General features: G+C 32.3%; 2 long non-coding RNA genes across 2 annotated transcripts; one reads left to right on the top strand and one right to left on the bottom strand.

The window, feature by feature from the left end:
- Nucleotides 1-55,951: 55,951 nt before the first annotated feature.
- Nucleotides 55,952-127,917, bottom strand: LOC132918233 (uncharacterized). Its single transcript, XR_009660423.1, has 5 exons — nt 127,768-127,917; nt 83,759-83,886; nt 66,662-66,809; nt 66,346-66,585; nt 55,952-56,234 (listed from the first exon to the last, which is right to left on the bottom strand). It is a non-coding gene; the product is annotated as an uncharacterized LOC132918233 (long non-coding RNA).
- LOC132917635 (uncharacterized) lies at nt 117,029-127,686 on the top strand. Its single transcript, XR_009660313.1, has 3 exons — nt 117,029-117,310; nt 117,605-117,657; nt 127,349-127,686. It is a non-coding gene; the product is annotated as an uncharacterized LOC132917635 (long non-coding RNA).
- Nucleotides 127,918-135,365: the final 7,448 nt, after the last annotated feature.

Raw genomic sequence — 135,365 nt, 5'->3', positions numbered from 1 at the left:
TTTGCTGTCGCGTACAATGTCGTCTGTACATATATATTAAGATATTGTATAATATGTATAATTAACATTTCTAACGAATTCCACTCGTGTGGTTATTCAAAAAAACTGTCTTTTGATAATTTAATAAAATATAATTTTTATTAGGTATGATAATATTGTTCCGTCGTGCCCATGTTAGACTAAATAACCTAGTGAAACTAAAATGTGTTATCGTTAACTTTGTGTTACTCCGCGAGTACATTTCGTAAAACTGTTTTGTGATGATCAATATAATAATCGTATGTATAAAAAAAACAACGTTTAATATTGTAATTTTTCGTATTAGGTATATTTTAAACGCATGTCTACACGCGATTAATCGACTACCCGATATCGGAATCATTAAAAACAAAAAAAATCACCAGCGATACTTTAGTACATTCGTCATTTCGTTCATTTATTTTTATTATCTAACGATTACATTATTTACAGTGAGTTACATTTATCAATTCGCATTTTGTCATACCTATTTATATTTACTTATATGTTAATTGTGTCTTAAATTAGTTGACCGAGTTCATTATCAAGTCCTATATATATACATACCTAATATAGTTCTACTTATATATACACGCGTTTGAATAATGATTTGACGAGAAAGCGTTTCCACGTTTACTGCCATATCAAAACGAATATTATAAATAATAAACAATGGGGGTTATTTGAAAATTTCAAAAATCAAAATTTAAATAAATGAAAAATTGTGTGTGGCGATTTACACTATATATTTATAGTTACATACTACGCGTACATTATACAAGTAATAATGTACAGCAGCTTCGGCATTGAACGATTCGCGAATACGTTTTTACGAAACAAAACCCCAACGACTGCAATCGATCGACGCGTACTTATCTATATTAATCTATTGTTACAGATATTATTCGCGATAGAATAATATGTCTGTCGAGAAATTTTTAGTTTTTTTCCTATTTTAGGTAAGCGGGCGTGGAGGCCATACATACCTTGATAAAAATCCGAACCGAATTGCGCGGGGGAGGGAGATAGAAAATCATCATAGCATCTTAAAGAGTAAGTTAAACAACACACGCTATAAGTAAGAATAAATACTAGTTTTTAAGTCGTGTGGTGTAATTTATAATATAATATATATTGTTTGTTCCGGTTGCCGAATAACTACGTCATTCTATTTACCATTTCAACGAATCGGTATAATTAATTTGATTTCTCAACGACCATTAAGCACGAAGGCAAAGAGTGTACGCATAATATCAATATAATATAGGTATATAGATTATACTATTATATTGTACGACTCCCCTTGCCGCGAGAAGTCCTGGAAAACATCTGCAATACAGTTTTACGCAAACCTTTCTCTCCCTGCTCTCGCCTCATCGAAAAAAAAATCTAGTAGGCACTGAACCTGAAACTGCAGCGTATTTACTATTTAGAGTATTTAGACGCCGGTAAGAAAGAGGTCTAATGCGTGCACAATCTTATTTCGAAAAAGTGGCGTTACAGAAGTAAAAAAGTACGATATTATAACATATAATATTATTATATTAATATTTTATTAAATATCAATAATAGTTTTAATAATTATATTATTGTTTTAAGTGACTGCTTACAAATTATAATATAATTGTTGAACGACCGCGTTTACGGTCACGTTTTTCAGAATCCGTTTTATGATAACATATACCTATTTAATGCAATAATATTATTATGTTTAATACATGTTTTCAATAAATATTCACGATAATAGTTTGCGTGAATGTCACGATTAAAAATGTACTGATTACCCACATTAGTTTTTACATATTAATCACTTTGTAAATCGATTTGAAAACCTTTTTTTATCATAGAGTGACGGGTAACTAGTAGTATAATGTCTTAAATTATGGTAAATGCTAATATTATATCGAATATTTAAAAAAAATGTTATTTTAGTTTATGAATAAATAATAAACGCTGTCTCGATTGGAATAGAATATACAGAGTACAGACAGTGTAAATTAAATGAACGTAGTAATTACTAATTAATATTATAATAACGCAGTATATGATGGTGAGATTTAAGTACAGCTGAAGAGTATATTATTATACAAAGTACAAGATACAAAAATCATCAAAAAAAAAAACAAATCAAAAAATATTCGATGTTATGAATTTTTTTAAACAATAAATTATATCGTAAATGGATCAACATTTTTAAGTAATATACATTAGCATTAAAATTCGATTTATTGACGTGAAGAGGCAATAATTGAATTTGTATTTAGAAACGTAGAACGTAGAAGTGAATCTTTATGGGACATTTTGTAAGACTCAATTAGTTAAATGTTAATTTTATCGTTGAATTGTCAAAAATTTAAAAAAAAGTGGTATTTACTTAAATTCTGCATTCAACATGCGGTACAAAATGATACATTTTAAAACTGTAAACGAGATCTAAGTAAGTACTGTTTTTAATTTAGCTAAGAAAAATACGATTTAAAAATTAACAAATAATCATTTATAAAACTTTAATATTTTGAATTTACTTGAGCCCATGAAAATTGCAATAATAGCAATAAAAATACTTGTAATAACATTATTTTATAAACATAAACACGTAAATGATAAAAATCATATTTTATTTTTTCCTAAATTTAATTAGAATAACAATAAAAAAATTTAGTAGTAATAAATAATAATAAGTTATAGTTATTAATAATAATGATAAAATATACCGATGTATTAATTTAAAACATGAGGCATTTATTCGAGCGGGTCGATTACCTATAATAATTATATAGAGTTTTAATATAATATCACTAGCTAAATTCCCCGTCGATGGCGTATTAGTATAAAAAATGTATAAAAATATATAAAGGAGTGCAACTTCTTTTGGTTTTGGATGTAACTCAATATGACATAAAAGCCTTTTTAAGTGTAACGGATAAAATATTTTAATTATTTATAATTATATGTTAAACATGAAATCATAGTAGTGCATGGCTGAAAAAATACTTATTTTCTATTGGTAGTAAATTAATTCAAGTAATAATTTTGCGCGAAAATCCGTGGAAAATCGTATATCATTGTCTGTAGTTATGTTTACGATAACTGCGGCTACAGATCATATGACGTAAAGTTATAAAAAAATATTTTATTCTTTACATAATTTAATTGTATACAAATACTATTAATAATGTAACCTAATGTAATTCAAAATCAATGTAACGTTCAATGACCTTAAGTATCACGGATAGCTTTTATTATTAATAATAAAAAATATTTAATTAATATTATTACACAAGGCGAGAGCGCCCGCAACGCATTTTAATATACCACCACAGTAGTGTATTTATTGCCTGCCCATGTGCCGGAAGAAACACCGTAGCCCAAGCGCATGTCGTGTGCTGCCATCCAATGGCGAAAACCGACTATTCCACAACATGAGCGGCATCTATGTGCAGATTGACGATAATATAATATACACAGTTGACATTTGACAATTTGAAATTCAGAGAACCGAGCGAAAATGTCGATTTATTCAGATTTTTGATATACCTAAGTAGAGTTTGAATATTATCGATGGAAAAATAAATAATTTAATTCGAAAAGGGTTAGAAAGTTCAACATTAGTTTTTCTATATAAATAACATATATTATTTATTTATATTGTGTAGGTATTAGCATTGAGTATAGTATAGTATACTCAATGGTATTAGGTATAGATCATAATTAATAATATATTACATGTATAAGTATATTTATTTAAAAAAAGCAAGTTATTATCTTTTGCGATACATTTTTGGCCACATTCCAAATTTTTTGATGATAAAATTACATATATTAAGTTCTTGCTGAATATCTACGTGTACATACGTTTAAACCACACTTTTTAGTTTTTAATAGATTTATCTGAGCTTACATTAAACAATTAATGAATTCATACTATAGAGCAGTGAATAGTTTAATATTATATCGCGATTGATATAAGATCCTTTCGAACATAGCTTTTTTTTTTTACTAATTCGCGATACCCTACTTACGTGGTTACGTTGACAACCGTATAGGTGGTACATTATATACCGCATGTTAAGTTTCAAACCAACAACCGCAGTCGTCGGGTCAGGGTCGGGCCAGGAGACGTACATCAATGACCTATTTTATATTTTACTTCGAGATGAAACCTGATCTGACAACCCTTAGCGCGAAATAAAAGTTGTTCCTATTTCGTTCAGGGCTAGGTGCTACACGGCAGCAGTATACCTGATCAACTATCCATAAGACACTGTTGACCTAAATCCTAGTCTCCGTGTTATTATGGTGACAGCAAATTATTACCCTCCGCGTGCTGTAGTCGTACGCGCGTGTAATAATACGATACGAATTTTCATTTCTCGAACTTCGGAAGTATATATTATAGGTAGAGACAGAAATTCAAGATTTATAAATGTATTTGCGGCATGCGTCTGTATAGCGTCGTGAAAATATTAAATAACGCGATTTATTCGAGAGTTTACTCATCAAAATATAATTGACGAAACTCTTGGAAATTAAACAACAATTTTAAAACGATAGATTAATAACGAAACCGTAGCTTGTACATTACAGATACGACGGAACTTTTCTGAATTTTCTGAATTTGAAAACATTCCTTAACGATATCGAACGGCATATTCGCATATTGTGCAGTAGATATTATTATTATAGATTATAGTAAATCTGTTTATATTTATCATAAATTGATAATATTATGTTAAATTTTAGTTAGATGTTTTAGAAAAAAATGTGTAGATATTGTAGAAAATTTCTCAATAACAATTTCAGAAACTTGCTGTCGACAAAACAACATCAATTGTATTCGAACAACATAATATAAATATATCATTATATTATTATGTATCGATATAAATCACAACACTACAACAATTTAAAATACCCATACATCAATAAATGTTTAATGTACTCGTGGACTAGTTTCCAATGCACGTTTACGTTTTTGTTTACTTTGAGATGTATAGGTACCTATATATATACTACAATATAGGTTTACGTGTATACACTGATTATGCGTATTCGCTGGGCGATACAGACAGATTATCATAACGAGGACGTCATGTCGTCATTGCGCTATATACCTTTATAGTGATAATAATATTATTGTATTATAATATACTGTACGACGTATGTATAATACGCACGCATTGGCACTCGACTGACCGACGACGACGACCAATAGTAAAATATTAATATGTTATTATTCTGTCGCAATAACGTGCATATCTCGTGTGATTATTATTATCGCACAATGTAACCGCGATTATATTAATTTCATAGGTTTTATACGGGCATTTCGAATTTTTTTACAGCAACAACAAACTCACTGTTGTTTGATAACGATATTATGATGTAATTCTATAGAGACACGTGATTTTCGACCGACGGATTAAGTGGAAAAACGGGAAATGTAAAACACTGTTACAGAAAGACGACCGTGAGAGAGGACGGAGTAGATAAAAATCCTTAAAAAAATATGAATAAAAACAGAATAATAAAAAAAACAACAGAAAAGTGACGCACAAGGGCCACCGGGCAATAGCAAAAATTCAAAAAACGAGCCTGCTGTATAAAATAGAATAGATTGGCTATACGAAGTCAACTTGCGGTTTAAAGGTCTTCAATATGGCATTGTATCACTTGTATAGTGAAACTAAATTCATTAAAAAATACTGATACGAAAAAGAAAGAAAAGAAAATAATTTACCTATTATCTGCAAAACATCTGAGTGCAAATAATAATATAATAATAATAACGAAAAAAATCCTTAGATATACATATATTATGGTTACTTTACAGTAGTCATCGGTACCTAATTAATAAAACGAGAATTATATAGGTAATCTCTGTGTTAATAATTAACTGTTTATTAAATGCCTACTTTATAACATTTTAAATTTGGAGGAAAAAGACTTGAGTAGACGTGTTAAATGTAAATATGAATATATTATATTATTTAATAATAAGTAATGAGCTTAATGAGGGCTTGAAAAATATTACCCCACTCGAATTAAGATTACTATTTATTTAATAAATAAATATATTTTTAGAAAATGTTTGCAAAATATATATAATTTATTAAATAAGTATAATATTCATGACTAAATAATAATTATAAAACTTGTACACACAACAAAGTGTCGAGAGTTTAAAGCTTATGAAGTTATAAACAATACAATCATTACGATATTATTGTATAATTCTTCTTTAAGTTTTTGAAAATATTTTTTTTCCTCATTATCCATCAAAACAATGTGTCCTTTTCAATATTTAGAATAGCTAAATAACTAGCAAATATTAGCATAGTGTGCTGTACGAGTCTGTATTATGCTAAGCGATAAACATAATACATATCAATGGAAGATAATACTTATCGCATAAAATGTAATTTATTATACGGTATAACACACATACTATCATTACTTACTGCAGTGATGATGTGTACATTATTATAATATGTATTATTATTATTACGTCGATTTTCTCTGCATATAATAATATCATACACAGCTACGTAATTATTTTTTAAACTGCTTTGATTCGCACATATTTTCATCTCTCGTCGTGAAAAGTTTTTTCGGGGCGGGATTTTAATATCTCCGCGGGACGGAAGTTATAAGCTCTCAAACCTGCGACTCGCCTGATAAAACGAAAACATTTATCGGCGTACTGCGCGTGTACTCCGCAATACGCGTGGGTATATAATATGTACCAACGAGTAGGTAAAATGTAGAAAAACGCGAACTCGTCGTCAAACAGATAATTCGTATTCCGCGAAATCTCCACTAAACGGCCGCCGTTCGATAATGGACCATCGTCGCAATAATATACGTCCGCGGCGCGGCAATACGCAAATATGTCGTACAATTATATTGTATTATTACGGCGGTTATCAATCCCGTCATAACATTAAACGACTCGCCGTTTAAATAATAATACATAATATTGTTGTCTATATACGGATCGTGTGTACATAATAACGCATCATCGAGAATTGAGATAATATTATGCTAAGTGCTTCAATATTGTGTCGTCTGTGTGCGTGCGACTACGGCACATTATCCGCGAGCTGCGCACCGAGCGGGTCATATTATTATAATAATAATAATAATAATATGTATACGAGTGCAGTTGTACGCAGCGGGTATATCTCGTTTTTAAATTTATACACGCACGCGTATTATTGTCGACGTTAAGTTTTCGCCGTCTAGGAATTTCAAAAATGTATATTACTGCGTATACAACCGTTTTTTATATGATTTTTATTCTTAAAGTGCAGTCGGCGGCAGGTTCCCATATATACCTATATACATGTGCGTCTGCGCTCGGCAGTGCAACGCGGATACGCGGCGCAGCATTGTCATAATATTTAGTTTTTTTCCAAGCGTTATTATTCTTTTCGTCGACGGCGCAATACTCTTTTCGGAACAATGGAATAATACAACACAGCACGCATATTTAGGTATACAACCTATAATGTCCTGTTCGCGGTATTAAACTTTAAAAATTGAATGCAAACGTTGGACTCGAGTGCACCCCATAATGCACTCGTCTTTATACTTTATAGACAGCTGGGCGATCTGCTGATAATTTTTTCGATTTTCTTACAGGCACCAAAATCAGTTCCGTAGTTTTAAACTCCGACGATTCTTATATCGTCGGCTTCATATCTGCAGATACATTTTATATTTAAGGAAAGTATAATTTCCGTACCATAAACATAAAAATAATAAATAATAACTATTATATGATGGACACATGCTGGTATGCGCACGCGGAGTACAAAATGTATTAATTTATTTTCAAACGTAACTAATGTAAAGGTGGTCTAACTAATTAGAAAGAAGTAAAATTGTTTAAGCTTTAAATTTAACTAGATTCCGTCGAATCAAGCTTTTGAAGAATAAAACATTAATAGTTAGATCTAAATAAAAAATCATTTTTTTTTTTTTTAAACTAAAGCGGTCAGTGAATTTCAATTAAAAAATGTTTAGCAATATACTTATAGCTGTTATATCTGGAGTATTTTATAATGATTCATATATTGTTTGATATTTATTATTTATTTGTATTCGTTTCCATGATCTGATAACTGCTATTGTAGTTAAAATTTTTTGGAAGACGAGATATTTTATGTTCGTTTAAACTCGTACATAACTCTTTCCGGCAGTGCTTCGGTGTAGGTATACTGAGCTACTGTTATTTTGAACAATTTTATCCCGCGCGTTGTGTCATTAATAATATAATGACTTATACCATTTTTTGGTTTACCTGAAAACTCAAAACAAAATTAAAGTTTACGATATTAAAAAAAAATATAAAATCAATTCATAAGCTGAATTTATATAAGTATTTTAAAAGTTGAATCACTATAAATTCCATTAATCATTCAAAAAGTTGTAAAAGTTGTAAAGTTTTGGTACGTTGTAGATGTATAAGAGCAAAAATTAAAAAACGGCGAGACACTAAGAAATTTGTATTTATTTAATATGTATTTTATATAAATAATTACTTATATTGATTTGGAGCTCTTAATTCTATGTTTATGATGGACAACGATTTATTCGGAATAATTCAGTTAGATCTAATATAGATACAATTTTATCGTACACATAACACATTACATAATTTCAATTTTAAGGAATAGTACATAATATAGTCTAATTTTAACATAACACTTATGAAAAATTACAATTTATTGAGTGCATATTATATTATAATATAAATAATATAATTTTTATTGTTGTTATATATTTTGTTGTTTGCGTCATACATTATATTATGCTGGTTATGTTCCATCTTCCATGCAAATATATTATAATTGCGTAAAAGTGAATTTCGTAGTCCACGAATACAATATCCTGATCTCTACTCAATTATTAATAATCACTGCATTATTAATATTATGCTTATAATGAAGTCACCGTGGGACACAGGAGTATTTTTTTTATAAATGTTTACACACGATTCATATATTATTATTATGTCCTGCAGCAATGATAACTATTACCATTGGTTATAAATTAATTCTACTACTCATAATTATTATTTCGTTTCAAATAATTAATCATTTTGTTGCGATATTATTGATAGCCGTGCGTACTGCGTAGGTATGTCTGATTTTGTTGACGGGCAAACGTTACGGTCGGCTAGCTATATAGATAATATAATAATATAGTCCGCCAGATACCGATAGCGTCGCGTTGTCCTGTAAATATTATTGTGTACGCGCTAATAAGCGATGTTTTTTACAATATCATAGAGATCTTGCTTACGGAGCTTTTGTTCCAACAACGTTAAAATATTATTATCATAGTTTTTAAGCCACTCGCGGATATAATTACATCGCAACTCTTTGCGTTTGGTCAAGTGCGTTTTGAAACTGTTTTTTTTCTCTCTCTTTCGAGTGGTGTTTCGCATTATAATAAAATACTTAAACGTATTATAATGCCGACCACGTAGCCATCGCGTAGGCAATTAATGATTATTGTTTTTAACGCCTATAATATAGCTTATTATTGGGCTGGTGTTACCGATAATTCGCGTGACGGATAACATCAAAACGTTTGCGGACATATTATTATTACTGTTGTACAAACCGTTTACGACTGCACCTGAAACGGCGCTTAATCGAGTGCTCCGTTTAGTATACGTACCATACAATGCGTATGTATACAGTTTAATAATGTGTGTGCACCAGGGTTACCACCTTTCAGTGACAAAATTACGGGACACATATTTTTTGTTAAAAATATTAAGTTTGATTTATATACATGCCAATAAAATAAAATATTGTCAATTTGTATAGTTCCTTAAAATTAAAAATAATAATATAATTATGGCTCATTATTTTATTATGTTTGCAAATATTTATGAAATACAAAATCAAGTAAGCCTAAAATAAAAAAATTAACTGATGTATTTTTAAATATTAACAATAAAATAATAATAAATCTCTCATTTGGATTATAATACTTACAGTACTTATACATTATACAAACTAAATACAATTGTTAGATAATTGTGTAAAAAATTAAGAATAATATGAAAAAGTAGCTATAGTATTGTACTTAAAGTTTTTTATTTATTTTTAAAAGAATATTTTTGGTTACTTGATACTGCTTTAAGTAAGTCTTCGTCAAGCTTTATTTTTTCAATAAAATCTGAACAGTTTTCTTCAAAGTTTAGAGTTATTTGAAGTTCTAACTTGATAAGTTCTACTTTGCACCGGTTCCTTTCTTTTGACCACTTTTGGTTCATAATTGAAAAAACTCTTTCAACATAAGCGTTTGAAGGTGGAATGCTTAACACATATGAAACTAATAGAAATATATTTTTTAAATTTTCTTTTGTGCCACTTGAAAATATTTTAGTCCACTTAGAATACACATTTTGTGTACTACTATAAATATTATTTAAAATAGGTTTTATTATGCAATACTCATTAAAAAGACCATCTAAAGAAATATTTTCTATTTGTAATGTCTTAACAACTTTCACTAAATCGTTGAAGGAAATTTCATTGTTTAATTGTAAGCATTCAATCACTTTAAAAATATTGTCATCAGAGAAGTTAAACCACTTAGATAAATATGTATTAATATTTATATAAAACTGCCCAAAGATTGTCTTATATTTTTCATATTTGTTTGCTTTTAAATGTTGTCTGCATGAAATGAAATGAGCTCCAAAAAATTGTTGTTCCAATCTTTCTGTGAAGTTAGTTCTTAAATAATCCATAATTTCATACAATTCTGTAGCAGAAGTGTTCATGTTTTGTAACCGTTTACTAGTTTGTTGAAAAATTTGAACCACATTTGCACAAAAAGTTAAATATATATAGGTTTTATTATAAAGATAATTGTCTTGCTCTGTATCAGTATCTGCATTTATTGATAGTAATTTTTGAAGAACTTTGGGACATTCATCTCCTATCGATATAAAATATGATATTAAAGCTGGATAAAATTTTAAAATTTTGTCAATTGCTGGACCAAGAGATAACCACCTAGTTGGTACATGTTTTACCAGTTCTTCCCAATCAACTTGAGCGAATTCAAAAAAACTTTTTAAATTTTCTCTTCTAAATGCAGACGAAGAGAAATGACTATATATTTTTAATGAGAGTATGAGAGACAAATAGTTTGTAAATAAATTAAATTAATTGATTTGGTAAAAATAGATTTTAAATATCATATTTTTGTATAATTTTAAGAAATACTCAAATACGGGACATATTGCGTCCCGATACCCATTAAGCCAGGACGCGGGACAAATCAAACAAAAACAGGACTGTCCCGTGAAATACGGGACGGGTGGCAACCCTGGTGTGCACTATTGTTCAAAAATATAACATTGAGCATTCGAGTGTATTTTTCCGGAATGACGTGTACACTGTACGTATTATTTGCCCGGCGACGTCGCGACCCGATTGACTTATAGGCACTTGTAATATTATATTATTATTAATACGCGTAAGACGACGAAGGTTGTGATTATATAAAACAGTTGAATTCTAATGTCGGGTTTTAAATAAAACAATAATTGAACTGTGATCATAATGTATTTAAACAAATATTCCGGCTCGTTTTCGCTTAATGTTTATAATGTTATTGGTGCTATATTTTACTAATATTTTACTCGCTATAAACGAAGACGACGATTGATGATCGGTTGTCCGACACGCGTAATACGTCCATGCAAAATAATGCATAGAATACACAATATTATGGTATATTAGTAATTACAAATAATATGTTTTGTACGGTTGCTGCATCAATAAATAGTTCTGATTTTATGGGAAAAAATAACTATTTATAACAGCTAGAAAAACGTATCGTCCAAATTAACTGGAAAAACTTTATCGTACACGGTTATCGCTGTGTGACCGAGAATCGTATTATTTGGAAAACATAATTAATTCGTTTACTACGAATAAGCCAATACGTAAAGGGTAGGTATAATAAATAATGATTGATTACAAAAATCGAACCGGTTTGACATTGTGCGTGCGTATTTGTAATATTGTCGACGACTGCAGAAGCTACATTATAATTATTATATGTACTCAGTTTTCACGATAGCACTGCGTCTATTCGTCGGTATAAAGTGTTTGTACATACTTGGCAGCCTGGCGCCAATTCACACTTAACTAAATTCGATATTCGAAAGTAATTTTGTCATCAATTTCCACTGCACAGAGTAATATTTATTATGATTAAAATCACCATATCTGTTCCGCGTTTACATCTGTCTCGGCACCTATAGAATATGGACTTAATGTTGTCTCGCGTGTCGATTCGTCGATTTCTATAAATGTATGTTTACAACTCGGAGGCGTATTTACGACTTTTTCAAGTTGAGTGAGTAGAGGGGGTTCAGACAATTTTTCTATAAAACAGAGCCGCAAGGAATTCCCTCTCGCGAGGTGTAATTAAAAAGAGACTCGGAGGACTAAGTCCTCAAATGTATAATGGATATTCTGTCAAGAAAAATATTTTAAAATATATTATTAAAATAATTTAATAAGAACGAGTATGTTGCAATAAGACTTTTTCAAGTTGAGCTATCCTTATAATATTAAAAGATTAGTTGTTATCAATTCATTCTATTCATTAAAGAATGGTGATTTATTTATATTGGTTATACCTAAATAATTTAAAAGAACCAATAACCCCTCTCCGCGAATAGGCAAGTGTATAAATCGTCTCGTTTTCAAACATCTCGCATAGAATCGTATTCTATTATTTTAAATTAAGCTACGACCTCGTGCGTATTTAGAAACGTTTAATGGTGATGGTGGTAGAGGGGGGGGGGGTCGCAATAACAAAACAATATAAATATTAGTTAAAAGTCACAATCGTTAAAAACTATTCATCAATAACTATTTTTAATAGTTTTGAGATTGTATAATAAATAGAATAAATGGTAAATTAATGATTGATGTCCAATGAGATCACACAAACATATTTATTTTTAATAAATATTAAATATTACAGAAAATATAGGTCACGACGAATCACTTGTCTTCTTTCCCCCAGTGACCAATCACTAAATCAGACAGTATAGCTCGTCGTTTAAAATTTCTCAGACCTTTTAACATAGTATATATTGAAATTATCCTGTTAGTGGAAAATACTTAACTATTATTATCTGTAGAATAATACCAATGTAATTTCCTCGGTTTGGGTTTTCCGTACCTAATCTCATCCAAGAAAATATCGAATATCAAAAATAAAAATAATTATATTCTCTAAATCGTTTAAGATACGCCGTATACTGACGAACATTTTTGTTTAAGCGCGCAACTACAGTACTTGTACTTGTAAATGGATAAATAATAATATTATACGATGCGCCAGGTGTTTCTGTAAACGAGCTACGAGCACAGGTGTCGATTCGGTTGCCTAAATAAAATAAAGAAGGTCGCCTTGTAACTATGACACGTATTAGTTGTAAACACCTAATTTAAAAAAAAAAAAAATCATTTAATCGCGACGTCTGAGAATAATAAATAATAATATTATTCATTAAATTTGATAACGCAAATGCAGTTTATTTATTAATAATTATATTACTATAATATTGTATACCTATGTACTAGTAAACTGACGAGTATCTAATAGGTTATACAAAAATGTCAATGGACGATTTAAATATCTAAGGCGATGTCAAAGTATATGTGTGTAATGAAATGTATAAATATATGCAATTATGAAATACTAAAAATACTGTTATGGCGTTAGATGTTCTTTTTAGTAGTGGCTTAACGCGATCAAGTAAAACTTCATAATATTACCGCACAACCAGCTTATTGTTTAAACGTTACAATATAGAATAATTATTTGATGATGTAATTGTATGATTATACATTATTTTATCTTATTGATATATTCGAACATTCAAATCATTTAATAAATAACTGTTTATTTTTGGGTAAACTTAAGTTAACGGAAGCACAGAAAATTATAAGTTACAATATAGCCAAACACATTTTACGATATGAAATAATTGTATTATAATAATTTCAAGTTTTTTGTTTGTTCGGTCAATTATGATACTCACACCATATTTAATTCTTAAATGTTTTCCTAAAAGTATTTTATATAACATCTTAAATTCATTGATTGATTATAATAATATATCGTGATTTATTCCTATTTTTATTATTATTTTAAATTATCAGGCAAGTTATAAAATGTTTGTATACCATTATGGAATATTTACATACACCCATTTTTCTACTATTAATAATAACTTATTTGTTAATGAAATTTCCTTCGTGTGCAATAACCATGAATACCTACAATATTATGAGTTTAAATAAAAGTCAACTAAAAATTATTTTGTTTTTCGGATATTTATTTAATAATAACTAAGGCGTAATAAAAGGGTAGTTTTTTTTATTTTGACAGCGAACTCTCGTCATCTTTATAATTATTGTTTACATTAATTACACTGTATTAATGTATTATAGGTAGTAAAGAATAAAAGTTTTCACTTGAATTCGAGCAGTGAGCACTATTGATAAGTATTGGTCGAACTATTATCGTTTGGTAAATTGTAATTTTTTTTTCATATCTAAAACTATTGACCAATGTGTAACGTCTTTCATCAAGCAATAAGTATGGATTCAACAAATTACCCGGTGTATCTATTAGCCACTGCCAGAGCCGGAAGTAGTTTTCGCGGTGGTCTGACTGATGAGTGACTACGGATGTGATGGAGGACGCATATACATACGCTTGTTGACGTAATCCGTTTGATTATTATCAGACCGGATGCGAGGAACGGCAAATTTGACATTGCCGGACCGCCGCCACCGCTACCACCACTACCGGAATCTTAATATATAGTGCGAGTACCCTAACCGAGGGGAGGGGGATAGATAAATGTTTACAATAATTATATAATATTATACGTTCGTGTAAACGATTGCATAATTCAATGAAACGATATTGATTAGGTCCGATGCAACGACGTCGTCACTGTGAAGATCCTCCGACGCCAGTCCGTCCGCTGTACCACACCACGCCGCACTCACACCGATCGCGGTCGGCCTTCTGACGCGGAGGAAATCGACTTCGTTTACCGGCCGCTCGTTGACTTCCGGCCCGGTTCGCGATTTATTGGATTATATTATTATGTCGCACGTCGTTGCGGACCGTTAAACCTATTACACTGCAGACCTTTGCGGGTTACGAGGCGCGGCGCGCGTACGTAATGTATAAAATATATTATAATATAATATTGCGAGGTCGTTCTGTAATAATAATAATAATAATAAACGTTTGCGACGAGAAATCTTGGAAAATAATGTGTCACGTCGTCGCGACCCGTGTGTGATGAACGACGATGCACGAGCAGGACTCACCCGTTCACTGCGTAACGAGATTTAAATATAAATAGATATTTTATACGATTAAAATAAAATATTATTTTCCATCCGCTGAAAAAACGGTCTCGCGGACGTGTCATTCGTCGCAGTCGAATTCTATGGAATGCATATCGGAATTCTATTAATATTAATTCATCGTCACGATGTGTGAACATATGTAGTATGTAAATCCATTTAAGGTTATAACTTAAAAGGTATGTGCATAAAACGAACGGAAAATGGTTCCCACGCGATATTGTTTTTTTTTGTCTCAAAATCTAGTTTTGTAACCACTTATTAAATTTATGTGCCTTTTGATGACTGTATTGAAACGAAATATTTTAACTCGTAATATAAGTAAATTACACGGTAATAAGAATAAAAAAAAAGTATTGGAATAAAATAAAATATCGCTGTTATTACGTAAAGGAAAAAGTCGTTGCACGTGGCCGAATAATTGACAGCTTTCAAAAAACGAGACCTTATAATAATTACAAAATAAAACATTTTTATAAACTATAAAGTTTATATACGATGTGAATATTGTGAATAATTATTGATAATCAGATTTAAAAAAGTTCAAACAAAGATTAAGTTAAAAATATCTTTTTTTCACGTTGTTAGATAGAATCGATCACAACATTAGTACATATTATACTTAATCAGAAGCATTATATAATATTTATAATAATGTACAACCATTTGTCCAAAAATATAAAAATTAAAAATTACAGAGAAAATAAAACGTCCTTTGCAATATTTAAAATATATTTTTTCGGAAAAACCGTTGCTAAATAACAAAATTAATAATATTCTTCTAAAGAGGTGTAGTTAATTGTTAATTATTATTTATAAAGTATAATATTATGCATAATTTAGTTTATTGAAGTTAACCGTGTTACTCGCAAGGTATACATTTTTCATACTACGCTTTAATTTTTCATTTTTTCTTTAGTGCACATCATTATTATATTCGCATTTTGATCTGCTTATTTTTTAATTTAGCCATTAATTTATTCGTTTTTGGTCGGACGGAGAGATAATGTAAAGTGTACGACTCGACAAGACACCGATAAATTCGCTGAACACCTGCAGTGCTCTCAAAGCGGTCCAAATACTCGTTTTCTATTTATCTACGACGACATTCAGCGAGTCGCCAAACAGAGGTTTTGCCGCCGCACTAAAGCAGTACCTCTCATGTTATTATATATATACGGCTCGAGTACCGCACACGAAGTCCATCAAAGGCGAGTGTCGACTGTAATGATCGAGTTTAATAACACCCTGCGCGGAGGCGCGCGTGCGTATAATTATTATACGGCGTGTGTGTAAGTCAATCTCGCAAAAGCTGCTGCACGACTGTAAGTATACTGTGGGTAGTCGTAATGGTCCGCTTTTGATTTGTTTTGTCTAAGCGGCCCGTTCAAAGGGGCGGGACGGACGGGGTGCGGTAGACGTCCGTTCGCTTATTTGCATAAATATATATATATATATATATACCTATATACGGTCCAACACAATCGCCATCGCCTACTCGAAACCGTCGGACGGGGCCGCCGCGTAGAGGCTTTTCGATTGTCAAACACGCAATCCCTTTTGGCAAACGGTCTCCGAGCGCACACACGTTTATAATATCACGCGAAAGCCGCAGGGATTTGGAGACGTCGTGTCAGATGTCACACGGAGCGAGCACGTCGCGGATACAACGGCGATAAACAATAGAGGTCAATACATTATGTGATCGTGTATATCGGAACACAAGAAAATATAATACGATAATACAATATACTCGGGGTACATTGTACGTATAAATATTAATGATATGTTGGATATTATCTAACGATCGGGACGCATTAATAAGTTGGGTCATTTTGAAAAATGATGAACTCAATAACGTGTAACTATAATGAGATATCCGGCGTATAATACATAATATTTTCGATTGATTATTAAAAAAAATAAAACTCTAAGTTAAAATCCTGTTTTTATATATCTAAAAAACGAGTTAATAAGTTATTTATTTTGTTTGATTATTACATTTTATATAATGATTTTAAAAAAATAATAAAAAATACATATTTCTTGCATTGTTTAATAATTTAGTTGACAAATTGTTACGTGATGATACGATGACTAAACCATTACAGCTAATCTACAATATAATTATGATTAGATTTAAACAAAATGATTTTATAGTTGTTTAAATAAAAAAATGGAAAGTTAGACATTCACTATACGTGTTTCCGGTGGTAATCTAGTGATATTCGATCCAGGAGGTAATTTCTTCAAATTAGGTCACTTCTTAATTAAGCTAATATTTCCTTGTACTCATAATAGTCTTATGCTTTTGGGTCTAAATAATATATTGTTTGTTAACCATCAACTCAAAATTTAACGTTGTTAATATTTATTTTATTTAACTAAATAATGTTATTTTGTACCTTTACCACCTTGAATAATATTGGTATACCGTATAGGTACATAGGCCTAATCATTTTTTTTTAACATCATATTATTTCTGTGTGGATCCGTTTTCCATCATTAGCTACAGTTATTAAAATTAAAATGCACCTAATTAATGCCTATCTCATTATTTAGCTCAATACGGACTAAGTTTCTGCCTAAGTTAGCTATAATAACGTATAATATACTATATATACATGCATAAAAACTATATTCGCGCGCGGTGTCTATATTATATTAATATATGTAAAAGATCTCGTGGCAAACGCCGTATAGTTTGATCAACAATACGTATTATATTCTAATATTATGTTACGATATAGAGTTTAAATTCTGGAAACCACGGTAAACCTTGAAATATATTATTAATAATATTACGGCGTTTTAATAATAATATGCTAAGTAGCCACATAGTCATACTTTCACGGGAATATTACAAGAAAACTATAATAATATTATCCGTTGTTTATTGCGATCACAAATCGTATAATGGTTGTTAAAATAAATCGTCTCGCTATGCGGATGAATTAATAATTAACGAAGGCAGTTTTGCATAATAAGTTTCAATTATTACTACTGTATATATATTATATATATATATATTTAAGACCGCAATCATTTGCTGAGACTCTGTAGTGCGAGATGTTATATTGTTTCACATAATAAAATAGGTAAGTAATAAGTACTTACTTTAAATTTATCGACATTTTTTTTTACGTCAGACGTTTCTCGTTCTTAAGGCCGTTGAAATATTTGTTAGGTTATCGTGTTATGAATTTCAGGGGAAGCTCGCCCCCCCCCCCCCACAAATATGGCACTGCTACTATTCGATATGTTATAATTTATTTATAACTTATAAATATTCTTAGGTAGTTATTAGTGATATTACAGTGTTCGTTTTGCATATAAAATACGAAAATGTTTTGTTTGACTATCCGTCAAGTGATAACAACTTACTATGTTTTATTTTTATAATAATTAATTAGGTTTTTTTTTTCAGTAATTGAAATTCTGGTGCCCTATAAATTATACTATAATGTATAATACTGTGTAGCCGTGTAGATATACTTCAATATAAATATCTACGACTATAACAGTTATCTTATGTATAAAACATAAATCTTCTGATACCCAAAATATTAGAGTATAACATATGAAGTGCGGATAATATAACGATAAAAATAAATAAGACTATAATCTCTAATTAATAATATTATATTGCTGATTAATAAAATAATAGTTGAACAACAACTGTTTTGGAGTATGATATAATTGAATATTTTTATTATGTCTAGAACTCGCAATTGTCTTCGGGTAGGTTGATATTTGAAACGAATAACGCCTTTGGCTTTTGGGTGTGTTCGCTGTATTCGGTGACGAAACTTATGAATAATATAATAAAATTACATTATCAGTGTTACTGCTTCGGGCATATAATGCACTTTCCAGAAACATGGTGCGTTCGTGAATCTATACATTGGTAGTGGTTAGGCTTGGTTAACCTAACCTTTGTGCTTTTGTTCTTAAAATGTCTTTTGGTTATGAAAACGAATTTTTACAAAACGCACCTCTCCTCTTGTATAGTATCTATATAGTAAATGATTTTCAGAAAACTATTATTAGCACAATCTTCTTAAAATCAATCTTATGTGCGCTACTACTACTGCTGACTTGGTCAAGTTGTTGAGTTTTCAGTCTTTTATAGGGCATTAATATATCGTCCAGTAGCTGCTTCAGGTATTATATTATATTATAACGTCAATGCCAGACAATATTATTATGTTTCGTTTTCAAACTAACCTAACGTATTAAAAAAAAATATATATATATATATAACAGATTCGCTAAGACTGCTAAGAGCCAAATGTTGTAGGTACTCACTCGATTTTTTTTTGCCGCGGAGGACGGTCGTGTTATTAATTATGGCGGTAATGTCTCGCGAAGACTGTAAAATTAGGTGCTTCGCGCGCGTATATGGTGTATTGTGTCCGGACGCTGCTGCGAGAGGATATCTCGCCGAGAAGGTATTAGCGAGAAAACGGTATCACGCCTGATGGGCGGCGGGGAGGGGGGGCTAAGTCGAGGTCTAAACACGCGCGCACGCACGCACACACACACACGTGCGCGCGCCGCAAGTCTTAAGCTCTTAACCTAACCGATCGTTAAATCTTTGCCGTCGTCGGCACTCGTCCGCGCCGCGGCGGTTAGTTCGGCCACCGATAGACGTGACCGGTCGAATCGCATTAGATTCGCGTTCCGAACGTCCTTTCTCGTCTTCGCAGGCGAACCCGCGGCGACGGGGGACAGCGAGAGGATATTATATTACGAGGCAATAATAATTATTAGCAAGGCCCTCTCTCGTGCGCCTATCGAATTCCGGCAATATTATACCGCGGTATTATATTTACCGCGCTAACGGTATACCGAGTGTTTAAACGGTCCGCGAATTACGTCTCGCGAACGATTAACGTGATATCGTAATAATATATCGTAGTAACGCGCGTGTACCTACGCCACCGCCGCGGGCCGTTATCCCCGAGTTATCCCGCGGCGTGCACCGCCGAATCGCGGCGTTTCAAAACGTCCCCGCGATTATACCTACCGCGACCGCGATTACGGTTTAATACCCATCGCGCGGTAATTGAACGGTCGTTTACGCGAATTAGTGTACGATATATCGTACGTCATACATAATATAAATATATACATCATCGTATAATGTGTGTGTATAATAATAATAATATGATATTAGTAATCGTATTATGTGTAGTTATGTGGGCACATCGACGAGGGTGGACGAGACAACGCCGACGCGCCGTACCGTCGTAAACGCAATAATAGCGTATTGTTATTATACGGTTGTCGTTATATTATTAAATGCCTAACAATATATAGTAAGTTTCTCTCTGCAACGATCCGCGTGTTATATATAAATATATAAATGTATTTATTTTTTTTAATTTTTTGACAACGTTTCGACGACACCCAGCGATTATAATCATCATTATAGACGGTTTTTAGTTTATAATATTACGCACAGGTCACGAATAAAACAAAACAACATTATAGGTATTTAATTTATTATATACTTACGATTTTTGACTCGAGGAAAAATAAATGTTATGTTTTCGAGTTTTTTCTTTGTGTTTAAGTGAGGCTGGAATTCGTGGATGGTCCGATGACTCTTCGTGTAGCTTCGGTGTATATTGAGCATTTGGTCAAGAATGTGATTGATTGTGAGTGTTGCATGTACGAGTGGTTTTAAAAATATAGTAGGTATATTGCCCACAAATTATTATTTCATACGAAGCAGAAATCAACGAATACTGACTCAATCAAATGTTAATATTACTACTCGTATTATTACGACGAGAGAGGGGCTATCGAGTATTTCTCAAGGTGTGGTGAACGACGAGTGACAACCGGCCATTTAAAAATAATTGTTTTGTTACACTTTTGTAAAAGTTAAACTGTTAAACTTTTTCTTCCAATACTCGTTATCGTTATCATGGCTGAGAAATAGTACGATTTTGTCTAGGTTAATATTGAAATCTCTTATTGTTGTCAGTTGTTCACGAGTAGAGCGACCTTAGGGTTATAGATTATAAGTCTCGCGAGGTTAGGTTAAATTATCCTTTTATGCAGTACTTGTTAGAATAGTCAGCAAAAGGAGAATTAAATAAGCTTTTACTAAAGGTGTCAATATTTGGTCATTTGACGGTTTAAACATAGGAAATCAAAAAATATCTTTTGTATACGTCAAACCTTTGTGTGACGTATACTTCATTAGATTTCCCTTGATGTATTGCATATAATATAGGATAGCTGGTTATTTAGTGGTAAGGAAGGAACGAATTAGATTACATTTTGGCTCAAGTGATTTTTACATAGTTTCTCTTATTTTGGAAACTAAGGGGAAATTTCCATTTAGAAAAAGAAAGTATTTTATTTCTTAATTTATTTTCAAGTGCCAAGTAGTACTGTTTATGCAAGTTGGCATACATGCCACCGACATCCCCCTTGGTCGAGAAATCAGCGCCGTCCGTTCAGCTGGAACGTATGGCGTCCGGCAATACTGCGTGACATTAGAAAAACAACTATATTATGTCCGCCGTTGTTATTGTCATGCGTTCGTTTGCGGTGTGATCATTTCTTTATTTATAATTATTATTACGTTGCCGTTTACGGTTTTGTCGTCGCTTCTCTTACGCTGAAGAAAAGCACGGCTTTTATTAGCTCCTTTATGATATTACCGTGGCCAGTTTAGGCACGGTTAGTATTGGTACCAGCTTTGGCCAATTATCCAAGAGAGTATCAACTGCTGCAGATCGGCGCAATTTAAGAAGCGGTCCAGCTCCATCTTACCTCTCCTTACGGTACCGTTCTCTTTTTTTTTATTATTATTAGTTATAATAATTTAGTTATATTAGTTTTTTATATTAATAGTTATTCATATATCATACAGGACGATCTGTCTAGTGCCAGTTGGCGTATTGTTGTATTATATATAACATAATTACTTATTTTTGATATATTATGTTTTGGTTTGTTTTTTAAATATCATTTGTAAAATTTATATATATCGTTGTTCTACTTTATTTATTAACCCTACCCTCTCCTCGTCATAATCAGAACCCTAGTCATCGCCGTCCACAAGTCAAAACAAAGGTAAGTCCGGTGTTGGCGAAACAAGTACTGTAGTATAATGTTTTTGTACGTGATCGTATGTAAGAATTGTTTCATCTACGATTTATGCATAATGGTTTTTTTTTACTGATATTATTTTTCTTTCATATATTTTATATTATATAGGTATATTTTATATAATTACCTCATCTTAAATCATTATATTTTCCTACTTTCCTTTGGGTGATTTCAATTTTCAGATTGAGTGCTTGAATGTTTTAATTTAAATAGTTCTAGTTCCGTTTGATAATTTGTAAAAGTAATTTCAGCCTTAGTTATAAATCACAGCTCGTGTACTTTAACAATTGTCAAAATAATACGGTTTTAAGTTTGTTTGAATTTAAAATGTCTATATTCTTGCTGTGACAATGGTGTGGTTATGATTTTTTTTATAAACATATGAGCAACGTACCAAAATTGTGCTAAAATCTGTAAAAACCTATGAAAAATAAAGTAAAAATCAATATCGTTCATTGTTTACTTTTATATTCCAGCCATTTACTATTAGTTATTTTAAACATTTAAATTACTTAATCATCACTAAATCATGCTTGTTAATTGATTTTTTCTACTTGAAAGAATACCTGCCTATTCAATTACTAACTGCTATATAGTATTATAGATTATAATAGTAGGTACTCTTAATTGCATTCGTTTTCTGAAATATTGTTTTTAACCACTACGATCTCTTGACGACACCGCATTAATAAGTAATATTAGTTCTTTATAGTTTCTTCATGAAAACGCACTGTGGTTATCGGTGAATTGTATTTAACTCCCGAAATATATGAATTACCTCCTATGTACTCGTAGTATTAAGTTGTGGTTCATAATATTATAATACGTCACTATAACATACCACGCAAATAAATTAATGTTTACATAATGTCATAAATTCATAATATATTGTGTTATTATTATAAAAAATTAAGTTTACGATAGAGTATATTTTTAATATGATACAAATTCAAAATTTAAAGTAACTAAAATAATTTGTAAAAATAAAACCATATTATAATAATTAGTACACCACAAGTGTCGGAAATAAATTTACTATTCTCAATAATTCACGATTTCCGAGTAGTCATTGTAGCTTGCTTTAAGTATACGAGATACGTGATATTCAAACACTTTTGTTTCGCTTATAATTTTATATATAAGGAATCACTTATGTATATTATATTTATAAAAATGTATTATCTGTTCATTCGGTGGTGATTAGTATATGACATATTGACCCCTTTATTTTATATTTAAATTTAGGGTACGTCGAGTGGCAACTCGTATAAAAATAATCAACCTCTTTGATTGCAGGATGCATGTATGCGTAGAATGCGCCCGTAGTTTTGACTTATGGTGCTCTCGGTGTAATAGATTATTATTTATTTAAAATATTCCTTATCAGTTATCGTCCCCTCTCCAACCACAGTACTTATCACTAAATTGTTGTTCAATTATTTGAACAATTAAAACGTTATTAAAAATAAACTCATATTTTACATACCTGTAGTTGTCATTGTAAGGTATGTTATATAACATCAAAACGCTGTTTTTATTTTAAAAACTGCAGCGATGGTAACTATTTAAACGTCAGATAATCAATTATGCCGAGTACCTATCAAATTTGTTCATTTTTTACGAATGACACGTGTTTCTAACCGTGCTTCTGTTTTTACAAAACATCTAGTATACATGAATTGTTCGTGAAGTTAACGTCTTTTGTTCACGTGAACACAGCTATTTGCGCTCATATCGTTACATTACTTAATTGATGTAATATTATTATACAATAGGTCGATCAACCGTCATTCTGTTGCACGTGTAGGTTACCTGTTGTATACCTACTTATAACAATGCAAGTCTCTTCGTACCATATATTTTGTAAGTTTGAATAGTATATTGTATTATATGTATTATAATAATATTAATTATTATAATAATGTTGTCTTGTCGACGTTCGTTGTCGTAATGTCACTCGAAAAATATTCCTTTCTTACAAATCGTATAATATATTTATATGATGTTTATTTACATATAATAATATTGAGATGTTTATTATATAATGTTTATGTTAGTAAAGCCAACGTACAAAATCATCATTCTTTATATCGCTTATGGACTAGTCAACTTTGTGATTTCTTTTGATTTGCAACTTCAGTAAAGGTTAGTTTTCCAGGTTTCTATATCGTTGTTATAATATTACAGAATTAAATCGCTAACAACTGGATCTTAAAACATGAACTTTTAATAATTACAGTGTCGAAATATCATCGAAACTAATATTCTGAGACAATAAGCATTATTTTTTTTTTTTGGGGGGGGGGGGGGGTGGATTTTACATACTTTTTAAATTTATTTTTAATACATTTAGTGGGTTAAAAAATACTTACTTTAAATGACCTACTTCATTTATTTCTTTGAAAATATGATATTTACATGATTTTAATCTTATTTATACTAAAATATTGGTACAATAGTTATTATACAAGTGTTAAATTTATATTTATATTATGTTTAAACGACGAATGAAAAATATTTTACGGAAACGATTATGACTCCGGGTTCAGATTATAATATTTGATAAGAACAAATAAAATAACAATTATATAAGTATCTGATGTTAGGTTACAGCTTACTACATAGAGTCAAATGGTTTAATAAGAATATAAAATTAAATTCGTTCGTTTTTTTATTTTTTTATTTCATCACGGCTACTGCATTACAGTGCATTTTTTTATTTAAGAAAACAAACAAATCATTAACAACTGATATTATTTTCTCGTCTGGTTACACACATTGTAAAACATAAATATACATGTCATAATAGTATAGTGCACGTGTTTATTTTTTGTGAGCAACAAGTGTGCGGCGTCGGTAATATAAATTATAAATTATAATTCACACATCTACCAGGTGACGTGGGCGCATTAACGAGTTAAAAAGTCGGCCGAGACTTTTATAATTTATTTCGCTTGACTTTGTAACAAAGTTTATCACGTCGCGTAATTAACGGCTATATTCATATTATATCATTACTTATATACACAGTCGTCTTCGTCGCCGGAATAATTGATTCAGCGAAATAGTATAGTTTTATATATTATATTTATTTAAGAATCAATCAATTTATCCGGTAGGCGGTGCTCAGAACGGTATCCAAAGTTTGAATACCAAATCATAATAATAATAATAATAATTTTATGATTTTTATATAAACAACAACAATATCGAGAAACGTAATACAAAATATATACGAGCCATAAAAATAATATATAAATCGTATTCAAATATTATTCATTACACAGTCGCGTGGCGGTGCGACCTGTCGACGGTCGATGGATGAGGGTATAGGAGTTTGACGGCTCTGGCACTAATAATAATAATATTATTACTTATTGTTGTACTTTCGTGTTTTGCATTTGACAAGCGTCCGTGACCAACTCAATGTACTACGTTCGATTTTATACGCACAAGTAAAGCGTTTTGATTTTGACAGAAGGAATAATAATATACCATTACGGCATTACTATAAAAACTATACTAATGGATAAGTAAAAAGATGCATATGATGAATTATATTATTGTTGCAATATTATTACAATATTATTATAATGGGTAGCCTAACCATAATTTACCTATAATATAAGATAATATTAATATGTATTATTTATAGTAGACGCAAAATAAAATATTATAGTATGACAAATAATTCGCTATCGTGAATATATTATTATAAGCTATCAGTACTAGCTAAGGTCCAGACTTAAATGCTCATTTAGAAACTAAAATGTCTTTTCAAAACAATAATTACATACAACAACGCAACTAATAGGAAAACGGCTATTTAACTCTGGACATTTTTAATATTTCTTTATCTACATAGAAAACTACATTTCTTGATATAAGATTTTAAATTTTCTAATTTACAGTAAAAGTTGCTCGTAAAATGTTTTAATAGGTATAGGTATATGCACTAAACATTATTAAAATGACCTGAAAACTCTAAAAAGTGTAAAATAAAAGTTTCACCTTTGAAATATGTGTTACATAAACTATATTATACTCGAAATGAGTGGTTCAAGAGTAGGTACCTACCTAAAAATTAATGCACTTTGCATTGAAATTCGGGTATTACTCATGAAGTTTCTGTAAAAATATATGGCGTACAATTAAGAAAACTACTTTCATTCATCTTTGTTATATGTACTTATCTCCTATACAGACGATCACGGCGTTGAAGTTTAATGTAATAATAATAATTTTATTAATGTTTTGCAAACAAAACTAATCTCTGACCGATCGACGTGCACTGTATTTACATTTTTTTTATACATACATATACACAAACAATTTACGCTCGTTGCGAACGTGATTTTAGTTTAATATCGAAACAAGGACTTATAATCGTCGGCGCCCACTCTAGGCGGATTCAATCAGCGCTTAACGCGTAAGACGACAGTTGTCAAAGCTCCGTCGAGTACTCGTCACACTGTGATCACACAATAATTCACGTATCTGTATAATAGGTGCTCATATATACGTCGGAAAACGTTGGTGAATTTTTCGATTGGCTGTTCGGTGCACATACTTTCGTATATACGTGGAGTTTGACTTATGGTGCACGATCACGTGATCACCCGCAGTGTTTACCATTGAATTAGCTGACGTTATTAATATTATAATCACTAGTGAAAATTGAGAATTGCGAATCATGTGCGCGCGGAAACGACATTAAGAGGTCGGTTTATAACAATATTATTGCGTTGGAATTCGAAAAGAACACGACTTGCCACTCGACGAAGGTGTATACCGTCTTAAAGATATAGCGATGGCGTATACATTGGTTTAAACTCAATTAAAAAAAAAAAAATTCTGCATCGTTAAGATATGGTTTTCGGTTTTTCGCCATTGAATCATGTATTTAGTAATGAATGTACTAATGTACTAATATATTAAGTGTTTATAACTGGAAAAATGGACCGAGTGGACCGACTCAAACAACCCAATGGCTCTCGGCTGTTGAAATTTGATCATCGTGATGGCAGTTTACCACGTTTAAATAAGACTATATATGCATTTACAGTGTCTCTATTTTTAATTTTGTTTTTCCTCATGTTCCATGTAAGAAGATATATATTTTACAAATAATGTGCCGAATACGGATACTTTTGGACAATTAAAAAAATTATTTCACCTTTTTTTAAGTATATATTATATAATCTGGTTAAAATAACCATGACGTCTAGGCTCATAAAAATATATTTTATGGCGGCCCCGATTTCACATTAACCGATTGGCGCTGTCGGCTGTAGGCTACTCGGTGTATTGGTTAACCAGGCAAGAATCTGTCATATCGAAGTGGTATCCTGTACAATGTACACCAATGTATTATTCTGCCTAAACTTTCAAAAATACTATCTAATATATTATTCATAAGTTTTAAACTTTTAATATAATATTTACACAACCCAATTCGATAATTAATGAATATGTACTAAAAATTAACAAACTAAAATTTAAAATGTTTATCCTTATTCTCAGGTAGCTAGGTAAATTAAAAATATATAGAACAGTAGAAATAGTAGATTAAAATTATAGTTCTATAATTAGAATATTATTTTTGTTATTATGTAAAAAAAAAGATTTGACGGAGGCTCAGACGGGGTTTTCTATACACACACACACTAGCACAGCATTTATTCGCAGACCGCAGTCAATATCACTCGTAACGCCGTCCAGAAACAACGTGCAATGTTTCCAACGGATTTTTTTTTTTACGGACGAAACTTCACACAGAACGCACAGTCTATATTATAACGTTGCGAAATAATAGAGCGCAACGATGATAATATTATATATTGTAAAATATTATTATTACTCTCGAGAAACTTATTGAGTTTTCACACTCGACCACGTCGCCGTTACGCAATGGTTTCGCACGGCGCAACAATAATCGTATGCTCGTTTTTTCCTGACTATATATTATAATAATAACATAATATTTATAATATTTGTGCATAGGGCGACGGCCGGGTGCAGTGCGATGTTAGGTGTTGGGCAATAAAGCGACGCAGGTACCCATATATATATATATATTATATATACGTCCGTAGTTTTTCACTCCGGGCGGCGGTCATACACTGCATGCAGACATATACACACGCGCACAGCTGATGCGTGTGTGTACGCGTTTTAGATTAACGTTCAAACGCGATTTACGCGCGTAATGTCTTATTATGTAATAATAATATAACGTTTTTAACGCAGCGCCGAAAGCGACGAATTTTTAATTAAAACGGCCAAACTGAATTGTATGTACACACACATATTATTATAATGGCGTATAACGATCGCACGAGCGACGGAAAACGGCCGAGTCGGGTTTGTTTTCACGTCAAACGAGTGATTGGTGCTGGTGGGGTGGGCTGCGGGTGAGTCGCTGGTGGGCGGGGAACGCGTCCGTGCATAGTTTCGTGCGGCATTCGAGGGGCACGCGTAATATACACACGTGTTCGTGTGCTTGTGTGACGGAGAAAACAACGCTGACTTCACCTCCAACCCGAATCTCACGACTTCCGGCGAAACCATAGAACGCGCGACGACCCGTCCCGCGATTTATCGCGAACGCTGCCGCCCCCGTAACCGTCGCGTATAAAATACATACATATATATTTGTGTGTGTGTGTGTGTGCTCACACAGTCACACACGCACACGCTCAGTGTAATATATATATATATATATACACTACACACGCACAACACATCGCCGGGCACTGCATTAGGCTAATGGCGACGGGCGCGCGGAAAAGGGTTTTAAAACCACCACCCGCCGCCGTGGTGGCGCGTTGGCAGGAAACCGGAGGTGGCGACGACGACCTATAGCCAGCCAAAGTCGTGGGACGCCACTTCTTCGGGGCGCGCACAAAAAGGGTAGTCGAGTTTTGTGCCGTCGAGTGATGGGTGGCGGGGAGGGGTGGGTGCGGAAGGTTATACGCGCGGAGTGTGCGTATAATATGTAAAATGTGTATGTTTATAACTATATATATATATATATATGTGCTTGTGTGTGTGTGTGTGTGTGTATATGTGTATATATATATGTACTGTGCTCTGCTGGTGATGATCCCATTGTTGTGTCGTCGCCAAAGTTCTTATCTGTTTCGGAGGCTGTGTCGCGGCGGCGGCGGCGGAGATCGGGGCGCCACGGCCACCGCAAAAGGGTTAACACCGTTTAATACGAATACAGGAATTAGCGTGCCATTACTGCGTGTCCGACCGAATACATCCGCCGACGCGGCGCGTGACTATTTGCCGCAGTGGCGGGAAGAGGGGCGCCGCCGATGTGTAAGTCGTCGTCTTCGTCTGGCTGATAACTTTGCTCGCGAAAGGGAAACTTTAATTGAAATATATTATTGTGTGCGTGTGTATAGAGGCGACAACGATTTTCGTCATGTGCTATGAATGTGTGTGCGCTGCGCATACACACCCGGCGCGGAGTGGTCCTGCAAATAACGCGTATAGAATAATTTGGACACGCGTGTGCTTAGGTACATTATTATTATTATTATTATTATTGCGTATTGCGTGTTATTATAGGTGGTGTAGCCGTCGCCACACTACGACGGCGTAGTCGAGGAAACTTAGGCCGCAAACGGGTAAAAATATATAGATATATATATACTACTATATGTTCTGTTTTGTATTCACTGCATTGAAATTTTCCGTTTTAAAATAGTCAGAAAAAGATTCAAAACTATGGGCAATTTCGACGTCGGTTTACGTCTTGGATTAGCGTGAACTAACTGATATATTCATGTATTTAAAATCAAGGAGATGTGGAGTGATTTCGACCGGTTGGATTGGTGGCCAAAACCACTGCATACCACGGTACAGGTACCTTAAAATAGTAATAATAATAATTAACATTTCAAACGATTCGTATTATAATGTAATATATACTTATAATACAATAATAACATATTATATACGTATTTGTGTAACTTATACTCGTATTATGGCGTGCTCGGCACAATAGAAATCGTATAATGATTATTTCTGACGACGTTATCTCAATACCATCACCTGGGTGTTGTGGACTGCCTACATATTATTATGTGTATATACCTATGTTGGCGCATAATAATATACAATATATTAAATAATAATATGATAAACAATCGCGAGTCTACAAGAGCCCCCCTCCCTCACTGCCACAGCACGCTTCAGCGGAGTTTAATAATGTTATTATTATCATTGTGCAGTGTATATTGTTGTGTTACAAAGGTGTGATAAAGCCAAAGTTAACGTGCGTATAATAATATTTTGTATACATATATTTGCGAACCGGCGATGAATGGTCTATCGCTTTCAATTTGCAGGTACGATAGGTATTGGGAGAGGGCAGTGGTTAAAAAGCGTTTACCGAATATAAATAGATATGGTGGGTATCTATAGGTACGTAAGCCTATAATACTCATCACGTGTTTAAGTTAGAAAAAAATGTGCTCTTTTTCGAGGATGATGTCCCGACAAACTTCAAATAGAATGCTTTTCGTCCTGTTTTGAGTATAGATATTTATCATGTACCCTATAAAATATACCTTTAATGTACTTTTTTTTATATATATATTATGCTCTGTGTTATAGTAGCGGTCAAACGTATGTGCAGTTGGTGACTCCGCCTCCTATCGCCGTCGGCAAATTAAAACCTGATATTTTAGGTATACCGAAGGCGCGCTCATTTCAAATGTATACGATTGAATTAAATAATTTTTTACTGACTACACCTTGTATATACTACCTTGTGGAATTGAAAAAAACCGTTAAAACCGCTAATAAAGATATTTGATTTCTTATATCCCGCCAACAGTTGGTGTATGAAGAACTGGAGAATATCCTGTGTAATATCGCCTCGAGGTATAGGCGGAGTCACCAACCGCACATACGTTTGACCCCTACTATAATAGTATAATACGCATATACACGAGCGAGATACTTTAAAAAAAGTTAGGTATTAAGGTTTGATTTCGTATAATATAATATACAATATCAAATATGAAGAAACTTTCAAGGCTTTAATTTTTTTTAAGCAGCTTATCTAAGTATATCGTCAAAATTGTGCGTAGTTATAAAAACAAACCAACCAGTGAACACGGTTTAAGTTTTGTTTTTTAAAACGGTTATAATGTGTATTAAATATTATCCATTAATTACACGCTTCGTTTGTTTGCCGCATTGTACTTATGTGTACGTAAAATAATAATAACGTATAACGTACGAATCTGAAGCTTATAGCGTCGCACGCACTACGGTGTACCTAATATAAAATAATAAAGTCATAACTCTTTATTTGGACCTGACTTGGGATTTGCAAGTGGGAAACGGCCTATATAATATTATCGTGTCATTGTTTTTGGTTATAAATATTTTCAAAGGAATCCGGTCCCTCCGGAAACGAAAACGAAAATATACTATCTCATATAATTAAACTTGAATATTATTATTATAAAAGGTGTCCATATAAAACCACAACTTGTATTTGTATGTGTATACTTTGTACGAGTTAAACATCTATTGTATGTCTTTTACGTATTATTTTAATGTCGTGTATAATGCCTATATTGCCTGTATTTTCGAGGTTTTTGGCACGAAGTATAGGTTCTATTATAATCGACGTCCGGTGGGATTTCGTAGACATGATTATTCACTCCTGTACGACCGTGGAACTGTGGACATGTATTCTGCGTAGATATATGATAATTGATAATATATACTATAGTACTATTATATGGTATTAAATTGCAATGGTGTATTATATCGATGTATAAACGCTGTGGGTTAAATAGTCCACCCACAGTGGCACTGGTATCCTATCCTGGCTACTCTTCATTTTATCTGTTTTTATCCGTAAAATGTATAATTATTAATTATTATACCTAAATAAATCATAAAATCTTTAGTTAAGTTAGAGTAATTTTAATTTAGATTATTCAGATTCAAGAATTTAGAGGACACATCTTGATTTGTCACAAGTAAAAGTATAGTTTCATTTTTTAAGAGATTAAATAACGTTATTGCTATTGGTTTGAACGGAATTTGAATAGATTATATGAACATTTAAGTATACGTAAAAAAATTTATAAAATTAATCAAAAAATAAAAATCGATTAACAAATCAATTTTTAGAAATAAATCTTCAATTGATTATAATAATTTGCCATGTATTGTCACATTTTTCAAATCAATTGAAATGAACACGCAAAAGTCTTGTAAATTTATAGAAACAAAAAAAATAATATTTCTAAATTCTTAAAACTAATTTGCAATTATTTACAATTAATTCGTAAATACTGGTAATTTTCTCATAATATTCTCGATACGGTTATCAAATCTGAGTAATAAATTTGAAAGATTGGATATTAACGATATCTTAATTGTAATCACTCTAAAGAAGTTTTATGTTTAAGAAAAGGCATAACAAAATTATATTATTATATATTCGTACTCTGGTATCACACATTTTTATTTATTCTTTTAATGTTTTTAACGTGTTAAGTAGGATAATGATAAATACTCCATAGTCGTTAAGCTAAACCTTCACATTTTTATTTTGAAGAATCGAAACCTATAAAGCTGTAAACTTTAAGGTTAGGTTAGATGTAACATAATTTTGTCATCAAAATATATTTATTACCCTTAGTAAAATGCAGTTACAAAACATCTACAAAAAATGTAAATATTTGCTAAATGGGTTTTCTTATTTTCAACTTTTTTACTTCTTAACAAAATAATCACCTAATAATATTTTGATCGTAATAATTGTAGTAATTTACCTCAGATGCACATTTTGGTTATTATTTTTCTTTTTATTAAATCATTATTATTTATATAACATTATAATATTAACTATACAGTAAATGTTTTTTTTTTGTTAGATTAAGTAGACATTGTTGTGAGTTATGACGAACAAAAATGATAACAATTTCAATTAAAATATCACACATCTTCCATACTCGTACTTTCATATTGATTACGACCAATTAAACATAATTTGTTTTATCAATTTTAGGAACAATCTCAATGAAATCTATATATTTTATAGAATTATAAACTTTTATACAAGAAAAATTAAAATTATTGTCATTTTAAATTATAAATATGTACTTATAGATATTGTTTACAAACAATACGTGTCTCATAAAACACTCCTACATAAATTTATTTTATATATAAGTAGTAACTTCCACAATTTAAACTTCGTTTTGTTTTGGATATAATATAATTTACAGCTTATTCATCGAGAATTCAGTAATAATATGCAGATAGATACAAAAAGTCGCAAAGCTCATTTTGACGGTCTGAATGATGTTTTGCTGTATTTAAACTTGTTAAAATTTATGTAAAACACCTACCTCTCACCAATAAACAAATTCTGTAATAATGTTAATTTTATAAAAATGTTTGGTAACTGTTATTCACTTTGACAGGGCATTATATAAATAAATATGAAATAGGTACTTACCTATAATCTGTATTCTAATAATAATATTATATTGGATTTCCGAAGACGGAGTAGTGGTAGCTTTCTTCGTAACCGTTGGATTAGAATGTACGTTGCATAATAATAATTTATAATATTATCGAACAGTCACCAGAATACGTAATATACATAGTAATACAATATAACATACCTATAATACTGAGCGCACTGCACTGGTGTTTTAATTGGAAACTGATAAAAGGGTTTCCGGTCGACGGTCGTCCGAGTGCCGTTCATCGGTTGTGGTGCCCGCGTTTGAGTGGTACCTATATAGTCTATGGGCTCCTCGTCTCCAGCAGCATTATAATTATTATATATTATTTTGTTGGTTGCGGCAAAGGGTTCGCCATCGTCGCCGGATGGGTTCGACGGCGTTATTATTAAACGCCTCTCGACGAACAAAGTGTGCGTTGCTGCGGTGGTCGGCGGGTGATTGGGCGGTGTGAAGAGCAGAAGACGTGAAATATCATTCACTAGCTTTATTTTATAATAATATACACAGCGTTCGTCTGATTCCCCGCGAAACCATCGAACCGCGACACTGCACACACTTTACAGAAGTTTCGATTGGAATCGGCAAAAAAAAAAAAAAGTATAAAATAAAATAAAAATAGTTCATAATAATTTAGTCATTAAATTTTCCATCGTTATAATAAACGAATAATATTTTATAAGAATATAATTGCGTGGAATATTTTTTCGCCGACAAGCTTTTTTTTTGTAAGTCACAGGCAACCGCAGAGTTTCGAGTGTGCGTATATAATAAAATAGCACGCGTATACCTACCTATATATATTCATATTATACAAATATTACACAGGAAAGTTTCACGGCGGTATGATAATAATAATATATATATATGCGTGTTTTTTTCATATTTTTACTTTTTTCATCGATATGCCTAAATGCTCAACGGTCGTTTCATGGCGTGTGCTATGTACGCGCGACGCATAAGATCTTTGCCCGTTCTGGCCGTGACACGTCTTACGAACGTATATTATATCGTTGTTGTGTTTACAGTGCACATTATTATGTGATTCGGCGAGAGCAGTGATGTCGCCGGACCGAACGGGGCTCGTTGTTCAGAGTACGGTTGTGTAGGGGTGGGGTGCACAGTGGTATGAGGCACGGGGTCGTCATTGTCTTACCGCACCCCCCAAGATGACATACCAGCTATACCATAATAATACATAAGTGCATACACACACACACACACACACACATATATATATATAATATCGTACTTACGCCAAACAGTGCAGTGCAATGCGTGATTGTTTCCGCACGCCCCGCCCGTGGCCTTAGTGCTTTCCAACCCTTGCAGCAGTGGCGCAGTCGTGTCTGCGAGACTTCCGGTAGGTTGCAGCGAAAACTGAGCGTCTCGGCGACGCGATCAGGAATTTATTTTATATTGTAAATTTACGTAAGTGTCTACATATTACTCAAAAAGAAATCCGAAAAATTATTATGTTTTGCCTTTTAAAATGATGACACGTTTATATAATACATAACACAAAATACTATTGCACTTGTCAACGTTCTTTAATTAGGAAAAGTACAACACGTCTGCAAGGCTTAGATTTAATGGTATATTTGTTAGCTTATTTAATTTATATTTTTTTTTTTTTATATTATACTAAAAGTTTGTTAAAATTATTTTTAATAAACTATATATTTCAAAGCATTATTTTAATTTTATTTTTATTAATTTTATTAGTTTATATAATTTTATAATTAAATCCCAAATCATGTTTTTAAGTTTAACTATCACTATCGATGCTTTATTTTTTTGTTCTAGTATAACAAAAAATATTTTAAACTTCTCTAGTATTATAATAGACTGGCAATACTGTTTCAGGTTCTGCAGGAGATCAACCTGGCTAATTTGATTTGGGAAACTTATTTTATTTATTTTATTTTGAGTTTCATTATTATATAGTTTCCACTTGCTATTGAAAAATATAATCCTATGTATAAGCATAGTTATTCGTGGTTTTATAATTTATCTATTTACAGTGTTTTTAAAGACAGTAAAATTATGTTCTTACTATTAGTACTCGTCGGTAAATCGATCATTTACTCAATACGACGGTAATGTCGTAATGATATTATATAACACGTAAATTCTAACATGCATCCTGTTCAGATTGCAGAGTTTTACAAACTTATTATTAGCATATTATTATGAATACAAAGAGACGAAAATCATAAAGACAAACTTTAACTGTATAAGATTTATTATGCGTGTGTTATAAGTCGACGAATTTTCGTTTTTATTATTACATACTAATCCTTATATTATGAATATTATGGCCCATATTAAAATGTATTTTATATATTATACACGTCATCTATACAGTTTATATCTTACTAAAATAACTCCAATACAAATAACAATAACAAACACGCACACCGCTATAATACATTAGGAACGTAGCACGTATTGTGTTGACGAGGGGCGCCGTATACGCGGACGGGTAAAAAGAATGATCGTGTATAATAGTGTACATACCGAAAAGTGAGCTTGCGGAATTCGCAATATCGAAATATTTATAATAGCCGCAGTGGCGGCCGTAGGTATTTGATGAAGCTCGCAGCGACTATGTGTTATTATTATTATTATTATTATAGAGGTAGGTATGTGCACCCTTTTTCGCCGCAGCGGCGTTAAACCTCCCCCAAAAGTACTAAAGTCGTCCTTTGTATTTACGCCACGGTATATACACACGATTGCTGCTTCTGCGGGTTCGCCGCCGATTTAATACCGGACTGCCATTTCCACGTGTCTTAAGTAATTTACAACTCGTTGTTTCCGAACACTGCAACTTTGCCAGCCCCCTCGTCGTCGTTTCCGCTTTCTTATACGTCCAAGTCCGAGTCGTAAGTTGAATACGAACTGTGCGTATACATAGTACCTATGTATAGCTGGTATGCCTGCGAGGTTTAGCTATGGCCATGCAACCCAGTCGAATTGGACACGACGTGCATATTATAATGTCTACACGGCGTAGGTATATTTAGTGGTGAGGTCGCCTATCTCAAATAAGGCACTGAGCAACTTTGACCGAATTCAATTTTTTGCATTTGGGTCAAATACCCGTTTACCTAAATTTAACCTAACCTTGACTAAACACATTTTAATTATAATTAAATCGAAACATTGAAAATGTTTTTTAAATAATATTTAATAATTAAATAAAAAATTGTTTCAAAATATAAACCAAAAATCGTTATCTTGTAAATTATACCGATACTTCGTCAATAATAAGCTGGTTAGATATTATACGCAATGAAATCCAGGAAAAAAAATGAGTAAAAATGAAGGATAGACAAGAATATAATAAAAAACGTTACCAGATAGATCTGGTGAAATTACTAGGTATACATTTTTAAAAAGCATATTATACGCGAGTATACGTAAACATTTTTAGGATATAATAATCTGATGTGACATACGTTTTTAAATAATGTTCTATAGGTTTAAAGTATTATTTAAAAAGCATTGCTAATTTAATTTAAAAATGACTAATAAATTATCTTAAATTTTCTTGGTCAAAACGGGAAAGGTCGAGTTTAGCGAAACGGCGGCCACCATCAAATACACGTGCATGTTATATCGATAAGACGATAACTTAAACACCCGTTTATACAGTGGAGACTGTCGTCGTGAATTACTTACACATCAATCATTAATATGACGTGCCCTAACCTAACCGTTTATCGGAAAATTAACTTTTAACCGATCACCCTGCACCCGCGCCTTATCGTTCTACATCACATCATTGTGTACGAACATTTCCGTCAGTAAATTAGAAACAACAACATATTATGGAGATTTTAAATTTAAAACTTTCAAGTGCTAATTAATCAATACAAACATTAAACATTTATAATACTAATATTATATAGAAGTACAATAATACATTGTTCAATTATTTTTTTTTGTTGTTCAAATGGACGAATCGTAAAAATACTGCAAAAACGTTTAAAAAAAACAGGTAACAATGCGACGTTATAAATATACAATACAACGAGAATAAAAAATAAGCTCGTCATTGCGTAATATAATGTACAGAAATGCGAATGATAAGTAATTTTTAATGACTGACTCATTGTCTTAGCCATTATAATGGTTGATTGTATACTGTACAATAATTGTGGGATATAATAATATACAAATTCAATTATGTTAAATTCGCATTATACGAAATTCAGATAAACGAAAATATATTCATTAAGAAAAATGTAATTTATACGATTAGACTTCTAATTTTGATTATGTGTTTTACATTATTATAAATTATATTTTTTGCAAGTCGATACAACCCCTACAACGATGATGACATAATATAAATTTATGCTATCTTTTGTTTTTTTCTTTTGATCAAATATTTTAAATTAAAACACCGGCCAAATCCAATAAGATATACATAATTAACTATATCACGTATAACGGATATACTTAGTGTATAGTGATTGAGATCAAATTAAAAATATTCAGTGTTTATCTATAAAATGATGGTTTATTGAAGCTTTGGAAGAATGACGAATGTAGAAAAAGCCATTAACGATACATATTTATAATATTAGAGTATACACGGGTTCCCATATAGATGTAGTGGGGGTGGGTACACGCAACTTTAAAGTGTGAAACCATCATATTCTATACACACAATGACGTTTTCAAATTCAATTACCTACTTTTTAATAGCTACATGTATATCTATGTATAATAACATATACTTATAAATTTTAATAAATAATTAATACATATCATATGTAATAATTGATAAAAAAAAAATGCCGCTTTAAATAATGTACGACCTCGTAAAACCAATTTTTTAATAAATCTATAATTTATAATACATCGTGCACGTAGCTCGACGGAAATAATCGTCCGACCATATTATTATGTACCGCGGTGGTGAAACAAATAAAATGAAAATCGTCATAATATATAACACGCATGCGTGACATTGAATTTACCTGTGTACACTACCTACACACATACTTATATGGATATATTATTATTATTATACACATCCGGTCGCTGATCGATATACTCGAAATCGGAAAGCGTACGCGAAACCCGAAACATTTGTTAGCGCGCTCTGATGCCTCGGCGAGTTTCGTTCGAATTTTCGCATCATTCACTCCGCACAAACGTATCGTTCACCCACCCCGCCGCACCCACGAACCGTCTTTTGCAAACGTCGAGCAGCAAAACCAGAGCACATGAAAAATATGCTATTCATACGTACCGTATATTGTGTACGACACATTATATACGCGTATTATTGTTGCGCAGAGATACGGTGCGTGTGCATTTCCTCGTCGCCGCGTTATATTATATATATTATACAATATACATATATATATATATACCTACATATATATGTAGGTAGGTATATTATATACACGCCAACGAACGAAGATATATATATATATATATTTCTATGTGTAATCGATGGTTGAACGGGGGAGGGGGGTGGCGGAATTCCGCGCTCGCGAGTTCGAGACAAGTGCGCGACCGATTCGCCGGCGACACAGACAAAACGCCCTAATAATCGCGGGTTACATTTTTTATGTGCGCTTATACTTGTACATTATGTATATATACATAATATATGTGTATAGATGATGATGTGTGTGTGTGTGTGTATTTTTTTTGATTTCGTTTTCGATCGGGCGGCGCATGTATGACAATAATATACTCATAGGAAGCGTGGGAGGAGGAGGAGGGGGGGGGAAACGAGCTACATAATATACAATATATAATATATATAGCGCGGACGACTTATACCACTGCGAAGAGCGATAGGCAGGTGGCGGCAGTGGATCGCAAGACAAATGGTTTGGAGAATATCGGTTCTCCATATATAGGTAATAGCTATATATATATATATATACATACACCTATCTATATAATAATATATTATAGCGAGTACGAAAATACGATTCTATATATATGTATATATACGTACCTACTATAATACGTATATGCGTGTGTTATTTTCATCGCACGCTGCGGGGAGGACGGAATAGAAATAAAAGCGAACCGACGGAAGACAAAAACTAAGAGTAGGTGAAGATGAAGAAGAAGACGGCGGCTAGAAGAAAGGGGGGGCGAGAAAAAGAAAGAAAAAATATAGAAACGCGAACAAATACAACCTCCACCTTGATTCCCCGTGGGAGATGCGCCGGATACGCACCGCGGTGTAACAAATGGCCGAGACTTATCCGGCGGACAGAAAGTCGTAAACAGTAGTGGTGGTCTGTCCGCCGCCGCCGCCGCCGCCCACCGCACACACGGCTGTGTATATGGTATGGGAGGTATAGGTATATAAATATTCCCAGTGCGTCTGTCCGCGAGGAATTGTGGTTTTTCGGTTCCTATATCGTGCGCCCGGCTCCGTCCCCGAACGAAAGGTCCCGTGGCCGCGGTAGCCTGTAAATTAAATCCTCGCCCGTCCCCTCCTGACCCTTCCACCCCTTTACTGCTGCAGACTACATCTCTCGAAAACCACCACCTGCAGCAGCAGAAGCAGCAGCAGCAGCCCTCGGCGCCTTTTTCATGGAGTCCGTTTCGCGGCGGCGGCGGCACAGGACGAGATTAAAATTTTAAAGCAAACCACTATACACGCCATTCCTCTGCACACGCCTTCGTCCGGCCGAGTGCGCGTTTCGCGTCTCGCGATGCGTACACGCGCATAATAATATACGGAACACCGCGACAGTATGATTATTTTCCCCGCGACGTACCGGCGAAATAGGTTTTATGGCCCATTCGAGGCGTGCCGCGGAAAACTCTCGCCTGGTCGTATGCGGACGTGAGCAGCCGGAGGGCGAGGCGGCGGCCACGTACGGTTTTGTATACGCGAAACGGCTTTCGTTTTCACGAACGGACGGGTCGCCGACGGCTTTAAACTTTTCCATTTTACAATCGTCAAACCGCTGCCCTATAACCGAAGATAAATCGATATGAAAGATAAAAAAATTACGAATTTCGAAACGTATTTTAAATAGGTAATTTTATTAAACGCAGACACTAACACGTCGATTTAATAGATATTTCAAATATCTACTTTTAATCCTTAAACGCTTACTTATTTGTCCGAGAGAGCTCTCCGGCCGGGACTGGCGTATCCGTCAAGCTGGGTATTTCATTTTATTTTGGTATGCAAATTATTATTATGATACGACAATTGTATATTATAATAAGGTTTAAATTCATTGGAAACAAAGTCAACAGACAAAATTCCATTACAGTGTTTAACGTTGAATTGTAATTCGGAGTGTAGTATTTTGTATTTTTAAATGTAATGTTTCACAATGTTTAAGTATTTAAATACATAATAAAAAGTCTGAAAATTGATTTTTATTTTTTTCTTACACATCGTGCCGTGATTCAGTCATAGTTTGATATATTATGATATAATACTATAATCATTAAAACGCAGGAGCGGATATGAGAGATATGCCAATGGAGTGATGAACCCAAATTTTCCCAAAATATTTAATATAATTTATTATTATTGCATTTACTTCAAACAATAATAAAAATTATATAATTGAATTTTTACTGTTATTTATATGTGTATAATATTGTATTTATTGTGTATATTTTATGTATAAGTTAGTAATTACTAATCGCATAGACGTGACGGGACGCATTATTGCAGCTCTTGTCGTAATTGCCCGCATTTTATTTTTTATATACTTCCAAACATTGTTATAAACTTTATAGTAACAATAAAGTTATTGACAGGTTTTTAAAAACAATATTATATTTTACCTTATAATTTTTGATCTGCATATTTATACAGGTACCTACTTATGTATTTTAATAATTTTTAATTATTTAGAAATGTATAATATTTTAAATTTAGTATCTTAAATAGTATTAATTTTATTTCAATGTACCAAAAGTTATTTTTATTTTTTTTTCAAATTGTTGATTGAAATGTTATTTATTTTCAATGTTAATTAATATGCGACAAGCTACGTAGTTCAACAGGCTTAATAAATTATAGTTATATAACATGACGTTTAAAATACAAAAGACCCCCCTCCCCGCTAATAAATATCCGGGATCCACTCCTATCACAACGTTATTTCCAACATTTTTTTTTAAATATTACTAATTTATTACTAATAAAATTAAGATTTTAAGTCCATTGCATTTACAGCCCTAATCATTACATTATTCATTTTAAAAACTAAGTGTTAAAATATCAACGTGACGAAAGCCCTAAATTCAATATAAATAAAAATATCCACCTTTTGAGGGATGTCTGCAAACAAACTGAGGGTTCTTGGTATGTATTGGACGAGAGAAACTGTTGAGACGGATGTTGTAATAATGTCGCAGGTGACGAAGTATGGGGGAAGTGCATGTTATCTCGTTAAAACTTAAAATCGAATATTGTATGTATATATACTATATAGATGAGAAAACGGACTGTTCTCTGAGAAGTGTCGACGTTAAAAGTTTATAAGTCATGGTTTTTTCTTTATTTTTTACCGACAGCACTTTAAAATCTATAAATGTTTTTTTATATTTATTCTTTCTTACTTTGATTTGTATTTATGACGTTACAATGTTGTATTACAATCATAACTATATAATACGGTATAATAACGTGTCGTGAAAAAACAAATATAAACACGGAATAATAATTATTTTATTATTGTCGTAATTAATAATACAATTATTATTTTTATTGATTATATAATAAACCCGATATATATACAGATATATTATATAAAAGTTGTTGGTGGTAAATTTCCGGTTCCTGGTATAGGTTTTTAATGTAAATAATAACAGTAAACCATTATAATAACTCGAGAATAAGGACGTTGTTATATTGACCTGAATAACTTGTTTGATGTAACGTGGACCATTTTTGTATGCAAATATTGTTTTTTCCCCGTACAACTTTAGTTGTTTTTTTTCTCGACATTCCGAGAGTTTAAATTTGGAGTTTCGTTGGAGTACATTTATCAGTATTTGCTAGCAAACAAAGACAATTTAGCATATTCTCCGTCTTTGGCCGCTTTTAAATTATACATATATAATGTAATATATTTATTTAGTGTACAATTAACTTTTGTCTATAGGAAATTGATAAAAAGTTAAGTGGGAAATTTTTAGTAAAAGATCTTCCTTTGTTAAATCACTGCGATTTTTTTGATAATATTATTAAAGCCCTTTGTAAAAACGTTATCGTTTACAGTAGACAGCCGATCGTTTAATATGTATTTTACACACACACACACAAAACAACACAATATAATGTATAATATAACTTTTTTTGCAGAAAACTGTAATAATTAAAACTTAAATCGAAAATTTTAAATTCGTGTGTCGTTCCATATATTTTACTAAAACAATTTGATAAATGATTTTTCCACAAGTTTGTTTCACACATCTGAAAATTCCGTATATAATTCGCAAAGCTTGTTTTTATTTAATTATATTTACACGTTGAGAGATCGCTTTGTTAAAATAAATCGAGCTTTCGTCGAATTAAAATCGCGTAACTGCGGCGACCAATACCATATACGCCAAAGTAGATACAAACTTGAGTGTACAGTGAATACAATAGCGCATTGCGGTCCGTCGTGTCTGAACGCTATGTCGGCATGTAGTGTTGACTTTGAGGAGATACAAGGCCACCTCGTATAATGTATACCGGCTATAATACGTATTACGTACACTATCTAATATATAATGCGTGTGTCGTTTCGAGGGTCGAAAAATATAAGTCGAGGCGATGATCGTGTCGTGTGACCGTATAAAAGCAGAATTTCGCGGAACCGAACAAGTAAAACCACTCTCTCAGTCTAAGCGTTGTACTTACCAATATGATGTGTATACATAAAATGCTCACACGTGTGATGCTATGTCCTCGGGCCGTACACCACGGATAATCCTAATCTCGTCCCACACGCGTGTAACTGTCGGGCGATGACGTCGGCGGTCTTACATACACGATAACACTCGCAATTCCGATGAAAATGGTATGGATCTACTATATATTATACCATATGGATTATTGCGGAGTTTCTCGACCTTTGTGTTATGACGACACGCCGTTAAAATATTTCGTACTTTGTCACACATGATAAAATGTCAGAACAATAGGTGATATTTAATTTTAATTGTTAATATAAAATATGCAAAATATATCGATCACAGATAACGTATTTTTAACCCGAAAACCAAGGTCGAGAAGAAAAATATAAAAACGTTCAGTTCAATTTTGGCGATTAAGCGTTTTTATTTTTAATTTAAGGGTTTGATAAAAATAATTATTAAAATGAATGCAAGCAAAAACAATATACAACTTGTCAAATTATGTCATCCAATAATATCGCTATCGTTATGTACTTAATGGTTAGGTTTTTCAATTAATGACATCGCATTTTCTTAAAAAAAAAATAAAATATACATGAAAATACATAAACAAAAGTCAAAACAACATCATAATAAATAAATATTTAATGCTTATTATTAAACGCTGCATATTTGCTGGTCAAATTAAAATTTAATATAATTTAACAGTCATTTTATTTAAAGCGTTTTTAGAATAACTATGGTAAAAACTTATACTATGAAAGTTCTTTTATACAACTGGATAATACAACAGCAATAGCCAAAAAATTATTTTATAAATATGTAATTTTACTTTACTGCAGTCATCAAAAGTCACGTTGTTCAAAATTGTAATAATAGGATCGTAATAGATGTATGAAGACCATAAAATATAAGCGATGAGGGTGATTTTAAACACCCTCTAAAAACATTACCTGACCTTTTGTATCAGCTAAACTACATGGTTTAATATTCTTGAATTGACCTTATTACAGTATAAACCGTAAACGATGCGTAAAATGATATCTTTTGAAAAATCATTTCGGATATGTTTCAACTAAACGAGTGCATAAATATTATATACAAATTACAATTATTATTAAAAACAAAATATGATTTTATTCTTATAGTACTTAAAAATAATACATTGTACTCAGTACATTATTTTTCAATATAAATATTTAAAAAAAGATTATTACTTAATATTATAAATAATAATATCTAGAATTATAATATTTAACAATAATGCTCAATGTACGAAAATAACGTTGATGTCGACATATAAATAAAAAATTGAAATATGAAATATATTTATATTAAAGATAATCAAAAATATTGATAATCAATCCTACAAAATTTAACATAAAGGATAATCGTAAGAATATCATTAATATAAAAATACCTAGTATATTAAACTGTCAATTATACTTGCACTGAATTATATTATAATGATAGCAGTAATTAGAAGAAAATATATCATGACGTTTATATACTGATTTAAAATTATTAATAATCAATATTTAAAATGACAAATATTGTTGTCGAGTGCAGAATTTTGCAACCAATATCAGATTGTAATGAGTAATTCGACATAATCTAAACATTTAACTGATATAAACAGATTAAATAAATTCGTCACTGAACTGAACTACTTTTGAAAAGTTTATGGGAATATAATTCACGAACAACAGGAAATGAATTAGAGTTAAGTGAGAACATTTTGGAATACAAAGTATATTACCATGTACATAAAGGTATGTAGAGTAACTTTACTTATTACTTATTACTTATTAGTGATAAATACTTAACTATAAAGGTGGGTAGTCATACTAAAGTTTATGCCTTTTTAGCTCGACGATAAATCGTTTCAACTTTAACGTCTGTAGTGTCATAAATATTTGGTTTATTATAGTAAAATATGAGACCCGTGCAGTACTTTTTAATATATATATATATATATATATATAATACAATATAATAATATTTATTAGAAAATTACAACAGTTATTTTACTATATTTTAAAATTATTTTTTACAGGTTACCAATTACTGATGATAATTATTGCATTATCTATTATTTTTGACCAAATCTCATCACTACAACATATGAATTTGTGCTTAATGAAAATATTTTAACTCATGATTTATTTTAAAACGTTTTTAATGAGGTTTCTGAAATGGGTTATCCTCCTGGATATACTAACTTAATATTTAACGGTACGACCGTCGATATAAGTAGCTATTATTATATAGTATAATACATTTTTTAAAGATGTGTTAATACTTTGTCAGGCATTTTTATAGTAGTGGAGTAGTCCTTATTTTTTTTTTAAATATTATTTTCACCTATAGACAATGAACTTGTATTTGAATTTTCTTTGCTGTAACAACAATAAGACTTTCTTGCTTGATATTATCCCTTAGTACACATCGTTAAGCTCGTTGCACATTGAACGTAGTCGGAATACTCCCGAATGTTGTTGACTCAACGAGGGTCAGTTTAATCATTATTTATTTAAACATACGATAAACTATATTATGAAACAAATAACAATCTGTTTGTAAAAAATATTACGAAACAGTACAACGGGATACGGTTGTAATTTATTGTTCGATATTATAGGTAGATGTACACACACTCGTACACCATATTATTTATGTACATAATATCGACTGAATAAATATATATATATATGTATAATATTTACAATATTTATAGAAATATACGTACTGTATCCGGAATAAACGATCGTATAGTGTTTAAACGATTTCTGGTCGCAGCGGTGGGGTGACGGCGATGTTTGGGGGTCCCGCACCCTCGTCGTCGTTTGATTAATCGGTTTCGGGCTGTGTTCATTTTTCAACGGGCCCGTCGTCGTCTGCACACCACACGCACATACACTCTCGTCTCATATATATATATATATGTGTGTGTGTGTGTATTGTATTGTATAAAATGTAGAAACTGCACTTTTGCCCGGGAAGTGATGAAAAAGTGTTTCCCGTCGTCCTCGCCACAAAACCGAAAGGATAATATATATATGAATATAGTTTATGTAGTGTACAAGCATAACAATCGGACCAAGCGAGAGACATATCCTGCGAAACCGAAGCGATCTCCTCGCATATTTTCCATGTTATTATATACGTACTACACTACCCTCGCATACTTTTGCCCGCCTGCCTACACCAACGTAGGAATGTATGAGCTGCGAAGACCCTCAGCGTTTATGCTGCCATACACACAAATACACGAGTGACTCGCGTTGTAAGTGGGGACGAAAGCGCTAGTATAGTGCATACTACTATACCTTTTTAGAGGATTTCTGGACGGAACAAATTAAATGCCAACGGATTTAGGTTCCTTAAACTGCACATATTTTTAAAGCTGTTATTTGGAGTTTTGATCAATCATAAAATACAGGTATAAAATGATGTCCGATCGTAATTTTATTTTCTGTAATCAAAGGCGATGTATATATAAGTACCTCAATAAAAGAATAGATCGTATTTAGAATGTATTTGTTGAAAAGTAAAAAGTAGTATATGTGACTACGGATTTTATTGCTAAATCTATTGACGAATATTTTATCAAAACCGATTGAAAACCTTAGAGTTGCATAAGGGTCGTCCGTTTTAGGCCTTAAGTTTTGAATTATATACTATATTATAACCTGTGCGGCGTTGCCCGTGCGATTTAAATAACGCCAGTGCATTTTCTCTGTCTTAAACTCAGTTAAACGAATAACCTCCCATATTTTTTACGCGTTAATTTTGGTGATTTTTATAAAATATATGTATACCTAACAAGAGTCTAAAATTATATAATATTATATTAAATTATAATAAATATTTAATCTTAAACGACCTATGGTAAGCATTTAATAAAAAAAATTTACGTTTTTTTCAAGCCGACAAAATATCTTCGTGTGAGTCCTTTTTTAAATAAAATTGGAAATTTTAAAATTCGATTTCTAGATGCACAACATCGTCCTCGTTATACGCAACAAATTCCAAAACCCTGCAGACTTGGCTGTAGATCGCTTGCACACACACACAGACAACACACATCATATATTTTATTCATACATACATGTATACGATGTCGGGGGTGGAGGGTGGTCGCGCTGCGGACGATGATGATGCTGCAGGGTGGCGGCGAACAACGAGACGCGTATTATACGGCGTGCGGGAGCGAAAATGAAAGTAAAAGATAATTAAAAATGGCCGCAGCCGAGAGCCGGACGCAAACGCTCCGCACTCGCAACCGTGATATATACTCGTGTATATATATATATAGTTTTGCGTGTATAATGTATATGCACGCGATGCCGGTAGCAGCAAAGTCCGCTCGCCCACCCCCGCTCGGACCCGAAACTTTGCAGTTCGCGCGGGGTGTACTCGAATGTGGCGGTGGCGAGCGAGCGGGCGGGCGGGCGTCGGCCGGTCGTATTTATGGTGACCACAGACACCCTAAGGGATCGTTAGCGTCCGGCGGCCATGTTTATTTCTCTTTGTCTCATTCCACTCGCACACCACCCCCACACCGCGTGCAGTTCGTTCTTTGTATATATATATATAATACATATATGCACATTGTACACTATACATACCGAAGTATATATGGTGCCATATATATTATATGCATTCATATATACATTCAAGTATATGTATTGTGTATACTTACAAACGACTCATAGGTTGGGAAAAGCTTTTTTTAAATTATAAACATAATGACATGTATATAATATATATAAATACCTAACCGCACGTCTACAATGATTTAAAAGTACATAGCTGAGTTTGGTTTGTTGAAAAGCAATTCCATAAGGTTTCGATGAACATCGAATGGCACCACCAATACATCTGACGTAATTTTTACAAGATTTTAATAAAACGAACGCACCATACCCATATGTTCATATTATGGTTGGACATTTTAATGTTTCTAATGTATTTTTTTTTTTTTTTTTTGTACCAAAACTTGATTTTGACAACTAAATTCTATAAACGCATTACGCAATAATTAATACATATTTTTTCAGATTTAGAATTAATTGCACTAACGTGTAACTGTAATAAAAACGATGAATAGGTGTAATTTGACAGTTAGAATTTAAAAAAAAAATCTCCACCTCTTCGCTACTAGTCCTCAAAACGGGCAATATACTAATATTACATCGAGTGTTATTTATTTATTTTTATATACAATATTAATACTACAATAATACTAATATATTGTAAATCGGCTCCAGTTTATTTTAAATTTAAATTGTAGTTATACTTGTCCGTGCACCAAATGCATATGTCGGTTTGATTCAAAAGGATAGACTTTGCTGCACATATTTTTTATTTATTTACATATTATATCGTTTTATTTCTTTTCGTTTATATCCGATTTGCGTGAAATCCACTACACGTGCTTCGTCAAAATACTATTGTTATGATTTTATAACGCAATTTAGTTTATTAATTTTCACGTGCAATAACTTACTTATGATTTCAACTCGGTAATATTTAAGCGTGTAATAGTTATTAACAATAATAATTATATTATTAAGTAAAATTACGAGTGAATAAAACGTATCATAAATTCATAAAGCACCGTAAGTCGATGACCAGTCGGAAAACACCATAGTACATCATTTGTCGATTATAGCAGTAATGCAGTTTAAACAGTATAGTTGTCTCGTATAATACTATAAAATATTATTATTATATATATCGTAATGATGCTCAAAACACTTTTTATTTTAAATTTAGCACACTGCAAACGTTTTAGAAACTAGACTGGAGAAAACCAAATGTAATAATTAATTATAATAATCATAATCTACTCCATTTTACATATTATAGTATACAGTTATATCTATTGAACAATTTTAAATTATTGTATTTAGACTTTTATATTTTTATATAAAAATACATATATTTAAACTAAAAAATGGTCTTAGCAGCTTAAGTTGATTAAGTATATTATTATATACGAAAAAAAAATACTTATGACCACCGTAATAAATAATAATCGATGAATGTGAATTTATTCTTGTCCGTAAGAAAAAGTTACATTATAAATATTGCATTCAATTTCGTTTATAATTAGTAAAAAACTTATAAGTTATTACCTTGGTGGGGGGGGAGAATATGCAAACATTGTAGTATTATTTATAGTCAATTTTAATTTATACTTTAATGGATTTCAGATTTGTGGCTTGATGTGGATGTGGTCGAAATACTATGTCTTGATCGATAAAAATAAATAGAGCAAAACATCATTGGCATCGTAACTTACACAAAATTCCGTTTAAATATTTTCAATGTTTAAAACGCTTTTATCGTATCGTAAAAAAAGTTATTTTGGGTATAAATTAAAATAAAAAAACGTTTAATGATATCTGCTCAAATCAATAAGACGAATACCTATTTATATTGTTATAATAGTATAATAATAAGTAAAAAACGAATTATTTAAGACAACACTATTATAGTCATAATTCATATTATGGGTTTTTCGTTATAAAAAACGCAAAAAGGTATCATGCGTATAAAAAATTAATTTTAAAATTTTTTTATATCGTGATTTTATTTATTGAAAACTCTATTAAAACGATATAATAACATTTATTTGTCGTCCGTTTCTTACGGATTATATTCACAATTTGGTTGATATTGTAATTACTAATTAGATAACAAGATTAAAAATCCAATTTTTAAAAACTCAATCTTCGCAAAAGTCTGTATTTTCACTGGAAATTAAAAAGAATATTACCTCAGATAAAATCTGTATACCTGTATAGTATACTGTCTCGAATCTTGATTCTTCCTGATTCTGCTTCAATGGCTTATACTTTATTGTTCACGACTCACGAGCCATAACAAATGTAGTTGTGCGTTGCACTCGCAACTCGCAATAGTCACAACGTGCGTTACAACTCGTAATGTATAATATTATGTTTTGAAATTTCCAATTATATCAACGGGATTCTTATTTTGCTATGAGGTCGAGCACAGTAACTACACCATATTATTTTACAGCGTTTTGATTTACATGACAAATGTATACGTTCATTAATCAAATAAGATTGATATACTTTACAATTGTATTGTTTAATCAAATATAAAATAATTTTATGACGTTTTAAAGAACGGTTTAATTTAACTGACTCGAATCGTTAAGTTAATTGACTTCTAATGTTAGAATAATAATAGTAATTATATTATAATAATAATTGAAATGGTAATATCGCTTTGATTTCGAATGACCTATATAATATTATAATAATTTGTAATTATATATATATATATGTGTGTAACCGAATAACAATCGTAATATAACAGTTGTAGGTATGCGTTAAATGTAGGTAGCGTGTAAGGGAATAGGGTGAGCATAATGCACTAACCCTGATGTAAATAAAAAAATTAAATTAGTTATTTCTTATTAGTACTTTCAACTTTACGTGACTGCACTTATAAACACGAAAATATGCATCCTCGTATTATTGTTATATATAAACGATAGTTAAAACAAAGATTAATATAGGTAGATATAATACAATAAGAAACTTGCAAATAATTTATGATATTATAATGCATAATATATTAATATAATCTGTTGTTTGTGACATTCAGTGTGATTGGTGCAGAATAACTGTTGTAACTCTGCCATCCGAATTTAGTGTACTCTTGCAGCCCTTTATTTGTTTCGATAGTTTTATTTTTTTTTTGTGTCTATTAAACAACTTTAACGTGTACAATTAAATATAGTTAATTAGCTGCATTTTTGTAACAAGTGATAAACCCTTTAACTTCAATAGTACGGTGTGTGATCCATCAAATTTTATAATTTTTTCCCAACAGATTACCTACACAATAATTTTGTAGTATTCACTTATTATCTGTGGTTTTCAAACTTCTCGGCTTACGACGTCTCCTTTTTGAACTGAGATTTTTTCTATGACACTCTTGATAACTGATCAACTCTTTTTTTTACAAATTTTTCCAGATTTGGACTATCGTTTAACAAATACAAGATTTTTAGTCTATAATATACTAGTAGGTGCTACGATGCTCATGTATAAATACACTGTGGTGCATAGTTTGGAATCGCTGAAATATTCGTCTAATTCTCAATTGATACCAGTTGTATCTCTGCAGTTTGTATTTTACAGATATGTAAAAATAATTAGTTTTTATCGCACACATATCTTTATACAAAATCTATCCTAAAATATAAATATTAAATACTATGTACAAGCGATTGGGATTGATTCGATAATAGAAATCTGGTAAGTATCAAACATTCTATAGACTTAAGTATATAACATATAGTATTGCATTGTATTTGTTACGTCATGGATAGGTTTTTTCGAACTAGATAGACGTTGAAGTAATCTGAAGAATGCAAAGTTCGACGATCAAAATGTATCACTAGCTCGTTCTTACGTATCCACTTTGTCGTGCTGTAAATTCACACTATTTATAACTATCAAATAACATATTATAACCGCACGCGCGTTAAATTGTCTACGAAATATTTCGCCATAATAGGTAATATCCTCATCCAGCATCGTCTCTGTCTCGTCACGTAGATCATATTCAAACTTTTCGTGCTTAATCGCCAGTTACTTTCAATATACTCATACAAAGTAATATTATTTATTTGGTACATCATATCATGGGACCATACTACCATAGCATTGAATTATCCAAAAATCCGGACTACTGGAAATACTTATTTATATATATATATTATATGGTTGTGTGGTCGCGCGCGTATGTGTGGTATACACATACCAAAATAAACGATCTACCACTGTCGATAATTCTAAAATTTAAAATAAATAATTATACTTTATAGGTATGTACTTTAATAGCCAATCGGTAAACATGGTAAAAAACATTTTCAATTTTCCTACTTATACTTATATTATTATGTCCCGATTATACGTAGGTATTATTATATTAGTATATAGTACTAAGATAAATTGAATTATACAGACAACTAGGGATATACTGCTAAGCACAGGCCAGTTGAGGGTATACATCGCATTATAGACATGGGTTACACATAAAACAGTGAATCATAGCCAAAATGTCATTGATCCAAGTATACAGGAGTACATACTTAGTCATATTATGCATGCTTGTTATTATAATATATTGTTTGTAATAATTAAATGAACTAATATGCTTTATTTAATGTAATATCATTATAAATTAAAAAATCAATTCTAATCATTTAATGTATATTTTGTTATTAATACATATTTTTTTTTTGCAATGATGAAAACGCTTCATTTTTTGCTGTATTACATAATTCTAAAAATCATTAATTCTTTTGCTTAAATCTCGTTTTATTTATAGCTGCTGGATCATACAGAGATTGTGTTGTACATGTATATCATTTATTGTAAATTGTACGGGTGTATATAATATATATATTGTACCCTCGCGTATTACTGTTTGACTTTCTGGTTTCGTAATTTCTGGAGAGCCACGAACAAACACAGGGGTGGGATGTTGTTTACACGTGGATACCTATACACATCCTTATGTGCGTGTGTTTGTGTACGTGTGTGTAACGGCAGATCTACACAGGACCTATGGCAGGGGGACGCATGACGAACGGAATGTATAGGAGGATTCAATCACTATGTCAACACGGGCATCCGGTTATCAAAATTGCCCCCCATTCTGGGAATACCCAAAGGGATCATCGCATGGACAATATAGAGACCATAATAATATAATATAATATAACGCGAAGAAGCTGCTCTGTTCAACTATTATTATACATTCGCGATCTGGATGCCAAAATTCGTTTATTTGTGTATGTATAAATAGTGTGCAATCAGCTCATTTTTGGTCGCCACTCAATTTCGTAATTACGGAGAGCTTTACGCAGGACTCGATTCCTGCACCATAACACTATTATTATAATCTCTTTATTTCCACCTGATATCCTTTTGTTACATCATTACTTGTATTTTATAAACATAATATGTACAATAGCTACATATTATATATACATATATTATATATTATATACCTTATAAACATATCGTGTATAATATGCTGACTAGATATTAAGTCCCTCCGGCTTTGTCTCACTCTTATTATTGTATGGCTACGGCCAAATAACAATATGTAGGAGATCGGCGGTTCTCCGCGATTACATTACGCTCACCTGAACTCCGAGATAGCCTTACATTTTGGTAAACTGTGTTCGTAAGTAATAATGAACTTTTATGTATTGACAATATTATTGGACTAATTTATACTTATTTGTATATTAAAATCCTAAATACTCTCCTGCAGCTACGGTTATAGAATGTTCAAAAGATACTAATTTCATCCTTGAATGTTCTATATTTAACTAGTCATCCTCGACCACGTTATACTTTAATCCTAATAATGTTCAATTTCAATATATATTAAATACGAAACCGGGAAATTCATATGCTATATTATGTAATTGCGATGCAATTTACTAATTTGTAGAACAGTAATTAATTATTACTTTAAATACAAAATGTTAAATTAATCAATTTCACTAAACACGTAGCTATAAAGTTAAGAAAAGTACTTTTTTTAGATTTAAATTAGTGTTTTCGTTGAAGTAACCGTGACATGGAGTTATTAGAAAAGTAGTATATTATTGAAATATAATTTTATGGTAGTGTAGTACTTTGTAATCGTATATTCGTACACAATTTTCAATATTTATTTTATTATTTACCTACATGTTACTTAATATAGTATTAAAAAGAAAAAAAAATGTTAAATGTTATTACATATTATTATTTAGCATCGTATTCCACTTAAAATGCGAATCACTGTTAATTGTTATGTTATATAGTCCGACTTGAAGTTGTTGCATAAATTATATCTCTGTTTCAATCGTTTATAAAAATAATATAACATGCAGTATTATTTATGAAAATACCAGTATTTATAAAAACATATCATGGTGAACACTTTATGACGTTTTAGTAAAACTACTCTGACGATAAAATAAATTGATGTAGTAACGTCCATGTAATATTATATTATATCTGAACGAGAGTGAAAATACCTAAGTAATATTATAGTTATAGAGGTAAGACATAACGAACGGTTACTACTATAACTGTTTGAGTTCACCGCTCTACGTACTCATCGTCGTCATATTTTAACGACACTCCCGAACCGCATATACACGGTTTTTGTTGTCGATCCTGTTCGATGGTTTTTACGGCAACTATTTAACTCAAAATATATAGCATACACTATACATGTATATTAGTCGGCTAACCAGCCGGCCATCGGTTACAAATGTCGGTGCCCGTGAACAGCTATATAACATTCAAATCGAATCGATTTGTAATTTTTTTAATAGCTGATCCTTTTCACTCGGTAAATCGACGTGGAAAGCGCGTTAATATTATCGGCACATGTCTATACGGGGGAACCCTAACTGCCGTATAATGCGAATGCTACTCGTAGGTACGCGAGTAATAGACCGGTAACGATGGGGATGATATGGTAGGGTGTGTGGGGAATGGTGGGTGAAGGACTGGTTTCCTTTTTGTTTATTGACGGAAATCCACGGGCAAAGGGTCAAACGGGGACAACGTGTTTTGGTCAGCGACCGTATAGTTGCAGGGGTCGGTCCCTCGTGGCGCGCGCAACCCCCACCTCTCACACATATGACTACAAGGGTCAATGAAAACACCGACGACCCCACCGCACGCGGCGATTTATTATATTATTATATTGTACGAAGTACCGACTGTGGAGAACGGCATTATGAGGGTTGGACGAGCACTTCCGGGGTCATTGCAGCTGCCGGACGGTCACGTTCTGGCAAAATGGCTGGTCAACACCCATCGGTCGAGCGCTACCTATACAACGGAATATTATGTACATGGAGTTTCGTCGCGTTTGTTGTCGTGCCGACACAGTATACCAAACAGCCTCTGTCACTATAAAAACGTTCATTTTAATATGTTTTAAATTATTATTATATCGAAATTAAGATAACCAAAAAGATCCAATATCGTAATCGAGTTTTTTCTAATAAATAAACATGATTTTCGAAGAATCATACTTCGAAAGCAGTCGCGGATGATACGCTATTAGCATTGAGACGTTATGACTTGTAGTTGGTTTTTGGATTTCGCACACGATCCGTTTGCAGTGCTTGCATTCAGCCCAATTTGCCGTTAAGAACTACTATAGTTGCTTGTGTTGTAAACTTCAGCTGAAAATAAAACACACCAATCATGTTATTAAAATATAATTAAATTTAATTATACAGACATTTATAATATATCAATTGTTTAATATAAGATAATTTATAATTATAGTTCACTTTGACCAGTATTTTACGTACAAAAAAATGTTAAAATTAATCTACTTTCTTAAAATATTTAAATTGCAGGCAGGTAATATAAATATATTTGATAAATATTTTAACAGTTGTATAACTATTTTACATACACAACTTTTTATTATTAGATGAATAATTTTTTTTTAATATAAACTGTATTATTATATTAAGCTTGAAAATTCTTTCCAAGCATAATAAATATAATTTTTCGGGTTTATAGTTGTTGTACTCTTGTATTTGTAGGTATATTTTATCATCAAAATCTGAAAACTATATAGTCAAATTTAATAAGTAAGTATTAATAATAGTTTACAATAAACTTCGGTTTATTCAGCTATTATTAATATATGAGAACTTTGTGGATCTTTTGAAGCACTTAAAGTTTTTAGAAAAATTCTAGAAAAACTAACTTATACCATGATAATGATGAGTATATTTTATAGAATTAATTGTAGAAATCGTATATAGGTATACATATATTATTTATCATACGGGATTCGGTATTTATTTTATAGTGCGTGTTTAAGTTAGATATTTTATCGTTGTATTATTTTAGTTTAGTTAAGATAAAGAGAGGTATTAAAAAAGTCAAAATTTAAACCGTCGTTTACTACCATTAGGCACGCAACCTACCGAAAAGAGTCGGTCGTTTTTTAAGAAAGTTATTGCAGTTTTTATAAAAAATAATTTTTATGGTTTATTTTAGGATTCGAATATCCTGGTCCTGCTTATAACATATACATATTATTAATACGTTTATGCATACGCTATGACGTTGTTGACGAGCACGTGAGATGGACTAATTCGATATTATACGATGACGACAACATCGCGTTGTACCGTTATATTATCTCGCGGGCGTTTTGTGTTTCGCCGCGTTGCGGGTTTCGAGAAGAATCTCTCTTGTACACACAATACAATATATATATATATATATATATATATTATGTATACAATTTATATATGGAAGAACGGCAGACGAGCGGTGCACTGCAAAGGACTTCGGGCCGGCTGGCTGGCTGGCTGGTCGGCCGGCCGGGGTGCGGAGGACGAAACTACCCTTCCACCGCTTTAGATTGCGGATTAATGACGAATTAGCATATAAAGTGACGGTTATGTCAGGGCGAATGTCGTTGGCGCTGGGCCCCGGGCAACTTAAAACGCCGCCGTCATCCGCCGATACACCCGTCTAATGACCAAGGGATTATACCCTGTCGGCCCCTCGCGTCCTCCGCCCGGCTCGGGTGCCTCCGTCTCCTCGCCCACGCACGGTAAAGACGCGTGCGCCGAGTGGATTTGTTCTTGTTTACCGAATCTATTATCATAATTTCCCCTTGATCGCGTCACACGCGCGCGAACTTAAGACGACTACGCGGGTCGGCGACGGGTAGGTATACCCGCATATATATATATATATATATATATATATACTCACGTAAAACGCCGCCGCACGTAAACGCAAATTTGAATTATAAGCGTTATACTCGCGATAGTCGTGACGGTGCGGCGACGAGAGTTTCAGAAATGGGTTGGCGGGGCGAAGGGATGAGAGACCAAGCTCGTTCGCGTAAGGTTTCTGCGGGCAAACCTTATACTTGGCGTGTATATACGCGCTCGGTATAATAATATTATAAATATTTATACATATATTACACGTTGTCATATCAATATACGTAATATATATTATACACGAGTGCGTGCGTGTATGTGTGTGCGTTGGTTTGTACGTCGACCGGACAGACGTGTAGAAAAAGCGAGGAAAAGCCTCGTTCTATCCACTCTTTAGGTATATATTATTATATAATGTATACACTCGCACAGCTCTTCGCGCTGCAACCCTCTGCCGCCGACGCTGCCCGTCAGCCACTTTCGCCGCTAATTAATTAACGGACTTTGATAAAACCCACTTTGTATATATAGTGTGTTGTTTGGTCGTCGCGTTAAAAACTTTTTTCACGGCACGGCGGTAATTAGAGCTGTTCGTGATGGGATTTGCGGATAGTTTGTGTGAGTATGTGTGTGCGCGCGTGCGCGCACGAAAAGAGGGAGAGGGTATTTGAAAGCTTCGTTTCCCAGTGCAGTTTTTCGTTTTGTTTAATTTCTAATTTTTTTTTCTCCTTTTCACCCTCGACCGTAATTAAAACGTATATAAAAGAATACAAAATCCGGTCGTCGCTCGAACATAATATGGTATTAGGTAGGTAAGCAGGTGTGTAGGTGTAGGCGTCCGTAGGCAAGTGGTGGCGGTACGGGCGTAGCGAAAAACGTGCAGTAGTATTCATATTTTATATTATTATTCACAATATTCCAAAAAACCACAGAACCGTGAGAAATCAGTGAACCTTGAGCGAACAAGTGTCTTGTTCACTACACGCACAAAATACACATCGGGCTAATGTTTTCATACACATCTTAGTAACTTTGGATTTTAAGTCTTGCAAATGCATACGATAACGCGTTTTCTATGAAGTTTTACTATAATGCATTGTACTTGCAGGCCACAAACGAGTAGAATATAATTTAATTGTATTATTGCACACGCGCGTATATACATGGATCTGCTATATACGATTTTACGTGGTATACAATTGGCGTGTACAGTTAATGAGCAGTGAGTATAGCTTGGTGGACGATGACTTTGTGTTTGGATATAATTGTTTTATTATATTATACTATTGTGGTACAAACCCGTTATGCCCTTAATGGTTTAATACCCTCTTGTTATTTACTTACGTCAGTGAAATTTTAAAATTTTTTATAAGCGCGTTTAGGTTAAGCTGTTTGTTTTTGAATAAGAACGTGAAAAATAATCTGTAATATTATGTTAAGAGAATGACAATAGAATAACCAATCGCCACAAAATAATATGCATTTATACATAATACACGTCCAGTTGTTATAATACAACGTATATTTCATTAAACGATTATTATTATTATAATGTACCACTATACGAGTAAGTTAGTAAGTAATTTCACTATGCGATAAAATATGACGTGTGTTATATTATTATTTTTTTATTATTATTATTATTATTACTTCGAGTATATGCACGTGTGAAATCCCGCTCAAAACGATTTATAACAATATGAATTGTATCAGCTATCAGTTGTAAATAAATTAATCAATAAAGGATTAATATTGATTAATAAGTTTTTTAAAAAATGGCATAATTCATTATCATCATTTACCAACTGCTGTTGCTGTCAAAGGATGATGGGACTTAAAAATTTAAAAATATATTAAGGATGCTCTGTCCCACCCACCCATATATATTAATATTTATCTTCCAAATCGATCGCTATTATACATTTGTGCAAGTGCATACAGGTAGGTACACCACACATGCGGATGCGGTAAAAACCAAAGTCGTAAAGTGATCTCTCGAGCACACGCGTCTCATGTTCGTGTGTATGTAATATATATATATATATATATATATATATATATATGTAATATGTATACGTGTATATGTATTTAGTTACCGGTTTAGTCAAAGTTTCTTAACCACGATCCCCCACTCCGCAGCTGGCCGCCCCTCATTATACTTATTATATTATATATGTGACCTATCTCCGCATAAACCTCGGTGCAAAGTTTCTTATCGAAGATTTCAGAATCAACCACCACATACTTTCAAAGCTCGCGCAAACTTGAAGTTGCGATCGCCGAACTTACAAAAGCGACGAGGTTGGTCCAAGTAGTCAAAATGCGTTAAAACAGTGTTTCGACTTGATGAACAATCCTCTCGAACCAACTATGGTCTGACGCTCCACCTCGCCACCACCGCGCCACCGTATGTCAATATTAATAATTATTTTACTTAATATTATTGAATAAATGTATAATACACATTTATGAACTTATAAAAAAACAAACACGCAACAGTGAAAAAGTCAAGGTACGACGTGTAGTTTAATCGGTTTTAACCCTTATGACTTCTAAATTAGATTCGATTCTATATTAAATTCGTAAATCGTAAAGCATAAAAAAAGTAAAAACCAAAAATATTTATTAATCACATATCATTACGTTTATAGCCCCTAGTTATACTATATATATATAACATAGTATCTATAGTAAATTAGATTGTTAAGAGCTCATTTTAGTTTAGAATAAAACAATAATAGGTTTATTTGAATAAAAAAAAAACTGTCTGGTTGGATTATATAATTTTATTATTATGTTAACAAAGAGTTATCTAATAATATTATTTGAGTAGATATTAATTTCAAAATTCTGAAGACGAAAATCGATAAAATATTTCTAAGATCTTAGACTTTCTCGATGTTTTCATATTATCATCTCGAAAATTATATTTTGCATTTAAACTTATATTTATATTTTTTTGATTTAACGAGTCTAAACATGATATTAAGATATTACCATTACTCTTGTCTCCCTTAACTTTTGATATTTAAATAACCTAAAACATAATTAAAATTTTTAATTATTAAAAAGATAATATACTACACAAAATCATTACAATGATGTTACTTGTTAATTGAGTGTTAAAGCTATAGGGCCCATAATGAACGGCATTATAATATTATAATTGAAACTAATTTAGGCTAAACAGATGAGTATAATGATTTAACCTCAAGAGAAAATGGTACAAAATTAATCATAATAATTAGGTATGAAAAATTGTTTAAAAAAAAATGTATAAAAGTTTTTTAAGACGTACAGTTGAACAAAATAAACATCTTCTGAGGTCCAAAGTAGGGCAAGTTCAATAGAATTAAAAAAATCACTGTATTATCTCATTTGATTTGTAAACATCTAACTATAGCATGTCATTAATTATTATCGTTGGGGTCTTGAAAACCCGGACATTTTTTATAGATGCTTTATATAATAGGTACTCGACGTCTGCAATCTGCAGTAATGCTATTGGTGTTGTAACTAAATCCATGTACCGAGAAATATTAATTTATTATTCTTTGTATGTGTTTGAAAAACATAATATACATTAATAATATTATAATACAATCGTACTATTCAATTTCTTAATTTATGCATTATAGTACTATACCAACTCCTTAGAAGTATGGAAGGAAATGTGTCTACAGGTATTTTACAAGCATATTAAAAATTGAATATTAAATTTTCGTCGTTTAATTACGATAGTTTTCCGAATTGAATTCATTTGATTCATGATACTGTCATTAAATATATATTTGTATATAGACAAGTATAGACCAAAACATTTTTGAAATAAACAATATTTTTTGAATTATAATTAAATGTACCTACATCAAGGTGTCCCTCTCAGTCATAACAACAGAAATGTATTAATTAATAATTTTAAATGATACGCTTGAATTACTTTTTGGAATGGATCACAATTTTTGTTTATATTATACCTTTCTTACTTTAAAAAAAAAAGTAAGCTATTCAAATTGTCCAAATTGTTAATAATTATAATAGACATACAATACGCATTTGAAATAAAGTACAGAAATTCCATAAACGATTTGGTTTTTTAAAATGGTATAATTATATTGAATAAAGTAACAAACTAACAATAAACTAAAACGCTACAGGTACCGATCAAAATAACTTTAGATTACCAAATTGTTTTTACATTTTTTTTTCACAAATCTTCTATTTATCCTTCCCCGCCCGTGTTTATGAAGTCGCATCGATAACCAAATTCGTTCTAAACCCCGGAGAGTTTCGATTTTTAAACCCAATATCCTTTATTGAACACTCGGTTTATATTATAATATTATAATGCCTTATTCTGCAAACACGCAAATAATAAATACATCGAGCTTGTTGTCTTCGCGGGAAGCACTAAATATCGCGCGGCGGGTTTTTGGTCGATTTAATTACATCGTAATCCACGAGCACATTATACCGCTCGTATCTGCGTACACATATTATTATTATTAATATTATTACGATGGTATAATAATATGTGCACTGTACACTGCAGTACGCGGCGCGTTGAGTATAATTAAGGTCCTCGGACGGAGAATGGGTAGAGCTGCGTCGGCGGTTGGACGGGTCCTCGCGGGTTAGGGGGGCGGGAGGTGCACGAAGAGGAGGAGATAACACTCGTATATGCGGAAGAGTATATAGTCCGCGCGATAGATCTGCATAATATAATATATCTGTGTGTGTGTGCGTATAAATATATTTAGCGCGAGACCCCCGACGACCGCGACTATGCGACTGTGACGGCCCGTATTATACGTGTATATATAGTTATGCAGGAAAAGGAATGCCTCGGGCGGGCGGCGGCGGCGTAATATTATATTATTATTTATTATTATTGCAGTATAATAGCGCGTAGGTAGTTTCAGCGGCATAAGTGCGTTATCGCGAGGGCCGAAAACCGTCCGCGAGCGAATACCGCCGACCGACCAACCGCGTTCGGTTTCCGCATACACGCCTAGCTTATTATTATACTCGCGTGTAAGCTCCCTCGTGCCGGAACGGGGTCGGTCGGCCGGCCGGTCGGCGTCCTCTCCGGGGAAGCGCAGTAAATCATCGGCGACCACGGAAAACTTTTCGTCGAGGGCTGGCTGGCTGCTGTGCGGGGCTGCGTCTCAACGCGCGGTCTGAACGCGGGCCAAAAAGAAAAAAAAGATATCGAAAACGCACCGCGAAATCTTCCCGGGCGACTGTGCGACAGAAATGTCGTCGATTTTTAATAATAATATATAGCTATAGGTATATATTTTTATTTTAAACATATTAATATATTATTATACTTTAACGAACGCGAAGACACGAGAGAGAGGGAAACCCATCGTCACATTAATATGACGCCGTTGCACCTCTAATAAAATATATAATTATTTTTTTTTTTCGAAAAAGTAATTTGTAATATTATATTATAATGTTTGTTAAACCGTCTCTTGGTCGATCTATTTTTAGTCTCCTTATTCCTCCCTATTCCCGGAACAGTTAGAGAGCAAGTCAATTGAGAGATAAGAATATTTTTGTGATTGGTTTGGTTATAGATTATGTATAATATTGTTTTGATTTATTGCTGCGACGGGCTCAGTGATGACCTCCAGGTCGAAACGGTCGAAATAATATTATAAATAATAATAATATAGGCGCCAGACGTGTGGGTATTTTTTTCGTCCGGTTTTATTTTTACGCATAACATTATTTTATTATATTATTATACGTCGTTATCCTACCGCGTCGTGTTGTCATCCACACACCTGCAGTGATCGCGGACCCTTATTATTTGAATGTTGTCATGAGCGGACGCTGAGCGGTCGTGATCTCTCGGTCAAAGCGCACAGGGGTGGACCGGTTGAACCGATGCCGATGTTAATAAGGTATGTGAACTACGCGATACCAGAACGAATCGTATGTATTTTTTTTAAATTACCTATACAAAAATTTTACCTATTACTTGCAGTATGTCTGCACATGCTAAATATTAAAAAAAAATGTCTATTACTTATTTAATAGTATTTTCGTTTGTTTTTAATGTTGTTATAGCGTTGATAGTCGAGATGGCAATATATAATTATGTTATACGACATTACTTTGTTTAATAAATTATATATTTTTTTCTTTTAATTAAATACATTTTTGTATTTGAAGACAACCATACGTAATAGTAAAGAGAAATTCGTTTCTACATCAATCCCGACTAACAAGGATACAGTCTTTGTACACACTATTTTCCCAGTACGATACACGATTGGATCACTATAACCAATCTGAAAGTTTTTATTTGAAAATATATGTATGTGTATATAGTGTGTCGATAGTTTTAAGTTGAAAGAATTACGATAAAAGCAAAGTTTCTTGATTTTTTTTTTCAATACTGTATAACATTAAATCTAAATCAAAGCTTAAATTTATAGATTATAGAGATATGAATCACCCACAAAAATTATTATATACATTTTCTGAAGACGATTTTATTAAAGTTAAGCTAGTTCATTCTAGTAAGTAGTGGTCACTGAGTAACACTAATAAGACTATAAAAAATCAAGATTGCGTGGGCTTGGATAATTACTTTTTTAATTGTAATAGCTTAATTAAAGTTAAGTTCGTCTAAGAAAAATTACCATTTAATTGTTTATTATTATTCATCTTTTAATTTTTTTTAACTTTAATCTGTGACTTGGTTTAATTAAAAGATATATTCGATCTGATATGATTAGAAAACGCAACATAATACTTTACAAGTTATTAAATAAAAAACCATCTTATATATTCAGTTATATTAGTTACCTAAATAATTACATGTTTTTTTCAAATTAAAAATTGTATTAAAAGGCTCAGTACACAAACAAACAAAACAAATATTTTAATTTAAAAATCATAATAATTTTATAATTATCTGAATTCTTTTATCGATAAGTACAAATCTTAAGAGTCTAAATTAATATTTTGAAAACGTGCTTGTTTGAAAAATTACTTTTATCATAAAAAGATCATAATATATTAATAATACAATTTTTAAATATCGAATAAATTGGTTACAATTTATTAAAAATGTACGCGTCAGACAAACAATAGCGTATGATGTGCATCATAATATTTAATGTTCCAACCTAATGATTAGGTTACTGTTTTAAGCTTAATGCTATAGTGGACGATTTTTCTTAAGCTATTTGATCGATGCCAACACGATGTATATTTATGTATATTTATTTATATTTATTTATGTATATTTTCAAATTTCAATAAATATACGTTTAGGTGTTTTTCTTTTTTTGTTTACAAATTATTATACCTACGCGAAGACTCCCAAATAATATATATATATGTGGCATTTTTTGAGACACGTGTTACGCATCGGGACGTGGATAGTTAGTTGTGCGCGCGACGTGTTTTTATCGTGCAAATATTGTACTATTGCTATACGCATATTCAAATATGTATAATAATATATAAGTTACATAATATATACACAGTTTATGTATAGACATTTTTGTCGTTGAACAGTTTCCAATATAAACGCGTATATCCACACACACGGATGATGCATATTATATAGCATATACGATGCCTGATGGTAGTTGTAGTCTACTGAAGGTGAATATGGGCACGGCGGCGGCATCTCGTCCTCTAGTTTTCTCTCTCGCTCTCTTTCCATATGCATATAAACTTTATATATGTGTGTGTGTGTGCGCGTGTGTACTAGGGCGCGTGCTTTTAATCAAGTCCTCCGGCCCCGGAGTTACGCCAACAGCTCGTTTACCCGTCGCAAATCAATTATTTCGCATCGGATGTTCCGGTATTAAAGTTGATTCCCCTCTATATATGCACGCCGGTCTATCCACCGCCTCACCACCCGCACAGCCGAACGATGGCTTTCTTCGATCTCTGTAACGAGGTGTACACCTGCACGCGCATTTAATAACAGTAACATACACACGAATAATAATAATATATACGATCACACTTTTTGTAAATGCCAATGCACAATTACGTATTTTTCAATTACGATTATTACGGATTATGTAACCGTGTACGGCTATATATTAATTGAATTCGAAAATCGATGACCGCCGTGGGAGTGTAAACGACTTAAGGTTTTTTATGCGCACAAAAATATAATATATTCGTTAAATAAAACTAAATCACATAATTTACGAATATGGGAAAAATTAATTTTATGGTCTCGTTTGTTGTGATTTAGAACAGTGTTTCCCAACCTTTTTAGTACATATTCTTTATAAGTTAACGTCGACCTATATAATTTGTTTCAAATCGCACTTCAAATATCTGAATTCTCACTGCTTTTGACGTTAAACAAAGGATATTTTGTTATTTTATTTCTCTGTACATGTTATTATGATGTACATTATACCGAAACACATTAAACTCTGTGGAAAGTAAGTCGTAGGTACATTATACATATCATTTGATATTTCCCATAGGTATGTGTAATCCTACGAATCACGTTTCGAGGGGATTTGTCGCGTGCGTCATACACCCACACATTGTACAAAATTGTACATTAAAGACTTTAAACATAATATTATGTAAATACCTATAGCCGGATCACTCCTCCGGAAAAACTGGACGAAGCTACAGCATCAGTCAGCATCAGTATCTATATATTATACACCGTACGCACAAGTACGAGTATCTTGATTAATAAAAATATAAAAATGACATCAGGTGAAAATATTATAACACTCTGTTTGCACTGCATCATTATATTGTATATCAGTATAATAATTATACGGCGCACTCGAAAGTCGGACGTTTAGCGTGGACATTTTGTAATCTGCAATACGACGATATATATTTTTATAGTATACTTTATTGTATTATCGTGACTATCATTACTACTATTAGTATACCTATTATTATTGTATAATATTGTGATACAACAATGTGGAAACTCGTTTCTTCGGTGTTCGTTATTTTCCGATTCCCGTGTTCCCAAGTCACAACGTTTACGCTCGAAAAGTCGCCTTGCCATGGTAATACTGTCTGGGTAAGGTGCGTCTGTAAAATATAAAACCAGGGATTTAAAAATGTCTCGAGTAAATTTAAATATAAGTATTGAATACAAAAATTGTGGGAAAAGAAACCGTTCGTGCAATTTAATGTACGAAAAGGTATAAATTTCATAAGTGTAACGTGTATAATATTATACTATTCTTAAACATATTTTCTGTGCGACGCGCATTATATACATTTATATGTAGGTACCTATATATATATTTTTAATTTAATAGAATATTATTATTGATTTTTGAATTCAAATATTCCTTATTAATAAATTCGTATACTCGATAATAATTTGATTATAATATTATATTCGCAGAGTACACTAGTGTTCGACAGTAGCACGCTACTTAATTTGTTCCGATAAACATATTATAATATAGTATACAATGATAATAGTAGCTAAATTACGTAGAGTGGCTAGAGATGGTATATGTTTTAATTGTTTGCGAAAAATATAATAAGATATTATACATGAAAATAAGAAAATTTAGCGAAAAATTAGCTCACTACATTAAAATAATAACTGATAACTATTGGTCAGTATAATAACGATTCAGTTAACAGAACTCGCGTTATATATATACATATTATTATCATATATTCACATGCACACTCAATTCCACAAGACGTTTGTACACCGATTAATAATGTAAACATATATTATGAGACACGCAACAACCGCTTCAGTGAAATATTTTATATCGTACGTATCTATAGGGACAGTAGTAATAACTAATAAATCATATTTTGTAGTAACTCTAAGAATCGAATGCTACATTATATTTTGTAATTCACAAGTGCATAACACGACAGCATAGGTACTCCGTTAAAAGTGCACTGCAGTGTCGTGTTTAAGCAGTTCGCTGAAATACAGTACGAGTATATTATGTAGATAAGACACGAATAAGTGGGCTGTGTATTATGTGTATAATATTATTGCCCCACTTTTCCTTTGAATTATTTTCTCTTCTTTTTTTTAGTGCTTTAATATATTTGAATAATTTGTTCAATAATATTATTCGACTGTAATACTTATCGGATGGCTATATTGCCTATATTTAAATCACGGTAGATAAAAAAAAACTACTATTAGCAGCTATTTTATTGATCATATTATTATGTGCTTCAAATGTTTACAGATTTGATTTTAATTATTATTTTGGTTGATTTGAATACTATAGTAACTCATTGTGTGAGATTTTGGACTTTTACCAGGTCATGGTTACTTTGACAAAAAACTTCATAATAATATTGCATTGTGAATCGTTAAAAAACGAAATAGAATTTTTTTACATTTACATAATATTATATTTGTTTTAACATATGACGGGTTACAAATACAAGAACTAGGCTTATAATTTGAAAAAAAATTATTTCTATCATAACATAGGTCATAATATATTGTTATACTTTATGAATCTACAAACACGTTTTTAGATTTTAATTTTAAGCATATCGTGCGCGTCAGAAACTTAATTCAATCGTAAATCCAGCAAATTATTTATTTATTTACTATACACTTGCTTGGCATTTTATGCTTACATGTACAATATATAAAGTTACTAAGCAAAATAATATGACCTGTGACTAATCATTAAGCGTATTATTTTATACTCGCACGATAAATTTAAAATTTAATCTTTTTATACTTTTCGCTCACATACAATAGTAAACAAAATGTTCTGCCACATAATAGTAGAATAGTCGCTTATATTATAAAGTAAACTGATACATTTTATTGGCCCATTTGACAATCTTTAATATGAAAATAATTTTTTTTTTCATTCTCGAGTCGATTTAATTTTTTTCGAATACATATTTTTACGTCCGCTTTATGCGTAGGTATATAGTATGTTATCGCTTCAAGGAACGTCTTGATTTTATATTGAGGTCGTTTCGTGATTGGAATGTATATTATATTATACACTGCAGTACCACGAATTTCAGTAGCTTCGCACTAACAACCCGTCATATCGAACGGTGCGAATCGTTTGTTCGTGGGTGATAATATCGTATTATTGTATAACAGACATAAAATAATATACTAAAAGCAAAGTGTGTGTTGGGAATGAGGATAAATTCAGCACAATAAGTGTATATAGACTATTAGGTTAAGACTGATATAAAAAAAGGAATCACTGAAATAACGTGAACGTTACATATTTTGTATGTATAACAGCCGCGTGACACATACACATACGTATTATTATAACCATATTTGCACTATATCGTATCGTCCACTGTCGTAAACGGCGAACGTTTTTCCAAACCCCCGAGTGTGCGTAGGCGAATGCGATAGGTGTATATTATGCGATACGCACGTAGCAGGTACCCAGTTATGTACTATATACATAATATAATATACTCGTCGACGCGATTGTGTTTGGCGAGGAGTTATTTTGAATTTTAAGTGCGCGCGCGTGTAATGCGCCCCGACAATTACACGTCGTGTTGTAGGTGTGTACGCTATAAGTGTATAAATAACTGTATATACATTACACGACATCGGCATTTGGAGCGCGCAATGGTAAAAACGTGTTTCTCGGGGGTAACTGCAGCACACGAGCGTTGTGTACAAAGGTCTACGTCCCGCCGGCCGACCTCGCACGGACGAAAAAACGGCACTGCCGTCGATCGAGCCGCGTCGGGTTTATTTTTATTTATTTATTTGGTTTTTCTTTTTCTTTTTTTTATATATATTTTTCAGCGCTTTCGAGGATAAAACATAAAACCCGAAACGAAACAAAACGGTCGTTTGCCGCCGAGATCGACGTCGATTATTATTGCGCGCCGCCGCCCCGCGCGTCCTACGCAATATACGGTCATTCGTATTCCGCGCGCGTGACCCCTCCGCCGCAGACTCCCGCGGAGAGCGCGGCGGGCGAGTGATCTCCGTGCGGATTTATAGGGCAGCGGCGGGGGCGGCGGGGCGTGTATTATAATGCTATACAGTATGTGACGGTTTTGCGAAAACGAGTTGCGGAGACCGCCGCCAATGATTGATCGCAAACCGATTTCTGCAGTCCGCGACAGCTACACTCGACCCGGCGAGACGCGTACCAGCACCCCCTCTAACCCCGTTTACCGCGGTCGTAGGCCGTTTTAGGCCCCGTCGACCGTGTACAAATCCATACGTCTGTGTGGGTGTGAGTGCAACGAGCAAAGGGCGCGAGTGTTGAGAAAAAACGGTGCACATATATATATTTACGGTTCGGCGTATATTCGAAAAAGGTCACCTTACCCGCACGCGCGCACACTGCTGCGAGTATTATAATATAATATGTTGTAACGCGGACGGGGCTGTAAAGGCTCGCATACGTCTTGTTTACACGGCGGGCGCGGGGTACCTACGTATAATATATTATGGTCGTCGCCTTTGACGAGCGGGACAGAAATCACGTCGACCGGAATGGCTTTTGCGGATCCCGGGCTAAAAGGGCGCCCGGCCAAAGGCCAAAACTTTGTAAAGGCCAGTTACCGTCCCCACGTCAACCGCCCGTCGCCGCCGCCACGAGGTCACGGGTGCTGCTGTATGTGTGTGTGTACTGTGTACTGTATATTATGTATGTTCGTATATAGTATACACCTATATAACAACGCGCGATACACGGACCGACTTCCAGTTCGATCCTCTTCGAAATTCCCCCTTTGTTTTCGAATTAATCACGAGTCCCTTTTATCCTCTTTCGCGCCGGTTAGCTCGCGGGTTAAAACCCTCATCGCCAAAACTATTACGGTAATGGTCCGCCGAGGTCAACAATAATAATATATAATATTATACATATTCTCGGCAACGATTTATAACAACGCCGCGGCCGTCTCATCGCTGACGGCCTAAATAATGACGATTGTGCATATACATATTATGTAAATTACACACTTGGACAGTTAATAAACATATTACATTATAATATGGACACGGGTACACCTGGAGTGAACTCGTGACTTGTGCGCGCGGAAAACTGCATTAAATTCAGTAACACCGTAATTTCAGGAATGGTGTTCATTGCAGGCTGCACTATTTTTCCTATGTCATATTTTTCCGCCATCAGATTTACAAACGCCTCCGACGGCCGATGCATCGAATTTAAAAATGAAGACCATAATGCGTTTAATACGATACTCGTATAATAAGTATAGGGGTAATATTTATATATATATATATATTATTGACGTATGCGTGACAAAAGCTATTTCCCACTTCCGATTTTTCGATTTCTCCGATTCATTAAAATATTATAACATAACTCTTCGATCCCAATAATGTGCCATTCAGCACGTTTATATCAAAATACACATATTTATGTTACGATGGAAAAAAAAGTGACATGAGGATGAAAAATAATATTATTGGTTTATTAAATCTTTTTGCCCTTCAATAAGAAAAAACTCAAAAATCGCCACCACTCCCCAGATAACTTTTAATGTTTTAATTGAGTCCGCTTGTGTTCTTTGCTATTACTTGTTATTGGTGCGATAAATAATACTCGTATATCGGATTAGTAGTGTACTCGTATAATATTTATTTAATTTTCGTTCTTTTCAATGTACTGATAATCTAATGGCAGTCTAAATGCCGATCTTTACAATATCATAAAGTTATAATATGATACGATTTAATAATCATTTACATTATTCGACTAGGCTATTACAATAACATGTATACCATATAATATATATATATTCTGTTCAGAACTTTACACTCTTAACACAAACTGAGCTTACAGCAAATGTTATAGCTATAATCAATTTATCATTATGAATTTTTTTGCTAAAATAATGTCTTATTAATATTATTTATTATATACATGTCATAACACGTCATAGGCAGCATATATTCTACAGATCGTGTAATAGGTAATATAAATATATTATAATATGCGTAACGCTTGACAAAACGCCGATAAAATACGCGGTTTGTGTAGATAAGCATGATAATATAGTGTAACATCGCAATATAAACGTTTATTACTAAGCGCCCGTATAATTGGTATAATTATTACTGTTACGATTACCAACTGTAAGGCATTATCGATATCGTGGCATTTAATATTATGTTTTGTTGTAGTCCTATAACAATAATAGTTAAATCGAAGTCCGACGAAAATGCCGAAAACAGATTTGATTCTCGCCACCCTAGCTAATATTATAATACAATAATAATACGATCACGTTATAATTAACTGTACAATTATACATATTATTTATTTGTGTTATCGTAAGAATATGATCTGTGAGTAGAAAAACATAAATATACAATTTTGAAAGAAGTTATCAAATAATGATGAGTGATCATTGAAGACACTTTCGAGAAACTATATAATTAAATAGGTATTTAAATACCAATATCAATATACCCAGTACCACACCAACACAATTTTTCAATTTGCGGTCATTATAATTTATATATTATGCTTTATATGCTAAGACGACGCACCGTATAAATATCAGTCGATTTTAACTTAACTATTTTTGTCCAAACGTATTTCTGTACCTATACGCACCGCAACCTCAATCGAAATGATTTTACAACATAAACATTTTAATAACATAAAAGTCATAACATGAAATGTTAATTAAATATATTGATTTTCTAGACAATTAAAAAGATATTATTATATAGTAATTAAATAGTAATTAAAAGTAGTTTCAAAGTATATTTTTTTGTTTTTTTCTCCGACACGTACAAATCTATAGTTTTGTATAAATTTATAATGTTGAAAGAAATAAAATCAAACAAATTATACTTATACTTGATGGGAATTTTCATTACTCAACAAGTTAATTATATTTTCATAAATTTCCAGACTAATAATAAATTTACCACGTTTGCTAAATCTAATTTATAGATCAACTTTCAATAAATTATAGTTTGCAAATGACATAACGCCAGACACTTTTTAGTATTTCAATATATTTCTACAATAATAATGGCGAATTTATGGTATACGATGATATACCTATGTAAAGTATAAATATAATACAAATGTAACTTTAAGTCTTAGACAAATAGGTATTAAATATAGGTACACACGCATATACGTATATAATATATATATATATATATATATTGAAATCATATAGCACGAAATTAATAATATTATACTTCAATTTTGTTTACGGTGAAAACACAATTAATTCTTTTTTTACGTTTTGCGTGTTTTTATTTTATTTTTGTTTTTTTTAACAATGGGTCTGCGAGCCAAGAAATTATATAATATGTCAAGTTACCGCTACAAAGTGGTGTACCTTATTAATATCGACGAAACTACGGCACTTTAACAATAACAATATAATGATATAAACCTACCTTAACCTAACCCTACAATAGATACTAACTATTAGGTAGGGTATCGTTACACGTATAATATATTATAATGATATTAAATATTAATGTGCACAACATACAGTACACGCGTTATTTGATTGATCGCTATACAAATTCACGGACAAATTGCATTATTATTATTGGCAATGCAGCACAAAACAATAATATTATTATAATAACTATATATTATATATGTTTATTTATATTGTATTTATGTGTATGATAATAATACGATTGTATCTATTACAAATCTCAATATATTTTACAAAATAATAGAAACGCGTTCGACGACGTTCGATCATTCCGATATCGTGTACAAATCGGGTACAAATAACTGGCAGTAAATCTGCAACGCGACAGGAGAAGACGCGGAATATGATAATATATATTATATTATATAGGTAGGTATATAATATTATAACACGACGATACAAAACGATATCATTGGGCACTTAATCGCGACGTGATTTATCGATGAGGTCGCGAAAAAGGCGTATTTCTTTTCGCAGCCGATCGGCCGGCGCTCGCGGTATAAGAGGCAGCAGCCGCAGTGTGAAGTGTGCGCGACGGATGCAGAAATCCGAGTAAAGTTCACGCGCTCAAAAGACGTGCTTTTAAGGGCTGCTGCACACTTCGACGTTCGCATGTATATATGTACCTACCTCTTTGCCCTTTGCGGACGCAAACACACACACACACACACACACACGGGCGCGCGCGCGTACGCATACATTATTTCATAATGTACGGCACTGCAAAGGCGGCGGCGGCGGCGGTGGCGGACAGAAGAATAGCCGTGGCGGTTGCGTTTGACAGTTTGCAAATGTCTATACGGGCGCCATTACCACCGCCGCCGCCGCCGAATAGGAATCGGCACTTTCAAAAGTTGGCCATTATATATATATGTGTGTGTTATATATATTTTTTTATTTTTTTCCGTCGTCGGTCGCTTTGAGAGTGTGTGTGTGTGTGTATGTGTGCGCGAATGCGCGCGCACGCGAACCGAGCCGTAGAAATGACACAGGAATTGATAGCTTTTCGCCGGTATATGGTACCCCAGGGTGTTGTGATGTGTATTTGCGGACTGCAGATAGCGGTTTGGGCCGAACAGAGGGGTGGGCAGAGGGTGGTCGAGTGCGCGAGGGAGGAGAGAAAAAAAAATAACGGCTGAACCGTCGTCGAGGATGAACGCGACGGCCTACGATATCATTTATTTCGCGGCGAGAAGAAAGCCAGAAGCAGTGGTCCCACCGCCGCCGCCGCCGCCGCAGACTACTCGGAAAATACCCGTCGTCGAACATATTTATAATATATCATTTCGAACGTTAAACACAGATCAGTATATTGGGTATTTGCGGGGTATGTGCAGGGAAACTTCCACCGCACCTATAAATATAATACGACTTACCCACGTACTATAGCTCTTTATTATTTCGTCGCGGGCTATAATATTATGTATTATTATAATGTGATAAATAATTATTCATAGAAAACGGCGTAAATAACTATAAGTTTCGACGGTCAGTAAACATATAATAGTGTATAACATATTCATTTTTTTTTTATCTTTATCTAGACATTTTCAAAATTAGTTGTATCTTTTTTCTTAATGTATGGATAAATTCATATATATGCATAATGCATATATTATTATGTTTCGAATTTATCTAGATACATATTTTACATTATCTATTCCCAACTCTGTTTATTGTAAGCTCAGACCTAAACGATACCAATTCGATTTTTTTTTAATCCATTTTTTATACATATACTATATAAGTTAAAGTTATCAATAATCTGTAATTTAAGCATACAAACAATCATTTATACGCATAAATGTATAAAGAACAAAACGGTTTTAAATCAACATAATTTACCAATTGATTAAAAATAGCACATCGATTCCTAATAAATTATATATTGTTCAAATCAATAGGTTCTATCTACACGATCAAATATATTATGGATAACCAAAAACTACCACTCATTTTGTATTAATTATATATCAACCACATAATATCATTAATTACTTTACATGTTATATTTTTTCAACAAAAAAAAAAATCTATAAATAATAGCGAAATCATATTAATCATTTAACCTAATTATAATTATTTAACCTATTTCCAGGAAATGTGTATTTAGATCAAGACAGAATAAGTTCTAATTAAGTGTCGTCTACGTCGATCATTCGACGTACAAAATAAATGAATAACCAAAAATATCGTAAAATACTTTATTAACTCGCGGCGTCCAGTGATAATCGAGTCACGTGATCGCCACCACTGATCACTATTTGGTCATCTCATTATTCTTATATATTAATTATATTATATTGTTTATTTTATGTTTAGTCTAGTTATCTTATTGACTATGCATGAAATTATACTCATTGTTATCTTATCCTAGTTACAATATGTTTAAAAATTATTATGCTAGCTATTATATTGTTACACAATTGTTTTATTAACCTAGTTTTTAAATACTAATTACATGTCTTATTATTACCTATTTTAATTTATATTTTTCGAAAACGCTTAATACAACATAAGTTAAAAAATAAAACAGATTCACAATCAAAAGGTTAGGTTATTGTACCTAACCTTACTATTGAATTTTGTAACGGAAATTATGTTTATTTTTACGTAAAGTTTTGGTTAAATTTAACTCAAATTATAAAACTTAACATGAAAAAACATTTTTCTAATAATTTTTATGTTTAACAATCATTAAAAATCGAAAGACTTTATAACATTGTGAAGTTTTAAATTGCTCTTATAAATAATTTGATTTATTTTTCACCTTCTGCCCTTTTGGTTGTGAGGCTATATACGTTATGTTATTTCCAAATTTGTTTTTAAGTAATTTAAATTTTAAGTAAATCCGTACTCACTTCTCTAATTAAAATTGTTAAATATCAATCTAACCATTATATATTATAAATGTCTTGCAATGTACGAAAATAAAAATAATGTTTTTCTAAGGTATAATCGACAAAAATAATATATAATTGATGATCAACACGTGTGTCAATATTCGAGTACATCTCAATACGTTTATAAGTACTCTCAAAGGCGATTATAGAGAAAAAGTAACTGATCTACATATTGGAGTCAATTTATATATATTTAAATATTCAGTCGAGACCGGACTTAGTCTCGATAGTAATAAATTATAATGGCACCCATATATATTGAATTTTCGTAAATATGTCATTAAAACGTAAAAAAAAATGTATTACGATATTACTACGGTTAAATTCGCCAATAGAAATATGTGCTGTGCTGTAATATACGAATTCGGTTGTTTGTAGGTTATCAGTAGGCGATATTATAGATGTCAGGCCCCACAGCTTTCGAGTGGATATACGTAACACGGTTTACGACGCGGTGGTCGTCAAAATAATTAATACCAAATCGATATACTATATGTTTAGCTACTGTCTGTGCTGGTACCGGGATTGAAAACAAACAATATTACGTCTTCCGGGATGATCGGGGATTCGGGGACCGCGGTATAATATAATAACATAATTTAATAATTAATAATATAATATAATATTGTAAATAACGCGCGGATGAAAGTTCAATAAACCTCGACCCTTAAAGATGTTGCGTCTAAATCACGAGTTTTAGTCAAAACTACTATATATACGTATATTATTATTAGTATTTCGAGAAAATCTAATACTCGTCCGTAAACAATGCCTAACTTTCTAGGAGCTAAACAACAACACGAGTTATATAATAGGCTACACTCGAAAACTTCTTCCCGTATACACCTATATATACTTATAGAAGTACCTATATACATGTACAGGTACGATATATGTATTATACCGCGTATATTCATTTTGAGCAGAACTCCAATATTATTCCTTATCTCAGCATCCTCAGCGTGTATTAGTGCACTCCGATATTAACAAATAGTTTATTTAGCAATTAACAAACTTTATTATCAAACGACAGTACGAGATAATGTTGTTGTAATATTATTCGATCAGAAGTACGTTTCACGATTAACGGACCGTCTATAATATAAAATATACGTATACGTACATTAATAATTGAATAATCTATTTTAATTGTGCCATAAGATAATATTATATAGTCGAAAATTGAGATCTCAAGCCACAATACTATGTTAATCGAGCAATGGATAACTTGAAACAAACTTGAACCTTTTAAAAATAAATCGTATAACAGAAATTACATTTATTTTTTTTATTTATAATAAACCAATTGAATATATTTTTTTTTCAGTTGCTCTCGTCGTTCAAAATAGCCTATGTTGTTGTTGGATTGAATTCTAATATTTACATTTTTTTTTTTTCAAAATGCTCCCTCTTCGATATTAAAATAATGTTAAACGGTAGTTTACATAATATGTATTAATAACTAATAATAAAATTCAAACATACGAGTGCATTATAAATATTTTAATTTTATGTATAAATTATTTATGAGTTTAATAATCAGCGGTCTGGCGACATTGTTATTATTAAGTGGGCGCGATCAGGATTACAAAATTTTCAACCCACCCTTTAACATGTACATGCCCCCTTTACCGCGACCGATGATAAAAATGAATATTAATTTATAATATTATATCATTTTTTTATTATACTTGATCCGTTGATCGCAATTCGAATATTTCAAGGCCGATTGAACTAATTTATTCCTTCGCAGTCTCGCAGTACGTCGCGGTATGGTATACGATGTGTTTATATTCAAAACACAAACTCAGCACACCCACCGTCTACACCCTACACTATACACACATCCCCTCACCCAAATCACCGTGGTGAATATTATTATACAGTCGTACGACAACGAAATGTTGTAAAAATGTCGGTGCGCACAAATCTAACCTTAATTTTCATTCTCAAATTCCGATTGCAACCCGTTCAAAGTATAAGTATAAAATATGGTGTTTTCAAATTATTAAAACTAAATAAACAACACGGTTATTTCCGTATTTCTATATAAATGCAATACAGAACGGATTACATGGACTAACAATATTAGGCGTTAATATTCCAACAATATTAAGTTTTTACTCGAAATGCAATTCATTGTTTTGTACTTCACATTCCGATTTCCAAGTATACTATTACAATTTTCAGGAATTTAATCAAAATGTTTATAATATAATAATATCCTTATGAATTTAAATGTCACTTCTAATGATAACTCAAATAACATCACACTTTTATTGAATTTTATTTTTATTATACCTGTTTTATTTGTATATATAATATATACGCGTTTTATAATAATATAATAAACGTCGATACGCGTTGTTTAGAGAACCGACGTTCGTTTGGACGCAACCGGGATGATTTTCTCCGGCGCACGACAGGGCTACACCAGAATTCGGACCACAGTCGGGCTCTTCCGCTACGCACGCATATCAGCAGCATTCCGATACAGCGGCAGGTCTCCCGCGTGTATACATAATAATATATAGCGCAGTCCATAATACGTGTAGTATTCCCCCGGACGGCTGAAGGCTTTTTTTTCGCCCTCTCGGCGACTATAATATATTATCTACTCCTATACACGTACGTACACACGCTGTGTGCTCTTCCACCTTCTCCGGCCTTCCGACTCCCGTCCTCCGCGTCGTCATATTGTATCTGTCCGCACAGAGAGTGCAGTGTATACAATGTCTGGTGTGGTGCTGAGCGCTATTTTCCGCCGCCGCCGTGTAAATGCGTGTGCGGTCCATTGTGCGGGGCGGGCGGCGATGCAGCGTCATGACGTTTCGCGAGGGAAATGTGTTTTCGAAAGAACGGCCGAAGTGTGGGGTAGGTTGGGGGGGGGGGGGGTTGCGATAGGACGAGAATTCGTATAATGTATACAATGTGTGTGTGTATATGTATATACGCGCATAACACCGCGAAGAGGAAGAAGAAAAAAAAAGCAAAAGAAGAAATGTACAAGTGCGTGTATAATTTATATATATATATATATGTTGTATATACGCATTGTGTGTGCGAGTGGTATAATGGTCGGCCGGGGACGGCGAGTGAAGAAGGGCGGTCGGGCGGCGGTGCGACGGCGTTGAAGAAATCGAAGGAAAATAGCTACATTTATTTCGCATGGGATATAATACGGGTGTGTATATATATTCATAATAAAATGTGTGTATGTACGCGCGTGCGCGTGTGTGTGTGCGAGATTTTACATGGTGATGCACTAATATGTATACGTGTAAGATGTTTTTTTTTTTTTGTCCGTATATATTTATTTCACTTCCCGTCCGTCCGCGCGCGACGAGACTGCTGCGGAGGTGGCGGACCGGCGGAGGCTGCGGCGGCGGCGGGGCGGAGGTCGGCTATATCTTTCCGAGATTTGAAATATGAGCTCCTCGGGAAAACTGGGCATTCAGACCGTCGACCAGCTGTCTGTCCTCACACACACACACACACACACACATACACACGCGAAAACGCGCCCGCGCACACACATCGGTATCCGCGGGAAAAAGACACATTTCACGGTTCGCGAATTACGCGCGCGCGTGCGATTTTTCTTTTCGAGATCACCGCCGCGTTCTTCACGCGTCCTTGCGTTTTTGCGCAAAAATCACGGGGCTTGCCGTCGTGTAGTAGACGACGACTGTAGAGATTTTTTTCCCCGTTTTATACTTTTCCCGTGTATTCTATATCGTGTCCCGCATCCTTTCTCCACCTGCCCATCATGTCACACGCCCGTGCAGCACCGTGTCGGGGGGGAAAAAAAATAAGCCAATCACTTCGGGGTGGTGTGGATAATGTCATAAGAATGGCCGGCCAAGCGCATGCAGAAGACGTCGCGGCGGCAGGTGATATACATATTATAATTTTACGTATAATGTCGTGTTCGTGTCGACGAACTTTTTCCCGATAATGTATACACTCCACGACGTTTTCACTCTGCGTCGGAATTTTAAACCAAACGCATTATGTCTTATGCTTATATAATAACATAATAGACGTAACAGTTAGTTTCGTCATTTAACCGGGTATTAACTGCTGCGGTAATGGTTTATCTCCCCTTCAGTTGACATTTAAAATATAGAGCCTTATAAAATGAATTTCGGTAGTTCAGTATAAACAACTTTAAAAAAAGGTTCATTAATAAAATAATCATTCAATTTTTTTACTGTTCCTCGTTTCCACAATAACAGCTACGTTTAACCCCTAATTTGCATTAATAACGAAAAAAATACTGCACGTTGAATACAAACACAACTATAAAAAAAAATGTATATGCGAATGCAACTTAACCCATTCACGTTTATATACTAGACTTACTTATGCGCGTTTTTGAGTGACTATTTAGTTTTTCATTTAATCTTTTGTATTACAATTTGATTGTTTTACCTGGTAATAACCTCAACCTTACTCATAATAATATTAATATGTTTTGAGTGTTTAATATTATATTTTTTTATACATTTCCGACTTAATTTTTTTTTGTAACACGGCGTTATGGATAGGCAATTTAGGTACAATATGATCACAGTTAATACATTAATTTATTGTCTTGTCGGTGACCACTGACCAACTATGGTCCGTGTATTAACCAGCTCTCCATCAAAGTAATAAAATTAAATCAAAATCGAAGATAATAACTTTATATTTCGTCTAGATATAAATAACATCGTATTTATCGTTTTGCAAGAACACTTAGGTGATCATTAATTATTCATTATCCACCACGATTCACATAAATTATTTAGTCGTTTTTCTTATTATTGTGTAGTCGCAGTTCATGTTTAAAAAAAACCCGGAAAATCGACTCCGAACATTGTGTTTTTCAAAGTCAATAGTAAAACGATTACTTGATCCTCTAAGAAATTTTTGTATGGCCCTCGTTAAAAAAAAAGGTTGTTTACCACTAGTTTAGATAATCCAATGAAAATATTATAATTATGCCATGATCGATTCGGAAAATTATACCTCGTTATTTCTGGTCTAATAATACGAAAGAACAAAATTGCTATATAAATATTATAATAATGTAATTATATTATTCATTTTACATGTATTTATAGTTTGACAGAGTTATTATCAATTTCAAAATTATTTTTACTTATAAAATATAACGTTAAACTAAACACAATACCAGTAAGATTTAAGAAAAATAAAACTTAATTTTGTTCATTATGTAACAATAGTATGTTTTACGAATATTTGTTAAAGTTCGCGTGTAAGCTGGGAAACAAAAACGCGATAAAAAAAAAAAAAAAAATTCTAGTGTTTTTAAAGAGTTGTAATGTCTTTATGATGCTGTTATGTTAGTTTTAAGGTGTGATATTGAGTTTGAAAGTAATAATAAATATTATCCAATTAAAAAAAAAACAAAACAAAACAATAATGGTTATTTAACCTATAAACTATCGATTTTTTTGTAGCTGCGTTTTCTTTAACTTTTCGTTAGGTATTTATCATAAGCTCTTGAGAAACTAAACAAAAAAAAAGTATAAAAGATGAACTGTTTAAAATATAAATTAGATGTAATTCCCATGTCGATAGTTAGGATTACTCTATATGCATTTGAAACTTTTTCATTATCCAAAAAAGTATCCACGAAAAAAAAAATTGTTATTCGTTGTAAATCCAATTTAAACAATCCTTGCTTCGCTTAGAATTTTAAGCGTAATATTAAAGTATTATGAATTACATTTTTGGATTCATATAAAAAAACCAGTGTATATTTCAGGTAATATTTTTATTTCATTAAAAAATATAGGTATAGCTATAGTATTAATTGATATATAACAATAATATTTTTATATATTATACTAAAACGTTTAAAACAAAAACGAACTGCACGCTTGTTGTTATGTATTACCATAGGAATAAATTTGAAAAATGAAGAGTTTCGGGATGATATAGCTGGTAATTAATTTATATACAGTGGAAACTTACATAAATATTTGCCACCGAAGTAAGAAACTAAAAAACGTACCATATATGATAGAAAAATGAGTCGTGTCGCCTTTCAAGGTTAGTGCTAGATTATTATATATTTATTTATGTTAATATTATATATATATAAATTGCAAACAATATCGTTTTATTTACAATAAAACACCATCCCATAGTTGGTATGTCTTTGAACGTCATAATATGTTTAAAATCATGAAATTCCTGGTCTTATACAAATATACAATTATATATTTTTTTATTATTTTTTTATTGTACTGCAATAGACTTTGGACTGGGATATCCATTATACGTTTATATAGGTTTTGAAAATTCTGTATCATATACAATGTATCCACAATTTTTTCGGGAAATAAGCATATTAATTATATCCTCATTCTTCTATAATATTTTTTTTAATCTTGCTTTTACAAAAATTTGGAAAATATATTTATCTTATTAAATAAAATTGTAACAAACTAGAACAAATTACATTTTTTTATATTTGTTAGAATAATAGTTGTTAAATAGAAAAACTAATCTAATTTGATTAAATTTATATATTTATTGTTCGGATATTTCCCATAATTCGTAAACATAGATCCACCTAATATTTTGAAGCTTCTAGTAAAATTTTATATAACCTGATAAAAATGGGGTTTTTTTTAAAAAAAACCCTTAGTCATAATTCTAAAATAATTAATTTATCTAAATTTTAATCGCAAACTGACCAACCTAACTCTATAATGATCATTTCAAAATGAAAAATGTAAAGTTATAAACAATTTAAAAGTTGATATTTTTAGCTAAATGTTTGTTTACCAAATGGATATTAACATTTTATTTATATTATATGCATCTCCTCGTCTTTAAAAGACTCCCAAATAATTTGCACGTTGGATATAGTTTTTTAAAACTTATCGTCATTGCGTGAAGACGTATGCACAAAAAATGCCTAAGAGTGAGACCATATATAGGTTGTCACACGGTTTAGTTATCACAATGTTAACCACTTTGAAACTTTTTTCTTATTTTTATTTTTATTGGAAATAAATAACCTATACATCTAATGCACAATAAATTTATGTGGTAAGAGAAATAACAATTAAAATATAATATTGAATAAAAAGCCACCCATTGACGACACTTAGCATTGTTAATTATATATTAATTTATATATAACTTTGAAACTAGACAGTAAATTATGTCAATAATAATATGTAATGTATACAATGTTAAATCATTTTTATCTCGGCTATGGACTGATTGCAGTCGTACTATAAATTTTAAAATGAACAGAGTTAACTTAAATAACGTGAAGTTTGTTTTCGAATGTGTAAAAGGTTCGAATTCAATACAATTAAAATCAGTGGCGTTTCAATAACTTGTTGCGTATATACTATAAATGGATATTAATTAGTAATTCTAAATTTGACTGAAATTTAATATTTATAATTGAAAGTTTAATTTTGATGTGTTTTATCATTTTATTTATTCGAGACAATTATTAACCTCGTGGTGATATGACAATTAAATATTAACCCAAAAACGAAACAAATTTATAAATTCAATATTAAAAAAAAAAAAACAGTAAAAACTGTGGCAACTTCCCCGGTATCCCTTAATACTATAATATTATAATCTCATGCGAATATGAACTGTGTGTATACTGTATATTATAGTATTATATTATAATACCTGTAAATGACATATTAATAAATACGTATTATTATATATTCTTATCGTCTTTGGCGGTCTTGCCGGCATGTTGTATTGCAACAAGAACTGCGTGCATTCCGTTTCAATTACCGTCCAAATCGATTGACCTAAATAACATAAGCATATAAATTATTATTTATTTACAGAAATATCAATAATAATCAAAATTTTTAAAATTTAATCGGAAATAAGTATAATTATCATAATATGCACGATGATCATTTTATCATCAAACAGTAATTTTCTTGTTAAATTCAGTTACTCCTAAAACTTTTATTTATTATTATTAATCTAGTTAATTTGATATATTTTTTTATTTCACAACGTTTTTGAAAACAAAAATATACTTTTAAGTGTTTTTTATCATTTATGTTATATTATATTTATATTATGTAGGTATATCGAGCGATCGGATGCGTTTGCCACAAATAGTGTATATATTGACTTCACTGTTTAAAAATCTTTAGAGATATATGTTATTTATTATATACTACGTAGGTAATATTATTATGATCTTTTTCGAATACACGCGTATATTAGATATATTATACCGGTCGCATGTTTGGCTACAAAATCCCGCCACCTATCAAATATAGTATAATATGTCCTTTAAAACGTTATTGACACGAAACGAACTTGTTTACCGAACGGTCCCCATCGCGTGTATTTGACGCGTTTGATCACCATCGCTGCTGCCACGCGAACGATCATGATTTTTTTTTCGATCTTGCGGTAAATATGTATAATATATATGCAGTACGTTGACATGACGAAAAGAACTATTTATTTGACGCTTACAAAAATAGTATGTCATCGTCAATGCTATATGTACATATTACAACCAATTTTAACGATATACAGAGTGATCCAAACTGATTTTTTGTTTATTATAGCTATTTATTTTTAGGTTCATGTGTTGATTTTAACTTAACATTCTACAAAAAATAGAATATTTTTCTAAAACGACAAATATTGATCAAATAGGAAACCTGCTTATAACTATTTACTGTAATTAATAATGAACATTTAAATTCTAAACTTTGATGGAGTAGTCTGATTAATACAACTTTTGTGAGGTACGCCCATTTTACTTCGCTCATCTAAAATCTATAAATTATACTATTTAATATTTATAGTAAATAATTATACTGTCCTCGTCATTTGAAATAATATGGTCGTAGATAAAAATCATTAAAAACAAATCTATTAAAACCTAAATAAATGTATATTTTCTAATATTACGCAAAAACATTTTTTTTCTTTACATAGAAAAAATAGCACAAACTGACTCATTGAATACTTCGTTAAGCCATCGTGACCAGCGGTGCAATCAGGGGGGGGGGTAAAGGGGTTTTAATCCCCTCCGACATTTCTCCGAGGCCTAGTATAACAACCTATAAAATCGTATGTATATATATTGTAATAATGTAACCCTCCACACGGAAATTTTTTTCTAGTTGCGCCACTGGTCAAAGCTATTGTATACTATATTACTCGATTGTAATAATATTATATTCAACAATATAGATTTATATATGAATATAGATTCAAACATTTACCCATTTGTAATATCATTTTGTACGAACGTTCATTACGTCGCGTTGTCAAGATCAATTTTAAATCGTAAACGCCCCATAGGCATGTCATTCTCGGATAATAATAAATACGAATAATATGCGATATCAAAACAAATGAAACTAAACGTTAAAAAACAATTTTTACCGGTAAACGTACGTCGGTACCTACGCATTGTTGTAGCGAAATATATATGCGCCACATATTATGTACCAATATTCATTTATATTATATCATAATATCTAATACACAAAGGTACAACTATAGCTATCTATGTTTTCATAAAGCAAAAATACGGTTTTGTTCTCCGAGAGCCATATAATATTATTTGCCCTTTAAAAATCATATCCCGTATAATATGTAATATAATATTCTCATTAAACCACACACACACATATACATATATAAGTACCTGTGCACTTTCCTCAATGTCTTCCGGCTGGTAAACGAATATCGCAATATCAAGACATCGCGGAGCGCGCATGGCCACAAAGACGTAACGGAGCCGGTCTCTATTTTCCTTTTTCTTTTTTTGTTGTTATTATTATTATTATTATTATTATTATTATTACTACAAAAATGTACTACTCGCGTTTTTTAGTCTTTCCGGCGACGAAAATGACGGATTCTCCTTAACAAGGGTTTATATGAAAACCCGGCGATATTAAATTGCAATGCGACGACGACTATATACACCGCGTATATATACAGTATTGCCTTTCATTTTTTCCCCTCCCGCAGACACTCGACAATAGAGGGGAACAACTCTCAGACACACGTGCATACTTTTGCCTTTAGCAATTTAATATATGTACGCTCACACACTCACACACACATTTACGTGTATAAACGACATTATATTATTTTATATACGCAGACCGGTACCGAAAAACGTTTCCGAAATATTGTAATTTCGCCGTTGTCATAAAATCGCATACCCATCGCAATCATAATATTATTCTCGTCGTGGCCGAGGAAAAGGTTTCTTCCGCGACTGCAGTCGCTCGAATATCGGTTTTTTTCTTCTTCTAAAGATCGTTGTCAGTACGTTTAATCAATATTATAGGATTAGCATTTATGTTTGACGAGTGTAAAATATACGGCGGTCGCCGACGTGTTAATAAAAATAATATAGTGCGATTCGCGAAGATTAATTGCGACGCGAAATCCCGTCGCGAATAAATTTGACCAACGGTCGATGCCGTTTGGTGACAAATTGTGACATACGTCGTATATATACCAATAACGCAATAATTAATAATAATATGATTGGTATATAATATTATGTTGTTTCTTATGTTTTTTAGTATAATGAATAATTTAAACGCGCCGATAATCTATTACGACAGTCGTTGATTTGTTCAGATCTTTAACGTGCAATTTAATTATTATTTGTCTATAAAAATTATTTTACTTGGCTCAGTGTTTATTGGAACTGAATTTCGAAAAATATAAATTAAGAATTCGCTTTTTTGTCTTAGAAACGTTTTTTTTATACAAATATCGAATGCATATTATACACGGAATATGAATTGTATAATATTTGTATGCGATAAAGTTGTAATTGGCAGAGTGTAAATGAAGTCATTACTATAGAAAAAATTGTAATCGTAAGAAATTAGATTTATTATTTGAAAAAATGTGATGTTATAATAAGCCCACAGAGCATTTTTTTTTTTTGCACAATCGCATAAATCAATATGAAAAACGTATAAACGTGTTTAACTGCTGGACTTCAGTTGCGATTAAAGAGTTTTTATTATAAAAAGCACATTCTACTTTTTGATAAGCGGCGAGCTGTTGCGCACTCGGCGAGAACATCGTAAAATACTTTGCTGAAAGTAAGAAAAAAAAAGTCAGCATTTAGCGGTTTTCGATGTCTAGGTATATGCTAATGATGTGCCGAGGGAACGCAGCTACCCTCTCCTATAATATGTTATTATAATAATATTTCATTTACGCGCGCGACGATAGTGGTGTGTACGTGCATTGAACAAACTGATATTTCGGGGGTGAATTAGGCAACTCATCGTGCGTTTCGACACGTCGTCGGCAAATGCCACCGACGACAAGGGGTTGGTGTATTTTTCCGTCAAGTCTTCGCACCCCAACACTTTCGCGGTGCGTAACAGATTTTAATTTTTAATTGTACATCCACCCTCTTACATCTGACATTACGTCGTGTACACGAAGCAATATGTATAAAGCATATAATACCGTTCGACGGCGACATCGGCAATATAATCGACGGCAACAGATAACGACGTCTTTATAATAATATTATGAGCCCGAGACGGCGTTATTGGTGGTTATATATTTATTTTTTTTCGTTTCGCTTAATTTTTTTTTAGATACCATTAAAACGATATCGATTGATTATTTCCCGCCGTTTATTAGCCGTCGGGGTTATCCGATAAAAACGAAATCGCTAACTTCAAGACCGTTTATTTTCCTCGCGTAGTACGATGATTTTGAATGTAATAACATCAGTTGATTATATTTATATTTAAACAAAATAATATGCATTATACTCAGTTAAACAGTACAATAAACCTCGTTCGACCTATACCGCCTTCGGTGGCGCGTGTAATTTATAATTTAAGTTAAGCGACATTTTTGTCGATATTATATTTTTTTTATTCGATACATCGTCATAAACGACCGTATTACTTCTGTCGAATCGAATTGATCAAAGAAATAGTCATACTAAAAAAAAAAAAAACCGAAAGCGACTCGTAAATGCAATTATAAAAAAAAAAAACCTGTTAAAATTAAATGTCGTTTTTTTTCTCTTATAAAACGTAGAAAAAGTAAACCGGAACCTTTCAATCTTAGAATGTTACAATAAATTGTCCCGTGTCCTGTGTGTGCGGTTAAGACGATAACTTAAGCTCATAGGTTTTGCTCGATCGCTACTCCTCCTCGTTTGTATTGATATATTATATAAGTACACAGAGTACAGCGTGAGCTGGTTATACTATATACATAGCTGTTGACTGATGACTGCTGCGCAGTGTTATGCAATACCTAAATTTATCTGGATAACTATACAATTAGTATCCCAAATAGAAATTACAAATAAATTGTCATGATTGTTTAAACGGTTTAATATTTATTAATATATAGTTATTAGCGATTTAAACTAAACTAATACGTGTTACTAAATTATGTTTTTAAAAATAAGAAAAATAAATTTCATTTTTATTTGTAGATATAATCATTTTTTTTAACTACCTATCCATAGATGATTTTTGAGTTCAACATATTAACTATTTATACTTAAATAAATAAAAAAGCAAAAAGATCCGAGTACAACACTGCTGTTGTGTGCACACTACTATAATATTATATTTTGTAATAATACCTATATATGTATATATATATATGTGTGTATGTCAGTGGTTTCACGATAATTTATATGTTTTATCTTTCTTTCTGCCTTCCCTTACTTTGTTTTTCTTCCGTAATATTCAAATGAACGACGACCAATATTCGGATCATCGGACAACTGCAGCGATTTAATATAATATACATCGTTACAATAATATATTATATTATAAAATTGGTTAGGGCGTTTCAAACGCTTTGACCCGCAAATTATAGATTTTGGCGTCGAATTAACTGGCCGCCGTATTCGCTTGTTGACATATATTATCATTGGGTTCTTACTATAAGCCTGCATGCGGGAAATCAAGTCTGGAAAATAATATAATCGTTGTTTTTCGCGCAGCAATAATAATTATTATAATAACTGCAAAATAAAATGATTTATTTTCATATTTTTTCTTAACTACCCAATAAATACGTAGTATTATGACGTTTAACAATGTATATCATATAATTCGATGATAATGTTAAAAACTCAAAGTAATTACAATAATGTGGGAGCGTATAGACGTATAAATGTATAATATGTACGCAAGTCTGCATGGTGTTTGTGTGTGCGTGTGTGTGTTTGACGTTACGCTATTTTCAATAATAAGTTAAGTATAATATTCAGTGTCGACAGTGTCGTACTAATATAAACAAAATATGATCGTGTCAAGATAAAAATATATGATACTTAAAATATTTATGTAAATAATTTATGAACTATAATCAATTTCATATAAACGATAAACAGATAATTTAAAACTAACGCTTACTTTGTAAAATTGTATTTTCGCTATAAATATGACATTACATAAACATATATAAGTTTAGATTTTTACAATCGCAAATGCATGTGACTGAAATACGATTGCCCACTGCAATTTGAAAAGAATAAACAACTAACTATAAAATAACTACAATGACATATTCGTAACGAAATATTTACCTATAAATAAAAAAAAATAATTAAATGAACACGAAATCAAAATCAAAACTAATACCTCCCAGTACAAATAAAAAAATTACACCTATACAAAATTAAAATTGAAAATCTTGTCACGAAAAATCATCGAATTTATTTCAGATGACCGTTTTATTTAAATAAATGAATATTTTTATCTGCACAATTTAGACTTCACTGATACAATTATATATCTAGCTAGGTAATGGGTTTAAACCCGTGTACGGTTATCAATTTATTGTGTGGCCATTATTACGATCTATAATATTATATTATAGTAGGTCGTCGTGGTCTCGTGGATGATTTAAAAATGCTCGGTTTAATGGCGGCTAGCCGTTTAAAAACCGCCCGCAAAGGTCGAGATGATTTTGCGAAACACGCGTACGAGCCTCGACGGAATAATATTATTGCGTAATGCGTGTTACGTGAGATTGATAATTATTATTATTCTTATCGGTTATCGGGGGGATCGCGACAACCGTATCTGCCGAGGCTCGTCTCAATTATACGTTATTATACGTATTAAGGACCGTACCAGCGGAAATGATGTCTTGTTAAACGAGACAACCGCTCTGCATCTATGTGTATAGCGGTGTGTATAGGTATTACCTGTAATATATTATATTATTATAGGTACCGACGTTATCGTCGTTGTCATTAGCAGCGTAATGATTAGAATACACAGAGCCATCGTCACCAGCTCCGCCGAACGAGATAAGTGTTTTGATGTTTAAACGCTGCAGGTACTGCGTATGATAGGGAGGTTTATTCATTTGGGCGAGTGACTCAAAATCACTATCTTTTAACTGAAATTCGTATGGATGCCTAACGTGTCTAATACGCATTACTTCCCAATTTTAATATCACGTGTTCAGAATCACAGATCAATCTAAGGTGAGCCGAACGACGTTATTAACATATTTTTTACCCGATTTACAAAACGAAATTGACAATCCTCAATAGTAATATATTATATTTTTTTTAATATCACAAAGCTGTTTATAGATAATAAGTATATTATGCACTACTTATATATGGTTTTAGGCAAAATAGGAAAATAGCGTTTTATATCGCGATGTATACATTATACCTTATAGACGAAATAAATTGTATTTCATTTTTTCTGTATTATATTCTTTATTATTATTTTTCTGTGAATAATAAATTCTTATATAGAAATAGATAATTCCGCCTTCAGGTTTCGCGAATAAGTTCAAGTCTGCATTATATTATCTTTTTTTTTCCACGTACCTACTGCAGAAGGTACGTCTTCTTATTCTTTGGTACAATGCTAAGTATTTTATATTTACGAAAAAACTAGTAATAAAATCGCCAAACGATCGTTTAATTTCTCGCCCACGTGATGTATAATATAACATGCTCTACTCGAGTAAATGTTGGGCCATATTACGTGTATAAATTAAATTGCACATAATATCATGTAGCTTGTGCACGGTATTTATTTGTATTGAAATTATATAGATAATCTATATTATTCATTCATATCGATAATAATCCATGTATGTTTAAGTAAATGCTTAAATTAAGTTCATTAGTACGTTTATGTAGGTGGAATTAATTTCTTAAGCAGCATCGTCGTTTTTAATATACTATTGTGTGTCTGCCACTAAAATAATTATATTTTTAATTATTAATTACTCCGAGTAGGCGTGATGGACGTACAATAATATGATGTATTTAAAACCGTTGAAATTAAACCATTAAAACGGACGTCGTTATAGAATAACAATATTATTATGATCATTACACGAACGCTGTAATCGTAGGCATAATAATTTAATTGTTTTAATATTGCACTTATACACCATTATGATTCAAATGATTTTAGTATTGGAGGTATACTGTTGTTTGAGTTAGCCAAGTCATATAATATTTTATGTCGGTTATAAATTCGATATGCGTTTCTTGGGAAATTGTACTCTAGACACACTTTAATATAATATAATATTATTTTTTTTTAATCGAGTCGTCTATGCGAGAAAAAAACTGTTGTTAAAACGTTAGATACATATATGTGTCACAGATAGGGAAGTCCGGGGTTAGTTTTCATATTGTTTACAACTTTTTTTTTCTTTTTAAGAAAATTGTTTTCTTTTTCAAATGCTGTTTGTCACATTATTCGAAATATGATCTTGAAAATATTACGTTAAATGAAAATTAAACGCTATAATAGTAAAGTCGGAGTACGTTTTTTTTATTTTAAATAATGTCGGTTAAATAAAATGATAAGCCACATTAATTTTAAACTTTTAGTTTTTTACACTAAATTCACATCAAATTGTGTTTAATTAACAAACGCACAAAAATAAAATCTGTAAATTGTAAACAATGCGTTAATAAAATTAACAAATTTAAATAATATTTAGTTTGAACCTTTTTAAAAACAAATCCCAAACTACCATATTTTGATATCATACTGCAGGACTCTCAGTGATAACGTGATTATAATTTCAACGATTAACAATATTTTGTAATTAAATTTTTCGTTAAAATTAGTATCATTTTTCCCACCCAGTTCGTCACGATGGTTGTGACTTGTGTTATATTATGAAAATAATACGTTTCTAATTATTATTTTGTATTAATATATTAATACCAATATATTTTATTGCATTGGTAAGTTTCAGACGAACCAGTTTTTAAACGCGGGCGACAGCGGCCAAAATTCATACGACTCTATAAATGTACACTACCTATGTACTTGTTGTCTATAGCTGCTGTGGTTAGCGAGCGATAAGAATTAGCAATAATGGTTGCTGCTACCCGGTGTAGGTAGGTGGATGCACAATATCGACGGCGTCGACGAGTGTATAGCGACGGCGGTAAACGTCCGGTAAACGGACCGCACTTCCTGCGGCATATCCGGTCTGACATGGAGAGCACCTATACATATATATTATACGTTGCCAAGTATAATATGTGTCTGTGTACTTCGATGGACTTAATATATTATATTATGTAATGAGAATGTCTCGTGTTAGTGCATCACGTGCACATAATATACATACATATATACATTGTATATGTATAAACGGCACGGCGTTTGAGACCCTGCGGACAAAAGATGTTCCGCGAGGGGTGGTCGAAGAGTGTGTGTGTGTGTGGGTGGAGGGGGTACGTTTCTGGCCACCGGGGCGGTCCGCGCGGGCGGCGGGGGTTGGCGGTGTGCGCGTTCGTGCCGCCGTGTCTGCGGTGTCGCATTGTTTAGCAGTCGGACCCCTTTGGCGACGAAGAGGACGCGGTGAAAGGACGGTCGCGGGCCGGGGAGGGCCGCGTGCAAATGTCGGAGTTTTCCTGGACAAGCGGCTGACCTCTTCAAATAATCAATAGCCGCCGCCTTCGAGGGAACACAAAAACCGCCACAGGGTGGGAAGGCTCGGCGGCAGGGGTGGAGTCACCGCTACAACACTACCACCATCGGTATAGTATACCGCTTCCACCACCGCCACCCCCGCACCGTATACACAGTCGCCACTGTAGTTTCTTCTCGCAGTGTTTCCTCACTTCTTCCACACTTTTTCTCCCGGAACCGACCGTCGTTCCACAACATCCCTTCCACGACTTCGTTAACACACACACACACACACACACACACTTCCGGCTCCCACCTACTTGCAGTTGCATCCTATCCGAACGTGCTTGTTATTTTTCGTCGTTTTTTGTAATGTTGTTATAGGACATATTGTAAATAGAGCAATGATACCGTAAAACCTAATAACAATATTATTATCAATATGAAAAATGATAACATAAATAATAATAATAATTTTATATTATACCCACGACACTTAAACATTGAGTTTTTGATTTTAATTACACACGCGAAGTGACGGTAAATTATACTGCGCAGACGCACAGGTACCTATTTATTATAAGACCACTTGTCACTTTTTAACTATACAATATATATTTAATATATATATATTATATTTTTTTCATATATATTTATAAGTTGTAACTATATGGCACTTGAGGGGGCAGCGTCGTCTTACAATTTATTATTCGTTTATATAATTGCATTTCTATTGTCAATTTTCATAATTGTACACCGCGATACGTAACTTTGTAATATTATATAGGTAGTCGGAATCGTAATTAAAAACTATTTTACAAAACGTGTTAAGTTCGCATCGCCGTATACAAATAATAATTACGATTTGACGACAGCGACGAATGACGATATAAATGTACACGCGCAGTTTTGTTTTTATTATTTCAGTTTAAACGACGATGGTGGTTTTCATAGTTATTTGATTAACAATACTCCGAACGTAATTATTTGATGTTATTTATTCGTCGTTTAATCGATGGATTAAAAACGCACCTCTTTAGACGAAATGAGTAATGAGTTTTACAATAGCGTAATTTACACCCGCGGCAAGCAACACGCGCTACTGGTGTTTAAAATTAAAAATAAAAAAAAAGTTAATAAGTAGTTTTCTCAAAGACTTCAAGAGCCCCCATAAATAAATCAAGACCGACAACATTATTTGCTCCGTATAACTGATTCATAAAACAGACGAGTTCTTATGGTAATTAGTAGACGTGAAATCAAGTGAAATAAATTAATTGTCATAATCAATAAAAAAAAAAAAAAAGTGTACAAAACTTAATTACGGTTTACACGACGGAATGATTTATCGTATCTAATTATAACGTTTTATTGGCCGTGTTTAAATATTTTAGGTAGGAATAAACTGTACAGTAAATAAGATTCATATAAAACATTAACTGTACAATGATAGGTCGCTTATAATAGCACATCAAATTGTAAAATAAATACAAAATCAAAAACACGGGAAATTCAAAATCATTTTTTTTACACAATGTACATTATATAAAACGAGTGGTTGATTTTTCGTTTGGGCCTAATTGTATAATATGTATCAGTATAATAATAGTGTAGTGGATTTTAAAAAAAGTTTCGTGTCAAGTGTATAAAACTGTTTAATTTTTTATAGTTTTTTTAGTGTTAATATTGTACTAAACGTTTATCGTTATTAAGTTATAAAATTGTATTCTATGTAATTATGTATGACGTTTTTCTCATAATACAATATATTGCGGATCACAATATGAAAAAAAACCATTTCGACAATAAGTTTCTGATCTTTAAATTCTATCGATGACGGGGCGTATTAAATGTAAATATAAACGTTGTAAAATTATTAGTACCCACCTATAGTAATTTTTCCCCGCGTTAGGACGTTGAGTTAAATATAATTTATAAAAATATAACTATGTAAGTTTACAACAAAATAAAACCGAATAAAATATACATAATTGTACATATATATATACGTAGTATTTACGTATAGTTATAAAACCTTCTAATTCTCGGCGTATATTATGTAAATTAATGCGGTGGAGGAAAATGCGTGGAGAAAAGTTCATCGGGGCAAACAAAGAGTTTCTCATCACACATGTTGCCCGAGGAAACGTCATCATTCAACAGTTGTTGTTGTTGTTGTTGTTGTTGATATTTTGGTATATATAATTTATGGTTCATGGAAAAACTTTTGTTACTCCAGTGTTATTAAAATACAATAATATATATATATATAATAAATAAATGTACAATAATATTCTTTACGTTTTCCCTTTTAAACACAACACTGTATCTACGCTCACACACAGTACAGTATAAAAACTGACAAGACAATATTATAATGTGAGTACACCATGTCGAGTTAGTAGGTCATATGATGCCGTTATTACAGGCCTCGCGGACATCACTCCCGCAGCAGTGTATTGCGACGAAATATGCCAACGACCCGACGAGATGGAGTCTCGCTCGTATACACGACGACGGGATAGCGTTTTCTCAAAAACTTTTTGGTTTACCAAAAAATAATAATAATAGCACGTCTGGACTGGATCTAATGTACGTACTATCTAGCATAATAATTATTAATCTGCCCACAGTATATTACGACGTCGATGTGTAACATATAATAATATAATCTCTGCAGTGTTAAACCAGCAGCTATCATAATATTTCGATAATATTGTGCACTCGTCTATGCTCGCCTATATATAATAGTCGAGAGGAATTAATCGCTGCACACGGCGTGTATAGCTGTATAGTTGCATTCCACACACACACATATATATATATATGTATAATCTACTTATACATTATATATATTTACACGTCGCGTCGTGGAGTGGATTGACGCGGCGGAAACAATGTCATCGAATCGGTTGTACATTATATAATATTATTGTGTAGTGGTTTTGTGTTGTGTGTTTAATTGGCAGCCCTTCGCGCGGCGCGAAAGGATTACCTGTTCGAAAACCGTTATCCCGTGTGGGTTTTTATACCTGTCAAAAAGGAGGTTAAAACTCGTATAATAGAACGAAAATTCAATCCGTCCGCGTATACACACACGCGTGAGCACAACGCAGGACCGACGGTGCAGGATTCCTTATGATGATGGAAACAGACCGCCTCTATTTAGCGGCGCCGACAATGAGTAATTTTTTTTAATAGATCCCCACGAAAAAACGGAAATAAATAAATGGTCTTTTGTGCAATTACGCCCTTTATTCGGAGGAAAAAATTCCCAGGGGGGGTCAACAACCGTGTATTGTTTGGCCAAAGGGTTAGGCGTGACGACGATAGTAGTGTACGCGTATGTGTATATATATATATATTTATTTATTGTATACGTATGTAGGTGAAAGAATAATGTTCCAACGGGCTTATATATATTATTATATTATACACGACGTGCCTGTATAGGTATAGGTTCTATTGCTGTGTATATAGTGAATAACGTGGTGTGCTACAGCCACGCATGTTTACGGAGATGAACCTTTTTTTTTTGTCGGAACTTCCAGGTATGCATTTCCCCGTACACGTCAAAATATATAATTTATCGTCAAGAAATCAGAATTTCGTGCGTTACAATAAACTCGCGCGGACGTTTACGATGACCGTTTTAAGGTTGTATAATATTGAACGTCCGTCGTCACCGAATTCACCACGACCAGAGACGCGTGCTCTATCAGACGATTTCGCGTAATAATATTGTCGGTGTAAACTGCAGTTAAACAATAATTATACGCTGCTCGACTGAATATATATATTAATCGAACGTCATTTATAAGTAAATCGATGAGTATTTACATGCTCGCGAATAGCACGAGAGGAGAATAATATTGTGCAACACATGCAGTCGTGTGCGCTGTCCGCGTATACATATATGAGATGTCGAGCGAGTGCACGCGAGTGTTCAATATATTATGTATATATACCTATACGTTTTCAAACTCGACTTTGTCGGGGGTAAGGTAAATATCGGCAACCCTTTCCTGGAACGCTTGGCCGGCTTAGCCAAGTTATAAGGTGATTTCAATATTTACCCTAATCGACCCTGTGTATTATTATAAATGTATATATACCGTGTGTTCCGAGAACTACCGAGCGCAGCAGATTTAACTTTGAACGGAAAGCTGAAGTGAAAGTTTTGTTTTAACTCGCGCTCTCGCGAAGACCCTCCGCGCGTACAAAATCAATGTCCACAATTAACATTAATTGAAACGCTTGAATATATATTGTGAGCGATGATGCTGCTGCACGCGAACAGCGATGATGGATTTTATCTCGCCCCTTCCACATATTATATATAGGCGTGTATACACGACATCGTCTATATAATATGTGTTTAATATTTCGAAAAAAATGTCATCAACATTCACGACCCACAATAATATATGTATATATTAACACGCTTTGCTTACAACAATTAATAAGCTAATAATGCTATATATTATTATTTAATTATAAGTTCTCGATTAAATAAAAACCGCAATTATTTCTATAATAACTACGTTTTGTATTTGATCGAATAATACCATATAGTCAAAAAATGCATACCTAGTACATAAAAGGGTTGACAAAAAGTCGTTGAGCTATTGTATAATTAAATTTAAAATATATCCTGGAAATAGTACCATAAATGTTGTATTGTACTTGACACATATAATGTGCATTTTGTTTATGGACTTTTGACGTATTTCGTGAAAAAAAAAATAAACGAGCATTAATATTGTTTATTTAATTTACTCGGTCAAATCGAATTATAAACAAATATACAATACACATAACATATATATGTATGATGTAATATAAATTGCAATGATTATATATGACCGTGTTGTATAGTATCCGTTTCGGTTAATAATATCGTGAGCTGCATTATGTAATATAATATATAGAATATACATAGTTGTATTCATATATTATATATATATATATATATATTCACTATATCATATAAATAATATGCACATATATAAATAATATCATGTAGCAAAACTCCCCATAAAAAATGTCGATTTCGTTTTTTTCCCGCTAATAAAAACTATTTATTTTTTCTTTCTTCAAATTTGAGTAGAAATACATGATCAATGGTGGGTAACTGTTTCGGTGCGTGGAAGGACCGTGTGCGCAAAATTTATGGCATGCAACGAACCGATGGACTTAGCAGTGTCCCGGTGCGGCCATTTTCCCCCGAAAACTCGATAACGTTTTTATATTGATGAACGGACTCGGCGGCGGAAGGGGCGATATATTTTATACAGAGAACCTAACTCGGTTACCCCGCGCAATCGTGAGAACGGTGGCGGCGGTGGTGGTGGCGTATCGCACAGGAACAGAAAAACCAGCATCGAATCTACTTGCCCCTCTCCCTGCGAACGGCCACCAAAAGGGTATTCCGTTGTAATAATAAATCGTGCCCTATTTATTTAACCGTGAAAATTGTTCGACTTTATCGAACTATACTATACTGCTTTTCAAAGCCCAATATCATAAATCAAAGATATTAATGTGCATTAACAGTACTGTCATTGGACCTTTTGCTATCGGGTTTTCTCTGTAGTCTTTCTTGTTGTCAAACCGGGGAAGATAAAAATGAAATTAAATAAAATATATAAACGACAAAAATAAGGTTATAATAAAAAAATGTACCTATAAATATATAAAATTATATCAATTGGGTACACCACAAATCGTGGATACATAATATTATAATGGTAGGCGTACACGGAAATATGGCAATCAGATATGACTAATATGAGTATTTATAAAAAAAACTATTTTAATATGTATTTATAAACTTTATAATATCTATGACGTAGACAAAGTTTAAAATAAATATTTGTGTGAAATGTCTTATTTTTTATTAGTCGAAGTAGAAAAAAGTATTTATATATATTATACATAATATACATATGTAGACTAATTAATTTCAATTGACAGAGAAATTTATTCAAATAAGTAGAAAAAATCGTGATTATACCAAAAAGAAACGAATTTATTATAATTCGCGTATTTTTTTATAAAATGATAAGTATTAATTTGTAATAGCTACATACAGTCAACTAAAAACTTGTAATTTTTTTTTTATCCACATATTTCTTAATATAATTTATAAAATTATATTTTGTTTTTATATTGAAATAAAGGAAAATGTACCTTTTATATTATTTTAATATCATTATGGCTTCATGGACTATCGTTGCAAGACGTTTTATATTTATTATGTTTACGTACACTAAAATTATTGTGTTTTCCATTCGGTTTTTTTTATTCTAATTTATATTTAACATTTTTTAGTCACAATAAATATTTTATAGCTCTTTAATTCACAAAATTGCCTATTTTCGGAATTTTGGGTGACACACAATCTATTCAAGAAACATATACAAGGTAGCCGATCGATCTTCCGTTAATTACTTGATATATATATATATGAAACAAGTTTTATATTATAGTACATACCATCATTGCTACAACTATATAATATATACCTATAGTATATATCCCAATATAACGGATTATAACAATTGTTATGGAGGCAATATTTTTTTTGACAATAGTGCCTATTAATTTTAGTATGCCTATATAATATTTTATTGGTGTATAATGTTTGACACGTTCAATTGTTATGCGATTAAGAATAATAGTACGGAAAAAGATATGTTTTTAGCGTTATTTAAAACGTATTCTCGTGAAAATTAGATCATTTAAGTTTATATGTGTCTTAAATATCTTATTTTTTGACGTGAAACCATAATATTTGCTTAAAAAAAAGTGAGAACATTTACAATACATTATATATATATAAAAAAAAATAATAGAAGATTACACAGGATTTCGACTAATGGAAAGATAAAGAGCAAACGAACATTCCAATTACTCACACACAAACACAACACACACACACACGCGCGCACATACACACTCGTTAGAAAAATATGCGTATGCAGAACACAACAATATTGACAAGACTCGCGAGACATTTTTAATCAGTTCTGCCCCGGACCGTTTCGTGTGACGGTGAAATTGGAATCGGAGCCCTTTCTGCGGTATGCACGACCTTACCTCTGTATGCCCGACACGGTCCCCATCACGAGCGATCACCTTGCCCTCCAGTCGTCCGCCACCCATCATCCGCCCGGCGTCCAATACCATATACACAGAAATCGTTCCTACGTCGCGCGCATTGCCGAACAGTAGGAATCTCCTTCCGCGGCGGCGGTGTATGTGTATATATGTGTGTGCACCTACAGAACCCAAACTCCCGCGCGTGCAAACAGTGTGTGTGTGTGCGTGTCGACGAAGACGACGAGGAGGTGCGGGCGGACAGTGTTTTTGGACCGCGCGTGACGCACGGGCGGCATAGAGGTAAAGCGAACTCGTCGGTTGACACGTACACACACACACACACACACACACACACACACACTCACACATACGCACACAGAGACAAAAAGAGGAGAGAAGACTGGCGGCTGTGGCTGTGGCGTTTCGTAATAAATCATTGTTGCTCGGTGAGTCAGAGCGAGAAACGCGCGCGCTCGTCTCATCCGCGCCGCGGCAGTGCGTGTGCGGCGGGTCAAGGGGCCGCCGCCGGCCATCTTGGAAAACGTCACTCGAATGTTTTCCAATTTCCCTTTTCGCCCTTCGCCCGCGACCACTCGCTCATCCCTCGCACACCCACGTCGTCGCCACCGTCGTTATCTTTGTCCCTTGCGGCCGTCGCGTCCGGTCGTGTATATATTTTATATACGTATATATATATATACGTGTATAAGTCTGTGTAAAGTTATAGCGTTATATTATACATATATATATGTTTGTGTGTGTGTATATATGAGTGGAGGTATATGCTTGCGGATAACTTCGGAGGATCGAGACGGCGGGACGGCGTGGAAGGGCGTGTGATGGGCATTATGTAAATGAAAGAGTCCCCCGGCGGACCTTTGGGAACTTAACGGCTACCGTCGACGGCCGACCGGACGTGGCGCGCGCGACCGAGCAGCAGGAGATATACGGTCGGACGGATGGACGGACGGACAGACCGCGTCGGGGGAGAGAGAGCTGAGGACTATGTATATATGTATATTTATATTCGTGTTCGGGACGCGGTGTAGAACGTGATGGAGTGAAAGAGAAGGGAGAGAGAGAGAGTGTGATAGAGTGTGGTGTGGTGAAGAGCACGCGAGGGTCGGCGGTGACGGTGGCGGCGATAGTAAAATCAATAAACCCAAAGGACATCCAATTAAGCGTTGCCGTCCTTTTGTGTCGTCGGCAAATCCCGAAAACCAATCCCTTAAAATCAGAGTAATCCCTCGGATGTCCCCAGCCTCTGCCCGGTCCGCTCTGCCGGCGCGCGTATATAGTCCACTCTTCGTCTTTTGCACGCTTTCCTCTCTCACCCTACCACTACCCTTGTAAATACAACCCTGCGGCAGCAGTGCTACGACACCGCTGTGCGCCTAACCCTTGGGCCACTCTCGGTCCTTTGCAGTCCTCTCGTCTCCACTGTTCCCAACGCACAAATATATACATATATATGCATACTCGACCGCCGTCACCGCCGTCGTGTACTAACGGACAGTCCCTTCTCTGCCACATCTACCCCTTTACCACCGCCAGCCAACAGTGGTCTGTATGCCTATATATATATTGCCCGACAACTACAACGATTTCGACTCTGACGACGTTTAATTAATGCAGTCGACTCCCTCGACAGAGTTTAATTGTGTATATGTATGTGTGTGTGTGTGTGTGTGTACACACTACACGAGTTATTTACGTGATGATCAGTCGAATAACTTAAAAAAAAAAGAGAGAAAAAAGAAAGTGAAGTATTCAAAGCGATTTTTGTGCTAGGGCCATAGAGAGAGATTGACACGGTTTATTTTCCCGTATAAATTTGCATGCAGGACGCAAAATGTAAAAATCGTTTTTTTTCTTTTTAGTCTTCTTATTGTTGACACGCTCTTTTAAATTTATAATTTTTTTTTTTCGGAATATGGACGAACTAATGAATAATTATTTTATTTTACATTTATAGATATTATATACTATTTATAGTCACTAGTTGTGACTTTTTGAGTTCAAAATGGAGAAAATATACAACAATAATAAATTAATATTGGTAATGTTACACCTATATATATATATATATATATATACTATAATATGCAAATTCATCACCCTTAAAATTTATAAAACGACATCAATTTTAAAGTTGTTAATAAAATTACATCGTAAAAATAACTTGTTAAATTGATATTGTTTAGTTAGTTATATTATTGTCGGGTAAACTTTTTTCTTAAATTAATTCAGAATCAAAAAGTTGGAAGTTTTTGCAAATGTATATATACACACACACACACTTACAGTAAAATACATTGAACAGAAGTTTTTAAGTTTAGAACTTAAGGAGATTTTCGTATAATAAAAACACTATTTGTTTCACGTCTTCTATATTGCGGCTCGATTACTAAACGATTTAATTTAAGGGGCGTACATCTGCCTCTTCTATATTATATATATATATATATATATACAATATATCTCGGTCATAAAATTCACCAAAGTTTGAATAAATTGTATACACTTATTCGTTATTTTATGTTATATAGATACATAAATTTTAAAAATATTGTTATGTATGTAGTGTCGTAGTTATGTACTTACATATATGTGTATAATTAAATTAACACATTATGCTTGTTTAATTTGAATTTATTTTGTTCAAATATAATACAAATGTTTAAAACTAAAAGATTTAAATACTATATAATATGTAAATTGTACTAATGGGTACTAAAAGAAACAATATGATGTGGTTTTGAATAATTAAGAACTGTTATATCTGCTTTAAAATATTTTTTTTTATCCCGTAATTAAGTCATTCTACGTTTAATTTACTTATTAAAAAAACTATAATTTCTGGTAATGTTGTTCGTTTTAACAAAAAACTTTCGTATTTTTTTTTCTTTAATTATTATCAACTCCATCATTACCATCATTATAATTATTCATTGTTATTATTATTTTAACTATAAATAATTGTAATTTGTATTCTCAAGTGATATTATACAGATCGCATTATACCTTATACATAATATAAACATATTTGTAATTAAAATAATATAACTGTCAACTATACAGTGATTATACTGTTAAATATTTTAATAACTTCTATTATACTAATTACATTATATTTCCATTATATGCTTGTGGTAAATCTAAATTAAAAATATAATATCATGCTTATGTCTTCGATGATAGATAAACTCTAACATAAAGACTTCTATATTTGCTTAACTTCATAACTTTAAATCTTGATATCACAACTAGTATTATGCATTTACACTACTTCGCGTTACCATTTGAAGGATTAAAACAGTATATAAGCCCATTACTACGGTAAGTTCTGAAAGTCACACAACGAGAAGTTACCTTAATAATGTACACGGAGATAAGATTAGGGGAAATCGGCCCTTAAATTAAGTATTTTAAGAATAATGTCGCACTCACATTTATTCGGGCATATATATATTATATATGTACGAGTAGTTTACAGCTGTATTACTATTGCAATAATTAAATAATATAATATATTATAGTTGGTGATTTATATATATATATATATAATTGTAGTATACCCACTGTTTGTCTTGTATTATATACCTACTCGTTATTGCTAAGAAAATAAACAATTAGAAGTTACAAAGTCATATACAACCTTCAACCCAATATTGCAGGGTTCCTCTAAATACACATACCCAGAGCAACCCTTCATTGTGGAATGTGTATACGGCATATAGGTATATAAATGTAAATATGTAATATGTATATAGTACCTATATAAAAGGGGTATAGAATAGATAGTAATGCGATATCACATGATGCGTATTTACCTACCCACGCGCGAGGTCTAAAAAATAATATTATACGTAGGTACTTATATGTTCGCTGATATATAATATAATTTAGCGAATTTGTATTAGTATAATTGTATTATTCTTACAAACTAAATAATTAGTTAAAATTATTCAAAATTATTTAAGTTTTTAAGATATTATCAACAAAATACGCTCTACATCTATGTATACATATATATTTGAATAAATGTGGTTATCAATGTGTGTAATATTTATATATATAATATATACATTTATACAGATTATTTTTTGAAGTACAAATACTTAGATAATATTTTTTTGGTAACTTTTGTAAGTATAATACCTACAACTTATTACTTATTTTTCATTGTATTTTATTTGTTAAACGAGAAATTCGCGTAGCTGCTTCAATGTAGTATTATATAGTTGAGTGCTCGAGTTAGAATAAATTATAATCTTCATATTTTAATTATAATATTCTATACGAATGAAACTATACGTCTATCTTATCTTTAACTCTGTTTCCTATAAATTAATGAAACATACATAAATTATAATAATTATTAATTATTAGGTATATCAAGTATTATTTAATATTCATAAGCATTCTTAGGTTATTTGTTCGGTGTTACAATTTATGTAAACAGTTGTATCCAAATAAGTTTAAAACTCGCTAATTAAAATTGCATTGCAGGGTATATCTATGTACCTATATTGTATAATATATACCTATTTTATACGTGACAAATAGTATAACCAATAATATGTATAGGTACGGTGAAATACATAATTATCACTTTAAAATTTCTTTTACTTTTTACAGACATATTTATTTACTTAATTTTTATTTTTATTACACAATAATATTATATAATAAATTAATAACGTTTGCTTTATTACTTTTATAATCTATTCTTAATTGAGAGGAATTTAGCCGTACGAGTTTATACATAAATAAAATATTATTAATCATAATATTGTTATATGTTGGTTAAAAAATACTCCAGGTATTTATGTACACATGTATAAACTGCACAAACAATTTACTAATTAACTTTTATATTAAGACCTGAGATTTGTCATAATTATATATATAGCTAGGTATAACTAGGTATATAACTAATCACACCAAACAAAATCAATTTAGTCATACATTATATTATCTACTTATAACCTAAGCTTATGTAAATGCGTCATGTTAAACATATAATTATTATATTATTATTATTATAATAATAATAATTGATAGATCTAAAAATGTATGATCAGGTTTAATTATATAAAGGTAGAAATATAAGTATATTATGTAAGTATATTACGGAGTTATTATTGATTTATATAATATACATTATATATATGTATAAAAAGTGTAAGTTTATTCTCGGTATTAAATCTGGACTTAATATTAATACTACTTTAAATCATCTAGTAACTGCATTTTTTTGACGTGAAAAATATTTTCAAAAACGTTAATAGAAAAACGAGCGATTATTTCGTTAACCCAAATCGACCATCCACGGGTCTGCAGTGCAGTCAGTATCTATACATAGGTACCTATTATTAAATCTGTCGGGTCCGGTCGAAACCCAAGTGGCGTATCTAGTATCGAATAATATATAGATTTTGTGTTTACCGTCATTATCACACAGCGGTAAAAACAAGCGAAATAAGCTACTGGAACTATATACGCGCAGCTGACGAAGAAAAATATAATGAAATTATATAAGGTGTGCGCGTGCACTCAATTATATCGCCCGTCTTATTATAATATATATATATATATATAATAATAATTAATATATTATAATAACCCGTAATCGCCATGGTCGCCCTGACTAATGGCATCGCGGTTAAATGTTTTTCGTCACCCGTTCTGTTTTGCCGACTATATTATTATTATTATTATATATATAATATTGTGCCGTGCAGCGGTACATTGCGTCTCACGCGCGCGAATAAGAAGGCGGCGGCGGCAGACAATGAACGCGGGGGAGCGTGAAAATAAGGAAAATTGCCGTTATATATATTATTATTATTATTATACACACATTTATATATATATATATATATATATATATGTATATATATGGAAACCCCGAGACCGGGCACGATATAATAAATAACGGGATATCTGGACTGGAAGCCACCGCCGCCGCCGCCGCCGGGGCGAACGAGCCGTACGCGCGCGGTGTGGCGCGAGGGGTGGCAGGGGGTAGTTTATTAAACATCGGAAGGCGGCTGGTGGGCGGCCATGTTCCCCCGAACCCCCGCCTCCGCCGGCGCGATCGTCCATTAGTAACCTCTGGCCGGCCGTCCGTCCGTCCGTCCGGTTGTACCGCCGCCGCTCGGTCATATATCATCGGCCGCCGCCGCCCCCACTGCCGCCGCCACCGCCGCCGACAACATCCAAAAACCGCTTCAAAAGTTATTCCCGCGCGCGAGCTCACACACACACACACGCACACACACGCACATTGCAGCGCGCGAATGTTTGTGTTTCGCGTTTTGTTTATTTGCGCTCACTCTCTCTCTCTCTCTCTGTCTCCGCAGATTCGCCGCCCTCTCTTCCCGCCACAGGTCCGGCAGTGCATTATACGGTATGATATATAATATACGGCGGTGAACATATATATAATATGATGTACTTATGTTGTACGCGCGTATTACTGCTGTATAGCTGTAATAATAACGATATCCGTACAGTCCGCCGACGACGTACCGCAATGGCGAACACCCGGAAAACGCGTCGGTGGTTTTTTCTTTTCCTTTTTGTTTTTTTTTTTTTTGTTTTTCCTCGAGAAACCACTGTGCGCGCAAACACATCGCGCGCGGTTCAACGTAATGTTAAAACAACCTATATAGGAGATAATGTTGTTGTTGTATTCGGTATTATTATTATTTTTTTTACAGATTTACGGACTTCGCAATAACAGCTTAAACGATGAATAGGTTATTTTAGCTAACGATATTTAACACGAACAATATTATCAATATTTATAGATATAATATACGTGCAACTGCTAGACTATTTTTGTTTACAAAAATACTTAAGTTTAACAAGTTATAATTACATTCAAAGAAATATAATAAGGTGGTGATTTTTGTAGTTTCGTCTTCGCCGAGAGGGGCTTCTTATGGTTCTTTGACATTGAGTGAGAGCGGGCATGTAACTTTTATAAGTTGGGCCAGGGTGTTCTGCAGGCGCTTACTCTATAATTATTATTTGTCCGGTCTTGGGCATGAGCATCTAAAATATTTAGTAGCGCCCATTATCATACGGCGGTGTTTATTTTTTTTTTATAAAAATAACGTTTATTTCAATATTTACAATCTATACTATAACATGTACAATGTGAGGGGGAATGACGGTGATTAGGTGTTTATTTTATAAATTGTAAATAATTTATATTATCTATTGCTGTATAGTGATATATAAATTGATTACTACTTATAGTAATAATTGCATTGCCATCAACAGTATCATATTTTTATGTTATGTAGGTGAATATATTATTATCCGATAGCTAATAATAAATAGCAATAATATTCATAATGATAATCGACGAGAAATAAACCATGAAATCAAAACACATGAAAACCTACTATCATTATATGTTTGTTATTGTTTAGTTTTAAGCGGTTAACGATAACTTCAATTTACCAATTATGTTTATAGAATATACTACGCTTTCAATATTTACTTATTGATATTATAATTATTATTCAAATATTTTATTTATTTAAATAAAATTACGATTTTACTTTTTACTTTTTCATAATTTTATGAAATTTTAAAAATACCTAACCTAACGCCAATGGATCGATTAAGCGTAAAGTTAAACAACAAAAAGTGAAAAGTTTAGAAAAATTTGGGTTTCTATGGCCGTAGCCCATAGGCGATTGGACTGAAAATATATATTTTACGTTAGTTTTTCTAAATAAGAACTCCAAAAATAAAAACTGATCATCAAATCATGATGTTGAACTTTATATACAGAAATGGTGCTATTTTCAGAATAAGATTTCATTTAATTGACCAACTACGTGGGGTAAACCAAAATAATACTTAGTAAAATTTTGCAGGAGACTCGCAAAATATATAAGCTTATGATGTATACAAATAGTATTTATATACTTAGGTATGATTGATATGTTGCATTATTGTATCTTCATATTATTAATAATATAATAATATAACATGATATTTAACAGCTAGTGATTAAAATATATATTTCTATGTGTCTAAATTATATGCATATAAAATTATTATAAATATAGAATATAAGTAATATAACTCATGAAGCATATGCAAGTACCTAGTACCTACCTCACGACCGGCTCGACTAGTCTCGCGCGCCGAGACTGGCAGTTACCGCTATAGGATAGTATCGATAGTAAATATAGGTATAATATATAATATTAAATATATCTATATATATGCCGGTAGGTAAATATTTAAGCTAATTATTATAACTTTAACTATTATTATGGGTATTATAAGTACGCATAGACACAGATAACCAGTATACTTACATATACAGCTACAACGTTTACTTTAATACATATATAACAATATATATGGCACCGATTGGCACACGTCAACATGACCCAAACGTTTTGACCCCTCTCATCTTTCTCACCCAAGTGAGTTATTCAGAATGTCCCTTTCAACGTACTCAATTATATAATAAAAAATTATGAATATATTTATATATATTTTATACCTATAAATAGTAATCGAAGATATTCAATTGTAAATATTCAATTTTCATAAATTCTGAACTTCAAACATTTATAAAAAAAACTGTGATTATATATTTTCGATTTAATTGAATTATAGTTAACATAATATAGGTATAACTATATACTATGTCGGGTGTGTACAAATAACTAATATTGTTCATGTGTTGCTTACAGTATTAAAGTTTCTTATTAGAAATTTAAAAAATATATTATTTGTTAATTATTATAGTGTTATTACCTATATTTTTCTAATAATATCTATAATAGAAATTTGAAAAATAGAACATATAAATATACATAATTATACATAATTAAATTATTTAAATATTGATAAATTAAACTTAATTAATGCGTATTGATAATAATATATAATAATAATTATATTATGTACTTTATTATATTAGAATTTGATTTTTACTTCTGATTTGTGGAGATAAATATTTAATTTCAATAAATGTATATTTTGTTATCATTGCAGTAATTTTTATTCATGATAATATAAGCCTTTTTTGTACAAGCATTAATTTTTTTTTTTTAATGAACATGAATATACTTGTATGCCTATATAATGATTAATGAGTCATAAACCTACTACGAGAAGTATACCAATTGTAAGATGCACCAAACGTTTATTGTACATTTATTTTTTATTATGATTGAAAATTCTACAAGTCACAATTCTATTAGCTATTAGGTGTATTTTTGCAGTTATATTGTTGTTGAGTAGCTTTAATTACATTATGATAATATTAGCTCTTGTCAGAACTCGATTTTTTCAACATAAATATAGAACACTTTATAGCCAATGTATTTTATACGCGCACAGGACAGATTGTAATAGTAATTTAATATACTATTACGTACAAATTTCAATCGCGGGACCCCATGTATAATGTATATATAGCTTTACCCTAATGACGCGTAGACATGACATAACGGAAACTCCAACGAATTTATTATTAATACTGGCTCAAGGGGGGTAAAAATGAATCCGTAACTTAGGTTTGATTGATAAAAAGTTTATGGGTACCGAAAGCTGAGGAAAATATACCATGTTATTTTTTCCGAAAAGATTTTTATTATTAAAGTATAAACCCTAATTGCAGCTTTAAACCTAAATGTGCATGCAAAAAAAATGTTCCATGAAAAGGAAATGATATTGGGATGGGCGTTTATATATGAATCCTAGTCACATTAAATATTTATACAAATTATGATTTTCAAACTAAATGGAAAAATGATTGTTCAAAAATTAAATCGAGAAAAGCATACATGAAAAAAAATTATTTTAAATTCAAGTCGAAATCATAATTTAGTTTTGTAAAAAAAGTATCGATTTTTATCAGAAACTTTTAATAGAATCAGTTATAAATAATCATTTTTATAACACTAACTATAAATTATGTTCATGAATAAAACAACTAAAATAGTTATCTATATTAAATCATAGTATTATAGATAGGTTTATACTATACACATATAATTCAATTTAATTTCTAGTAATATGTCTGGTATAAGTTGCAGTATTTATATAAATAATTAAAATGATTTTTTAAAGAAATATCGATAAATAACCACAAAGCATATATTATATAGGAAATCATAATTTTGTATATATTAAAAAGTGTACGTATACCTAATTATTTTGCTTATTAATAATATTACATTTTAATCGTATTGTACTTAATATATTACTAATATAACTTGTTGTTTTAGACAGATTAAATTTAAAAAAATTGAATGGAAAAACGAGTTTACAAATAATAATTATTCGACACTTTAAATAATAATTATTAGCTATTTTCAATTTAAAATAAACTTCATTTAAACTCGAAATTATTCAACACTATACATATTATATTATTATATTATTTACAAACAGCTATAATATCAAACACACGATTACAGGAAAGGTTATCAATTTTCAATTTTTAATTATTTATATCACAGAGATTAGATATCCATTAGAAACAATAATAAGATATAGCAGTCTTATTATTAGATGATTTGAGTACCTATACAAATTTATTGATATAGAATTTCGTATATATAATATACACATATTATATATATGTATATGCAAAGTTATATTTATATTAGTTCTAAATAAAATATGTAAATAATAGATAATATTATGCTGCATTTGCAGTAAAAGCTGATGTGTCGAGTATATATATATATATATATATATATATACGCTCGGGCGAGTGCCGATTAGCTGTTGTCTCACTCGTGGGCGAAGGGGAACTTATCGATTTTTTTTATGTGCACATAAAATATATTTACATGTGTGTATATATTATATATGTATAAAATAAAGTGAAAAGTAAGTTTTCGCAATAACAATAATAATAAGTTTTAGCGGCCGGACCGTGTATAATATATTATATATAATACGTATATGGTGTCTGTGTGTGAGCGGGTGCACTATGTATACACCAGCTGCAGAGTAGTCGTTGTAAGTATACGGCGAAGGAGTAGGAGGAATATATAACCATTAAAAAGGTCTGCAGAAAAGGAAAGTTGCTGGGGATCATAAATCACTGTGTGGCGGCGGCGGGCGAGCACAAAGGTCCGGCGGCGGAGGCATTTGCAAACGAGGGTTGGCTCGCTGCTGTCCGACATCACTCTCTGTCTAGTTTCGGTCAGCACGCGGCGGCGGCGGCGGCAGCTACTTCCATTTACTTAGGGTGTGCGTTTCAACCCGCCTGCCTTCGACCCTCGACCACTCCTCCACCCACACAAAATACGGAGGAGCGGTTCGCCGTCTTTTACCAACCCCAAACCTCTCCACGTCGTATATGTATATATATATATACTAACACATACACGTCATTAGTCCAACACCGTTCGCGAGGACAACGCTCACAAACGTCATACATCGTCTCAACTCATATATATATATATATAATATTATAATATGTGTATAAGTGTATATGTGTAAATATGGCCCACTAGAAAATGACATTTCACTTGTCACTTAAGCATCACATTCTCGTGTTGCAACTACGCAGTATTATACATACCACGTCCCATGCATATAGTATTATATCGGTCAGTAACACGCGAGCACAGCTGCACAGCCACAACACATAAATCTCAACACCTTAACATTCCAATTTTAAACTGACGAAAGTAAAACATTTCTCTTATAATAGGTTCAGATTCTCGGTGAATTTCCTCGTCTCATCATAATCTTTTGCACCTCTGCCATACATTTATCGAAGTCATGATCGTCGGTAGTCTTTAAATAATGTTTAATTTATATTTGTGATACACAGAAAACCTGCAAAAACAGAATACGAGAACAATATTAATGAAAATTTAATATTTTAAAATATCTAATTACGATAAAAACAACTTGTCTCACTTAACACCAAAAGATATTGTTACATAGTTTCATAATAGATAACGCTATAAGAATACTTAAGTTTTTATATATTCGTGTTTGCGACTACCGATGATGATTTTTGTCATACGTATATATGAGTACATTATAGCTTATATTTAAAACACAGCAATTTTAATAAGAGGACGCAGTCCACACAACAATAATCCATTTTTGAAAAATAAAAAATAATTTTTTTATCCTATCTCGTATTGTTAAAAAAATATTAGTTTATGTAATTTATAAAGGATTATGTAAAATTTAAAATTATTTTTCAATCGTAAGACATTTTTTTTTTTTTTTTTGGCCAATGTATGAGAAACATTTGCCGCAGCAGCTCGCCCAAACGAGAATGATTAAGAATAATAGCTATATGAGTATGGTTTTATCGTGGCACCGGACTAATGGGATTAAGAAAATAATTTCGAGCGCGCGTTCGTATCTCTCCGACGCCATGGTAGTCCCGCAACAGCCCGCGGGGCCGGTTTTTATTATTCGACATTAAACCGCCGCTTCGCGCGTGATAGCTTTATGGTCGTAAAAGCGCCTCCGCCGATCTTTATTATACGGAACGATCGCTCAACTTTTAACCGCGCGAGGAACATTATTATATTCAATTCTGCGCGTACCTGTGCGTATACATTGTAGGTATTTACTTATAGCCAATAGGTACATAGTTATTTTATATTATATTATTATTATTATATAAATTCCCGTGGTCTTTTACGCCACCGACGTGTTGTATAATATAATATCATGAATAGTACCTATATGTATGGTTATAATGTAATATATAATATAAATACTATAAAGAAGTTTTACGAAACAGCTGCGAACCCTTTTCTTAAATTTTCCATCAATTACACGAAATTTTAGGTGCGTTTCGAGAGAGTTTAAATTATACACATACACACATTCACCCATATATATATATAATATGATGGCTTATAATAAAGGAACAATACAGATTTTTCTGGTTGAAAAAAAAATTCCCAGGGGTCGCCGTAAACAGACGTAAAAAAACTGCACGTTACACTTAAAAACCTGTTAAAATAACATTATATAACCCTTGCATTGCAGTTTGGGAATTCGCACAGATCCTGCACTCACACAAACACACTCATATATTCGCGTGCGAGCGCATCAAACTGCACGCACGTAGAATTATCGAAGCGTGACATGTTGTTATTGTTACGATATTTTAGCCCCTTTTGAAGGTAACAATAAAAAAAAAAGTAATAATAAAAATAGGGACAAGTTAATGGGTATTGGAAAATATCAACATTTTTCAATCACACGTATATCGCGTAGTATTATATGTGTATAGGTGTGCGGTATACACAACACCCGGCCAAAAGACGACACAGAAACCCAAAATAAATTTCACCCTTTTTTTCCGTTTTGTTTTCCTCGACGTGCAAAAATAATACACCGCGCGTTCGAATCATCCTGCAAGAAGACATAACGCCCGAACGAACATCGATGATTTGTTGTATGTGATGTTTTATATTATGATTATTACCATGTGTACCGTATATACCTATACATAATATAGGCACCAGGTATACCTAGCTATCCATACTGTTCTGTCGTGCGCCATACGGACGTAAATCATTTCATATATATATATTATTATATATTTCCTTTGGTTATATATTGCCTCGTATTCTCACGGTCGATCAGTATGCCTATGCACAAATATGAACACCAGTATACAGACACCGCGGGCGAAAAACGCGTAGATAGGTGGTAGGTGGTAGGTACTCGACGTTTCGAAAAGAAATAAAAAGAGAAAAGGGAAAAAACGGGACACTTACCAAATTGGTCGCTATACTGCAGTAGTGTACAGTATATATATATAGGTACCTATACGTGCGCGTATAGAAACTGTGGAAAAAATAATACAAACCGTCCTGTCGAGTACCTATGTATATACGTTGCAACGCATTTTAATATATGCGTATACATACAGAGAGAGGGAGATACTAGATTTGATCGGCGCGTATTGGATTATTACGATGTGTCTATATATATATATATACATATGAGTGCATCGCCCGGGGCCGGGAAAGGGTCCGAACCTTTGCGCGTAGTCATCATCTGCACCGCGACGGCGCATAATATAATATGTTCACGCACAATAGAGGTGCTTGAAGAGCTGTGTAGTATAGCAGCGTAGTTACATTATATGCAAAACGTGCCGCGGCGGGAAAAGAATGAGTGCGGCCCGCCACCGAAAACACGTCGACGACTTCTCTCCCGCGTGCCACTGCAGGGGCACCGCCAGGACGATCTTCTAGGGTCATCATCCCCGGTTAAGTGTGTTATATACGGTCGAAGGGTTCCGCCGCGAGATAGCCATCGCCGCCGTCGTCTCGCGACCGGTTCGCCTCGCTCGTCTTTTTTATTATAATATAATACCTACGAGTGGCGTTTGTAGTAGCGTTATTCATTATGTCAGTATATATGTGATGTATTAATAGGTATATGTACACAATATATTATGCGATGCCCGCAACGGACCTAATAAACTGGAGCACCTCGCACTGCATCCCGACCTTTGATCTCGGGTCATCCGTGGAGCACGCGCGCCCCGAGAGACACCCCGTCATCATTATCATCGTCGTCGTTGCGCCTATACAGTTCATTATGGTACCCTCCGCGCGCACAACTGGACCACAGCAACCAGTTTTGTTCTCAATCGTTATCCGCGGCGTGCATTATATGTTATGTAAATTATCTGGACCAACCCCGCCGATGATCTTTGATCTGTACACGATCGCGGTGTACCTACCTGCTACACGACAAAAACTGGACCAATGCTGCAGCAGCGACCCGTCGTATTGTATTGTAATGCAAATATTGTTGTTCCGCCGTACATGCCAATATGATAATATATGTTTATCTGGACCTGTGCCGGCCAGTGGAGTGTTGTGATCTCTGATCTGTTATACTTATACCGTGTACCGCGATCGACCTTTGGCATCGTTCTATATAATCGACGCGGGATTTGCGTTCATCGCCATTACAACACGCAGCACCCCACGTGTGATCATATTTATAGGTGTATGATTTATGCATCAAAACTGGACCACTGCAACCTGCAGTATTGTACGCACTATTGTATATGCATGATATTACGAGCTACATATATAGACGCGTATTTATCACCGGCACGATAAACACCTGAACTATTCCAATATACGTATATGTACATATTATATGAGTATATATAATAATAATAATAATAATAATAACGGTGTGCGATCTTTGATTTATACAATGTGCCTATTTATGATTTTACTTGTTATATAATCACACGACTTCTAATCGATGGAATTTAAGAATTATTCAACGATTTCGACATAGCTAGCGTATGCCCGCGCATAAATCCAACGAGGGATAAAACACTCGTTGTTCTATATAATATGTATGTGATGCACTGATGCTGTATATATATATACGTTTAATAAAGGTACAGTATAAATAATATGTAACGACCGATAGTGAATCTTCATTGTCAGAGTCACGGACAGCATGTGAAAAAAGGGTTGCGAAAAATATGCCATCGTAAAATAAAAATGGCGAGTGAAGATAATATTATAAAATAATACAACGGCAGCAGTGGAGGGTTATACGGCGGTATAACGTACATAATATAATATTATAACGACGTGGATTTATATATTATACACGCGTGTTACGCTGACGGCCGACGCGCGGAAACCGGTTAAAGGACTCGTGGTGGTTTATGGTATTGTACAAGAGGGTACGTAAGTCGCGTACGGGCTGCAGATAAAACTATAGGTATATACGTATTGCATTTGTTATATACTGTTATTATATGTAGGTACTGGAGTTCGCGGTCGGTGATTGTGAAATCAAAATTAAAATGTAAGTTTATAAATCGCACGTTCGTGCTGTTTTCTAAAACCTTATAGGTACATCCAATCTATAGAACTAATTTTTGTTTAAGTTCGATTACTATAATTTTCACTATATTATATTCGAGGATTTTTATGTATATAAGAAGTTTCTTATTATCAATTATATTTTTCCTAAGAAACCCTAAAACGTAATACACCAAAACAACTTGATCATAAATCGATAATCACTTAAAACAATGCTTGGATTAGAAAGAACTTGGTATAGGGGTATGCAAAAATATAAAAATAATGAGTGTACCTCATCAGTACTTGAACATGTATATTTCGTTTATTGATTATAATATATAATTAGAAAGGGTAAGCTAATATATTTTTAAATATAACGATAGGTTATAGGTAACATATTGAAGTTCGAACATTGCTTAAGGAAGATTTTTTTCGGGCTATATCTGATACTGAAATTAATAATTATAACGCCGGAAATGCCTCGGTAAACATTGTGTTATACATCTAACTGACAATTTGTTTGAATATTAGGCCGCCTGTATTATTTAAAAATATTATATAACACAAAATCCATGCACTATGATGTTTAAAAAGTGCAGACTGAAGGCAGATAAGTATGATAGCAATACCTACATGCGGGTTTTCAAGTCAAACAGCTTTTACGGCAAACCAACGTGACGATGTTCTACTATATTATTGTTATTGGCACGTTTATAAAATGTAAAAATGTACCATAGAGTCGGGCGCAGACTGTTGCAGCTGCGTCAAGCGTCCGAATATCATTATACCATTGTTCATACAGTCATGTTCGCGTAGAATATATTATAATATTTGTATACACGTATAATAATAATATCATAATATATTTTATTATTCCGTCGTAGGACGGTTATTCGCCGTATAGGTATAATAATATAACATAATATACCGCCGACGATGACCGCGGCCGAACAGTAAAAAACCGGTCGTGCGCATAAAATGTATACAATATGTATATATATATATTATAGGTATACACTGCCACGACATTACATATTATACGCGTATCCACGTGACGGGGACGCGGCGGGGCAGTTGTCCAGGTGCGCGTGTCCTAAACGGACCTGACGTTATCCCGGTCGGCCATCGGGGTCACCACGGACGACTATACAGGGTCGCCCGCGACCAATGGCTGACCGTTACCGGACACGATAGCAAAGGTTCCGCGCGAGGCGACGGACGACAGTTCAAAAGCCTACACCGTGCCACTACCCTTTTTCAGCGATTACTTTCGGATAGGTTTTATTATATCATCGTGATGCGTTATGGACAGTGCAAAACCGATATCATTCAATCAGGAACACGATAGTCGATGATTATTTTAAGTATGTATGTAGTATAATATGTACCTATTATATAACACTATACTCATCTATATTATCAGTTAAATTTATTTAAATTTTGAATGCGAATTTTGAACCAGCGAAATAGCAGCGTACCTAAACCACATTCGCATATATAGGTACCACCGCTGATTATAATACGCGTATAGTATTATTATGATAGTTCAATAAAATTTAAACGATGACTATATTTTATAAATAATATTATGTATTGTATAGCTCCATATTACGCGCGTTACTAAAAAAATCTTTTTTTTTTTGTTTTGTTCGTTGTAGATTCATTAATATTACTCGAATTACACACGGAATAAACAGAATAAACATCAAATGTGAGTATAGAATAATAAATCATATTGTACCAATAACACTTATAAGCAATATATACAATGGTTTTATAATTTAAGATATCACTTTTACTATATAGAATTTCAACGTTTTGTTTGTGAACGAACATACGAATATAAATAATTGTTCATTTTTATGACATATAAATTTTCTTTTATGAGTCAATAATGCAATTAATCATTAACTATGTTATTTCCGATTTAAAAATCACGAATATTTAAATACCTAACTTTAAATCTGTTTTATTAATCTTAGCAGCTGATATTAAAAAAACATTTATTATTATATTACATAAACATAAAAATTAAAGAATATGTAATCAGCACGTTTTTATTGTTATCGATTATGCTATAATTTATTTACTAGTATTCGTCGGATTGTTTATTTTTATTACATATCCGTTATTAATAATTTGTATATTGATTTTTCATTACTGCAATAGTATATTGTACCTATATATATATACAGAGATTTAATACATTATTGTTCACTATAAATATTCATAATAATTTTTATGATTTATGATATGAAAAAGTGACAATAATAACGTCTGTCGTATCTACTAAAAATGTTTATTATATTTTATAAATATCAATACGTTTAATATATGAATAACGTACGTCTAATAAGACCTATAATCAAAATATAATCTATAAAATGTATTAAACGCCTAAAGAATTCTGATATACCTAATATCTAGATATATAACAGCATAATAATATCAATATTGTAAGTGAATAACTGATGTAGTATATATATACTCTATGTATACTATATCAACTGGGTTATTTCCCCTACAAAATATCGGATATAATTCTTTTTATAAAATTATTGTTACAATCATGATTGGACACTTTTTTAATAACCTAACTATAATATATACACTCAAGCACACTCGAGGATCATTACATTGTATTTTCAGTACAAAATTCTACCCCCGTCGGAGATGAAAATTACGAAGCAATTATATTTGTGTTTACCCTTTCAATATCATCTAGGCAATCACAACTATATTCAATATAAAAAGTTGCGCCATCACCTATATAGTCATTCTTGTCGAGAACAAAAAAAAAAACAAAATATCGTATTTAATGGTGAATAAATATAATGATTGATGTATATTTTTTGATAGGTGCTATAATTTCCTAATCTATACACATGTATAGTGCATAATATAGTGTACACATTTAATAAATCATAATTTGAAAATATTCGACTGTACTGTATGATACTATTATAAAGTAATTATACATATTATATAAATATATTATATAATGAAGATCGCATAAAGGTATACGAAATGATGTTCTAAATTAAAATAACTATTATATGCATAACAATGATGGGCGTATATCTGAAAGGTTTATATATTTATATATATTTGCTAATTTAAAACGTTCATTTAAATTAAAACAAAACCAGCTCTTATGCCGAAATATGTTTGTAGTCTGAACTTTTTTTACGTATTATGTTCAACTCCATTAAAATACCAAATACAATTTGTGTGTGTGTTTTAGTAAAAAAATGTGTGAAGTCGTCGACAGTAGAAATAAACGTGAAGCATATATATATGTATACATAATAATACAGTGTATAAGAATAATAATCGTTTAGATTTGCGTTCTCATCTTCTCTTTTAAACATTGTAATAAAATGTATAATATATATATATACATAGCTATAGCTGTGTATAAATCACGAAAAAGTCCGCTTTCGTCGGCGCGGCGTGAGGTATAGGTAATATATACATTTATGTAGTATAAGTAATTGAGTAATTTAACATTATTACTTAATTGCACGGACAAAATCCGGCGCGTAACCTTTTGACGTGCCTGATAAATTACGCACCACCGGTACGCATTATTTATTATATATAGGTGAGCAGCATATTATTGTTGTTGTTTTAAGACGCGTCGTCGTCGCGGTGAAAAAAATCATATTATAACAACGATAGCACCTAAACCTATGCCTCTATTAGTCCTCCGTAGTATGCATAAGTAAACAGAACCATAGCAGGAGATGATGACGGCGGCGGCGGCGAGTAGTTATATTGTTGCGGTCGCCGGGGTAGCCAACAGACAGTGGGCCAAAGTCGTTTTCTTCAATATATATATACGCCTCCTATACCTTAATGCCTACGCATAATATATAGGTATATATTGTGCGTTTACACCGCTGTCTTACGATAAAACTTTTACCCCTTTGCCACTCTGCTCTGCAACCCCTCCCACCAGCCACTCGCCACCGCCGACCGTCAGAGCATCACTGACTCCGGCGCGGTACACGCGTTACATGTATATATATACAGTCGGAGGACGTGACGTGCGTCGGTCGGAAAAGGTCCGAAAAATAAATCGAACACGCCCGCGAAAGGGTCCGAAAAGTAAATTGAACACGGCGCGTATACAGCATAATATCATTTATCTATATATATATATATGTATTTGTATAATACGAGGGCGGAACAAGAGGGTCGTGTGTACACATATTACATACGCGGCACGGTATATATGTAGTATGGGTGCCACGGCATCGGTGGGGGAGGCTGAAAAAAAGCGTAAAATATCGCGCGCGTCGCGCGGAAGAGTGTTGGCCGCCGACGCTGCGACCGCCGACGCCGCGCGTAGTATCGATTGGCCGGTGTCCATTCGCTGGTCCGGCACGCCGCGGCCCACCACTGCGCAACTCGCCAACCCCACCTCTTCCGCGGCGGCCGGCCAATGTCACGGCCCGCCCGCCCACCCGCCCCACCGTGCGCGCAATACACCGTTAGCGCCGGCGAGTGTCCGCAATGCGTTTACGACGACGGATCATAATAATATAATAATAATAACAATAATAAATTAGTGCGCGGGCCGCCGATCGTAATGACGAGGATTAGCCGCCGCGCCGCCGCCGGTAATTGGTCCGTTTATAATTAATTTCGTACATCGCGAGGCGAGTACCTATGTATAATGTATACATTATATTAAATTGAGCTATGTATATAATATTATGTATAGGTCTATCGTATATATATATATGTATATACACTGCAGTGATTTATAATACATATATTATACTATATACCTATATAGGTACATAATTTTAAATAACGCGATGAGCGGGCCCATTAAATGAATATTATTCCTGTTAATTATTAATACAAATAATGTATATTCTGCGTAGTTGTGGGTACTAAAAAGCAAAGTTGGTATAATTGTTACTATGTATTTTTACTTAATATGCGTACCTATATAAATAATTAAAAATCAACATTAGACAGTGGCGTAACTTGGATTTTAGGGGCCTCTAAAATGTTTAAGATAAACAAAATATAATATTTCAATTTAAAAATAAACATTTGATAAAAAATATTAAATAAGAATTGTATACAAAAATATAATTTGTTCTAAGTAAGTACATGGCTTTATCTATAGTTAATTAAAATGTTGAGTTTGGAGGCCCGAGGTCCTAGGATTGTGGCATTGAACCAATTTAGTCTATCCTATATATTTACGCCACTATAGCTAATATTTATAAAATAACATATAATGTAATATAATAATAATATAGTAATCCTATCACCACTTGAAAATTTAAAATATAAAATGATATAAAATATAATAAAAAATATAAAATGATAATATGATATAATATTATTTTATTACAAATTTTATTTAATTGATGTTCTATATATTGAATTATGTACCTACAATAAAAATGATTTGTAAATATCTACCTAATATATATTCGGTGTTAATGTGCTATTGTGAATAATTCTACCTATATATATATATTTATACATATTATGAATCTATATAATTAATATTCATATATACATATATATATGTATATATATAATAAATATATTACTATTCCTAAATTATCCATAGGGTTGATAATAGTAGTTTATTGTTAGGTTAAAAATTCTAAGTCGTGCAGTATAAACTATTTATAAAATATCATACTTATATATATTATGTATAATAACAACGTTTAATTTGTAGGTACTATATATAATACAGTGCTTCTCAAACTTTTTTGTCATGGGGCCCCCCTAAATTTAATGTTAAGCTGTCAAGGTCCCCTTAGTCAAAATCATTAATTATTTTATGGCTTACCAGGTTTAAGTTATAGGTATACATAATATTATATATTTCACGGCCCACCAGTCATATAGCCACGGCCCCCAGTTTGAAAAGCATTGCTATAATAAATCTGACCTAGGTATATATATAATAGTATTATCTATATAGGTATATATTATTTTGTTTTGTAAATTATACAAGTATGGAAAATGTCAATTTAGTACAATTCTTATAATAGTTATATAAATAATTTGTATTTTTTTATACTCGTATTGTACATGAAAATGTATTTATATTATTAAATAGCAAACTCTAAAGGTAGGTACTTGTATTTTTTTTTTTTAATATGTATATACTATAGTATAGCTGTATGTACTAAATTTTTTGTAAACTTAATTCATTATAAAAAGTCAAGATAAATGCTCGACATTAAATTTCCGTTAGAAACTAAACGTTTAACCAAGTAAATATTATAACATTGTAATATAATTATTATATGCATTAGTATTAGTGTATCATAAGTATTATATAGATATATTGGGCATTTAAATGGCACCTATATGGCCGGCTATATACTTATAATGTATGAAAATATTATCAATAAAATATTTTTATCATCATGAGATATATAATAAAGATATATTTTTAAATAGTTTTTTAGGTGTATAAAGTAGTATTGAAACTGTTTTTTTTTTTTAATTAACTAAATTTTCTATCTAATTTTAGCTATTCTTCGAATATTATTTATTTATATTTATTTCATATTTAACATAATATTTATATTATGTTATAATTTGTTTGTTGTAATTTTATAAGTTTAAGTAAAATATATTATGATATTTTTTAATTATAGAAAAAAAAGATTGTTCTAAAATATTTAATAGATTTTTCACATAAGTACTTATTTTATAAATTCTTTGTATTGTATATAATATACTATATAGTAGTGACAATATAAATCGTAGATAGTATAAGACTATAATATGACTATATTATGATAATTTAAAATTTTAAAATTGAAAAGCTATAGACATAGAGATATAATATTTCTATTGTATAATGGTTTATATATTATATGTACGGTTTAGATTATTTTATTTCATAAATTGCGTCTTTTTAAAGCCAGAAAATATAGTTCTTAAGATTATATTTTTAAATCGACTTAATAACTGTACTTGTTAATTTCTGTATAATTAACAGATTAAGTATGTATAAAATTAAAATATAATTAAATCGTTGAAACTATACATATATATGTTTACGAGAAATTAATATAATTTGTTGGAGAATTATTGTACATGACATATAACACTTAAATAGTATAATATGTTTATATTTAAATATCAATAGTACCGCCTATACCTTATATAAGCCGCAATATATACAGTGTATAATAAAATACTCTATAACAATAATACTGTAAAGGTGTTTTTAAATCAAATTTACAAGATCACATCTGTATAATTATAAATTGGTTATAAATTTATAATATAATTTTTTTACTATTTAAATATTTTAGTGTACAATCACACAAATCACGTGTTGTAAGATGTATAAATAATATGTAATGGATTAAAAGGTGTGCTTTTATACATCTACGAGTTATTTCGCATTTCATTATTATATTTTCTTTTTACATAAAACTAAATTATTATTTATTGAATCTTTATATCTATACATTTATTGCAAATACTGCACGTACCTATTAAATGATATATTTTCTATAATGCACTAAAATAATATAACGGTGCAATGTTTCTTTTTTCATTCGACTTACCTACCTATTTTACCAAAATTATTTATTTATTTTTTCTTTACCAAAATTTAAATCTTATAATAATGATGTAGTTACTTTTATATAATAAAATATATAAAGTTTATTGCGTTTATATTTATTATTACAGAGTACAGATGATGGATATATCGACAATATAGGTATTACATTTTTGGCGTGTAATAGAAGTGTGTTTCAATATATCGTCTTCGAAACAAATAGTGAAGTATACTCGTAGATATAATAACAGTATTTAATTCGGAATAGATTAAAAATAATTAATTATTATATATACCATATACGTATCTATATAACTTATGATTAGTATAAAATATTACAGTGGTACAGCTCATATTATACAAATGATGCCGTGCACAAAATCTCTTTTTTCACGTAATATACATGCAGTTAGTTCTATATTATCGTACGTTTAAAAATACCCATTTGTAATTCGCAATCCTTATGCATTATTCAGTGATTTTCCCTATAAAAACAAACCCCGTAATGCACCTAACTATACCCTGATTATACCAGCAGTAGAAGTAGCAGTAAATATGGAGTCTCGGCGATGTTATTTCACGGGGGAGGGTAACCACCCTAAAAAAAAAACGGCATAGAAAAATTGGCACTGACCAACAACATGGCTGCAGTGGGGATTAGGACCCTATTGGCTGTTTCAGCGGACGGGACCCTCTCTAATGACCCATCACCCTCGCAACTTTTATATATATACGCCCGCCACCGTAGTATAATACTCTGGAAAATGCTGAAAAACGAAAATAACAACAATAATAATAGTAATAATAATAACGATGTAGCAGCATAAAGAAGTTGTAATGTTCGTAGACACAGTACAAAATACGGGAACAAAACATTATATAAACATTATACATTTATTCGCATCATATTATAAAAGGAATCAAATAGTTTTTCGCCCTACTCTACATACATACATATATATATATATATATTATATATTATATAATCTGTATAAAGTAATACAATATACATCGTGTAATTGAACAAACAACTTATAAATACACATATTGTAGTGATGGAGTTAAAAATGTACACGACTACTGTATACCTATAGCTATATATCTCATACGCACATCGAATATACAGCACATATATTATTATATTATATCATATAAAAACTCGTGTGGGAAAAAAATAAAATATAAAACGACAGAAAAATAATAAAAGAAAAAAAGACGCGTCGTTCTATATACATTATATATTATATACGATATATAGATATATTATGGTACCGTCGTCGCCGTAAACTCGCCCGATGTTATTGCTTTAAAAACGGCGCGGGGGACGCGTCGAGTAGTTGCGGTTTTTATTTTTGTTTCCAATTCGTTTACTTGCTGCAGCAGCGGGCTCTTCCAGGAAACGACCGGCTGTATATACGGTTCGATGGTAAATATGTTTACACGCTCGCGGACGAGAGGAGACCGCTGATCGGGTGGCGGCGGGTGGAAAAGCTTCCGGAAAATTGTTTCGGCTGTTTAAGTATACATGTAGGGCACGATATATGCACACACACACACACAAACACACTGGTCTAGAACGGCAGGCCCCGGTAAGTGTGGAGTTGGCAGCTCTTAACGTGCCAAACTCGTTCAACATAAATTATTATTCAAGTTTCGAAAACGTTATATATATATTGTATGTGCTGCAGCGCGTGTGAGTATGTATGTGGTTTTGCCGGCGAAAACTACGCACGCGACTTGCGCTCCGTCTGCGGTTGCGCGCTAGTTTTCCTTATTCGGTGTTCATAATAGTTGTACCTATACGTCCGAAAATGTTCCTGCAACTCTGCACGACCGCCGAGGGTGCGAGCAGACCGCGCCAGTCGTGTATCATGCCGTTAACGCGATATTTTACACCGAATGCAAAATACACCGTCCACATGATGCCTAAACGCGAGTATAACGCACGACGTCACCTAGCTATACAACATTCGCATCTATGCGGTTTCTGATTTGTTATCAGTATTTTCCGATAAGGCACAAAAAACTGAAAATAAAACACGTTTATCCGCGCTGCAGTGTTTATTATAATTTATGATATATAGTCTTTGTCATTTTTGCAGATGTGCAAACCGATTTTCACGCAAAATCGCTTTTGTGGTATGCCGATAATCGTTTGCTTAATTATTGTTTTAAAACATAAGGACACCCGCCAAACAGTGTCCCGCCCAATTACTGCTGTTAATGTTTATATATTCATTACGGAATACAATAAATTACCAAATCTTAAATTATCAAATTAATCACTCGTATTATATATAACAATATATATTTATCCATATTCTATATACACATACTTATTTTCATACTATACGTGTGTAAGAGAATACATTTAGATTATCTTCTAAATTAATATTCGTATATTAACTAATTGTTTTATCTAACAGATTATCTGTGGGTATAAATTATAAATAGATACAAAATAAATAATTTTTAAAAATCACAACTTATGTAAAGTAACATCCAAAAATCGGTTTGAATTTATTTCGTTTTATAAACTACATACACCATGACGTAGGTAGTTGTTTTTCTTTGCCCTTCTTTTGACATTATACTGTGTACACAGAACATGTTTGACTTCTAATGCGTTTTATTCGCCTATTTTCCTTTTGTATTTATTTTGGAATACCTAACCGATAAACGATAGGGCAAATATTGTTTGCGTCAATAATGGTGACAATATTACGTGTATTAAAAATTAACATAACACAATAAAAATTATAATATGGCTGAAAAATAATTTTGCAATGGCTACGCTAATACTATTGTTATTATTTTTTTACAAGTTAATGAAATTAACGTGAGGATTAAAAAACTTTCAATTTGTATTTTTTGCTTCAATTTATACTAATTAATAATATAGGTATACGATATTATAATATATACTCGTATTTATGAATACTGTATTTTTATTATTTAAGCCTTTTATTTTACTTAATTATTAATAATGTATAAATAATTTTAATATTCTATAACTTTTAGAGAATATGTTTAATAAATTATAATACAGATTTTTCTAATAAAATAATAACTCTCTTTTATTAGATATTAGTTACTATCGTTAGTACCTACTTACCTATTATACTTAAATTTTTTTTAATTTAATAAACCACCAAATTTAGAGCAAAATATTAATATTAATATTTATCCATTTTTATTTTTTAACTTTCTAAAATACTTTTTAGTATCATATGCATTATATATATATATATTATATGGTACCTATAAGTAAAAGTATACATTTTATATTATTATATACAAACGTAACATAGATTATAACATAGTTTATAATTAAACTGGAAAATGAGCCATATAATAAATATATAATATTATTATAATTAATAAATATACGTAGTACGTACTCTAATACTGTATAGTATATAATCTAATAAAGGTAATAAAATAATAAGAAATAATAAAATTGACTAATTTTTATACCTGAATTATGAATCTGATTTATTTATAGAACCTATTCTTCATTAATCAAGTTTTATTATTAAAATTCTAACTATTTTTTTAAAATAAAATATATTATATAATGATGGATTTTTTTTTTATTTGGTTTTGAAAATATAATATTGATAAAGGTTTTTCTCAGCTATTAAAAGAACAATCACGCGGAAATGGTATTATTTTGTCAATAAATTGCAATACTTTGGTTAATTTTGAGTTTTATATTCTTTTGTAACATATTATTTGATATTAAAAATAATTTACTCTATGACTGTTTTACTTGGAACTATAATGAAAATTATTTACATAAACTTACTAAATATATCGATTTTGTTTTCAGTACCTATACGGCGTATACTATATACGGCAGTTAGCGGTGCACGATCAAAGCTAGGAACCAGGAAGGATTTTGTTGACATTATAAAAAACTTTTTTATATAAGTTCCTATATGTTTAATTTTTGAATCTTATAAGAATACAGTTTTGATGAAAAGAAGAATCGATCGATTGTTTGGTAAATTAATTATGAAACAAAATAAAAAATCTATTTATTTATAAATATTGTAATAATGAGCAGCAAGTTATTTTATTGTTTTTTTTATATATATTTTTACGAAAATTATTGTACCCACAACTGTACCGATTATTTTAAAACAATTCCCATTACTCATATTTATTAATATTGTGTATACACTTATTATATTATATTATAATAATATTATATCATACTTATCGTAAAAATATATTAATAGCACTCACTCGAATTGTATACTTCCTCGTTGTCGTATCCTGCACTTCCTCGTTCCCGAACTAGTTTTGAGCGTTGTACACTGCACGCATAGAAGTAATTCGAATATGCATACGAACGCGATCGACGGCCGACTATACTACCGCATACAAACAGGTCTTACGCACCGCGTACCTGGATTAACCCTTCCTCTAAAAAATTCACTTCCCCAAACATAGTGGGTTTTATTTTATTTTTATTTTTTTCTAAACCTACTGACACATCTGTGCTGTACAACACAAAAGGTACCTTTTTTTTCTCATGTGTGTCAAAACCTCTTCCCCCCGCACACCGGTTGGCCTTTAAAATTTCGAACATTAACCCTTTATATAATATATCTACGGTCCCCCGGTATTCCGCGTTTGTTCGACGATGATGTTATGTAAAAAACGGTTGTTGTGTGTGTAGTTGTGTGTGCGCTCTTTCTCATTTTAAACAGCTACCTGACGGATTCCAACCCTACACAATGCAACGCAGCGGTTTCCTGTTCGGAAAGAATCGTATTTTATTAACGCACAATAACTAGCGCGTAAGTGTACAGTTCTTTTTTTTCATTTTTAACACAATATAATCTAGCTAGGTACCTATTATACATATGTATCCGTGGTATATGCATATCGCAGAACGATCGTGTTTATGGGTGAAAATTATAAATGGAAACACCATTCAATAATATGTATCTATATAGTATCATATTGGTAAAATATAAAATCATTATTTAAATTTCAATAAACGTACCCACGCGAGTTTTATTTTAATCGTATCTGTAGTTTTATATACTACTGTTTATAAAAAAGTATTTAAAATATTATTAAAATAATTATTTTAATATAATATTAAATAACAATAAAAAAAAATTGTCCAATTACACAATATTTATACTAAATTATTCGGAGATTTGTGTATTAGCTTTGAAATCCATTCGGTTAAAATATAATTTAATCGTTTTTTATAAAAATTTTTTAATAAATAAAAGCTACTTAATAAAAAAAACCTACCCAAACGATTTTTCGTAATACTACAAGGCTCCATAGATAAGTATATATATTATATTAGATTTGTGTTCAAACACTTATTATACATATACTTAAAAAAAATATTTTAACAAATAAAGAAACTTCTGATAAATATATTATAACATTATGGCTATCTATATATTTATAATATGTATCGTTTATATATAAGTAATTTATTGAAATAATAGATAATATTTAGAAATATAGTCATAAAGAATACATCACAGTTCACAATGCGCGTATAACTATAATATTATTATACAATATACAATTATTAAGATTGCCATTTCATAGAGTAAAAAAAATGTGTATTTGGTACTTGTATATTTTAATTGATTATATTATAAGTATCTTTATAATAATATAATATATATCCCTGTAATGTAAATAAACTAGATTATTAAATGCGATGATCTTGTAAGCTGTAGTCAGTAAGCTCTTACTAAAATAATGATAAAAATATCAGCAGTGCGTTATTGTTTTACGTTTTACTCTTGGGTATAATATATACATGATATTATATATTTACAGTCTTCGCGATATACATTCTATTCTATATAGGTATATACTGCGCCGAATAACCGAACAAAAACAAAATTCGAATTATTATTATAATATTTTATATTATGGTTAAGGGCGAGTGGGGGCGAATCTGCAGTAGCTGGCTCTATACACACATCACATTACTATTATTATGTTATGTTATTGTAATGCTTTATTCCGGACCCTTTCTCGGCGGACGACCGTCGATAAATGCATACACATACCATATACATACATATATGTATATATAATAGGCGCATACATAGATAATACGCGATAGCGTTGCAGCCTAAAATAATATACACATAATGTATATATAACGCGAAAAAACATACGTCACGACGTGTACAGGTATACATATACACACGGGTTTCGGCGGACCGGGGGTGGCGTGTATAATATGTATATTATAATACGACCATATATATAGGTACCTTAACGGGGTGCGTTTAGAGGAATTTCTTTCGCTAACGTTTACGCACATACACGCCCACGTACACAAGCGCGTATATACCTATATATATATATATATATATACCACGAGGAGATCCAAAACAAACAAAAACATTCTTGTGGACATACGCGGGAGAGCATCGTTTTATGTTATATACGTATATATATATATATATAAATAGGATTCGTCGGTAGTGTATGTAGTCGTAGACGCGCACTGTATATACATATATATATATATATAGGTAGGTATACGCGTTCAGAGGGTCGCGACCACATTAGGCGCGACGGCGGAGGGCGCTCCAATTTCACCGCGACCGCCTCGGTAATGTTTGATAAACACGATCCTTATACGGCCGACAGAAAACGGTTTATTATAAAAGCACACACTATATAGCTGCTTATACGACAACGTCGCCGTACCATATATATATTATTATCGTATAATATAGAAAAAGGGTCCGGAAAGTTTCGAGCCACTACTACGTAATACAATAATAATAATAATAATAATACATAGGTATGTGTGTGTGCGTACAGCGTATACATTATTATGTATAGTATTGTTACCTATGTATTATATGCGTGTGTGTATTGTAATATATTGTTCGATTTCAGGAAATAAATCATTATAATATATACAGTGCGCTGAGTAAAACTGATTGCGACCTGCGTACAAAATGATGATATAATATATTATATATAGTATAATATATTATTGTAATCCAGCGCAAGGCACGTGGAAACTAATAAACTGTGTATGTATTGGATTTCATTTCGAATTTTAATTTTAAATCACATACGTACAACTGAATGTGCCATATTGTAATCTATTTTATACTTTGCGAGATTTAATCGATGCACGTCATATTATATTATTATATAAGAATTATTATTATTATTATTATTTATTTTAATATTATTTACGTATTATTATGTCGACTTAATGATAATCGTACTAATATATGTATGTGGGTGATAATTATTGTGGATAAACTTTAACCGAACCCGTAAAAAAAAATCCATTGTTTAACGTCTAAATAGTAAATACATTCTTTTCGGAAAACAGTTGATTATTTCGGAACGAGGAAACACAGATGCTGTGCGCGTATAGTAATTTTAAAATTAATATTTTCAGACAATGATAACAATGGTACAGATAAAAAAGAAAACAATTTTAAGAATTTATGAATAAAAATATTTGATATGCTTTAAAAAATGTCAATAAAGAAACAATATAAAATTGTTTGTCGTAGAATAAACTCAGTGAAATGAAATTATCTCCGAGTTATATATATATAATAAGAATGTAAAATAAAAAATGGTTTAGAAGATCATAGTTTTTTTTCCGTTCATTCGTGTTTATCATTTTACATTTTTAGCGGTTGTTCTCGGAGTGTTTACATTATACAAATATTTATTTTAGCAAGAATGTATTAAATGAAAATATCTGCGTCGAAAAAAAAGAACCGAAAAACAAACAATATTTTCGTGGTATACATTTACGAGATTTACGAAATAATCAAATCGTATGAGTACAATAAACTATAACTGTTAAATTAAATATCGTTTTTACTTTGGCGTTTAGTGGTGCTACGAGTACTTATAATACACACCAAATGGAAGTTATTGATTCATCGATTTAATTTTAATGTAATAAATTGCTATATCGATTTGTATCTGTTTGCATAGTATCCGCATTATTATTATACTATATATTTTAATTATATTATATTTTATTTAGTTCTTAAATTGTATTTTATAATATTTAGTAGTGGACGACAGTTGCGGTACTAGCGTGGTAAGTTATACGAGTATTTAATACTTATAAAAATTGAGTGAAATATTATTTTCACCAGAATAAAGAAAAATGCTTTATACCCCTGTGCTTAGAAATGTCATAATAGATATACATTGTATAGTTATAATAAGTATATTGTATATAAGTAGTATAAATAAAACGTACATCAAACATCTACACAGTAAAACCAATTAAATTTAGTATACTAAGTTGAAAATAATATTATAAAACGTATTATTTAATTATGTCGTAGACAGTCGTGGAATCGTATACAGTAGGAAAATATGTTTAATTCTTTCATCCAAAGGGCATAAAATGCGTTTTGTTCCTGCTGTAGTAGTATCCCGTGCGCGCCTATTCAATAATATTGAGCATGTAATTTTTCCACTTGGCGACGGCAGCAGAGGCGGTAGTATTCTGCAGGTATATATAGCTCTAAAGAGAAAATTGAAAAATATATTCTTTTTTTTTCTTCCTGTATATTTTTTCTTTCGTTTTTTTTCTGTTAAAGAAGATTTTTCTATACGTTTTTCCGCCAGAGTACCTATCTTTAACCGTATAATCCGGCCCAGAGAAAATGAAACTCGGGACCGAAATGTATAAAACTCGACTGTGGACGCGGGGTGTATGACGAGGAGACGGGTGAGGGGCTTGTCCGACGTGGATAATAAGAAAAAAAAGGCACAAGCAAAGGGGAAAAAAGCTCAAAGGCTGCTACCGCCGTTGCTGCTATACAACGATGACGACGATGACGACGAAGGAGGGGAGCGCGTGTGCATGTGGACATCCAATTTAGTTCGGATCAAAAAGTCGAGGGAAACGGCAGCGCGGGACTCTCTTGTCCCCACCACCACCACCACCACCAACCCCTCACCGCGGTCGACGTCGGTCCGGGGCTTTTGACTGGTCGAAAATAAAGTCTCCCGGCGCATTGCGGAGGAAATATATGGGGCTATTTCCAGACCCGCGTGACATTCAACCATCCGTATAAATACGTTCTTTCGTCCCTCCCCACCACCGACTACGTTTCTTTTTGCCTTATACGTATATAATATAATGTAATGTATATGTATATATGTACGTATATGTATATATATATATATATATATATATATATATAATATATACACTACTACCGCGCGTCCCGTACGACCATTTTTCGTTTCTTCGCTCCCAGCGCGGCGGCTTACGCGATACTTTCGCTCGAATACCGTTGGAAATATGGAAATCGTTTAGTTGACCAGAAAATTCGTTTTTCTGATACGCAGTGGCAGCGGGTAAAAACATTAAACGAAATTATTTTTATGCGGTGAACGCAACGACGGAGCGATGGCGTGCGGTGGGAACGATATAAATATTTGACGTCAAAACGTTTTACTATTATTTTTTTTCCTTCCGTGTGTTATTACTACATAATTTCATAATATATATATATTATATAATGTACCTACGTACTTATATGCATATTATTTTTTCTCTGATGATTCGAGATATATAGATAGACCTATACCCAGTGCTCGAATTGGGAAAAATCAAGTACCTAGAGATATACAATCCAACGATTTAAAAACTGCATTCCAAATACAAAATTATATAATACAGACTCGTGAGAGACTTTACTACATTTAAACTTTTTATATAATGGTTTAAAAATATAATCCATAATGATGGTGAATACGGATTTATGTTAAAATTCCATTTATTGATGCTCAAATCAGATAAAAAAAATCGCCAACATTTTTATTCAATATTCTTAGTTAAAAATATATTAATGAATAAGTAATTACAAAGTTATTTTTGGAGAAAAAGTGAGAGAGCGAGAGGGATTATTAGATAGACTGCTTTTATGGACTGCCGCACAATCAGCGTACGGTGAAAGCTCTACAGACGCTTGTAGTTATAGAATTAACTAACTGCAGGTCTAAACAAAATTCAAACATTTTAAAAATTATAACGACGCAGTTCCCAATTTGATCACTGCCCTCATCTTTATATAGCTAGATGCAAGAAACTGCCACGCTCAAATCGCTGCACAGTCGCCGGCGATTATTCATGCCCGAGAACCGCCCACACGGACTAAACTTACTTCCCGTAGTATATGATGTGTTCTATATGGTATACTTACCTATACTTACCTACCCGGCTACCCACCAGTATTTTGTATATACTATATAGTTACCTATATTATATAGGTATATATTATATACATATATATATACCTACTCTACGTGGGTCCGGCGATGTTCCGAGATTTGTGCGAGCGAAAAGGGAGAGGGAAATATATATATATATATATACCTACTTACGTGTACATAAAGGCAACAAACTTTGCGCGGGGATATGAAGTGGTAATCGTTTAGGAGGGTCATCCATCATCACCGGGTCCGCCACGGCAAGGTATATATAGTATACGGTTATTATTAATGGACGTGGATGATGGGTTGCAGGTGAGTGGTGGTTTGTGTGACGGGTCGGTCCGGCGGCGGGGTGCGGCATGTTGTCCGTTTAGTTAAAAGCCGCCCGCGGTTCCCGTGCGACTCGGCCAACTTTGCAGCCCGATCCGCACCACGACGCACCGAGCAGGGTTTCTTCACTTTTCGACATGGCGATTTCGAAAGCTGCACCCGGGGTAGTGCTTCGCCTCGTGTTTGAATTTATAATGCGTACACACACCACCGGCCAGGAGCAGACCGTCGGAAACCCTTAACTTAGATAAACCTTCCACTGCCGCCATCGCCTAGCTATATATTATATATATATATATATATATATAAATACCAATAGCGTTGTGTGCGCGGCTCTGTCGGTCCCTTTTCCCTCGAGAATATAACGTTAAATTTTGACAGAACGTTTCTGCAATCCGCGCAGTGGACGAGGATTGTATATATTATATTATAATATATTAAATATACATTAATATACGCATTATTATAATATTATATTCGTGAACACGACGCCAATGCAGTGAAAAACGTTTTCAATGTATTTCCCCATTTATACATCGAATTCAGCTGAGACTGGATCGGCCGTCCTTGCGCCGATCGGGGACCACATTTATTTTGGGTTATAACAATCGGTTAGAACCTAAATACGAGATTGTTTTATATGCGTGCGTAAGACTCTTATCATCTAATTAAAAGTGATTACATTTTAATACGTCTATGTCGTAATATTATAAAATATATCACGATCATATTTCTCTCGTCGAATAAATGAAGTTCAAATGACGGACGTTATAATATTTAATTTCATGAAACGTAAATACTACCTCCGCTTTTAGTACTTACTTATAACTTATAAGTAACTTTAAACCTTCAAATTTGTATGCTCTTTTGTAGTTCCGAATTGTTTATATTATATGTTATTAATAGTTTTGATTTCTTAGCAAAGCAATAAATGTTAGCTTCCTCTATAATAGTGGTTTCAATGGCAAGTGTTGTTTTTGCGCGTGTGTCTGCCAATACATTTTTCAATTTTTGATTATAAATGATTCGATCTTCAATTAAAAAATTGATTAGTGGTAGAAATTTGAGGTAGATCTTTGAGCTGGGTCGAGGCTTTAAAATTTGTTTTACCAAATAATCTGACAAAACAATAAAAAAAATTAGAAAAACGGGATTTTTTTTAAACCAGCTTTTTATAAAATCTATTTTTTGTAATTCGATGATTAATAACTTTGAAAGTTTAAATTTTTCATAAAATATTAATTTTATCAGGACTTTTGAGATATAATACAATTTTCAAAATATTATATTAT

Source organism: Rhopalosiphum padi, chromosome 1 (assembly GCF_020882245.1).
Source record: "Rhopalosiphum padi isolate XX-2018 chromosome 1, ASM2088224v1, whole genome shotgun sequence".
Lineage (NCBI taxonomy): Eukaryota > Metazoa > Arthropoda > Insecta > Hemiptera > Aphididae > Rhopalosiphum > Rhopalosiphum padi.
This window is presented reverse-complemented; position numbering and strand designations above follow the sequence as displayed.